Source organism: Mustela erminea, chromosome 11, assembly GCF_009829155.1.
Source record: "Mustela erminea isolate mMusErm1 chromosome 11, mMusErm1.Pri, whole genome shotgun sequence".
Taxonomy (NCBI): Eukaryota; Metazoa; Chordata; class Mammalia; order Carnivora; family Mustelidae; genus Mustela; species Mustela erminea.
In genome coordinates this window covers 49,163,699-49,307,877 of record NC_045624.1, presented here as the reverse complement: position 1 = coordinate 49,307,877, position 144,179 = coordinate 49,163,699, and the positions used below count along the sequence as shown (strand labels likewise).

At 42.6% G+C, this 144,179-nt stretch overlaps 1 protein-coding gene across 3 annotated transcripts; it reads left to right on the top strand.

The window, feature by feature from the left end:
- Positions 1–36,127: 36,127 nt before the first annotated feature.
- SNX10 (sorting nexin 10) lies at positions 36,128–106,858 on the top strand. 3 transcript variants are annotated; one of them, XM_032304768.1, is made up of 8 exons: positions 36,129–36,383; positions 55,346–55,409; positions 77,230–77,276; positions 92,870–92,956; positions 96,786–96,886; positions 97,289–97,387; positions 104,392–104,604; positions 105,060–106,858. In XM_032304768.1, exons 3-8 carry the CDS (start codon positions 77,253–77,255, stop codon positions 105,139–105,141), a joined length of 606 nt encoding a protein of 201 aa, XP_032160659.1. In that variant the 5' UTR covers positions 36,129–36,383; positions 55,346–55,409; positions 77,230–77,252; the 3' UTR covers positions 105,142–106,858. The 3 variants fall into 3 exon arrangements, with proteins under 3 accessions (XP_032160660.1, XP_032160659.1, XP_032160661.1); XM_032304769.1 differs by lacking the exon at positions 55,346–55,409 and having other exon boundaries at positions 36,128–36,383; XM_032304770.1 differs by lacking the exons at positions 36,129–36,383; positions 55,346–55,409; positions 77,230–77,276 and adding an exon at positions 96,528–96,602 and having other exon boundaries at positions 92,872–92,956.
- The last annotated feature ends 37,321 nt before the right edge of the window (positions 106,859–144,179 follow it).

Sequence of the window (144,179 nt, the reverse complement as noted above, 5' to 3'; positions counted from 1 at the left end):
CTTGTGATCTCTCTCTGTCAAATAAATAAAATCTTTAAAAAAAAAAAAAAAAGGTTACTCAAAAGCCTTATTTGTAATAAAGAAAAATTAGAAATAATCTATGCTGTTCAAAATAGAGGGCCAGTTACATCCTGAGAAATAGGTAGTTATATCATGAGAACTCTGTGAAGGGTGATGAAGATTTATATATATAAATATGGACCAATGTTGCTGATAGGCTGCTAAGCTAAAGAAACTGCAAAGAGTTATGCAGATACAATAACACTGTGGAAAGTCTACAAGGATGTATGCCAAAATATTAACAGTAGCTATGTGTGAGCAGTGCTGTTTTGGTGATTATTATTTGAATTTCTGGCTAATCTGTATTCCAGACTCTTCTACAATTAAAATGTATAGTTCATGTAATTTTAAAAAGGTGATGAGAATCTTAGACATGGAACTGTGCTGCATATTCTTTTCTTCTCTTCTCTCCTTAAATTTAGAACCAGAGGCCAGTCTGATGCCCCAGGTGGCATGCGGACAGTTGAACTGAGCCCCAGTACTGACCTCTGTCAGAGGCACGGATGGGAGGTAGCTATGGGAACTTGTGGCCCAGAGGAATGAGCACGAAAACCAAAGCTCACTTTACTTCTGTCCCTAACGCTTCATGGCTTTGAACAAACCCCTTAATGGCCACCTCTAATATTTTTTAGAAACAGCTTGAGGGACATCTGGGTGGCTCAGTCGTTAAGCCTCTGCCTTCAGCTCAGGTCATGATCCCAGGGTCCTAGGATCCAGCCCCGCATCAGGCTCCCTGCTGGGCAGGAAGCCTGCTTTTCCTTCTTGTGTTGCCTCTCTTGTTGTGTCTCTCTCTCTTTCAAATAAATAAATAAAATCTTTAAAAGAAAAAATCTTGAAAATAAATCACAAGTAAAATTAGTTAATTTCTGAGTCTTATTTCCTTTTATTTACTAAATGAGGATAATAATGCTGGCCCTTCCTACCTTGCAGAAGGGCTTTAAGAATCAAAGTGAAGGGGCGCCTGGGTGGCTCAGTGGGTTAAAACTTCTGCCTCGGCTCAGGTCATGATCCCAGGGTCCTGGGATGGAGCCCCGCATCGGGCTCTCTGCTCAGCAGGGAGTCTGCTTCCCCCCCATCCACCTGCTCTCTGCCTACTCGTGATCACTGTCTGTCAAATAAATAAATAAAATCTTTAAAAAAAAAAGAATCAAAGTGAAAAAAAAGAATCATCATCAAAGTGGAAAGAATAGGAAAATATTCATGAAACTGTCATCATCATCATTTTAAAATGACAAATAAGCATGTTATGCAACAACATGGAAAAGTGTTTTCAAAGTAAGTGGAAAAGAACACATCACATAGTTGCATTAGGATAGGACAAGAAGTGATATTTTTTTAAGATTTTATTTATTTATTTGACAGAGAGTCAGAGATCACAAGTAGGCAGAGAGGCTGAAGCAGGCTCCTGGCTGAGCAGAGAGCCCGATGCGGGGCTTGATCCCAGGACTCTGACATCATGACTTGAGTGGAAGGCAGAGGCTTAACCCACTGAGCCACCCAGGTACCCCAAGAAGTGGTATTCTTTACCCCGAGAAGTGGTATTTCTTTAAGTGGTTTTCTTTATTGAGATATACATACATGTGGTAAAATACATAAATCTTAAGTGTACAATTCAGTGACGTTTTACATGTGGATGTAACTCTAGGACTCGATCAAGAAAGAGAACATTTCCTTCTTACAGAGTTCATTCATGCCCATTTCCAGTCAATCCTCAGTCCCATCCCAGAGGTAACCAACATTCTGACGTTCAGACAGTACCATTTTAAGAATAATGTTAATGCTCAAAATTTTTCAAAATCCATGCAAAAATATTTGACATAGAACCTGAAGGCTGGGGTTCAAACCTGAGATCTGCCCTTTACCAGCTATGGCCTATGAGGCAATCACAAATGTTTTTTGTGCCTTGCATTTACCATCTGTTTAACGGGAATACTAATTCTCCCCCGGACTTTCAAGGTTGTGGGGAAATTCAAAACCCTATAAAATGAGCAGCTGTCACAGTGCTTGCTTGTGGGGAGCCATGCACTTGTGGATGGCAGTCACGTAGGTGACTAGGCCCAGGACAATGGGACTGTGAATGTTTAACCCAAGGAAATTGGGTGCGTTCATGGATGACGCCAATTTATGCCTATAGTCATAGGTTGGGTATATTATTAACCTTAACAAGTCATGGGATAAGCACAAGGACATGTAGAACAATGGGCACCTGCAGAGTCACGTAGATGCTTCACGGGCACCTCACATGCTCTTCGATAAGGTCACCTGTAGGACTTATGATTGGTGTATAGGTATAGCGCGTGATGTGATGTATGATCCTTATGTAAGCTTTGGGACTATAATAGGGGGCTAAAATTGTGGTGCGGGGTTCCCGGATCAAGATATGTAGAAGACTGACAATAAAGAAGTTTGCCACTCAACCTCGTCTGCGGGTCGTTCTTGCGGGTCGAGAGCGACATCTGGTGCCGAAACCCGGGAACCCGACTCTGGACGTGGGCTGAGGATTGGGGTAAGTGCAAGAAGTTCACCCTAAAGGGCCCTAGGGTGGCGATCTAAAGTGCGCGCCTATTTCCTGTCTTTAGACGGGAGTGAAGTCTCTGGGGACTATTGTTAGTGGGCAATTTTTAAGGTTCCTCAGAGGTGTAAGGGTTTCCAAAGATGGGAAACGAACTTGCCCGCTATAAAATGGAGGGTCCGTTAAAGGATCTGCTAAAGGCTCATGGCACCCCATTAAAGGCTAGGACTGCTCGTGCCTTCTTGAAAGAGGCCGGCGAAATTGCCCCTTGGTTCATAGAGGAAGGACTTTTGAATGTGCCGCAATGGGAACATCTGGGGGAGGATTTGCGGCGAAGTACAACAGTTACTCCAGAGACGCTTGCGGTGTGGTCCCTTGTTAAGGTCTGCCTGCAATCGTCTCGGGAGCGGCTTAAGCAAGTGGTGCAGCAAGGGGAACAAATTTTAGAAAAATTAAAAGAGGAATCCTCGAAGGGCTCTTCGAAAGCTAGTTCTACAAAAGCTTCGGGGCCGGAAACCAGCTCTAGCAGTTCTACAGATTCTTCTGATAGTTCATCTACTTCACTAAAATCAGTTAAAAAGTCAAGAAAGAAAAAGGTTTCGCGGCCTCCTGGCGCGAAACGGTCTGAGGATGCTTCTGTGCCAGGGGCAGCTAAGTGCCCCACAGCTCCGCCATGTGAATGGCCGCCACCTTATCAGCCTCATTGTGCGAAGGTGTGCCATTGTTCAGATTGTGTGGCCGCTAATTGGAGAGAAGTTATGGGACCTGATAAAGGAGTTTTTCCGGTTTTGGAGGACCAGCAAAGGCAGCGATACCATCAACCTTTAGATTTCAAGCTAGTAAAGCAGTTGAAAGAGGCAGTTAGTGCCTATGGGCCTCAAGCCGCCTTTACGGTGGCTATTGTGGAGGCGCTGGGTGCCTTGTTTTTGGTTCCTGAAGATTGGGCTAATTTAGCTAAGGCGGTTTTGAGCGGAGGGCAATATTTAGAATGGAAAATTCAGAATCAAGACAACTGTCAGGATACTGCTCGTAGAAATGCTGCCGCTGGAAATCCTCAATGGGATATAGAGATGTTAACAGGTACAGGACCATATTTAGGAGCAGCGGCGCAGGCTAATTATCCTCTTGCTGTTTATCAGCAGATCGCCACTGCAGCTATAAGGGCGTGGAAGACATTGAGAGGTGTGGGTGATCTACAGGGTCAGCTTTCTAAGGTTGTTCAAGGACCGAACGAACCGTATGCTGATTTTGTTGATAGACTTATGCAAGTTGCAGGAAGGATGTTTGGAGATGCGGAATCGGCCATGCCCCTGATCAAGCAATTAGCTTATGAAAATGCTAACAAATGGTGCCGCGAAGCCATTAGGCCTTGGCGGTCCAAAGAGCTTTCCGCCTATATTAAGGTTTGTAGGGATGTTACAGGCCCCGTGATACAAGGGCAGGTCATGGCTGCAGCTTTTGCGCAAGCTATGCGAGGAAAAAATCGAGGGAAACAAGGCACGAAATGTTTTCATTGCGGCCAGGACGGCCATATAAAAAGGGATTGCCCACAACTTGGGAAAGATAGTAAACCTTCCCTTTGCCCACGCTGCAAAAAGGGGAATCATTGGGCACATGAATGCCGTTCTGTAACTGATATTGATGGTAAGCCTTTAACATCCAACAAGTGGGGCGCCTCAAAAAACGGGAAACAGGGCCCAGCCTCCCGGGGCCCGAATCAAATGTACGGGGTGGCAATGTCGATTCCAGTCAAGCCACGATGGGCTTATCCACCATCCGATCATGGGAGTCAGAGCCCATAGAACCCAGACGAGCCACGGCAGGGGCCGCGGGACTTGACATCCGTGCCACCACCCGATTGGTCTTAACTCCTGAGATGGGGGTGCAGGCTGTACCCTCTGATTTGAGTGGGGGGCCCCCGAAAGGAACTGTTGGGCTCCTGTTAGGAAGAAGTTCCTCTACTTTACGAGGGTTACAAGTACATCCTGGTGTTATTGATCCTAATTTTCAAGGTGAAATAAAAATTCTAGTTTCTTCTCCTAAGGGTATTAACATTATAAATCCTGGAGATCGGATTGCCCAGCTTTTGATTCTCCCTAGCTGCCATGAGCAGTATGCCTCTTCAGATCGAGAAAGAAAAGGAGGTTTTGGCTCCACGGGTTCTTCTTTAGCTTGTCTAACAATGAATATGAAAGAGAGACCTATGCTTAAATTAAAAATTAGAGGAAAAAAGTTTTGGGGACTCTTAGATACAGGGGCAGATAAAAGTATTCTCAACCTTTTTGATTGGCCTAAAACTTGGCCCCTTGTAAAAGCTAATCAAACGCTTCGAGGACTAGGCATAGCTACTAGTCCGGACATAAGTGCTGCGTCACTAGATTGGGAAGATGAAGAAGGACATAAGGGTGTTTTTCAACCTTATGTTTGTGCAATCCCAGTCTCTCTGTGGGGGCGTGATGTATTAGAACAAATGAACATGCATCTAACCACTGCCAAATTATATAGTGAAACTTCCCAAGCTATTATGAAGAAAATGGGTTACAGGCTAGGACAAGGCTTGGGGGCCAAAGAGCAGGGAAGCCCTGAACCACCCTCCATGGGGGGCCAGGGTTTTTTCTAGCGGCCACTGAGGCAATTCGTATACCATGGAAACAACAGGAGCCGCGTTGGGTACCTCAGTGGCCGCTAACAAAAGAAAAATTGCAAGCGGCAAAAGAATTAGTCATGGACCAATTAAAGGCAGGGCATATTCAAGAATCTACATCACCATGGAATACTCCTATTTTTGTCATTAAAAAGAAATCTGGAAAGTGGCGTTTGCTACATGACTTACGGCAAATAAATGAGCAAATGCAAATAATGGGTCCTATCCAACTTGGTTTGCCAATAATTACTGCTCTGCCCAAACATTGGTCTTCTATTATTATTGATATTCAAGATTGTTTTTTCTCAATTCCATTACATCCTGCAGATACAAAACGATTTGCATTTACCCTGCCAGCTATAAATCATAGTGAGCCTGATCAAAGATTTGAATGGAAAGTATTGCCCCAAGGGATGACAAATAGCCCCACTTTATGTCAATTATATGTTAGCAAAGCCTTAGAGCCATTTCGAGAAAAATTTCCAGATCTTCTCTGTTACCACTATATGGATGATATCTTAATATGTGGTCCAAATAAAGATGCTCTCCCATTGGCTTTATCAGCCTTACAAGCACAATTGGCAACTTGGGGATTGTGTGTGTCCCCTGAAAAGATTCAGGCCAATGATTTACAAAATTATTTAGGGATGCAACTTTCTAAAACTACTGTGAAACCTCAGTTGGCGCAAATCCGGCGAGATTGCTTGCATACTTTAAATGATTTTCAAAAACTTTTAGGAGATATTAATTGGATTCGTCCTTATATTAAAGTAACAACCGCTGAATTAAAACCTTTATTCGATATTTTACCAGGAGATACGGATTTAAATTCTCCACGGAGTCTTACTCCTGCTGCTCTTAAGGCTTTGCAATTGGTTGAAAAGAGATTGACTTTGACTGTAGCAGATCGGTGTGATCCGCAAAAGCCTGTTCAAGCTATAGTCATTCCATCCCCTGGGTCTCCCACTGGAGTGCTGTGGCAGGGGGGTCCTTTATTTTGGGCATATTTATCACATAATATGCCGCGAGTAATCACTCCTTATCCTGTAGCTGTAGCTATGGTAGCTGCTAAAGTTCTTAAGGCTGGGATACAAATTCTTGGTAAAATGCCAGACACTTGTATAGTTCCTTATGATAAAAATCAAATTCAACTATTAACCAATGAAAATGATATATGGGCAGTTGTCTTAACTGCTTATCCTGTTCCTTTTGATAATCACTATCCTTCTCATCCTTTAATTGGGTTTTTTAAAACAACAGCCTTTATTTGGCCCAAATTTTGCCGTCTAGAACCTTTGCCTGATGCTAAACTTATCTTTACAGATGGCAGTAAAACAGGAACTGGCGCCTATGTGGTGGATAACCATGTAGTGCCAGTTGTAGTGCCTTCTACGTCTGCACAGCGTACTGAACTTTTAATTATTATGTGCGTGTTGCAACGCTTTTTAGATCAGCCTATCAATATTATTTCTGATAGCATTTATGCTGTCGCAGCTACTAGGACTATTGAAACTGCCATCATATCTACTAGTCAATCAGATATCTCCTCATTACTCCTAGACTTACAAGAGATAATATTGTCTCGCGGAGCTCCCTTTTATATTGGACATATACGTGCCCATTCTGATCTTCCTGGACCACTAACATTGGGAAATCATCTGGCTGATACTGCAGCACGTTTCCATGTTTATTCAGCTCTAGAAGACGCTAAGGAGTATCATAAAAAATGGCATGTTAATGCACAAACGCTTAAGATGCGTTTTCATATTTCTCGAGCCGATGCTCGTGACATAGTTAAATCCTGTAATAACTGTGTTACCTTCTTGCCTTCTATGTCACATGGCGTGAATCCTAAAGGCCTTTTACCTAACCATTTGTGGCAAATGGATGTCACACATATCCCTTCTTTTGGTCAACAGAAATATCTCCACCTTAGTGTAGATACCTGTTCTGGTGTTATTAGCGCTACCCCCTTGAGAGGAGAGAGCACAAAAAATGTTATTTCGCATTGCTTACGGAGCTTTGCATGCTGGGGAGTCCCAAAACAACTTAAAACTGACAACGCTCCTGCGTATACATCTGCCAGTTTTGCTAATTTTTTGGCCTGTTATAATATTCATCATGTAACGGGCATTCCATATAATCCTCAAGGACAAGGTGTTGTGGAGCGTGCTCATTTGACCTTCAAGATTACTCTGCAAAAAATACAAAAAGGGGGAATTGGAGAAGGATATCGTACCCCTAATGATCTTACTAATTTAGTTACTTTTATTTTAAATTTTCTCACGGTGGATAAACATGGTGTCTCGGCTGCGGAGCGCCATTGGGGCCCGCATAGGAGACAGCAGATGATGGTGAAATGGAAAGACATTCTTACAGGGTTGTGGAAAGGCCCTGACCCGGTGCTTAGGTGGCACCGAGGTTCTCTTTGTGTTTTCCCACAGGATGCCCCTGCCCCAATCTGGGTGCCAGAACGCCTTACCAGGCTGGTTGCGGTGGAACCTGTGGAGGATGCTGCTACTGATAATGGAGATGCTGCTGACCATACTGATGTTCCCCCAGCGGAGGAGGGAGAAGAGTCTGTTGCAGCTAGACCAAGATCAGACGTCTTGGAGGCTGGAGATCCGTCATCTGCCATTTAAAATGTTTTGCCTGTTCTTGTTTGTGTCTTTGATGTTAACCCCTGGGGAAGCGGTTCCTTATTGGGCCTATTTGCCTGATCCCCCAGTAGTTCAGCCAGTTACTTGGAATGATCCTTCGCCTAGAGTGTTTACTAGTTTAGTTGATTTATTAGGGGGATTAGCAGATAAAGGAATAGGGGCTACTTTCTCTCGAGAATTCACCTGGGAAGCTACGTCTTCTATGCCTCCTGTTTGTTTTCAATTTTTTACTTATGATTTTCCTCAATATGGTTGTGTTTATACTCATTGGTTTTATCGTTATCTTGTAACATATGCGGGCACTGATGGATATCGGCCCCCAGCGGCTAATGCTCCTTCTTGGCAGCTGTTGGAAGTTTTCCCCTCACCAGCGTCATCAATTAATAATTCTACTATCGGCATGCGACCGCCAGGACGGGCGCCCTGTTCAGAGATCATCGTCCGAAATTCAGATGACCCATTATGGACTGAATGTTATTTATCAAAGCCTTTAGTCATTACTCCAACAGGTATCGATTTTCCTATTACGGACTGGTCAAAAAATAATACACAGAAATCTTTCCACTATCAATTTATCCCAGGAAGTATTTTAACTACGCAACAAGAGATGTTTCATCCGGACTTATGGAAGTTGGTTGCCGCTATGGGACCTATTAGTAACGATAAAACTATTTCTGATCCAGGAACTCTTACTTTTCGTGCTTGTGTGCCTAAACCATTTTTGTTAGTGATAGGGAGAGGGCAAGTGATTAAGGAAAACAATTTATATCGGCTTAGTTGTAATGATTGTAAACTTTCTAATTGTATACCTGTTGATTCATATAATCCCCATATGCCTGTCCATGTATTTCTGGTTATGCAGCCTCCGTTTTTTCTGTTGCCTGTAGAAGTGGAAGGACCATGGTATGCAAATTATGGATATCAGTTTGCTTTAGAATTAGAAAATGCTCTGTCTAGAAAACGTAGATTTATTGGAATGTTAATTGCAGGAATAGGTGCTTTAATTACTTTAATAGCTAGTGCTACTGTATCGTCTTTTGCTTTGGCACAGACAATTCATACTGCTGATCATGTTAATGCCTTATCACAAAATGTTTCATTAGCTTTGCATATTCAGCAAGATGTAGATCAAAAACTGCTTGCACGCCTTGATGGCTTAGAGGAAGCGGTGGAATATTTAGGTACTCAACTTTCTGCTTTAAAAGCACAAATGTCTTTTATGTGTCATGGTGCCTACCAACATATTTGTGTAACCCCTTTATCAGCCACTAATGTTTCATGGGATCGTGTGTATAACCATTTACGTGGAATTTGGCATGATACTAATGTTAGCCTGGACCTTTTACAGTTACAGCGAGAAATTACTACTATTGGACATGCACGTTTAGATATTTCAAATCCAGCAATAATGGCAGGTCGCTTCCTAGCCACCTTAAAAGATTCCTTACAAGGATTTAATCCGGGAAATATCTTACATTACACATTTTGGATATTATTAGGTATTTTAGGAATCATTTTTTGCCTTATGCTCCTTGGAGGAGGAGCGTTGATAATGTGGTCGCAGTTTAAAAAGAAAACTTGTGCCCAGTTAGATGTACTCCAAGCTATAAGTAAAAGGAAAAAACAAATTAAATCCATTACCTAAATTTGCATAAGTCTTGTCGCCCATGACATTAGTAATGTTAAGTACCCTTCATCCTATATGACTTTGGCTTTTTCTTTACTGGATACGGCATGGCCATGCGGCCGGAGTCTCCCCAACATATGGCTCGAGGCTGGATCGGTAGCCAAAGACGGGTAAGACTGATCCCTCACCATAGCAACCTAAGACAGGGGCTCCTCGATCCGGGGGGAGTACCCGATGACGGGTAAGCGTGTGTGTTGAGGATTGGCAACCTAAGACAGGCACGATCCCTGCCATATATAAAAGAAAAGGGGGAGATGTGGGGAGCCATGCACTTGTGGATGGCAGTCACGTAGGTGACTAGGCCCAGGACAATGGGACCGTGAATGTTTAACCCAAGGAAATTGGGTGCGTTCATGGATGATGCTAATTCAATGCCTAGAGTCATAGGTTGGGTATATTATTAATTTAACAAGTCATGGGATAAGCACAAGACATGCAGAACAATGGGCACCTGCAGAGTCACGTAGATGCTCACGGGCACCTCACATGCTCTTCGATAAGGTCACCTGTAGGACTTATGATTGGTGTATAGGTATAGCGCGTGATGTGATGTATGATCCTTATGTAAGCTTTGGGACTATAATAGGGGGCTAAAATTGTGGTGCGGGGTTCCCGGATCAAGATATGTAGAAGACTGACAATAAAGAAGTTTGCCACTCAACCTCGTCTGCGGGTCGTTCTTGCGGGTCGAGAGCGACACTTGCTCATGGGAGGCATTTCACAAACCACTGTTGCTTGTGTATCTGTCCTGTAGTGATGAACGCTCCAGAGCTGGAAACCTCAGGATTGCATCTCTGTGGTCTCACAACGCACCTAAGTGACCTCGGTCAACTTTTAACCTACCCCTTGATTTCATCAACTGTAAATTAAATACCTTATTGATTTCAGAATATGTACTACTCTGAGAAAGACAGGGGAACCTGACTGTTAAATATTTTGAAAGTTGGATTTTGGGCATTATTCTGAACACTGGGAGGCCTTACCAGGTCATTTCGGGCTCCCAGGGCCTCAGACACAGCAGACAAGTGACGAGTGTTGGAAGTCAGGTTGGAATTTTGTCTAGGGCTCCGAGTCACCTCCAGGTTTGACCTTCATCCCACCTGCCATCTCTCCTCATAGCCATGTGACTGAATAAAGAACAACGAAAGCATAACACGTTCTATGGAAACCACTGTCACTTTTTTTTTCCCACTCACTTAATTTTTTAAAAAGAAGACTACTTTGTCTCAAAGACTGCATAGTTGCATTATCCTGCCATCACATACTTTTAAGCCAACTCAGTGCTAGCTATATCCATGACAACGGGTTCTAGAGCCGACTTCTGCCTTCACCATGGGAACATGGGAAAACAAAAGCATAAGTGAGAGAAAGATCCCCATAAAACTAGATTTAATATAAAGTGGAAAAGATCAGCTCGGCAAAGTCAACAGCTACGATTACAAATACCTTCACAGTAGGAACAAAGTGGACAGATTTACAAAATGTTTTTAAAGGCAAAGCAGGAAAAGTCATGCTCAGAAGCATTCCTAACAGAACTATTTTTTTTCAAGTCCGAAGGTAATTCCTCTTCATTCTAGAAAAGAAATCAAAGAAATGGATACATTTTTAAAAATTCACTATGTGAATATTTTGGTATATATTCTTCAATCTTTTTCATGCATTCTTTTTAAAATCTTAGAATCAGTCATATTTGATAAAAACTCAGTTATGCAAGAATTACAACTCCTTAAGTTCTTCCGCTTAATTAAACTTACTATTGTTTTTCTAGCTCCTTCCATCTAGGAGCAGAAGTTAAATCTCACTCTCTCTCCCCAGGGCTGAGGGGAGGAAAGCGAAGACCTGACTGTCTACTCTGAGTTCACTCTCATCTATCTATACGATACTTTGTTTTTTTGACCCTTGTAAGTATTTTTCTCTTCTGTTGAAAAGAAGGATTTTTCTTGTCAGGTGGTATGTACGTTTTTAAGAATTTTGAAACACAATGTCAAATTACCCAAGTAAAGATGATAGGAATTTATACTTCCATCATCCAAGTAAATTCCTTATTATTTGTAAATTCTACCCACACTCACTCTTTCACCATCGAAATATATCAAAAATTAATATACGTGATTTTAAAAAACTAAAGCCGTATCAAAGTCCCATCAGTAGAAAGTGAAAACCCTATTCTTAGGGCGCCAGGCTGGCTCAGCTGGTAGAGCACTCAACATTCAGTCTTGGGGTTGTGGGTTTGAGCCCCGTGCTAGGTATAGAGATTACTTAAAAATAATATCTTTTTAAAAAACAACAACAAAATGACCTGTTCTCCTGACATTACTTTCCACTGTTTTGTCAATATCTTTCCAGGGTATTTTCAGATAGTAAGGTGCAGATAGACAAATGTCTACAGAAAGAAAAATTAATGTATATATTTAATATAACATCAAGAGACATGGATTTTTAGGAACGCCTGGGTGGCTCAGTGGGTTGAGCCTCTGCCTTTGGTTCGGGTCATGATCTCAGGGTCCTGGGATCCAGCCCCACATCAGGCTCTCTGCTCAGCAGGGAGCCTGCTTCCCTCTCTCTCTCTCTCTGCCTGCCTCTCTGCCTACCTGTGATCTCTGTCAAATAAATAAATAAAATCTTAAAAAAAAAAAAGAGAGAGAGAGAGGCACGGATTTTTTTTTTTTTAAAGATCTTATTTATTTGACAGAGATCACAAATAGGCAGAGCAGCAGGCAGAGAGAGACAGGAGGAAGCAGGCTCCCTGCTGAGCAGAGAGCCCAATACGGGGCTCGATCCCAAGACCGTGGGATCATGACCCCAGCCGAAGGCAGAGGCTTTAACCCACTGAGCCACCCAGGTGCCCTGAGACACGGATTTTTAAAAACAAAAAATAGGAGCATGTATATACCGTTTCATAACTTTTTTTTTTACCTACTATAAACATTCATTCATTCAATAAACATTTATTGAACATCTACCATGTGCCACACATGGTTTTATACAATAGATATTTTCCATGTCAATAAATATAAATCTGTATAATCATTTTAATGGGTGCATAGTGTTTTGTTGTATAATACATCATAAAGAAGTAACCAGGGGCACTTGGGTGGCTCAGTGGGTTAAAGCCTCTGTCTTCCGCTCAGGTCATGATCCCAGGGTCCTGGGATCGAGCCCTGTATCTGGCTCTTTGCTCAGCGGGGAGCCTGCTTCCCCCGTCTCTCTGCCTGTCTCTCTGCCTACTTGTGATCTCTGTCAAATAAACAAATAAAATCTTAAAAAAAAAAAAAAAGAAAAGAAATAACCAGTCCTCTGTCATTATCATTTAAAGCTACATTCGATCCTTGTATCCTATGTATACATCTTTGTGTATTTAGATTATTATTTTTTTTTTAAAGATTTTATTTATCTATCTGACAGAAGGAGAGAGAGAGAGAGCCCAAGTAGGCAGGGCAGCAGGCAGTGAGAGAGGGAGAAGCAGGCTCCCTGCTGAGCAGAGAGCCTGATGCGGGTACTTGATGACTGGAGCAGAAGGCAGACACTTAATCCACTGAGCCACCGAGGTGCCCTGTACTTAGATTATTTTAAGTTAAATTCCCAGAAGGGGAGCTGCTGAGGCAAAGGACATGCACATTAAAATGCTGATCCATATTCCTTGATTTATCCCCAGAAGAAATGGTTGATTTCACTAACAGTGTATGAGAATTGTTTCTCAGTATCAATACCCAAATGGGCCCGTCTTTCCTTTTTAATTCTTACCAGAGTATCACACAAAAACCTCAATTTGTTATTATTTTATTTCACTTTTTTTTTTTAAAGATTTTATTTATTTATTTGACAGACAGAGATCACAAGTAGGCAGAGAGGCAGGCAGAGAGAGAGAGAGGAGGAAGCAGGCTCCCTGACGAGCAGAGAGCCCGACGCGGGGCTCGATCCCAGGACCCTGGGATCATGACTTGAGCCAAAGGCAGAGGCTTTAACCCACTGAGCCACCCAGGCACCCCTCATTTCACTTTTAATCAGTATTTAATTCTACATGTATTCGAGAAAGCCAACAAAACTTTTGAGCAGGAAAGGATTTTGCTTGTCCGTGTGAGGGCTGGACTTGAGGAAAGAGGCGTAGAGACCTGGAGACCGGGTGAGAAGTGCTTGGGTCTGAAACAGGCTGTGAGGCTGGGATGGACGGGACTGCAGGGTGCAGGGCAGTCAAAATCCAATGAAGATCATCCGGACGAAATCTCAGGGCACTGTGGCCTGATGCAGATCGAACTAAGACAGGTCCAAGTGAATCACTTACATTGTCGTTTTGGACAGAATTAACAAAAAGGGGGGAAATGCATAGTAAGTTTGGGTGCCTTTAACCAATTCTATGCAGGGAAGAGGGAACCTGGCCCTCATGCTCATGAATGAATGAATGCTTTGCCCTAGTGTACCTTTGGGTGGAGCTGGGGAGCTCATCTGAATTACCATTACTGGATTTTCTTCTCTTCTTTTCTCTTTTAAATCCAGCAGAATAATTCTTTTTCCCCTAGAGGAAATCATGCTCGTGATATAACAACAACAACAACAATGAAAAATGACTGGTGTTTATAGAGTGAAAAGCAAGTTTCCTTTACACTGCTGGAGTTCTCTAATTGACCACAATAAAAATAAACAAATTTTAAAAAAAAGATTGTCAGACTTAGAGATTGTTATCCTTTTTTTAGTGGTTACTGTGTTCCAGAAACCAGATTTCCTGCATATATTTACTCACTCGAATCCCCTACAATTCTCTGAATATGTTCTGTTCACCATCCTCATTTCTAGACAACCTTTTATCACGGAGAAGCTCAGTAACTTGCCCAAGGTTGTGTAATTTATGAGCAGTGGACCTGGAAGTACAACCCAGACAGCCTGGCTTTCCAGCCTGTTTGCTTAATCTGATCACGCTGTTCTCAATTCTTTTCATGGTAGTAGGGTAGACTTTTCTGGACACAAAGGGATAAGGGCTAAAGGACTGCACATTTTTTCCTATCATGGGTGATGCTAAGCAGATTTTATCTATCAGACTCCTGAGCTGGTGTGGCCCCCTCAGCAGTAGGGGTGGCCCCAAGTGGTTTAACCACAACTGCCTACTATTACCATTTCTTATATGTCCTTCCTGGGATGATGGATAAATGGAGATATATATATGGATAGTTTTTCTGTATATCTGTATAGCTATTTTTTTTTTAAAGATCTATTTATTGGAGAGAGAAAGAACTAGAGAGAGAGAGCAAACATGAGTGGAGGGCAGAGGGAGAGGGAGAAGCAGGCTCCCCACTGAGCAGGGAGCCCAATGTGAGGCTCGATCCCAGGACCCTGGGATCATGATCTGAGCCAAAGGCAGATGCTTAACTGACTGAGCCACACAGGCACCCCTTCTGTATAACTTTTAAACAAGTGGTTAAAAATTTCACCTTGGAAGTCATTCTTCTTTGGTTTATAACTAACTTATTCTTTTGAATATCAGCTGATATTCTGTGTCTTTATTTAACCAGTCCCTTGGTCATGGGCATTTAGATTTTTTCTTTTATTTATTTATTTATTTGAGAGAGAGAGAGAGAGAGGGAGAGAGAGAGAGAGAGAATGAAAGAGAGAAAGAGCATGAGAAGGGGAAAGGTCAGAGGGAGAAGCAGACTCCCCGCTGAGCAGGGAGCCTGATGTGGGACTGGAACCTGGGACTCCAGAATCATGACCTGAGCTGAAGGTAGTTGCTTAACCAACTGAGTCACCCAGGGGCCCTAGATTGTTTCTAAACAATACTACAATTGATATCTTTGGATGTAAGTCCTTTGCACAAGTGAAAGTGACATTATATTCCTAGTAGTGAAAATTCTTACATCAAAGGATATGTGCATTTTAATGTTTAATAGATTTAAGTTTAATTTACTTCCAAGGGATACCAATCTGTTATTCCCACCAAATGTGTGCCTCCATTTCATAGATTAAATAAATACATCTTCAGTCTGACACCCCCCTCGCCCTCACAATCCATACCCTGACTCCATTTTTCAAGGAAACCTTTGGTCAATAGTTCTGTCCTCTGGGAAGAAAAGGAACACAATGTATAGAGGACATGCCTATTGTCACTGGAAGGTTCTGTCCTCTCCATTTTGCATGAGAAATGACTGATTCCAGGGCTGGGGTAGAAAAACTAGAAATAGGTCTGGAACATCCTATTGTGCCAAGAAACAATGAAGCGCTCAAAGAATTATGGGGGCATGTCAACAGGGCATAAAGCCAGTATTAGGAGGTTCCCACTCAAATATGGTATAGTTTATGTTATAAAAATAATTTTGATTTACGTAAGCCCTTGCATCAGATTATAACCTATTGAATAAAATAAAAATCCAAGAGTCTATTTTGATACAAATAAATTAACAGATAAACAAATGGCAAAATAAAGCTCTATCTTTTAGTAGTATGCCAACAAATAAATGTGGAGGGAATGACAGAATCAGAAAATCACCAACTGACAACTACCATAATAGTAATAAATGACACAGACAAGAATCATCAATAAATTCTAAAATGTATAGGTGAAAGTTGAATGGCGAACAAGATGTCTATATAGTCTAAAGTATCTCTTCACAAAAATAGTCATTGATTACTTATTAATCAATAGTCTGAAATACTAATTAACAGTGGCAAAAATTGGGAGATCTTAGCTTAATCAAAAGCTAATGTCAGCTTCCCTATGACCCTGCAATTGCACTACTGGGTATTTACCCCAAAGATACAGATGTAATGAGAAGAAGGGTCATCTGTACCCCAATGTTTATAGCAGCAATGGCCACGGTCGCCAAACTGTGGAAAGAACCAAGATGCCCTTCAACGGACGAATGGGTAAGGAAAATGTGGTCCATATACACTATTGAGTATTATGCCTCCATCAGAAAGGACGAATACCCAACTTTTGTAGCAACATGGACGGGACTGGAAGAGATTATGCTGAGTGAAATAAGTCAAGCAGAGAGAGTCAATTATCATATGGTTTCACTTATTTGTGGAGCATAACAAATGGAGGACATGGGGGAGATGGAGAGGAGAAGGGAGGTGAGGCAAATTGGAAGGGGAGGTGAACCATGAGAGACTATGGACTCTGAAAAACATCCTGAGGGTCTTGAAGGGGTGGGGGGTGGGAGGCTGGGGGAACAAGGTGGTGGGTATTAGAAAAGGCACGGATTGCATGGAGCACCGGATGCGGTGCAAAAACAATGAATACTGTTACGCTGAAAAGAAATTTAAAAAAAATAAAAAATAAAATAAAATAAAAAGCTAATGTCACCAGCAATGGAACAAATCAACATTATGTGCTTTTTTATATGTTACACTGAGAAAAACACAGCACCTGCTTGGTTTTTTTTCTGCCGACAATGCATAGCTTAAATCTAATTATGAAGGATCATTTGGGCAAACCCAAATTTCAACACAGTCTACAAAGTAACTGGCCTGTTTTTTCAAAACGTCAGGGTTATGAAAGACAGACAAACTGTTCCAGATTGAAAAGAATAAAGAGACATAACAACCAGGTACAATTCTAAGCTTGGATTGGATCCTGGACCAGTAAAGGACATCACTGGGACAGCCAGTGAGATCTGAAAATAGTCCGTGGATAGACGAAAATACAGGATCTGTTCATTTATTTTGTTGGTTTTATCCGATTACGCAGGGGAGTGTTTTTGTTTTTAAGTAATATATGCTAAAGTATTAAGAGGTAATGGAACTCCACATCTACAACATATTTTCAAGTTGTTCAGAAAAATGTACTGTAATGAGAATAACAAGGTAAATACGATAAAATATTAACAACTGGGAAATCTGGGTAAAGAATATATGGGAGTTCTTTGTAGTGTACTTACAACTTTTCTATAAGCTGAAATTATTTAAAAACAAAAATGAAGACAATGTTTAAAATATAAAACTAATCACCGTACCTACAAGAAAATTTTACTAAGCTTTCAAGGAACAGATAATTCAAATTTAATACAAGACTTCGAAGGAATACGAAAGGAAGAAACACTCCTCAGTGCACTCTGTGAGGCTGGAGTCACCGTGGTAACAAGACTAGATACGACAGATGGTACCAGAAGGAGAACGGACAGTATCATGCCTGAACATGGGTGCAAAATCCCAAACAAAATATTAGCAAAGTGATCCAGGAATGTAGACAAAAGAAAATACAGTATAATCAAGTCCAGTTTATCCCTGGAATACAAGTTTCATCTAACATTAAGTTTTATTTATTAATTTTTTAAAAGATTTTATTTATTTGACAGAGCGAGAGACCACAAGCAGGGGGAGCAGCAGAGGGAGAGGGAGAAACAGGCTCCCCACCGAGCAGAGAGCCTGGTGCGGGGCTCCATTCCAGGACCCTGGGATCATGACATGTGCCAAAAGGCAGATGCTTAACCGACCGAGCCACCCAGGCGCCCCTTAGTATTAAGTTTTGTAATTCATTACATTAACAGAGTAATGTAATTCATTACATTAACAGATTAAAAAAAGAAAAATAATATATTCTCAATAATTGTAGAAGAAACACTCGTGGGGATGACTGGGTGGCTCGCACCGGGCTCCCTGCTCGGCAGGGAGTCTGCTTCTCCCTCTGCTTCTGCTACTCTCCCTGCTTGTTCTCTCTCTCCGACAAATAAGTAAATGAAATCTTTAAGAAAAAGAAAAGAAAAAAAGAAAAAACATTTGTGAAAAATCCTTGGCAAACTGGGAATGGAGAGAAATTTCTTTAACCAAATAAACAGAAAAAAAGATGCTCTCTTACCGCCTCTATTCCACACACGAGAGGTTGTAGCCAGTGCAGTTAAGAGGAGGAAGGAAGGGAAGGAAGAGGCAGAGGGGAAGGGAGGGAGTGAGAATGGAGAGAAGACACACAGACAAACATCAGGAGTAGAAAAGTTAGAAACAAAATTGGTTTTATTCACAGATAACAAATGTTTGCTAGAAAACTCCAGATTTTTCAGACAAATTAATTATAATTACAAGTTCAGTAAGATGGCTGGATATCAAGTCCATACACACAAAAAAAGAATCTAGCCACAAAGAGTAGTTAATTTCTAAAATGATGCCAGTAACCACAGCAAAATAGAGAGGCTAGTAAGTTTAATAAAAGATGTACAAGAAATTAAATAAGACCTAAATAAATGCAGAGATAAGCATGTTCCTGGGTAGGAAGATGTTGTCTTAAAAACGTGGCTGAAAAGCATAAACTTTGGATCCAGAATAACCTGGGCTCTGCCCCCTAGCAGCAGGCAAGTAACTTAACCTCTCCGTATCTCCACTTCCTTCCCTGTGAAACGGAGGAAAAAAGAGCACTTACCTCCCAGATTAAGAGGATTATACGGAGTAATGCAGACAAGAGTACAGGGCGTGCTGCGCCGAAAACCACGTGCTGGTGTGGACACGTGAAGAAGAAGTCGGGTCCACTAACCAACAGGCAGCGACCGCCTCTCCGTTTTTATGGGAGAGAGCGAAATACATTTCTATCTTGTCTAAACAACATTCTTGTTTGGGGTTTCCCGTCCCTTGTTGCTGAGCTTCATCCAAACCGATGCATTGGGTAAAAGCCACAGCCGAGGCCCAGCCCTGCCCGCATCTCTCACCCACCTTGAGCCAGGTGCGGGGCTCTTGGCCCTCTCGGACAGGAGAGCCCACGTGACCCAGTCTGGGCCAATAGGCCGTCAGGGGAGTCTGCAGAGGGCTCGGCTTGCGGGGAGAGGAGCCGGCCTCCTCAGCCCGGGTCAGGGGAGCAGGAAGAGAGAGCTTCAGTTGCTGTCCTCATTCACGCCATGTTCTAGTTTGAGCTCCCCGCGAAGTCGATTCTGAAACAAGCCCTTGAGCATCGGGAGTTGGTTTGGAAGATGTTCCCAGGCAACATGGATTGGGATTGGGGAAGTGATACTGCGAAAGGCAAGAAGCCAATAAATGATAGTTACCAGGCAAATTCCCTTGTAGGTAACTGAGGCATAATCTCACTGGGAAGCAATGTAGAATATAACTTCACAGTGAGCCCCTGCCTCTTCAAGGGTAAAGAGTGGGATTTACTCAGCTGTTCCCATCAGCTTTGGCTTGATTGCTGATCCCAGAGGTTCCAGTGGCCAGAGAAGCCTCAGCAAGGAGCGTGGGTGGGATAGGTCACCAGCAGTTTGAGGCTGGGTCCGCATTCATGAACATGGTACATGCCAAGGGGGTTATGGGTAGGGTACTGACAGCATTGCTGCAGCCAAGATGGGAAAGCAGAAAAAACTCAGAGCTGCCCACCAGAACTCGGAACTCGAGATCAAAGAGCCACTGAACCCAAAGAACAAAGCTCTACCTCAGGACTTCCTGCTGTGTAAGAAAAAAAGAAACTCCTCTTTATTAAACCACTGATTGTTGAGACAAACGCCATGTTTAATAACTATTCCTCGTTCTCCTGATGTTTCACTCGGGGGCATTTAGTTTAATCTCAGTGGGGTTAGAGTTTTGGAAACCAAAGCCAGGAGACTTAATGATATTTCTGATTTTTGTTTGATTGGAGAAAAGAGAGAGAGAGAAAAAAGGAAAACATTGGATGGAAAAGAGGTAAAGAGAGGGACAGGAAGAACACAAGTTAATAAATGTCACAGTGGATCATTATGGCTGCAGCTTAGAGCCAGGAGGCCAGCCCTGCATCTAGGTTAATTCCCAGGCTGTTTCTCACCCAGTGTGTAGTCCTCTAGCCCAGTGCTATTCCCTCTCCACCACTCCCCACTCACCACCCCACACTCCCAGGTAAGGGGGCAGTAGTGGAGGAGGGGCTGAGAACTGACTAGAACATCTGGAATTCAAAACAAGTCTGGAAAAATCTGTTATCTGTTTCCTTAACTTTACCTGTTGGGTTTAAACTGCCGGGGAGAAAACCAACTGCCTAGATACTGCCATGTAGGAAGAGAGTGATACTTACTGGAAAGAAATTACACACATGTGCTCATCTTTCACCCTTACCCTACCTTGGCTCTTTGTGTTTCCCTGTCAGGATTAACTCTCTGTCTGCGCAGACTCGGGCCTTACTGAACTTTCTCTTTTAACAACTGCTCTTTCACCAACTGGTAGAAATTAACCTTGGCCTCAACAGGACCCTGTTCATCTGGTTCTTGTGGTTCTCACACACAGCATGAGGTCCCGGCAGCCACTGTGTTCAGCCAAGGTTGGCAGAGTTAGATCTTGTCTCTGCCCTTAGAAATACTATCTGTAGTACATTGTTCTGTCGTTACATTTTTTTCCCCCGTTTCTTGAAACTTATCACCTTTCCAGAATCTAAAGGTGTCAGACTTCTAGCTGGATCTACCTGTTACCCGGAGAAGGTGTTCTCATTGCGAGATCATTGATGGAGACACTACTCAAGTGTCCCACAGGGACTGAAAGAAGGAGGGGCTTTGAGATGCCATGAAATGCACAGGAAAGTTTCCCCAGATGGAAAGTATGTGAGTCCTCCGAGAAGGCCCATTGAAAGTTTGTTCTGACTGATAGGAAAAAAGTGAGGCTCCCCTGAGAGGGTGCTTGGGTCCCAGACCTGCTTCCAGACTGCAGTCTAGGTAGTTTGTCCTGGTTGCACACCACCCCACTTTCTGATCCCTGTCTGAAAGGACTGGGTGGCTGCATTTCATCTTTTGGGATCCGGGAGGCCTGCTTAGGAAGCCGATTCCTGGAAAATGACCTCTGGACTTCATCAAAGATACCCTTTCCATCTGACAGGTACAAGAGTGGCAGATCCTGGACTCTGAAACAAGCCATGGCTTGGTCATAACCAGGAGATACGTCATCTGACGACCCAAGGCCTCCCTGGTGCCTTGACACTGTGTAACACTCCAGGACTTTTGCCCAACCACACCCAAGAAGCCCCCAAAATAACAAAGGCTGAATTCCCCACAAGTCAAATGAAATGGGGAACCAGAGTCACTTGGTTGATTTGGAGAAAGTCAATATATTTCTCACACATTTCACTTTATAGAGTGACATTAACATGGGTTACTTGCAACCAAATTCAAGCTCAGAAAGGTTAAATAAAAACTCCAAGCCCACACAGCTAAAAAGCAGCAGAGTTAAAAAATGAATATACTTTTCCTTCCACAAACCAGGTTTTCTCATTTTAACTTGCTACTTCTCAGGCATGATGAGAATGATACTCTTCTGAAATTACTGCCAAGCAATCCACATATAGTTAACCCAGACTGCCAGTGTTGCTTTCTAAATACTTCTCCAAACTTTCTGTGTTCTCCACACTTACTGCCAACAGTTTAGGCCGTTATCTCCTACCTAAACATTTGTAGTCATTTCTTCACTAGTCTCCTTGCATTCTCTCTTCTTCCCACTCCTGTCCCCATTCCAAATATAATCCAGAGTGATCTTTTCAAAATAGAAAGCTGATCATATTTCTGTCTTATCTAAAACCTCTCACTGGCTTTATGATGTTTTAGGATTTGACCCCAAATCCCTAACCTGGCTACATATCTCTGCAGCTTTGCAGCTTTATCTCCTGTTGTCATTCCCAGCCTGTGCTTCAGCCACAGGGCCTTTGGATATGCACACATTCCAAACGCTAGGAACAATCTCCTGCGTTCTTTCCCTATCCTTCTAGATCTTGTGTCAAATTCCAAATTTTCTCAGTGAAAACTTCTGTGATACCTCCAGGTCAGTTCTCTTGGTTTTTGCTATTGGAATATTTAGTACTTGAACTTCACAGCACTTAACACAGGTTACACTTAATTATTAGTTTTTCTTTTTATTAGATTAACATCCATCACTCTTATTAGATTGTTAGCTCCATGAGAAAAGGGACAATATCTAGTGAACAAACTAGCTTGTGGACTGACACATAGTAGGTACTCGATAAATGCCTCTTGAATGAAAGAGCAAACTTTAAGAAGACAAGTAGAAACCAAAGCAGAGGCAAAGGAGAAGGTAATGATCACCTATGGTTCTGCGTCTACTCTGATAGCCTTTCTTACAGAGAAAAACATTTCAATATTGTTTTTAAAATAAGTAGGTAGGGAGGTGATGTTTTATAACTAAGATATTGGTATATAGCCAAAGTATATCAATGTTTCCTTAGGAAAAATACTCTAGGACAGCTTGTGACTGGCTTCATCTGGTCCACACTCATTTCCAGGAAAACTGAATCACAAACAGTGAGACTGAAGAAAGAGAAATATTCTAAATGAGCTACTGGAACAGTACAAACTGTGATTAACTTTGTCTTGTTGCTGCTCATCCAATTAAATACTCCTTGTATTGATTACAAAAAGAATGAACATTTCTATTGTTAATTTCATTTTCTCCCAACTTGAAACTGAAACAGGCTTGCTGGATAGTAAAGTTTTTTGTTTTTTTGTTTTTTTTTTAAATTTTAGAAGCTAAAATAAAATAAAATTCCAGGATCAAACTATAATTTCTTTAGGGCTTGACCAAGGTATACCTGAGGAAGGAAAGAAGGGACACCTGTCCTTGAATGGCTCATATCTTTGACTGGATGCAAAAGATATGGGCTGTTTGTTCTCATCTTATAAATTTGTGGATTTTTTTTTTTTTTGCAAGCCTCCCTATGCTTTATGCAATAGATAATAGAAAATTCCATATATCCTGCCTGTCTTCTCCAGATATATTTCTATGAAAAAAAGGTTACCCTGATATGTTAAAAATGTAGCCAGATTTGTTTTGGTAAGGTGTGGTAAGACAGCAGACATGGACATGTCTGTCAGGAAGGAAGAGGTTTATACTCAGGGATCCCTTGAAACAGGAGGCATGCCATGCCATGGAGGGCTACGTGGGGGAAGGACCAGAGATGGTCAGGAGGTGGAAGAACAGAAGAGGGCTGAGCATGGCCCAGAACCTTCACTGGAGCTCTCTTGGAAGAAACCACCAAGGAAGGTTGAGGTCCAGTGAGTCAGTTTAGGATGGGATGGTTTGAATAATTTGGGCAAACTCTGGGCTCTAGGGGCGGTCTCTAGTTGTCTAGTACCTGGCCCTGGGGTGGTTTCGAGTGAGAGGAATTTGGCTTGGTGTGGGAGAGTTTGATAAAGGAGATGGTTGAGGGTGTGGGCTCTGGATTGGTGGGTTTATGTATCAAATGCACACTGGCAGGGGAGTCATTTGCTATCTCTAGGAAGTAGCTAGCCATGGGAGGAACAGTCTCTCCAGCATCAAGAATACAGAAAATAAGAAAATATACTCAACTCACCTTAGGATCAGCCGACTGGGTCTTTCTTGGGTTTCTTCAGTGTTTTTGTTTTTGTTTCCCCCAGTTTGCTTCCACCTTTATTTTCCTCCTTTGTCCCTTCACCCTTTTATCCTAATGACTATTTATTGCCTGTGTTTCAGGCACTGTGTCTGGTACTGCAGAAATCTACTGTATACAAGCACAGTCCCTGTCCTCAGGAAGCTCACAGGCCAGCAGGGAAAGTAGACTTCGGCCTTGTGGTGGTGTTGGAACTTCAGGGATCTTTTCAGATTTACTTTTAAGATGTTTTTCTTGGGCGTCTGGGTGGCTCAGTGGGTTAAGCCTCTGCCTTCAGTTCAGGTCATGATCTCAGGGTCCTGGGATCAAGTCCTGCATCGCAGGGAGCCTGCTTCCTTCTCTTTCTCTGCCTGCCTGTCTGCCTACTTGTGATCTCTATCTGTCAAATAAATAAATAAAATCTTCCAAAAAAATAAATAAAATGTTCTTCACTGGTGGGCCTTCACTGGTGGTTATTTTAAACCCTAGTGCATCTGTAGCACATCTGTCCAAATTAATTACCTAAGCATTTGGTTGGGATGTTGAGACTGATTATGGCACACATACCCCAAAAGGGGATGAAAAAGTTTACTGCTCACTGGGGAGAGTAGGGTCTCTCCCTCGCAGGTCTCAAGAACAATTTGAAGGAGCAGGGAAAAGAGGTTGGCTTGAGGGTATTTTTATTATGTTTCGGGTAAATCCAGGTAAGGTTTCCATGTGTGTGTCTGAACTTCCTCCTGGTGCCAAAGCGGGGAGTACCGCACTTTTCTATCAGCTTGTCAAGACATGGGGTTTGAAGGGAAGAAGAAGGTGTAAGATTTAAAAGCTATCAGAAGGGGCGCCTGGGTGGCTCAGTGAGTTAAGCCTCTGCCTTTGGCTCAGATCATGGTCTCAGGGTCCTGGGGTAGAGCCCTGCATCAGGCTCTCTGCTCAGCAGGGAGCCTGCTTGCCCCCCCCCCACCTACTTGTGATCTCTCTCTGTCAGATAAATAAATGAAATCTTTAAAAAAAAATAAAAGCTATCAGGATATACATAAAAAAAGGAATCAGATTATTATAGGGTGTGACCTTGTTGACATAATTATCTTGATGCAAATTAGTTGGAACTGATGTTTTGACATAACATACTTTCATACAGACAAAATAACAAACCATTAAATTTGAGTTTTCTTTTTAAAAAAAGAGTGAGTCCTAGACACAGATTACACTACGCTCTAACCCACCCATCGCTGAGCCTTGCTTCATTTTACATTCTTTTCCTTGTGTCTGCTCCAGGACGCTGTTCTTGCTTCTGCTTTCAGTAACAATGATAGTGATGCCACCATGAACTGTAGTAGGTTATCACTGGTGTCCTTGGGTCAAGAGGGCAGGGTGGCTTGGCGGCATGCACGAAGCTGCATATAGGGTATATTAAATGAGAAAAAATGCATCACTATGCAGGAATTAATGCAAAAGTCACATCTAGTAGGGATTGCAGAACATTTGCTCACAAAAGCCATTTATCCCACTTTGATGGATTCATCCAAATAAAATCAGTCATTATTGGCTCACACATGCTTCTTGGGGCTGTAAAGCCAGGCTGTGTTAACCTAGGGAAAATTCTACCTGTGGTGAATGAAGATCTGCACGGAAGTCCCATTGCTCAAGTTCTTATTGTTGCAATTCATACTTAAGTAAATACTGGGCAGGGAGATTCCTGAAGCTCCATCTGTATCTTCCAATGATGCTTTATCAGAACACTCAAGAGGCAGTTAGAAGAAAATTGCCAAACACTGACGTAATGTGAAGGAGAGGCTGGGACCACTGTCAGGTCCAGCAAAACCAGAGTCTCAACTTCAGTGGTATTTTTGGGGTGCGATAGGACATAAGGGGAAGACCTCTCACAGAGTGGGATGCTGTGTGGCATGTGATCTTCCCTGCGGACCTAGTCCTAGAGAATCACCAAAGCACTTCACTGGAGCCAGCAGTCTCTCATTCCCAAGAAGGAATCCTAGGAAGAGCCTTTCCCAGGAATGTGAAGAGTCTACACAAGGGGGATAACACGGCATGGTCTTGGCTGGGCAAGGGGCTAAGCCTCAAGGCATGCGAGGGGCATCACATTAGACCATTTGTCTCGATGTATTCGTCCATTCCGTATCTGCACCTGTGTGAACACTAGCCAGATCGAGAAAGAGACCATGATGTCAGGTCCCTTCCGGGCACAACTTCCTACTGCTTTGACTAATAATGCTGCAGATGACTTTTGACTGATTTTTATATACTCTTTTGTATTTGGCTTCTTTCATGGAATGTTATGCTAGGAAAGTTGTCCACATCATTGTGCATAGCCATGGGTGCATTCGCTGTCAGTGTTGTACGAATACACTGCAATTCACCTCTCCCGATGTTGATGGTCATTTGCTTGTTGACAGTTTGGGGATATTATGAATAGCGTTGCTATGAACATCCCTATTCACGTTTAGTGAACATACATGTGCAATTCTGTTGAGCCCAGAGCCAGGAGTGCATTCACTGGGCCATACAGTATGCGTATATTCAGTTTCACTACATTATACCCAAGGATTTTCCAAAATGGATCATGAGAGTTGCAGTTGCTCTTCATCAGCAGCAAAATTTGGTATTATTAGTCTTATTCTGGTAGGTATTTTAAGCGTATATTCCTCTGAAAATTTCTGAGGCTGAACACCTTGTTATATGTTTATATGTTCATTGTTTATTTGAATAACATCATCTGGGAAGTTCAAGACTTTGTCTATTTTCCTACTGGGCTGTCTGGCTTTTCAAAAATTGATTTTAAGGGGTTGTTTATATATTCTGGATATAAGTCCTTTTTAGATTTCACATATTCAGTATCTTCTACTCTGGTTAATTTTTCCACTCTTAGTGGTGTACTTTGATGAACAGAACTTCTTAATCTTAAGGTAGTCTGACTTATCAATTGTTATTGATGGTTAGTGCTTTTTATGTCCTGTTTAAGTCCAACAAATAGTATCCTAAATGCTCATCAAGAAGCTTAATAGTTTTACCTTTGACATTTAGGTCTATCATGCATGTTGAAATGATATTTCCATGTGGTGTGATGGTAATTTTATTATGCATTATATATATATATACACATACATACACACAATGTAAATATATATATATTTTTCATAAATGTGCCCCTAACATTTATAGGTCCCAGGCCAAGTGTATAATGGTGATATACATAGTGTATTTCTAAATGTTTACAAGTTATAAATCAAGCTGACAAACTGTTGAATGAAATATAATTCTTCTACTTTGGCAGATCTACCTTTTAAGGTCAAAACTGAAAAATATGTTCATAGTCATGTTTTTATGTGATTGACACTTGATAAAATACCCAAGATGACTAAATTTAATAATTATTGGGCATGTCTGGTGTTCTGTTGTTGGACTGGTGATGTTTATATGAGGGATAAAACAAACATTCACAATTCATAAATTATTACATATTTACCCCATAAAGTTATTTTTCTTTGATTTGGCTAAATCATTAATTTTATTACTATAATGAAGAATTTCCACATTATTTGTTTTCTGTTGACAGTCACGATCTAAAGTATGGAAAACAAGATGGAACTACAGTCAAAAAAAAAAAAAAGAAAAAAGAAAAAAATGCCAAACAAAACAAAAAACAAAAACCAACCAAACAAATACATAATTACAGTCAAAATGACCAAAATTTGAATAGAAAGTTTCAGATGTTTTCTAAAAGTTCTTATTCCTTCCAAAACATTCACTATCACCTGTTAAAATTAAAAAGCAAAAACAGACCCTGAGAAGCTGGTGGATTCAGTGGCAGGAGTGGCCAGAGATGCCCACCACAGGTTGAAAAGCTGAGCTCCCTGTGGTGGGCAGATGCGTCCTCGCTACAGAGCTGCACATTGACTGCCTTGAGCCCTGCCTGCATACATTGAAACACTTCTCCCTGGGAGACGCCATGATTTTTCCTGGAAATGGGCCCAAGCAAGCTCCCTGGGCTCCACATGGTTTGCTGGCAACAGGGAGACCTGAGATGGGAAGAAAAGGACCAACCTAGAAAGGCTAAGTGACTTGAGACTGACATGTCAGAGAGGCCAGCTAAATCACCAGCTGAATACAACCAAGTGAATGGCCCCAGGCAACACACATGGAGGGTCACCCAACTGAGTCCTACTTGAATTCCTGACACACAAAACCATGGGCAAAAAACACCAAAGCAAAAAACACACATGAGAAACTAAAAAAGCAAAAATAAAGGATATATACTAAACATAAAATTTGTTAATTAAATTACTTACATATGCTGGTACTTTTTTATTTGATTTTTTGAAAATTAATGAAATATTTAATATTTTCATACAACAAAATTCTTCACAATTTTAATATTCAATGCCAATTTAATTACCACTATAAATAAGCACATTTTACCCTTGTCTATCTACACCCACATAGAAATTTAACAGCTCTTTGAATTGCTTAATATTGCAAAAACATTCTAAACTACCACGAGCAATTGTTGCAAATACTGCACCAATTCTTGGCGCCTCCAAAACATGGTTTGAAATATAAAGGGAAGCAAGAAAATGGATGCCTGGTGCTACTGAGAAATGATACCTTGTTATGCGGGATTTATTACACTGTTATCATCTAAAAGAAAGGATTTGAGAGGTGATTAATTTGTCTGGTCTGATAACCAAAGTTGCTCCTGTTCAAATCCTCCCTGCACTTGAGTCGGTCTCTCTCTTTTTTTCAAGATTTAATTAATTTATTTATTTGTGAGAGAGAGAGAGAGAGAGAGTATGTGTATGTGTGTGAGCACAAGCAAGGGGTACAGTCAGAGGAAAAGGGAGAAGCCGACTCCCTTCTGAGCAGGTAGCCCAACATGGGGGCTCGATCCCAGGACCCCAAGATCACAACCTAAGCTGAAGGCAGACACTTAACTGACTGGGCCACCCAGGTGCCCTGAAAGCAGTAAGTCTCTGACAATGGCCATGACATAAATCACAGACCCCATCACATTGTCATTTAGCTACCTTCACACACTGAAATGTGTTACTTGCTAAATTTTAACGTATTGAACACTATCTGGTGTTCCTGATGTGGCCAAGGTTAACTGTTAACTTATTTTGAATAGAACTCAGAATAAAACTTGATTTCCTCTCACTGCAAAAAAAGTTCAATTGTTACACATAAAGGGCATGTCCTCCAGGGCCACAGAGCAGGATTATACGGGTTGCACCCTTGAACAACACTAGGGGGAGCTCTTCATGGGTTAGTAAGTTTTCACATATTTTAGAGGATAGTGTTGCAGCAGGTGGCTGTAAAGTGTCCTGATGAAAGAGAGCTTCTTAACAAATTCTAGCAAAGGGCTTGCAGCGGTGTGGGGCTTTCTTTTCTCCAGAGGAAATCTCTATAAATGTTTAGTTCTTCTAGACCATCTATTCACACACACACACACACACACACACACACACACCACAAACACACACAAACAGGTTTACAAGCTTAAAACTTCTTTTATATAAATAGTAGCTTACTATATTATTTTCCACATTTCTTTTTTCACTTACTATGTCTGGAAGACCTTTCAATGTCAATGCATACAGACATTGCTAAACGCATGTACCATTGATTATTTAAACATTCCCTTACTGGGAGACCTTGAACTTGCTTCCAGTTTTTTTGCTGTCACCAACAATGCTGCAATGCCCATCCTCGCAGGTACTCACTCAATCACATGAGTAAACCCTTACATGAGCAAGGTTTTCTGTAGCAGGGAGGCTGAGAAGTGGTATTGCTGGTCTACGGGATATCTGCTGCTTGATAGGACACAGCCAAATTGCTCTTGGGAATTGTTTTTCCAATTTACACTCCGTGCATAGACTATCAAAATATCTATGGTCAACGTGTAATACTCTCAATTACATTTAAAAAAAAATATTTTATTTATTTTTTTGAGAGAGGGTGAGCGAGGGAGAGAGCTGGAGCGGGGTGAGGGGCAGAGGGAGAAGCAGACTCCCTGCCAAGTAGAGAGGCCACCTCGGGGCTCCATCCCGGGGGCTCCGGGACCATGACCTGAGCTGAAGGCAGAGGCTCAACCGGCTGAGCCACCCAGGCGCCCTCAATTACAATTTTTAAACTAAGCTAATTGTTGAAAATGGATTCTCCTTTTATGGTTTATTAGCTATTGGAACTTCTTTTGTGGAGTTGTCTGTTCATGGCTTTAGGGCTTGCGTCTTTGTTTACATATTTTGTAATGTGCTCTTTGATATCTGAAAGGTTCAGAAGGATATAGAGGGAAAAGTAATCTTCCTCCCACCTTTGGCCCAGCTCCCTATTTCTCCTCACCAAAGTGTACCCTTTCAGAGATATTTCACACAGACACACAGACTGGCTATCTTTAAAAATGTAGGCGTGTGTATGGCCATTCACAGAAAACTGTATACGTGAGTGTAAGCCCATCCTCTTCTGTAGGAGTTATCACAATGAAATTTAGATATTAGGCAACCATTTATTTAGGAAGGTTGAGGTGTGCATTTGAGGCAACATCTAAGGGGTGACTGGGTGGCTCAGTCCTTAAGCTCAGCTCATGATCCTGGGGTCCTCAGATCGAGTCCCGCGTCTGGCTCCCTGCTCGGCGGGAAACCTGCTTCTCCCTCTCCCACTCCCCATGCTTGTGTTCCCTCTCTCACTATCTCTGTCTGCTAAATAAATAAATAAAATCTTCAAAACAAAAAAGAAGCAATATCTAAGTAATGCTTATGAAACTCCTTTTCACTCTGTTGCAGTATCAGGTTAAGTTATTTATATGTATTATCTCTTAATTTCAACCCTTGAGTACATACTAGTTTATAGATAAGAAAACTGAGACTTGGAGTGATTTGCTAGGTCACATGGCTACTAAGTAAAAGCTTTGGGATTAGAGCAGAGTTTTTGGCTCTGGAGCCGTAACCACTGCGATCTACTACCTCCCTATGGCTATTGACTGTAATGCACCCATAATCTAGAACTAGCACCCTGTGTACAAAATAGATGCTACAGCATTTGCAGAGCAGGAACCTCTCCGAGCTCCTCCATTTGGGAGGGTGGCTTCTCTGTTGTTCTCCTGCTCTTTGGTTGACTGTTGGTGCTAATTATACATGCTGCTATTTGTATCAAAGTTCTGGGTGTTAAGTGTCTCAGGACTGGATTTATGTTCAAGATATGCTAGTAATGCTAAGCTTTGTTCCTTGTTTTTGGTCAGTTTTAACCAACCAATTTATTTTTTTTTTTTAGTTTGTAAAAATCTGCTAGTAAAACCAATCCTTTTAAAATGGAGTTCTTGGGGTGCATGCGTGGTGCAGTTGGCTAAGCGTCTGCCTTTGGCTCAAATCATGATCCCAGGGTCCTAGGATAGAGCCCCACATGAGGCTCGCTGCTCAGCAGGGAGTCTCCTTCTCCCCCTCCCACTGCCCCTCCCTGCTGCTTGTACTCTTTTGCTTGCTCTCTCTCTCAAGTAAATAAATAAAATATTTAAAAAATAAATAAAAAATAAAATAAAGTTCTTAATAATGCAACACTTTCTTTGGTTCTTTCTTTCCTTTTTAGGAAATGAAGCTGTTAGCTATTTTCATTGATCAGAATGACAGTACATCTCTGCAGCATACATCCATAGGTGGGTCTTGTGGAATACTAGGCAAGGTACCCAATATCCAATTTGGTCCTATGCCAGGATCAAACCTGGTGTGCCTCTGTTGGTTGTTGTGAAATAATACTATATATATTAATAATACTATATATAGTCTAAATCATCTATCTATCTATCTATCTATCTATGCCCTAGGTTCCTGGCATAGATACTTATAATTCCTAAGTGATAAGAGCTTTGGGAGATCTTTTGTTCTAATATATAGTTTTGCCTTTGGTTCATGACAGAGAGCTCCTAAATCCCTTGGAATTTCCAAGATCCTTGGGAGTGCCTTTTGTTCTAATGAGGTAACTCTGGGTGGGCTCCTGGATAGCTCCAAGATGGAGGTTGGTCACAAGAAAGACCAAACCCTGGTTAGCAGCTTGGAACTTTCCACTCCACTTCCTAGCCTTTGGGAAGAGGAGAGGGACTGGTGTCACAAGAGATCATACCACATATCACTAGCCCAGAAGAAGATCAAAAATCAAAATCTGAAGTATAGTTTCTGTTGAAGCTCTATCACTTTTGCACCAGCGTTAAGTCAAAAAATCTTAAATCAAACCATCGTTAAGTCAGGAACCATCCGTACAGTGACAACTTGGAACTTGAACTGGCATCTGAAGTCTTAACGGGACTAAGGCAATTTCATGGGACAGAACGCTAGCTCTGGGGAGACAGCATCAGAACTGAATTGAATCGTAGGACACCCATCTGGTGTTGCAGAATTGCTTGGAAAACTCACACGTCTGGAGTAAAGGAGGAAAGAGGGTGTTTTCTTATATAGTTCTGTAAAGACAAGTGATCACATAGCCTGTTGTGTGGCAATAATTCCCATTATACATATGTTAGCACCCACTGTAAATACTAGTCTTCTGACCTGCATTTTCTTTTCTTTTTTTCCTTAAAGTTTATTTATTTATTTATTTTTAGTAATCTCTAAACCCAGTGCGGGACTTGAACATACAACCCAGAGATCAAGAGTAGCATGCTCTTCTGACTGAGCCAGCCAGGCGCCCCCTGACCTCCATTTTCTATTTGCAATAAGACATAAGGATGTGTTATACTTAGTGAGTCATCTTTGAGACAAAAATTTCAATTATCCCTCATTTAAATTTCTGAATAGTTTAGAATGAAGACGATCTTAAATTGTTCATGAACTGTGACTATTTACAAACACCTTTCTAAGTCGATTAGAATTTTTTCAATACTGAGCAATCAAATACAGAAATAAATTGGATGTTGATCCTGATAGGAGATTCCAATATTGTTCACAAATCCTTGATTTCAAATGTTGGTGTTCAACAAAGCAGATTCTGGTGGTCCTGGATTTCTTTATGACATACAAATGTTACAAAATCAAAGTTTTCAAATACATGCATAGTGATGCAATTCTGTTTTTCTCAGTTTTAAAAAGGGTGTTCTTTTTTTAAAAAAGGATCCCTTGCTAAAAACATTGGAAAATCAATAACTTATACCACAGTAAAGAGGCTGTTGTAGGATTCTGAGAGAGTGAAGAACTGGATAGGAGAATGGAAAGCAGAAGGCGAGGAAACACCAAGATCTGACCACAGTGAAATGCATGGGGCTGGATCTTTGTGGATTGGGGAAGGGAACAGGTCAAAGTTGATAGGATTGCGGCCTTTAACTGAGAGAAATATAGTCCACTAATAAAAATTAGGAAAGATGGAGTGGTGGGTAGAAAGATGAGAAGTCTAAACCACTTTATCTTACAAATAGGTAATCAGGCTCAAAAGTTTTCTTTAGTCATTATTTGGCAGGGGTGCATAATAGAGGTATTTTGAAAAAAACATGTTAGATTAATGGTCAAGAGTGGTTATTTTTATTCATGTTAATCTGTCCTCATACTATTCAAAAAAGATTATGATTGTAAGAAATCAAAAATCCAAATTATTCGTGGTTTAATTTTTTTACTCATGTCCCTTATTGTTTGATGAATGATAAAAGCCATCTTCTGTACATTGTATTTACCATGACAATGTTTCTCAAGAAGGCAGGACCATTCATGTGCATTTAAAGATAAAGAGTTTTTAATATAATGTTCTGTTCTTTATAGTATCAGCTAATTATAATTTCTGAGCACTGGGTCCAGGCAACTTCCATTTTTACTGTCTGTAGATTTTGCAATTTTCCCGGGGATGGAGGAAGAACTCAGTATCTACTTACTGACTTTTGAGCTAGAGGCAGTGTACTGGAGGTGGCTTTCCTTAATATGGCTACTAAGGGTAGCTTGGAGATGGAAGAGATTAGAGGAGAGTATCAAATTATAATAACAGTTATGATAAAATTATAATAATGTCATCATAATAAATATATTTATTGAGCACTTATTATGTACCTAGCACAGTTCCAAGAACTTTACCTGATTATTAAAAAGATTTTTTTGAAGTATTTTACCTTTTTTCTAAAGTAATCTCTACACCCAACAGGGGACTCAAACTCATGACCCCAAGTTCAAGAGTACATGCTCTACTGACTGAGCCAGCCAGATGCCCCATACCTAGATTATTTCACCTAATCCCCACAACAACCCTATGTGGCTGGTGCTATTTTTACCAGCCGCCTTTTTTATATGGGAAAATGAGGCCCAGAAAGTTTACGTTCTCTTCCTAAGCTCATAAAACGAAAGGTAGTAAAGCTAGAGTTTAAACTCAGTTAACAGGATCCTAGCAGCCACAGTCGAGGAAGGATTTGTCAATTAAAACAATTTCTTCTTAAAAGCAATTTTATGATGATTTTCTCAGCTGGTTAGAATTTCTTAAGCACCAGAAAGTCCTGGTTTTTCACTTGCCCACCGATGGTATAACAAAGTCAGAACCTAAAAAGGTGGTGGTCACTAAGCTCCAGCCTCTGGATTCAGGCTGCACATTACAATTTAAACCCCTAACACCGTAAACGGAGTGGATTAAAATATTCCATTATTGCTTCATTCTATTCTGAATTCTTTTTATATTCTCCCTCTCTGTTAGGGTCATAATTCTAACAGATATTTAAATGACCTTCTGCAGATTCTCCAAAGGTTTTTTTGCTACTGTCTACAGTTGTAAGGTTGTGCTTTGACAATAATACATTCAGAAAGATTTTAATTTTCCAGAATCTCTTGGGATCTTAAACATGTCCTGCATTTTGTTTTCCAGTCAATGCTTTTCTTTGTGGAGCAAAGGAATGAGACTTTGAAAATCACACTTTAATTTGATTTTCAAAAGCTATCAAGTTTACATTCACTTGTGTATTATGACTTGGGTGCAATTTTAAGAAATTAAATAGTAATGTTAAAAACAAGACAGGGGTACTTGGGTGGCTCAGTGGGTTAAAGCCTCTGCCTTCAGCTCAGGCCATGTTCCCAGGGTCCTGGGATTGAGCCCCACATCGGGCTCTCTGCTTAGCAGGAAGCCTGCTTCCTCCTCTCTCCCTCTCTGCCTGCCTCTCTGCCTACTTGTGATCTCTGTCAAATAAATAAATAAAATCTTTAAAAAACCCAAAACCCAAAAAACAAAAACAAAAAAACAAGAGTCGGTTATGTAAATCCCCACATCGCCAGAGACTTCCTTACAGTTTTGGTGTCTCCCAGAAATGGAATCTTAAACCAGTCAGTCAGAAATAACCTGGTCAGCACTGGCTAGGGAATCTGCCTGATAGGCCCCAGCTGAACCCTAAAGGAAAATTACCTGGCTGCAAACAACCTGCTTTTTGTTCCTATAACTTGTTCTGTTCCCTTCTGCCTAAAAAATCTTCCCGATTGTCCGCCCCTCAGAGCTCCTCTCCGTCTGCAAGTTGGGATGCCGCCAGATTCGTGGTCAGTGAGTAAAGCCAATAAGATCTTTAAATTTACTCTGTTAAATTTTGTTTTTCTCTTTTTTTAACACCAGTGAGTGCTTCAAGCTTCAGAGCTGCAAGTTCAGGATCCAAGTTAAGCCACCACTTGGTAAATACAGAACTTTTGTTAGGCAAAGTCCGTCTAGGTGTGGAGGTTAGATAGGCACATTTTCTGGTGGGCCTGGAATGGCTCTGAACGAGATAATCTGCAGCCGGCTGTCTAATGGGAAAATTCGTGCTTGAAAAATGAAGTATCTTATTATTCTGGCCTTTAGACATCCAGGAGCTGTTTAAGTGATTCTTGGGGTCTTCCATGCAAACAGGGGGGTCACACTCAGGGCAGGGTGCCGTTCAGGAAAAGGTTTCCCGATTCTGGCCCCTTGGCAGATCTCATTTCTTTCCCCTAGAGGTTTTACTATGAAAAAATTCCAATATACAGCAAAGTTTAAAGAACTTTACAGTAAACGCCCCATATGTCCACCACCGATCCTCTACCGTTAACATTCAATCTTTCTTTCTGATCGCACTTTCTATCCATCTCTCCCCCATTCAGGAATCCTCCCCCCTCACTAAGGGGGCGGGGTTAACAAACTCCAGGTGGCTTTTAAGTGGTGATTCCAGAGGATGCCCCTTGCATACCTTCAGTTCTAGCGTCCCGGCAAGCGCCCGTATTCCCTCCCGGATTAGGCGGACGCTCAAAGCGGAATCAGGGCTCCGGGGCGCCCCCCGGCGGCTGCACCGCTCGCTGCGGCTCGGCGGGCCGAGGGTAAGCCTCATCTTCCTCGGGCGGGAGGGCGGGGCTCGCCCGCGGCGGGGGCCGCACCTGGGACTGGGCGGTGCGGTGACTGCCCGGGCGGCGGAAGCCGGAGGCCGGGCAGCCCCACGAGATCTGCGGGCGCTGAGCGCGGGCGCGGGGCCGCTACGTGCGCGGGGCGCGCGGGGCTGCGCTCGGGTACGCTCCTGGGCGCTCGCCGCCGCCGCCGCCGCCGCCGTGCCTTTGAGTCAGCAAACTCCGCCGCCTGCCAGCCCGCCGGCTTGGCCCTGCCGGGAGGAGCCGTCCGTAAGTGACAGAAGCCCTACAGGGGAGGCCTCCCCGCGCCGCCCGGGTGGGGACCGCGGCCTTTGGGCGAGCCTGCCGCCCCTTTCTCCCCAGAGGGCCCGCTGCCCCCAGGTGCCGCTGCCTGCGGGCTGGGAGGAGCTTGGGTGCCCGGGATTGGAGCGGGGAGCTGCTACCTTCGCAGCCGGGATGTGCAGGGGAGGGAGTAATGGTCGGCCCGTTTGCCAGGGGAGGGCATGCGGGGTATTGCGTACCGGTCCAGGGGTTTGGGGCTAAAGAGACCCCCCGGGGAGAGGGTGGGGCGGAGGGGGAATCCTGGATGCCAGAAAAAGTGCTGTGGCACCCTACACCAGGCCGGGTTTGGGTGGGTATTTTATTATTGTTATTATTATTGAACCCACGAAATGGGTAGCTTTGAGTTAGAAATTGGGAAGGGTAGGCAGGGGTTTTCTTTGGATTGCGGGATTGAGGGAAGAGGCCCGAGAGAAAAATCCACATTGACTGATGATGATAAGCAGGTTTGGTGTCTCGGGAAAGCAACAGCCTGTTTTCCAGTTCTGATGCATCATACTTGTGTGAGGTCGCACGGGTTTTTGAGGGGGATGGTCACGGGAACGTAGGGCAACCTCCTGCTGGAGAGGAAGGGCGTCTATTTCTGCAAGACCCGTTTACTTGTAAGAATGATGGAATTAGAAATTTAGAGCAGAAACGAGGCTTTAACGTGATCGCCTTCAAACCTTTCGTTTTAAGAACAGGGAAACTAAGGCCCAGGGAGGGGAGCCGTTCAGCCAGATGGAAGCAGAAACAGGCCTAGAGTCCGGTGGTCTTCTGACTCCCACCCTCGGGGCAGGAAGAGGGGGCGGGGGGGGCGGGGACGGGCTTGGAATGCCGGACTAGCGGTCCTCCCTGGGACTGAGCGCGGCCACGGGGTAAGGTGGACGCCGGAGAGACCAGTGAGGACCGACCTCATTCCCAAAAAGGAGGTACCAGGTAGGTGAGGTGAGGGCTCCTGCCCCTTCAGCATTCGCTTCCAGGGGTGACTATCCCTCACTAAGCAGTGGTAGATTTAAGATCGGCTACTGGGGATGTTTGGGATAAAGGTACACAAATAAAATATATTTAGAGGTCAGTATATGAAGATGGGAAGCAACGTGATTAGCACCGACTTGTGTTTAACTGATCATCCTGTCTCTCCTGGCAGCCCGTTTCAGAAATTCTCAGTGCCAGCTGTACCTACCGTTTCAATGGTGAGGAAATTGGTGTGCAAAGAGTGGGGACCTGCTCAGGTGTCCCTGCTCCTCTCCAAGGGGTCTTTTGATTGGCACTCAACTTCTCTCCCCACCACTCTGGCTTGTGGTGGGAACTTCCTCTTATTTTACTTAGGGGAAGATCTCCTAGAGTTTGATATCCAAAAAATAGATATAAACTGTCATTCCTTTCTAAATAAAAACCTGTTAATTAAAGACTGACATTTGTGTTCTAGACTGCAATTTTTTAGGTGGCTTCAGAGCCCTCTTGATAGCTTTTTTCAGCCTTAGGATCTCTACTTTCATTTTAAAGGGTTCGGTTTGTTAGCAAAGCTATTATGGGAAATGGCTTCTTTTTTCCTCTTTCGGTGTCATTGCTGTGGTTTAACAACTGCTTGCGAAAGGCTTAGAAGTGGTTGAGTCAGGGGTCCAGCCACTGTAGTCTTTCATTTCTAAGAGTGGCAAAGAGGGGCTTTTTGCCTAAGTCAGGGTTCACCTCCATGGAGAATACCCCAAATTTTAGACTGCTATCACCCACCGCTTTCTTTCTCTTGGTAACGTAATAGGTATGAATCAGCATTTATGCTCTCTTAGCCCTGTTCAGATAAGAGATAGTACAGGGTCGTGGTTACAAATTCTGGTTTCAGACTCCTCAGATTGAAGTCTTGAACACAGTCATTCGGTATCTGAGGTACGATCAGCAGGGCACACTGTTCAACTTACCTTTTATTCGGAAATTTTTAAAAAAGGTAGTGATAATCCTTCCCTCCCAGAATTGTTCATAGCAACAGCTGACATTTATTGAGCACTTACTATGTGCTAGGCATTGTGAGAGAGTTTTTATGTGACAGTCGCATTAATCCCCCGCACAAACGGATAGAGCAGATCCTATTTACATCTGGAGAAACTAAAGCATCAAGGTGTTTAAGACTTCCCTAAACTTCACAGCTCGCAATTTTAACCACTCAGCAAATGTGTTCCACCTTTCTGTAATAGCTGATAATTATTTAGGGCTTACTGTAGGCCAGGCCCTGTTTCAAATACTGTATGTATATTATTAACAGTCCTTGACATTGGTACTATTTCTACCCCCTTACCCTCCTGTTTCTGTTATAGATGAAGAAACTGGTACAGAGCCCAGGGCAGACAACCAGTAACTGATGGAGCCAGAATTTGAACTGGGCAGCCTGGCTCTGGAAGGGGAGGTCTCACCTAGTCTCTTGTGAATGTAGGTAAAGGGGTAAGCCAGGCATCAATCAAGGGCAAGTCTCATTGGCATTTTCGTTTATTTTCCCCCGAATAACGACTCCCCCCTCCTAGTATCTGCAGGGGAGATGCTCTTAGTTCTGCAAATAATTCAAATTGCTTAAGTTTTTGTGATTCTGTGTACATTTGTGTATTCTCTATTGTTTTTAATAGCTTGCGGTAGGTCTCAGTGATCTTGATCCTAGGAATACAGATAGGCTTTAGGGGATCTGTGAACCCTCTGAAAATGTCTGATTTTATACTTATGGGAAAGGGGCATTATTCTGGGAGAGAGAATCTGCAGCTTACGTCTGATTCTTTTTTTTTTTTTTTTTAAGACTTTATTTATTTATTTGACAGAGAGAGATTACAAGTAGGCAGAGAGGCAGGCAGAGAGAGAGGAGGAAGCAGGCTCCCTGCTGAGCAGAGAGCCCGATGCGGGACTCGATCCCAGGACTCTGAGATCATGACCTGAGCCAAAGGCAGCGGCTTAACCCACTGAGCCACCCAGGCGCCCCTTACTTCTGATTCTTAAAGGGTCACCTGTGGTGGAAAGCAAGGTTAGAAATGCCCATTCTCTTCCAATAATCTCATGTTATAAATGAGGCAGTGGAGGCCCACTGGAGAGGCGGAATAACTTAATCTGAACTACACAGCTCATTCAAAGTAGAAAGGGAGCTATAACTCGGGTCCCCTGGTCTCATCTTTCCATCACACGCCCATATCTCCCTGTGAAATAAGTGGTGCCAGGTGAATAAATTATGAGATGCCAAAGACTCCCTGCTCTTCCTCGAGGCTGCCCCAGTGTAGTGAGGCCAGCAAAGCTTCCAGGAAGTGCCTCTTAAAATATAGCATCCTTTGGTATGTCACGTTATTAATCGAACCGCTTTACTACAATTCACAGTGGGCATCGGCAACTCTGAAAGGTATGAGCTGGGAGCCCAAAAATGGGGGAGAAGATGGGGAAAGATTCAGAACCTGCATTGGTTGAGTCACAAAGAGGCCATGTGGGCCTCTTGGCAGAAATGTGGTGTTAGAATATTTTTGCTGAGAGGTTTGTAAATTCAAAATTCCATGAAGTCTGAGATTTCTGTGTAGTGTGTGAGTCACTAGGAAGTAGGGCCACCTCCTGGCCAAAGGCTGATGCTCCAATGACTAAGCAAGACTAAAAGGTCATGAGATTTTTTTTTTTTTTTAAGATTTTATTTATTTATTTCACAGTGAGCGAAAGAGAGAGAGAGAGAGTGATAAAGCGAGAGAGGGAACATAATCAGGGAGGGTGGGAGACGGAGAAGCAGGCTTCCTGCTGAGCAGGGAGCTGGACACGGGGTTCAATCCCAGGACTCTGGGATGACCCAAGCTCAAGGCAGATGCTTAACAACTGAGCCACCCTGGTGCCCCAAGGTCATGAGATCTTTATGAGTTTAAGTCAGCTCTGTGACTTCATTTAATTTTTACAAACTGGTAAAGTTTACCTGAAAAAGTAGCTTTGTACTGATAAGCAATACATTTTGAAATGTACTGTTCAGCCAGATTTCAAAATATATCCTGTAGGATGAGGAGTGGGGAGTCCATAAATAGTTCTGTTGTGAAGACAGGGATTGAAAGTATGATGGAATCGACTTCCATAAAGTCTGTTCAGACGGTTGCCTCACACCATTCATAAAAACACATTCCATTTAGAGTAAAGATTAAATGTCAAAACCAAATTATAGGCATTAAAATATATACATATATGAGATGGTTTTAAAAAATAACTTTGGAGTTATTTATTTATCAGAGTTTGACAACTTTAATGAAACTCAAAAACCATAAAGGAAATTATTGATTTAACTTTATGAAACATTACACTTCTGTAAGAAAAAAAGATGTCAGAAACAAAGTTGAAAGGCAGATGACAAATCAGTAAAGCAAAGAGTTGCAAAATATATAACAGACATGGAGTCTTAGAAATCAGTAAAAAAAAAAAAGAATAATCCAATAGAAATATGGGCAAAGGCTTTAATAGGTAATTCACATATGTATATAAAAATGTTTGGGGCACCTGGGTGGCTCAATGTGTTAAAGCCTCTGCCTTTGGTAGGGTCCTGGGATCAAGCCCCGCATCAGGCTCTCTGCTCAGTGGGTAGCATGCTTCCCCCTCTCTCTGCCTGCCTCTCTGCCTACTTGTGATCTCTGTCTGTCAAATAAATAAATAAAATCTTTAAAAAAATGTTTAACTTTATTAATGACCAGATAAATGATCTGTTGCCTTGCATGTTCTTCCACGGCCCCACTGAGCCCTCCAGGTGGCAGCTCCTCGGCTCATCCTGGGTGTTTTTCCTTCTCCACGTTTTCTCCTGAGATCTGTGGCTTTCAAATGTTTTTGTGCATAAGAATTATCTGGGAAAACTTGTTAACGCTTATTTCTGGGCCTTACTTCCAAAGAGTCTAATTCAGTAGGTCTGAAATGAGACCTGGGAATCTGTATCTTGATTCTCACGTGATCCAGAGGCAATGAAAACACTGGACCACCTGGTTTTATTCATTTCTGTGACTTTAAACCCCTAGTTCCTGGATGCTCAGGTCTGGCTTTCTTGCGAGGTCCAGATTACACAGTTCACATTGAATCTGAGTCCTTGGATGTGTCGCAGACCTTTTAATTAACCTGCCCAACACTACTGATCATCCCCTCCCCGGTTTCGTAGGGCCGAACACTTGGGCAGTTTGGGGGCCCTCCTTAAGAAAAAGAACAAGCCTTGTGAATGCAAAATATGGTAGAGGACCACGGAGGTGTCTGTGTAGATTGTGGCTTCAGAAACTGGAGTTTCTTTAACTTCTTGATCCTGCCTCCTCTGTTCCCCACGCTCAACCAAGCCGTCTTCCTCCCTGGCCCACCTGAAGAAATTATTACTGCCATCCGCCTGTTTGTCCAGGCTGGCACCTAGAGCCATTTCTCCCCCCTCCCTGAGCCCTCTCAAGGTCTTGGCTGATTTTCCCATCTATCTATGCTCTGCTTTCTGCCCCAGCACCCCCTTAATCAGCTTCTGATCCTGTCTCTCCTTGTCCATGACTGCTGGTTTGGTTCTGTCCCAGTTTGCCACCTCTCACGGAGAGAACCTGGGTGCCACGTGAGACCCGTGGAGCTCAAGTGAAATAGGGGTGGATGTTCCCTTCATGCTCTGCTTTGGGATGCGTTCCTGTGGTGTTTCCATGTTAAGTAGGAAAATCAGACGGTTCAGTTAGTTTTGGGGAAGGAAGGCACGTTCTCTTTTCAGCTAGGTGGCTTCTGGGGCCTCCTGTTCCTTAGAGAACTAATAAACCTTGGTGAGAACCCACAAGCCCATGGCCTGGGGAATTCCGAAGTCCTCCCAGATGTTCTGCTAATTCCCTAGGGTGCGAGTGGGAGAGGGCTCTGCGGTGCTCTCTGATTTACACTGGTGTGGGCCCTGACACGCCGGTGATGATCCGCACCCCCGTGTGCCTTGCTCATTCAGGAGACTTCACTAGGTTAGGGAGAAGGCAGCCCCTGGAGCTCCTCACCTGCCCTCCCTCTGTGTCTGAGCCCTGCCCCTCCCGCCCTCCTCACTTTTGTCTGACCTCCAGGCTTTCCCCTCTATGACTGTAGCTACTCCACAGTTCCTTCCTCAAACTTACAGACCCAAACAGTTCAAAGCACAGGGCACAACAGGGCGCTTTGTGTATTGGGGACATGTGCTCCTTAGGACTTAGAGATACGAGCAAAGAAGAGTTTTCGATTACTTGATAGTTTTCTTCCCTTTTCTTACTGACATAGCAGCTGTCCTTATTGTCAGGTGGCATTTGGAAGAGCTGGGGAGAAGGGAAGAAAGGGGGGGGAGGCAGGTGTCCTAGCAGCAACCCCAGGGTCCTGCTGGCTGGGGGGTGGGGAGATAGAGCTGGGGTGGGGGTGGGGGAATGTGGGATGTGGTATTGTCAGGGCTCTGGGTCCTGGTATCTCAGAGCAGGAGACAGAGCCTTTTTATCAGCCACCTGTGGAGATCAGACCCTGAGAATCTGACCTCCTTCTGCTCGAACACACATGAAAGTTCCAGTGCCAGAAAAGTAATGCAATGATTTACAAGGAGGTGCAGACCGGATGCTGGTTTTTTCTGGTCAGCTCATTTCCCTGACAGTTGAGAAACCTTGACAACTGTGACCTCTGTTTTGAGAACTTCGCTAAACCAGCCTGTAAACAAACCCATATCAAACGCCCTTGGATTAATTACAGTCAGCCCTTGGGCAAATAATTTAAGGAATAATAACTTTGCTATTTTACCCACCTTTTGTATTTATTTATTTATTAATCCATCCATTCATTCACGACTCATTTATGTTTATTATTTTTAAATCATAAGAGATATTTTCACTTTTAGTGGTACTTCACCCACTTTAAAAAGGATTTTCTGTCTGGCTTATCTTCACCTTCTTGGATCAAGGTCGGGCATCGGAGATCCCCGGGGGCATGATTTGCGGCAGGCAATGGCCAGGGTATGTGTTGCCCCCACGTGGGGCTGAATTTCAGAGCAGAGATATCTAAAATTTTCTGCTTCTGTAAATATTATTATTCCATCTGACAAAACAGATACTTCAAGGGAACAATTTTTTTTTTTTTTTTTAAAGGAGCGGGTGCTCTGTGATCCCGAGGAAGAGACCTCAGCACTTTTTCTCCGAGGTCTCGGAAGAGTCTAAGAGGGCCAGGACTGAATGGTGACGGAGGCAGACACAGCGAGCCTGAGGCACACGCCTCCATGTTTGCTCGTTCGATCTTTGCTGCAGATCCACAAAGTAGGCAGGTGTCCCCCTTTTTACAGTTGAGGAAACCGAGGCACAGAAAGGTTAAATGCTTGCTGTTGGCCAAGGGCAGAGTGGGAACACGTAGCCGGGCTGCTGGGTGCTGGCTTCTCAGCTTTCCCGTTCACCGGGCCTTCCTGCTCTCTTAGTGGGAGACGGAGGTGAAAGCTCCCCTCTCGCTTGACCCTCACCTTACTGGCCAGTCCTTCCTATCAGGACTGATGTCACTTGGGCCGGATTTGAACTTGACCAGTAGATCACAGTTCCTGATGTTGCTCTTCTCACAAGTGACCAAACTTCTAACAAGTAACCAAACCTGAGTGGCCCTTCTCTGTGACAGAGACAGCCGGCTCAGTGGGACGCTTGTTATTTCCAGCAGGTTGCAACGCTTTTCCTTTCTGAAAGGGACTTTGTCTTTCCATTTGAAAGAGGAACATATAAAGCTCACGTTTGTCTCCGATTTGCCTACCTGTACCCTGTTCTTTTTTCTTAGTCCCGGCTGTTGGTCAGATGCCTGAAGGTGGTTTTGTGTGGATGTCCTCCATCGTCTCAGCGCGTCCACACCTGGCCTCCTCTTTCGTACTCAGCTCTGAAAACAGGCGCCCTCTTTCTGACTTCTTCTCTCTGCGGGTAACTGGTCTTTTTCCAGTCACCTGGCTGCTGAGTCATCCTTGACTCCCTTCTCCCCATTTTGCTCTTGTCCAGGTTTTTCTCATTATGTACATATTTTTGAATAGACTTACATTTAAAAAAATTATTATTATTTCTTAGAGCAGTTTTAGGTTCACAGCAGACATGGGTAGAGCACAGAGAGAGCCTGTATACTGCAGCCTTCTCTCCCTCATTATCACCCAAGGTCCACACTTTACATCGAGGTTCACTTATGGTACCGTTCACTCTATGAGGTTTTTGGTTTTTTTGTTTTTTAAAAATATTTTATTTATTTATTTGACATAGAGAGATCACAAGTAGGCAGAGAGGCAGGCAGAGAGAAAGGAGGAAGCAGGCTCCCCACTGAGCAGAGAGCCTGACGCAGGGCTCGATCCCAGGACCCTGAGATCATGACCTGAGCCGAAGGCAGAGACTTTAACCCACTGAGCCACCCAGGTGCCCCCACTCTATGAGTTCTGACAAAGGTCTGACGTGTGTCCACCATTCTAGTGTCCTGCAGAATAGTTTCACTGCCCCCAACACCCTCTGTGTTCTGCTTCTTGTTACTTTAAAGTGCTTTTCCAAACCCCCCACCCCCACCCACCTTGGGTCCACGATTTCTCCTGCCAGCTGGAGCACCCCAGCAACTGCCTATTGAAGCTCCCAGCCTATAAATTCTCTCCCTGTCAATCCCTCCTCCACCCCATCCCCAGATGAGTCATTGCCATCATGGCACGGCAACTCACTCTGCCTTCCAGCAGGATCGAAGTTCAAATTCCTCTTATCCTGCAGGGACTTTCCCATCCTAGATGCTCATGGGAACCCTTCTAGACTTACTTCCTTGAAATCTTCTACCAACACAGCTCCTCCATTCCTGGGGGCTTGGATTCTGGCCCTGTTTTCCTGTTTTCTGTGCTTGTTCTAATGCAAGCATTGAGGCCTCATCAAGCCCCACCTTCTCCAGGGAGCCTCTCTATTCTTCCTGGAAGCCTTGTTACCAGTGCGATCTTTTTTTTTTTTTTTTTGCACCCCATGCAGTGAGTTTTGCATTACAAGTGAACTGTTCCATAGCTGTGTCTGGGGATCTTTAGGTCATAGAACTCAGAAAGTGTAACGTGACCATTAAAAAAAAAAAAGACCAAGACCAGACCTAGAATATCACACAGTAGGTGCTCAGTGATTACTTATTGAACAGAGTTGAACAGAGTTGTCATTATCTTCTATGATTCTTAGAGGGTCCTTTATAGCCCCTAACAGATCCTAAAGAGGTCTCTCATGGGAATGTCCTACGCTTCTCTCAGTATTACTCCTTTCTGAGGATGGGAAAGTCATGTCTAGATCTTTGGCTGCTGGCTCTCTCAGGTTCATATACAGACAGAACTCTTCCACCACTTCACCCCCCTAAAGAATTCAAGACATTAATAACTCAATTTATTGGTTGCTGTCTTTTAAACATTTATTTCTAAGGATGCAGCATGGATGCCATGATGGGCGTAGGGGGTCCCGTGTGGTGAGGGACGCAGGGCTGGTTGTGTTTGGATCCTGGCTCCTTCACTTACCAGCCACATGACCTTGGGCACCGTCTCCTTACTTGTAAAACTGAAGTAATGATATTTGGCTATCTTGAGGGTTAGATGAGATAAGTCTTGTTACAAGCCCCTCACACTGTCTGGCACATAGTTAGCAATCGGCTGTTTTTACTTGGATTGCTATTTCTGATTATTAGTGATTATTATATATTCCTGATTATTCTGATTATTAAATAACATTACTCCTCATTCTCATCCTTTACTGTCCAGTGGAGTTAGGTCGGGAGGAAAGATAGAAAACAATAGAGGAAGATGCATGGTCTTGAAGACATTCCTTTCTGGGCTCTTGCTGACTAAAAGCTTTCTTTAACCCCAAGGTGAATGATGACCCCCGTGTGTGAGGAGGAGGGCTGGCAGGGGAGGCAGGGGCCTTGTTCTCATGCCCCACCTCCCCACCCACATGGTTGGGCTGCAGATATGAAGAAAATTAGTTGGGACTATTTCAGTCAAATTTAATTGACTCGATATTTATTGGGCACTGACTATACGCCAGGCACTCTGCTAAGTGTTTGGGTTATAAAGCATGAATGATTTGGACAAGGTCTCTGCCCTCATGGGACCTTTGAGAGGACAGATAATAAACAACAAAATAGATTAATAGAAAGAATAATACAGACTGTGATAAATTCTCAGGAGAAAATAAAAAAGTAGAGAATTACTGGGGGGTGGGTTGCCCTCGTGCGTTGTCAGGGGAGACTCCTCCGAGGAGATGGCATTTATTTATTTATTATTACTTTTTAAAAGATTTTGTTTGTTTATTTGGGAGAGAGAAAGAGAGAGAGTGTGAGAGCATGAGCAGCGGGAGGAGCAGAGGGAGAGGGAGAAGCAGACTGACTCCCTGCTGCAGGGAGCCCTATGCAGGGCTCGATCCCAGGACTCCAGAATCATGACCTAAGCTGAAGGCAGATGCTTACCCGACTGAGCCACCCAGGCGCCCCTCTTGGGAACTTTCACATCTCTTCTTTTTCAATTAAATTTGTGATGTTATATAGGCACACGCTAGAACATGGAATTCTGTCCTTTGGTGAGAACATTGGCATGGGCATTTAAAGATGAGTCACTGTTTAATTGGATCACTGTGTGACCCACTTAAATAAATACTGTTTTTTGAATGGAAAAGTTATTATTCGCTTTCTTTTGAAATTATTTAGAAATGACTTTGGAGACGTCCTTTAAGATTTTAACGCATGTGGATATGGTCCTTTTGTTAAGAGAGGTGGTATAGGGAAGAGGCAAGCACAGTTTCTGGCATTTGGGAGCCCTCGGTTTGAGTCTGGACCACATGGCATGGCTTGCGGTGGTCATTTATCCTCTCTGGGTATTGGTATCCTCCTCTGTAAAATGAGACAGATAAGTTGCCTGCCTCACCAACTGTCACAGGACGGTGCTTTCTAAACTGCAGAATGTTAGAAAATAAAAGTTACTCTAAAAAACTTAAATTCCATGTGTGTGCATTTTGGCGAATAGCACTTATGGCTACGATGTAATTCATGACAGTAGGAGATAACTTGTCACTGCTTATGGATGTTTGGCTTCTGGAATAATCCAGAGGAGAATATTTTTATAACTTTGCAGTAGGAATGGGCTTTCTAAGTATGAGTCAAAACTTAGAAGCCGTAAGGAAACAATCGATAAAATTCATGACCTAAAAACAGTTGGCATAACAGAACCCCTGTGAGTAAAGTAAAAGACAGTTTACAAATCAGAAAAATATATTTGCATTTCATGTTATATATTAAGGATTAATTTTCCTAATATACAAAATTCCTACAAGTCAGTAAGGAAAAGAACACACTTACTATAGGAAAATGGTCAAAGGATATGAACAAACAATCCATAGGAAATAATTTAGTGGCTCCTAATGCATTAAAAATGCTGACATCACATGTAGTTTTTAAAAATCTGATTACATTGCACTGAAATATTACCACATTTCACCTACCTGGGCTTGACAAAGATAAAAACATTTTGAAAACCATCCATGTTAGGGAGTCTACGGGAAAACAGAACTCATACATACACACTTGGTGACGGTGTCTTAGTTTCCTCCAAGGGCCACCTTGTCAGAGTTAATAATTCACATGGTCTGGCTTGATTCAGAAATTCACTTTAAGAAATTTGCCCTTCAGAGAAATTCACGGTATTCACTGTGTTTATAACAGTAAGAGTGTCTATCAGTGTGAGCTGGTGAACATAAATTATAGTGCATTTACACAAGGGAGTAGTACACAGCCACAAAAAGAGAACAGGGATGCTCTGTGGACAGCTGGGGAGCAGTCTACATTGTTAAGTAAAGAGTGAGGTGTAGAAAGGACATATGTGAGTCTTCCATTTACAGGAAAGGAAGGGCGGAAATAAATATATGTATGTGCTTGCATATGCACAGAAGGAAGGATTCTAAGATCTTTAGATCTTAGGAGGATTCTAAGATTCTGGAAGGATTCTAAGAAATGACTAAGAGGTAGGAGAAAGAGGGAGAGTTTTTATAATTCTATACCTTTTTGTATTTTTTTGTTGTGAAGTAATATATTTTAAGAATTAATATTAAATATGAAACCAAAAATGGACAATAAAACAGTATTTGAGATAGGGATCGAGCCTACCTATAGATTCATTAATGCTGTGTTTGATACCCAGATTATTAAACGACTTAAGGTGTCCACTGCTATCACAGTTTGGGGCTATAAAAAGGGGAGACATTCTTTCAAAGAGCTCTTGGCCATTTGGGGCACTCTACAATCAGAGACCAGTGGAAGGACCATATAATCAAGCATTCAGAGCTGGTGTAGCTGAAGTCTGGTGGGGATTCAGTTCCATATTGGTCAGGGGAACACTATGTTCAAGACATACTTAGAAAGATTATGGTAGAGTAATGGCCTCAAAGATGTCCATGTTCAAATCCCAGAATCGGTGAATATTTCCTTGCATTCAAGGGATGGATGTGATTAAGTTAAGGGTCTTGAGATGTGATTATCCTAGGTTTTCTAGGGGGGGCCCAGTCTAATCTCATGGGACTTTAAAAGCAGAGAACCATTCCTGGCTGTGGTCAGAGGGAGATGTGCCCACAAAAGAAGGATCAGAGATATGATATGTGGCTGGCTTGGAAGATGAAGAAAGGGGCTGGGAGCCAGGAATGCCAGCAGCCTCTAGAAGTTGGAAAAGGCAAGGGAGCAGTCTCTTCTTTGGAGCCCCCAGCCTTGCATTTGCCTTGATTTTAGCCAAGAGAGATTGGTGTTGGATTTCTGACCTACAGAGCCAAACAGTAATAGATCTGTGTTGTTTTAAGCCACAAAACTGATGACAATTTGTTACAACAGCTCTAGGAAATGATCAGGGAGATAATGGAGAAAGAACCCTGAAGCCTTGCTCTCGTGGGCTTTCTAATTTAGAAGGGAAGTGATGACAAGAATCTAATCAATAGTCATGCCAAGCCAATGTGGAAAGTGGCAGGAAGATTGCAAGGAGCTGTCCACAAAGGAGTCGGGAATGGCTTGGGGAGGAGACGCTGGCTGGGTTTGTGCCGTGAGAGGCAGTGCAGCTTGCTGGTTGGGAAGAAGGATTCTGGTACTGACTGTGGGCTTGAATCTTGTCTCTCCCTCTTCCTAGTGTGGAGCCTGGAGAAAGACAATCTGTCTGTGCCTCAGTTCTAATCTGTAAAGTGGGGTTGCTAATAATAGCTCTTCAAAGGGCTGTTGTGCAGAGTCAGTAAGTTAATGTGTATCAAGTGCTTGGGGTAGTTCCTGGGCATCCCACGGGCATGGAAGTGTTGACTATTGATATTTTGCCCTAATGGATGGGTAAGGCAGAGGCAGTTAGTAATGGTGGAGCATCTGAGGACAGCAAGCTCAGTTGAATGGTGGAAGCAATGATGGGGAGAAGGAGCAGAAAATAAGGCTGTTTAGGAGTACAGAGCCAGATGATGGTGACCTGGGGACCTGGACTGAAGAGCCTACATCTAGTGCCCCAGAGGATTCAGCAGGAAGGATGACTTGAGTAGAGCAAAGGTGCTGATCACATTTCTTTAAGTGGGGAGGTGGGTTTGGTTTCTGAGCCCTAACTCCAGAGTCCTCTTCCCACTTGCCTGTCTTTTCTGTCCCCTCACAATGAGCGGCATGATCTCTAACCAAGATGAGCATCTTCATCCCCCTCAGCGCTCCCTCTACCGCCCTGCAGGATTTGGGTGCGGGGTCCCCCACCTAGGATCTCATCAGGGTTCAGGGTCTCTAGAGACCACTGGTATGGATCGTTGGCTTTCCTGTATGGATCCTCACAGTCACCTACTTCTTCAAAGCCAGCTTTCAGCCTCTTCTGTGTCCCCGTAGGTCGAGGAGCAGAAACCTGACCCCTGTGGCCTCAACAGGTCCCTATAGGCAAATGGCTGAGCCCAGAGATGAGCCTGGGCCTACCCTTGCTGTCTTTCGGAAGTCCAGTTCCTTTTGGCCTTTTGGGGTCAGTGTCCTCTCAACATGTAGAGCTCGTTCTTGAGCAGATGAGCCAGCAGAACCTTTCGGAGTTCTTGGAGAGAATGATCCTGAGGAGGAGCGTTGTAAGTAGAAATGGGAATCTGAATTTTCCAGACCAGCTGCCTGGTCCCTGCTTTTTTGGAAATCCTTCTTCTCAGCTCCAATTCCTCTTGCTGACTCTGGGATACCCAGGGCCTCCCAGGGAGCTGTCCCTGAAATAGAGGGTCCCCAGCGTGTCTTTCCTTCCCCACCCCTGAGAACTCTGTGCTCTTGACCCTCTCCTCCTTCTGCCTCTCCACTCACTTTTGTTTTGTTTACTCCCTAAAAATTTCGATGCTAGAGTGTCCGTCTTTCAAGCCCTCTTCTCTGCTACCTTCTCTGATAAGTGGACTTTTGCAAAGGGACAGGTAGGTGCTAACGAGTGGATTTTTTATGATCATGTGAGGAAATGCCCAGGCCCGCTTGTCCTTGGACAAGTCATCACCTCCATTAGGTCTCTCTTCTTCTCTGAGAAACAGAGACCATAGCACTTTCCCCACCTCAGAGGATTGTGGGACTAGGATATCACTCATTCATTTATTCATTCACTCATCCGCTGCATAGTTCTTGAGTCCCTATGCAGTGGTTGGTATAAACTAGTGAAAAAGCAGGCACGATACCCGCCCTGCTCTTGTGGAGACAAGTCACAAACAAGAGACAGTAGTATATGTGCTGACAGCTTATGGGTACAGGGCGATGTCCGTGACAAGACCAAGTCGTCATTGTACACGGTGGCGTTCAGGTTAGCCGGACAGAGGCTTTCTGGTAAAGCGGCGGTCTGGGCTCTAGGTCTTCTGGGTTTCTGGGTGGGGGTGGGGACACATCTGTGAGCGCTTTGCTCCTCCTTTCCCTCCATCCCACAGTGGAGGTTCTCTTTTCCTCTGCCAGGGCTTCCAGCTCGTGTCTGGGTGGTGGTTGGACAGGCGCCTGGCGTTTCCCGTCACTGCCTTCTCAGAACCAGGCCAGGAGGAACGGTGAGCGCGCAGGTGGGCTCCCTCCTTCCCAGTCCTGTGTGCAGGACAGGAGGGAGAAACTGGGCTTTTGCAGCAAAGGATGAAAGCTCTGGCCCCTGTTGACTTTATTATATTTACCAGGAGGAATAGCTAGAGATTTAGGACCGTCATGATAAAGCAGTTTGAGCCGCTTAGAGTGATCTGAGGAGACTCAAGATGATAATGGTCATAATGGCTCTGGGCTACTTCATTCAAAGTAGAGGCTACACATAGGCTCGTGTAGGGCCTTGAGAGCTTGGAGCAACTCCTTCCGCAGGTGGTAGCCGACTTGGGAAACAGAACCTTTTTTTTTCTTTTTTACATGGTGCTGCCTCTTGGGGAAGGGCCAAGTGTTTATGTGAAGAAGATCCATGAAGCCCGCATAGGAATCAAGATGTAGAAGTTAATTGGCAAAAGGGGGAAGATGCTAGTTGTGTGTGAGTGTGCATGTGTGTGCGCATGTGTGTGTGTGTGTTCACAGAAGAGGCATGAAGGGACATCTTTGTGTGCAACAATTTGGGAATCCTGCAGTTCTCTTTCTCAGTCCTTCCTGTGTGGCTAACTAGGAAGCCACTTAGCAGATATCTGATCATTTAAAAAAATTTTTTTTGTTGTTGTAGTAAGAATACTTAATATGAGATCTGCCCTCTTAACAATCCCTCCCCCCTTTTCTTAAAGTAGGCTCCACAGCCAGCATGGAGCCCAACACAGGACTTGAACTCATAACCCTGAGCTCAAGACCTGAGCTGAGATCAAGAGTTGGACACTTAACTGACTGAGCCACCTGGGCGCCCCTTAACAAGTTTTTAAGTATGCAGTGTGGGATTGTTACTGATGAGTACCGTATTAGACAGTAGCTCTCTACACTGGTTCTTCTAGAAGATACGTGATTGCATTAGAACCTGTAAACTGATGTCTTTCCTCCGCAAGGCTGTTGTTTCACTTACCTGTGGTACTTTTCTTGGCTAAGAGGTTGCGTGGCTGGGTTCTCCAGGATTGTTCTGCCAGACCGGGGAGGCCTGCTATATCCGTGATGCTCTGAAAAGAATATTCAGAAGGAATTCTATACCTATAAAGATTGCATGTTAAAAAAGGTTTAGATTGTGTAGTGCTTTCATGAATTTGGGGCTTTGCCAAGGCCGCATGGCTAATGTCCCCCCTCCCACCTCATCTTTCCTGAGCATTTGTGTAACAAAACCGCCTGCCTGGAGTGTCTCCACCTCCCGTCTCCTCTCAGAGCTCAGTGTTCACCTGCAGTATAAAAAAGAAAAACACTGCAAAGTTGGAGCTGTCATCAGACTGATAATCAGACCCCAAGTCCTTTAAAAACCTAATTTTTTGACAGATAGCAAATGTAGTTTTCTTTTTAAAAGTTACTCCTTTTTTGTCTTGTTGGACTAAAATGCTTACTGTGGATATGTTTTAAAAAATACAGTCCTTTCTCAAATACTATCTTTTTTTTTTTTAAATAAGGCTGCAATTTTTTTTTTAAAGATTTTATTTATTTATTTGACAGACGGAGATCACAAGTAGGTAGAAAGAATCAGGCAGAGAGAGAGAAGGAAGCAGGCAGAGAGAGAGGAGGAAGCAGACTTCCTGCTGAGCAGAGAACCCAATGCGGGGCTCGATCCCAGGACCCTGGGATCATGACCCGAGCTGAAGATAGAGGCTTTAACCCACTGAGCCACCCAAGCGCCCCCCCCCCCCCCGCCTTTTTAAAGAAGGCTCCATACCTAACGTGAACTTATAACCTTGGGATCAAGAGTTGGATGAAGCTCTACTGATTGAGCCAGCCAGGCACCCCAAATATAGTCCATTCTTGTGAAGGACTCAGTCCTTCTACTGTTTCACATTTTGTTATTATGAGTGGCTATAACATGGGATGGTGCTAGGGCTTGCTTAAAAGATTTTGCCCAGGGTCACCTGGCTTGCTCAGTTGATCAAGCATGTCCTCTGATGTTGGGGTTGTGAGTTCAAACCCTATATTGGGGGTAGAGATTACTTAAAATCTTAAAAAAATTTCTGGGGTGCTTGGCTTGCCCACTTGGTGGAGCATGTGACTCTTGACCTTGGGGTTGTGAGTTTGGGCTCCATGTTGGGCATCACGCCTACTTAAAAAAAGACAAAGATTTTGCTCTGAAACCCTTGGGATTTTCCTTGTGACAGTGACTTGTGAAGAAGTGCCGAGATTTAATAACTATTTTTTGTTGTGAATATAGTTTCCTTTATTTCCAGTTGCTTTCAGTTTCGTAGCTGAGTGTTAAGAAAATAGCCTGTGAACACCATGTGATTCTGCTTCAAGTGTTTTGAGAAAACAGATATTCAGGGAAGGGACTTAGAAAGCAGATTAAAATAGCAGAAAAAAGAATCAAAACAGCAAGGTGGGGCGGGTGGGGGGAGCTCCTCTCTGGCTCAGACGGCGGCGGAGCATGAGACTCTTGATCTCGGGGTTGTGAGTTCAAGCCACACACTGGGTGGAGAGATTACTTATAAATAAAATATTTAGAAAAAATTGTTTAATTAAAAAAAAGGAACTGAAACAGAAATAAGCCATATGTAGTGGAAAGAATGAACCAGAATGAATCAGAAACATGATTTATTATTCATGATGTCGAGTCCAGCTCTTGTACTATCCTCTTTCAAATGGGAAGGTGGTACTATGTCTCACCACTGGGAGCTTTTGTGTTTACGGTCTTTTTCCAGCTCTCCCAAGATTGTTATCTTGCCCCTGAGAATGGGCAGGTAGCATTGTGGTGCCTACACATGGATGTCCACTGGGCTGCCAGTCCTTGGTGCAGTGCCCAAGTGGCTGGCTGATTTCTGAGTCCTGTTTTTCTCCATTATTCATGCAATTGGTGCAGATGTGTATGGAGAACCCATTGTGTGCCTGGTACTGTGGTAAGAGGTCAGATCCAAAGTAAACGAGCACGGTGAGGAGCTGTGATGTCCCTGAGCTTCCAGTTTGGTGGGGAGACAGACATGGATTCACTATTGACACAAGTAAGGGTAAAAATATCAATGGGATCAGAACTGTAAAGGAAGGTGATAGTGCAAGGGAAGTGTGAGTAGGGGATCTGTCTTTGCTGGAGGGAGTTAGGGAAGCTCCTCTGGGTTAGTGAGATGGGGATCAAGATTGGACGAGTGAGGAGAGATTAACTAAACAGGCCTGAATTCCAGCATTGTCCTTGGACCATTTGGTGACCTTGTGATGACCTTGAGCAAGCGACTTCACCTCTCTAAGCCTTCAGTGTCTTCCTCTATAAAATGGGTGGTTGTGGGAATTCAGTGAGGCGGTGTGCATACCATATTCCGCACAATGCCAGCACATAGCTGACACTCAGAAACAGGAGCTATTCTGATTACTGCTGGTGTTTTCTGTTCATTTGGAAACTTTGAAAAGATAGTTGTTTAAACCTTTTTTTTTTCTTTTATCTGGTTAGCAAGAGCTACTACATACATAAGGATACCTAACTTGGAAAATAAAAGCCTAAAGGGAGATTTATCGATGGTCTTCAATGAGGCCAAGTGTCCTTGGCATCTAAGACATGGGAAAGGCTCAAACAACGCCGCGCTTGTGTGAAGTCACGTTCAGGATGAGGCTGCCTTGGAAGCAGTTGTCGTGTACTAGGATTCTAAGACACAGTATTTTTAGATCACATCTCCTACATTTCTGTTTCTCATGGCAGTCAGTCATGAGTAGCTAGGCTAATGAGTACTTTCTGTACCAATACTGTATTCTATTTGCCCAGTGATTTTTGCTGCTGCATTTTCAGTTTTGCATGGATATTTCTTACAGCTAAAGGGCTGGTGGTCCCTGTGCATCCTTGGAGAAGGGCAAGTTTTGCTTTTCTTTCTGTGCTCTGGGACATATACATGCCCATGTATAGGCATACAATCCAGCTTTTTCCTGAAAGATTAACAATTTTTTGTATCTTTCATTGTTCTTAGATTTTGAAGAAAAAGGAACCACGGATTCAGCCAGTGGTCACACTTAAGTTTTATTGCACACTTGGTAAGTGCTTTGAGTGCATTACGTTCCCGATTTAATCCTCACCCTATGAAATAGGCACTATTAAGAATCCTATATTCCTCCCTGTGAGAAAATGGAGGACCAGAGAAGTTAGGTCACTTGTCCAAAGTTCACATAGCCATGAGTGTCATAGTTGGAATTTGAACCCAGATGTCAATGGCTCCAAATCTGAGCTCCAAACACTTCCATCCTGCCTTTCGGGCTAGTTATTGAAGATTTTCAAACCCCTGTGTCAGGAGGGTAATATATGTCAGAAGATTAATTAGACTTATACAGTCATGAGAAAGGCTTATGACAAATATCCGTGGCCTCTGAAGAGCATGGGGAAGCTTGTTGAATTTAGATTTATTCACTGAGTCAGTGGAAGTGGATATTGTCGTGATGTCCTTCTGGATTAGTTTCCTGATTGTTATAAACCTTGGTTTTACAGAACGGGGCTTACGGAGCACTGATGTATATCAACCAAAAATTAAAGATGCTTATGAGTATTAGGAATTTCTACTTAAAATAACATTTTTCCTTCTTCCGCATTCTTTCCTATCTGTATCACAATTCCTATGTTAATAGCTTTAGTATCTTCTGGTCAACTATTGTTTGTTGCCTTAAAGCTCTTTGAGAACTGCTTCCTGTCCACTTGGAAGCAAGGGAAGGATGAATTAGAGATAATGTACCCAGAAATGGGTGTAGGCAGTATGGGTGGAGTTGGAAAGGCTATCCCGGAGACCTTTGGCCGCTGCAGCTGCTGGCTGTCAGCGCCTGATACCAGCGCTGACTTCCATGGAGCCTGTCTGGGCCCGGCCGAACTGGCTTCCAAACCTGGTGGCAGGTGCTCATGGTTCCTGTTTTATTTTTATGCTAATGCGAATCCTGCCTCAAAAATTAAGCATTGTTTTTGACGGGTCAGAACTGGATACAAATACAGCCTGATGTGTCCTCTAAGGGAGGGAGAAATATCAAACAGTGCTGGGGCTGGGGGTTGGAGAGGAAGTGGAGTGGTCTCTTCCCCAGGCTTTGTTTCCTTTCCTAGTATTGGTTTTTCCTGACTCTGCAGAGAAGGAATAAAGATGCCTGGGGGCTCCAGGTTATTTTACATATTTGTATATTCTCTATACATTTAACACATCTGTTTTATCTGTGTTTTCAAATCACAAAAGTAATGTACGTTAAAAAATAAGAGTTGTTGATGACCCAGGAGTGTATAAAGTAGAAAAAAGAATTGCTCAGTTGGATTCACTTTGGCACACATGCTCTGGAATGCTTTTCAGTGCATGAAATGTACCCGCATGTATATTGTTAAAGAACAAAAATTCAACCGATCAGCATCCCAACTAGCAAGTAGAGAGATGCTCTTGGGAGCTGTACAAAGTGGAAGGTTTTTATAGGAAGAAGGGTGGGGCAGGGAAGTTATTAGCAAAAAAAAAAAAATCTTCAGGCAAGGTCATTTTCCCTTGGGAAGAGTAGGGGTATGACCAGCAGATTACCTCACTGTCCTTTGGGTGGGGGGGTATGGGGGAGTGGGATGAAGAGGGTCCATGTGACAGATTATTGTATTGGTACTGACCAGATAATTTCTGACTGACCTGTGAAGACTACATTTCTGGGGGAGCTTTAAACTGCATTTAGGTTAGGTATAAAGCCCCGGTTTGCTGGCATGGTCTGGCATATGTGACTCCATTTTGGGCCTTTCATTTTCTTTGTGACAATGGACACACCCCAGCAATGGAATCACCACATGTTCTGCAAGTCGCCGTTCCCACTTTGTGCGTCACGGATAGCACTTACAGATTCCGCTTTCCCTTTTTTGAACAACTGCAAGGTATTCCACGAATGTGTCTTACTTTAATCATTCCCTTACTAGCGGGCGTTGGGGTTTTCTCGGTGTCTCTAGTTCTAAACATGGTCCCAGGTGAGCAGCCTCACAGATGTGGCTTTGCACCTGGGTGCTCGTCTTTCTCTGGGATCCCTTCTTAGAAGTGGGAATGCTGGGTTGGAGGAGGTGTTGATGAGGGAGCAGGAGGCTGGCTGAGGACAAAGCAAAAGCTGGCACCTTGCACCCCCCTCTCCACCCCTCCCCTCAGTAATATGTGTCACATTCCTCAGGCACCCCTGGCTGTCCTAAAAGAAAAACAAGTAGTTAATTTGCAGAGATCACAGTCCTGCAAGACAGGAGTCTCCCTTGGTTTACCAATGTCCTAGAGATTTATAACAAAGAAGCTATCTAATAATAGCACAATTTCCAGAGGCAAATAACTCAGTTCCTCAAGCCCTAAATAAATTTAAATTTCTTCTAAACCCAAATCTCACTAACAAGGACACTTGATAGGAGAAATATGAAACTTTATCTCTAGAGCTCCAAGATAGTGTCGAGAATCATTCCCAAGCATATGGCCCACTGATATACGTCTAAAGGGTCTCACAAGAAGATTTTTACTACTAGTAATGAATGACCTTTCTCCCAACAATAGCTAGCCCCTCAAGGTCCTGGAGACCTTGCTTCCAGAATTCCTTAGAGACTAACATCACCCCCTTTACCTCACCTTCCCCCAACCACAGGGTACATAACCTGCCATCCCTCACAACCTGGCGCAGCATCTCCGTCTGCCCATGGGTCCTGTCCCCGTGCTCTAATAAACCACCTTTTTGCACCAAAGACGTCTTAAGAATTCTTTCTTAGCCGTTGCCTCCGAACCTCACCCCACCGAACCTCATCTAGGTTTAAGAACTTCATCAGTGTGAGCATGAGACTTTGGAGTCAGTAAGTCTGACAGGTCTGACCTTCAGGTCAGAGCACTGCTCCAACTTACACGGAGTCATGTCTTATGTGCCCATGGGGCAGGCGGAGCAGTGCCAGCCCGGAGCCACGGGACAGAGCTAGTTCATGGACATGATGATTCTCCCAGCTAGCTTACCCTTTTCAAATGTGTGAAGGTAACAATTTAGCCCTGTTGAAATCTTGACTTTTGCTTCAGTCCAGATGTATTCCTGGAGAACTTGAGTCTGTCAAGTCTGCTCCTCGAACAAAGGCAGTTTGGGTTTTCTTTCCCACTCCCCAACCACCTGCATCTGTTTGCCCTTCTAGTATTTTGTTAATCTTTGGACTTGAAATAGCTGACAAGATCACAAGATCAGCATTGACTAAAAAACAATCCCTCTGGCTTTAATTTGGTCAGTTTTGTGAGGCCTTGCCCCTGAGTCCTTTCCTAGCCAGACTCCCCAGGCCAAGACTCCTTTCTAGGTGGACCTGAGCCCCATGAGGTCATGGATCCAACAGTGACAGCTGGCTCAGGTTTCTGGAGCAGGACATGAACCAAGTACTGGGAGTGAGCAAGGCCAGCTGACCGCTGGGCACCCTAGTAACTATGCTGTCCTCTACCTCTCTGTGTTCAGCCACAGCTTATGTTAAGGGGCTGAACAAATCACTTCGCTTTCTTGTAATTTACCACGTTTTAACATGGGGCTCTGACAAGGCTTAGGGCAGGGGTTATTTCTGTCTGACGCATTGCTCACGTCACTCTGCCTCTGCTTTATCTCCCATCTTCTCCCTGCTTGACACCCCCGTGGCAGAGGGCACTGGGTGATCTGATCCTGCCCCTTTCCCATGGAGCCAAACAAGCCCTTTTGAATACTTACTTTCAGAGGTCAGAGAACATTTCTTTGGGATCTTTCACTTAGTCCTGAGGTCCCTCCCCTTGACCATGAGGAATGACTGTGTTGGTCTCCTACAATTTGGGAGGCCTTGAGACTGAAGTGATTACTGTTTAACCTTCTAGATTCCCATGAAGAAAGGAACTAGAGTAGCACTTACAGATTCCCCCAGATGACCTTTCCCAATGATTGATGAGAATAAGAATCCGAACCAGAATGACCTAAGGGTTTCTTTAGACGGCTTGCCGGTCCTGTCCCCCTTTTCGTTCTGAAGCCATGTTAGAGCGCAAGGTTTGTTTGGGGATCTGCCTTTTAATTAGTTTCTACAGAAGTTTTCCTAAGAAAAATTTAGATCTCACTGATTTGTGTGTAACTTCACAGTACGGAGGCATAAAGATGGCAATTTATTGGCTCACATTTGATGTACTGTGAAAAAAAATTTGAGATTTTTGGGTGGCCCAGTCAGTTCAACGTCCGACTCTTCATTTGGGCTCAGATCAGGATCTTAGGGTCGTGACACTGAGCCCCGTGTCTCATTTGTGCTGGACATGGAGCCTGCTTAAGATTCTCTCTCTCCCTCTGCCTCTGCCCCTTCCCACACATGCTCGCTCTCTCTCTCTCTCTCAAAAAAAGAGATTTTAAGAATATGTGTAATCTTTTCAAACTAATACTGCATTGAAGTTAAGTGCCAGTAGGTTGGGGTGCCGAGACTCAACTCCATGGACAGTACGGCAGGTTGTACCAGCAAGTTCACGGTAAGACCTTGAACACATTAGCTATTTCTGTACCTTTTAGCTCTTCCACCTTCAGATTTAGGAGAACTAAATACGCTGGTTAAGAAAACAGAATGAACATATGCCTCTAACTGTTCACTGCCTTGTGAAAGACGGAGGCACTTTACATGTCAAACAAGGCGGCTGGTGGCCCTGGACCAGCTAACAGGAAGCTGCGTGTCTGACCCCATCTTTCCTCTGGGGCCTTACTGTCTACCGCCCCCTCGGTCCCAGCCACAGTGAACCACTTCCTGTTCTCACCTTTGGGCCTTGCGGCCTGTAATCACACGTTCCCTCCTCTTGGAGTCACCCTCTGCCATCTTAACCTCCAGCATGAAGGCGGTGGGACAGAAGGTTGAAGGGATGACCCACACAGATGCTGGAGCCACACTGTCTGGGTTCAGATCCCAATTCTGTCACTTCGTAGCTTTATGACCCTTGCCAAATTACTTGTGAATTTCTTGGTATCCCTGTTTTCTTGATTGTAAAGTGGGGAATCACATTCTTGCTTACCTCATAGGATTTTTTTTTTTTTTTGAAAATTTAACTTATTTATTAGAGAGAGAGAGCGTGTGGGAGCCAGGGGAGGGGCAGAGGGAGAGGGAGAAGCAAGCTCCCCGATGAGCAGGGAGCCCCAGGTGACCCAGCGCTCGATCTCAGGACTCCCAAATCATGATTAGAGCTGAAGACAGATGCTTAATTGACGGAGCTGCCCAGGTGCCCCTCATAGGATTTCTTTGAGGATCTATGCAAAGTTCGTAGAATGGTGACTCTGTCAGAAGCACTCTGTGTGTTGGCTATTATTATGATCATCTTTAGAGGTCCAGCCTATTCTGTAAACCTGTGACCATTAACCATGATGGGATTTGGGGCCTGCAGACCTAGGTTTGAATCTGAACCCTGCCATATATGAGTTGGGTGACCTTAGATGGTTATTTAACTCCTTCGAATGTCATTTTCCCCATCAGAAGCACAGTATATCATATAGTTGCTGGGTGAGTCTCGTGTGAACTGTGTGTGAAGTGCCTGGTTTAGGACTTGAGGACTGGAAGACACATAAGGAGGGTTAGTCCCCACCCTGCCTCACCCCACCTAGCCCCGCCTCACCCTGCCCCACCGCCCCCAATACTGTTCATCTCCTAATGCCCTGTACTTGCTTGGTCGCATCTTCTTCATTAAACTATATATTTCTTAGTTTCCTTTGTACATAATATGCCTTTATTCTTTTATTTATTCAGTGATTTTCTCACTCATTGGTTCACTCAGTCAATTTGTTCGTTCATGCCTGTTCCTTCTCTTTTGTTTATTCAAAAGTCTACTAAGTGTGTTGGGCCCTGGGAATCTATGTTATTCCAGCTCGAGTTCAGGAGAGAAATGACAAGATCCTGAACTAGTCCAGTGCCAGTGGAGGCCCACAGAAGGGAGTGGACTCAGAAGACATTTAGAGAGAGGCTTGGTGGGGCTTCCTGACCAATTGGATTTGGAAAGTAAGGGCAAGGAAGGAATCAAAGACAGTTTCTGGGATTTCCATCTGAGGCACTGTGTGGATATTGACATGATTAATTATTAAAATGGGCAATACATGAGGTGGGGGAATTGGCAAGGCCACAGACGTGCACAGGGAAAAGGTGTCACGTTACAGCCGGCCTGGATTGGACACAGTAAGTGAGAGCTGCTGACAGGAGGTCTCATGGAAACGTTGCCTAGGAGGTGACCAGGCTGTCCTCAAAGACAGTTCTGACTCTGGACTTCTTTGCATGTAATATGAGAGCGGTTGCCAAAACAGAATGAATGCAGAGTGGAAGAGAAGAGGGCTGCCAGTGGCCCTTTTGGGAGAATTGTCCTAATTCAATTAGGACAATTGAAGGGGAAGTGGAAGGGGACAGTGAGTCTGTGGCTTCTGCTGAGAAGCCATGTGCGGTGTCTCACCAGAGAACTACTCGTTCCCTTGCCAGGAACATACTATCCACTGTGTACCTAAGGCCAGCCCTGGGGGTGTCAGTGCAGAAGAAGGGAGAAAAAGACCCATTCCCCCATCGTGAACCTCACTATGGAGTGCACTTCCCCAAGACTGCCTTTTCCCTCGCTCTCTCTTGCTTTTCAGGTTCCAGTTCAAGTGTCACTTGCTCAGAGATGCCTTCCTTGATCACCCGAACGTGAAGTAGTCCCCACCAAGTACCTGTAGTCACTCTCGATTACATCATCCTGTTGTTTTTTTCATTATGCTTGCTTATTACCTTGTCCATTTATTTGCTTTATTTGTTTCCTGTCTCTTCCCACTATGATGTCAGTGAAACTGGGGACCTAGTATCTAGTTTGGTGCCCCATCTCTGATGTCTGTGGCAGGGCCTGGTCCTTAATAGGTTGAATGGATTAACCAGGGTTGCCCATCTACACTGGGATGAGAGGAAGCTGAGCTTGTTTGTTGGGGAAGGAAGCAGTCGGAGTTAGTAAGGGTGAGGGACAGTTGAACCAATGTCTCGAAGGAAGTAGAAGAACTAAGATCATGAAGACGGGAGAGTGTGATCCTTTTCTGTGAAACTGAGGGAAGTGAGTGAATATGTAGGTAGAGTTCAAGGGGACAGAGAACCAAGATGAAGAGTGTAAATCTGGTGGTCTTACTGTTTTGATGAAGTAGGAAGTAAGAGTTATCGGATGACAGAGGGGTAGCAGACCAGGAGTTGATGGGTGGCAGGAGGTGAGAGGTGAAGGTCTGAAGATGATGGCATGACTGGAAGATTCTTGAACCCTGGAGGATTCTGCCAAAGCTGGAACTCATACTTGGTGATGGAACCAGTCACAGAAATGAGAGGATTTTTCTTCAGTGGTGGGTGGGGTGAGAAGAAATAGAGGTGACAGGAATGACGTTGATCCATGTTTGGAGTTTGACAGAAGAGTGTCAGTGGAACAGGAAATGAGGGGTGCTGGGGGGAGAGTGTTCGAAACGTTCAAGGAAATGAAGTCCAGAGGGACAATAGGAAGGGTAGGATGAAAGTTCTGGTGGTTTTTCATTCAAGCAGTAGAGCAAATTGGGTGAGAAAGAGGAAGTGAGAAAAGGAAGGGTGGGCTGTGGTAATCAGAGGAGAGTTCTAGTTTTCCATTTTAAAGAGCAATTCCTGGGTTGTGATCTGGTCACAGGGTGAGCATTGTTGGCAAGAGCTTAGGTCACAGGAACGAATAGCCTAAGGCAAGGCCAGGAGATGTTGGGTCATTACCCAAGAGTGAACAGGAAAAAGTGGGAAAGAACAGAGAGGAGGTTCCTAAAAATGTAGAAAGGAGAAGCAGGAAACCAGAGAGAAGGAAGTCATTCCAGGAAGTGAGCAAGAGGGAGCTGGTCACAAATTCTTAGGTTCTAGGTACTTGTCAGTAGGTTATTGTCTGGAGACTGTAGTGACTGGGGGAATTTGGTTTTCTACTGGGAGTTCTGAGGACCTGAGCTGCTTTGACTTGTAAGGCTCACAAGAGAAGGGAAGAGTGGAGAAGCCAGGGTGCAGCCATGGTAGAGCTGTTGAGAGGAGTGTGAGTGTGGGGTACTTGCTGGCTCCAGGAGGAGAGGTCCCGAGACTAGTGGGAGGAAGGGTTGCAAGAGGGAATGCAGAGCAAGGCTGGGTCATAGCCAAGTAGGGATGAGAGAACCCAGGATGATGCCTGGAGGGCTTTCAGCTTGGCAGACATTGTGATTTACAGGATGAGGGACCCTGGGGGTATGAATAAAATGGGTCAAGCTCCGAGTTTCAGGTAATGCTTAAAAAAACCAAACACAGCTTTATTGAACTATTTGCATACAACTTGGCCAATTAAGTGTACTCTTCACTGGTTCTAGTATGTTTGCAGATGTATACAACCATTACCACTGTCAATTTTATTTTTTTTAATTTAAAAAAATTTTAGAAGGTTTATTTTATTTTATTTTATTTTATCAGAGAGGGAGAGAGAGAGAAAGAGAAAGAGAGCACAAGCTGGGAAAGCAGCAGGCAGAGGGAGAAGCAGGCTCCCTGCTGACCAAAGGGGCCCTCTGTCAGACTCGAGCCCAGGACCCTGGGATCATGACCTAAGCAGAAGGCAGACAACCCACTGAGCCACGCAGGAGTCTGTCCCAGCCATAGTCAATTTTAGAAAATTTTTATTAGCTGATTTCACTGCCCTTTAGCTATCACTTCCCTGAATTACCTGAACTCCACCCCTCTGCTCTCTACCCACCCAACCCAGTAACCCTAAGCAACCAGTAATCTATTTTCTCTTTTTATAAGAGTTCCTGATTCTGGACTTTCCTATGAATGGACTTGTGTAATATGTGGACTTTTGTGGATCATTTCTAACATAATGTTTTCAGGGTCCATCCAAGTTGTAGTGGGTATTACTACTTCATTCCTTTTTATTGTCAAATAACATTCCATTGTATGGACGTACCGCAGTCTGTTTATCCATTCGTCCACTGATGGACATTTGGGTTATTTCCACCTTTTGGCTATTATGAACAATGCCAATATTTATATACTAGTTTCTCTGTGGACATTTTCCTTTCTTTTGGGTATATACTTAGGAGAATCGCTGGGTCAAATGGTGAGTCTGTGTTTAATGGTTTGAGAAACTGCTGGAGTGTTCTATGAGGTGGCCGCACCTTTTCAAATCCACCAGCAGTGTATGAGGGTTCTGATTTCTCTGTATTCTTGCCCGAATTTGTTACTATCGGACTTTATGATTCTAGCCAGCCTAATGGGAGTGAAGTGAAGTGGTGTCTCACTGTGGTTTTGATTTGCTTTCTTCTGATGACTAATGATATTGAACATATTTTCATGTGTTTATTGGCCACTTCTCTATTTTCCCTGGAGGAATGTCTATTGAGGATCCTTCGCCTGTTTTTGAAATGAGTTACCAGTTATCTGTTATCTTTATTAGTTATCAAAGATCATTTTATTATTATATTTATGTACATAATAAAACATATATTTATTTTATTATTATTTTCCCAGCTTTATTAAGGCATGATTAACAAATAAAATTGTAAGATATTTAAAATGTTAATGTGAAGATTTGATAATACCTTTTTGATTCATCCATCACCTTACTATTTTCCCCTTTTCTTTCCTTTTTTTTTTTTTTTCTCTTTTTGGAGAGAATATTTTACTCCTTTAGAAAATTTCAATTGTACAAATTCAGTATTATCAACTGTACAAATTGTACAAATGCAGTATTATCAGCTGTAGTCACCATGTCACCTTAAGTTTTGTTTGTTATTATTGAGTTGGATGAGCTCTTTGTGTATTCTAGCTACCCATCCCTTATCAGATACGTGATTTGCAAATTATTTTCTCCCATTCCGTTCATTGTCTTTTCACTTTCTAGAGGGTGTCCTTTGAAGCACAGAATGTTTTAATTTTCATGAAGTCTAATTTGTCTGTTTTTTCTTTTGTTGCTCATGCTTTTGGTATATCTAAGAATCCTTTGCTAAATCCCTGGTCATGAAGATTTACCTCTGTGTTTTTTTCTAAGAGTTTTGCAGTTTTTGCTCTTACATTTAGGTCTTTGATACATTCCAAGTTAATTTCTTTTTTCTTTTTTTAAAAGATTTTATTTATCCATTTGAGTGGGAGAGAGGGAGCAGAAGCAGGGGGAGAGAGAAAAGCAGACTCCCTGCTAAGCAGGGAACCAGATGCGGGACTCTATCCCGGGATCTTGGGCTCATGACCTGAGCTGAAGGCAGATGCTTAACCATCTGAGCCACCCAGTCACCCCGTTTCAAATTAATTTCTATAAATGGTATAAAGTAGGTAAACCTCTAGCTTTAATCTTTTGCTATCCTCTGGTCTCAGAACCATTTGTTGTAAAGACTTTTTCCCCTATTGAATTGTTTTGGCACCCTGTTGAAAATGAGTTGACCATGAAGGTATGGATTTACTTCCGGACTGTTCATTCTTTGCTGTTAATCTGTTTGTTTATCCTTGTGACACTTGCACACTGTCTTAAGTACTATTGCTTTATAGTAAGTTTTGAAATCAGGAAGTGGGAATCTTTCTACTATGTTCTTCTTTTTCAGGGTTGTTTTGACTAATCTGGGTCCCTTGCAATTAAAGAGGAATTTTAGAATCAGCTTGTCAGTTTGTACAGAGAAGTCAGCTGAGATTCTGATAAAGACTGCATTAAATCTATAGATCAGTTTGAGCAGAGTTGTTGTCCTAACAATGTTGTCTTCTAGTCCATGAACACAGGATGTTTTTTCCAATTATTTAGATCTTCTCTAATATAGATCTTCTCTAATTTCTTTCAGTGTCCTTTGGTAATTTTAAGAATATACACTTTGTATTTATTTTGTTAATTTAATCCTTGGTATTTTATCCTTTTGATGCTATTGTTCAGGTAGTGTTTTGATGGGAAATTATGGTAGTAGTTCTGCAAAGCCCCCTTACTAGGTGAAGGGCTAGAGAAAAAAATGTCTTCCCAATCGTTGGCAGGAAAGAAGAGCAGAGCATTTTCTGCTCTTCTTCAAGGGGCTGTGTTCTCATGTCTTTCATGATTCTGTGACATGGCACTGGGGGATGCATCAACCTCCAAAGAACTCTACACCCCCAAGTACCAATGGTTTCCCCTCTTTTTCATCCTAATCCAAATTGCGTGGTGATGGGGTGGGAGAGGGGAGTGAATAGCTGTAGATAGCTTTTGGTTAACAGGAATGCAATCTGATTGGATGAATTCACACTAATATTTAAATTACTGACCCCCCCCATTTCAAATTTATCTGCTTTTCTAGAAGAGGAAAAGGAGTAGCCCAGACATATTATTATGTAGAAGAACCTTAATAGCATAGAAAAAGGAGGAGACCTTTTGGAAAATGTGAAAAATATTCTTGGGTTTGATCTGGGAGGGTAGGTTTGTTTTGGGGAGAGAGGATGTTACAAGTTAGGAAGTCTAGTATTACCTGTGTGTCTGCTCTAGTGCCAGCTTCTCTCCTACATCTGCTTTCAATGGCTTCTTTTCTTCAATTCTGTTTCTTCTGGTCATGTTCTCCGTGCTTCCCCCACCCCCCAGCTGTCCCTCAGGTGGCTGTCCTGAGTTCGTATATGATGGGAAGTAGAGGTCAGGCCCACCACATGCATGTCTATGTGTCCAGAGTGGCTAAGTCTAAGGTAGTACTTTTCCTAAATAACACCAAAATAGTTGTGAGGCTAAAATTCGATGTGTTGTTTCTTGTTCCTGAATTCTAAACCCCCAGTTTGGCCAACATCATCTTCACAACCATTAATGGAACCCTTATGTTGTCGAGAATAACAACTTAGTGGTTTCATTGTTTTTCATATGATGAATCAGTATTTTTAGACTGCTAATAAACCTTAGGAAGCAATGTCTTATCCTCTTTAATTTTTATCTTTTGTGATAAATGGCAGAAAACTTAAATGGCAATTTTATTTATGCATCCAACTTTATTTATTTTTATTTTTATTTTTTTAAGATTTAATTTATTTACTTGACAGAGAGATCACAAGTAGACAGAGAGGCAGGCAGAGAGAGAGGAGGAATCAGGCTCTCCGCTGAGCAGAGAGCCCGATGCGGGACTCGATCCCAGGACCCTGAGATCATGACCTGAGCCGAAGGCAGAGGCTTTAACCCACCGAGCCACCCAGGCGCCCTGTATGTGTCCAACTTTAACTGAACCTCAGATTTCTGCTTGTTTTTCCATCTTGGTATTTAAAAAAAAAAATTTATTTATTTATTTATTATTTTCTTTTTTCATTGTTTGTTTACCATACCTAGTGCTCCATGCAATACGTGCCTGCCTTAATACCTACCAGTAGCCTCCATACCCAGCCTGGGGCCCAGTATGTGGCTTGACCTCATGACCCTGAGATCAAGACCTGAGCTGAGACCAAGAGTTGGATGCTTAACCGACTGAGGCACCAGGTGCCCCTCAGATTGTCTTTCTTAAGTTCTAAGTTCAGACTGAGAAGAGCTTGGCGGGCTTTATAGGGGAGTTCTGCATAAACTGTACCAAAATGGAAACTGGACCACAGTAGAGCAGCTGTGCTCTGTCAAGGAGGATATGCTTGTTTTTCCTTTTCATTTTGGATGCGCTCTTTTGATTGTCCACGTTGGGATCTACCTCAAGCTACCTTGAGTAAAGGGGTATATGGGAGCCCAGGAGGCGTGAAACCTTGAGCCACTGGGCACTAAAGGCGCTGGCTCCAGGCAGCTCTGTGGATGTCAGCAGCTCTGTGGAAGCCAGCACCATACTTCAGCTTTTCTGGTGGCCAGTTTCTTTAATATCTCACAAGAACTTTTATCTTCCTCATGGCTTCTGTTTAAGTGCAAGCTCTGGTCCCTCAGAACTCCTGCTGTGACATCATTACTCCTCCCTTTCTCTTTTGTCATTTCCCAGCTTCAGGTCCCAGGGAACTGCCAAGTCTTCCAGTGCTTCCTGGACCAAATATGGGAGGAAGTGGGTGCCCAGCCCTTCTTTCGGTGCCAGGCTGTGCCTCGGGCGCCTCACTAACCTGTGGACTGGCCTCACTGGAGTCCGATGCTTATCACTGATGCCTCACCTGTGTCTAGGAATTCCCCCTCCCCTGCCATGATACTGTAGAGCTGCCTCTCCCTTAGGACCTTGGCTAACAGCTTTCCCCTCGAGGAGCTTTGGGGGCCCACAGCCCCCCTCTCAGACCTGCCCAATGTAGCATGAAGGACATAGGTGGTACTGAGAACAAGTATGAAAAACTGGTACGGAGTTCAACTTTGACTCTAGAACCACCCCAAGGAGGCATATCTTTATGAGATGAAAGTAAGAAGTCAGTAGGTTTTCATTTATATAGAAAAGTTGCTGAACATCATAGCAGGAAGTAAAACACAGTGAAATTAATGTAGTTGTTTGTTTTCTTGGAAATGGGAATATAAAGGTAACTGAGCACATAAAGTTTTACTTTTTAAAAAAGTGATATAGCTTTTTCAAACTTTGAAAGTAACAAATGCATTGTAAACTTCTGGAAAAATACAGAAAAAAGTGATTAGAATTCTAGCCATTCAGAAATGACCACCGTTGGGGCTCCTGGGTGGCTCGGTCATTAAGCGTCTTGCCTTTGGCTCAGGTCATGATCCCAGGGTCCTGGGACAGAGCCCCTCATCAGGCTCCCTGCTCAGCGGGGAGCCCACTTCTGCCTCTCCCACTCCCCCTACTTGTTTCCCTCTCTAGCTGTCTCTCTCTCTCTGTCAAATAAATAAATTTTTTAAAAAATGAAATTACCACTGTTAATTTGTCCTGTGTAGACTCCAGTTCTCAGATAAGTAAAGAAATAGAAACGTACTGGGACACCTGGGTGGCTCAGTTGGTTAAGCATTGCCTTCAACTGGGGTTGTGATCCCAGGGTCCTGGTATGGAGTTCCGCATCGGGCTCCCTGCTCAGCAGGGAGTCTGCTTCTCCTTCTGCCTGCTGCTTCCCCTGCTTGCGTGTACTCTGGAGCTCTCTGACAAACAAATAAAATCTTAAAACAACAACAACAACAACAAAGATACATACTTAGAAAAATCACTTGACAATACTTCTTCAAAAGACCCTATCATTTAATAATCTTCTATAATGTAATTTCTAGTGGTACAAGCTGGTCTGTTACTCAGCTCTACTATCATTTACTTTTTCTAATTTACTGATGGACATTTAGGTTTCCATTTTATTTGATCTATTTTTTTTTTTAACAACCCTGCATTGGAAACATTCTTACATACAGACTTTTTTTGCACACGTCTGATTAATTTTTTTAGGTTGAGTTCCCAGATGTGGAATAATTGAGTCAAAGAACATGAGCAATTTAAAAATTCTTTTGAAACATATGGCCAAATTGTCTTTCTGGAATATTGAAATAGCTCTCATTCCTACCAGCTGCAATCAGTCCTGTTTCTTATGATCTTTGCCAATGTGGATATTATCATCAAAAAACCATTCTAATTTAATAGACACAAATATGGTATCTTATTTTTTATTTGCATTTCTGTTTATAGCAAGGTTGAACATTTTAAATAGATCATTGACCTTTTTTCCAAAACTTTTTAATTGTGCTAAGTATATATAAAATTTATCAGCTCGCCCATTTTACGTGTACAGTTCACTAGTATTCACGTTGTTGTGTGACATCTCCAGATCGGTTTCATCCGGCCACACTGAAACTCTGCACCCATTTACAAGAGCTCTCCATTTCCCCCTGGCAACCACTATTCTCCCTTCTGTTTCTATGAATTTGGCTAGTTTAGAAACCTTAGGTAAATAAGTAGAATCATAAAGTATCCGGTTTTTGTGTATGTGACTGATCATTTCATTTAATGTCTTCAGGGTTCATCCATATTGTAAAATGTGTGAGAATTTCCTTCCTTTTAAAAGCTGACTGAGGGGTGCCTGGGTGGCTCAGTGGGTTAAGCCTCTGCCTTCGGCTCAGGTCGTGATCTCAGGGTCCTGGGATCGAGCCCCACATCGGGCTCTCTGCTCAGCAGGGAGCCTGCTTCCCACTCACCCCCTCTGTCTGCCTCTCTGCCTGCTTGTGACCTCTCTCTGTCAAATAAATAAATAAAATCTTTAAAAAAAAAAGAAGCTGACTGATACTCCATTGTGTGTACATACCATGTCTTGCTCACTCGTTTGTCAGTGGACACTTGGGTTGCTCACCCTTCTTTGCTTTTGAAACAATGCTTCTATGGACACAGGTGTACAAATATCTCCTTGAGATCCTGCTTTCAGTTCTTTTGGATGTAAACCCAGAAGTGGAATTGTGGACTATAGAGTAGTTCTCTTTTTAATTTTTTTAAAATTTACTTATTTAAGTCATCTCTACCCCTGATGTGAGATTCACACTCAATGACCCCGAGATCAAGAGTCTCATGCCCCTCCAACTGAGCCAGTCAGGCACCCCATTTTTAATTTTTAAAGGAACCTCCATAGTGTTTTCTAAGGAGCAACATGATTTTTCATTCCCATGGGCACAAAGGTTCCGGTTTCCCCATATCCTCACCAGTACTTGTTTTCTTTTTCTTTGATAGCAGCCTTCCTAACTGGATGTGAGATAATAACTCATTGTGGTTTTGATTTGCATTTCCCTAGTGGTTAGTGATACTGTCTTTTCATGTGCTTTTTGGCTATTTGTATATCATCTTTGGAGAAATGTCTATTCAGATCCTTTGTCCAGTTTTTAATCAGGTTGTTTTTTTTTTGTTGTTAAGTTTGACCTTTATTATTTTTGTTTTGCGAATTGATTATTGATAACTTTGCTTATTTTTCTTTCTTTTTTTTTTAAGATTTTATTTATTTGACAAGGAGAGATACAGTGAGAGAAGGAACACAAGCAGGGGGAGTGGGAGACGGAGAAGCAAGCTTCCCGCCCAGCAGGGAGCCTGATGTGGGGCTCCATCCCAGGGCTCTGGGATCATGACCTGGAAGGAAGGCAAAGGCACCCAGGCGCCCCTAACTTTGCTTATTTTTCTACAGAAATATTCTTTGGTATGGCTTTATAAGAGCTTTTCATAAATTAAATATTAACCTTTTGTCATGTATTATAAATAGTACTATATAATATTGTCTTTATATCCCTTTGAAACATACAACAGGTTTAAATTTTCATACAGTCATGTCTATCACTGTTTTCTCAAGTTTTTTTTCCAATTTTTTGTGTATATGAGGGTGGGGAGGTGTTTACTAACCATCATCCTAGGGGTTCCAGAGCCTTCTCTGGGGCTTTCAGCGCCCTGGGGCATTTCCCAGGGCGGCACAATGGCCACAGCATCAATCCCCTGCCACGGTGAGCCTATCCCCTGCTGGGCAGTGAGCTGGCAAGGCACAGGTATAGACAGAACCTTGCCCCGTCCGTCCTCCCTGCACACTGCAGGGGGCGTGTAGGTAGGAAGAGAGTCTCCACTTGAAGGACGGGCAGTAAGGTTTTTGGAACGGCAGATCAACACGTTCCTGGGTACTCCTAAAAGCAGCCATCCTTCCATCTCCTGTCACCTTCTTGGATACCTTTGAACCTGACCCAGGCTCTTCAGGCAGCTCTTCCTGTGGTCCTTCTCCAGTACTCACTGGGATTCCTACCTTACACCCTTTCAGTACCAGGGCTTTTGTCTAACTTTCTTATAAGCTCTCTCTGGAGGTAGAATCCTAACAGGAAAGGAAGTGGGGATGGAGCACCTGGGTGGCTCGGTGGGTTAAGCATCTGACTTCAGCTCAGGTCATGATCCCGGGGTCCTGGGATCAAGCCCTGCGTCGGGCTCTCTGCTCAGTAAGGAGCCTGCTTCTCCTTCTCCCTCTGCCCCTGCTCCTGCTTGTGTTCTCTTTCTCGCTCAATCTCTCTCTCAAATAAACAAATATAATCTTTGAAAAAAAAAAAAGAAAGAAAGAAAGAAAGAAAGAAAAGGAAATGGGGACGGATCCTTTCCTAAAATACAGTTGACCCAGAGCAGTGTCTCTTCCACATTACAGTGGTAGCGCATTGTTGTAAGGCCCTAAGACGAAGGTGGAAATGCGTCCGAAGAACCCAGGTATCCAGTTGAGATGGTGAGACGTGGCGACATCTAACAGAAGGGTGTTACCTTTCATACTTACTTGCTCTTCCGCATACGGCTTGCAGGCCGGTCTCCAGGCTCCCGCCCCAGCTCCTGGAATCCAGCCATATCTCCAGAAGAGAGAAGAGGTTAAGTGTATGTTGTTTGAGGGTTGATTACTTCTCCTCACATAGTAAAACAAACAAACAAACAAAAAACCAAGAAAGCTATAGCAGTGGTTTCCTGATGAAACCTGTCCCCTTACTATCACAAAGCTCTGTCCACTGTGAGGTCAGTTAAAGATTTCCTGCACGTTCTTCTGGGAGCGCATGGCATCTCTCTTCGCTTTGGTGTGGGAAATATAGAGAAACATCTGTTCGGTTTATGAAGTTGTGTATTGTTACGGCGAATCAATAACTCTGTAGATCTTTGATAAAACCAGTTTTGTTCTGTTTAGGATTTCCTTGTGGCTTTGATATAAATTCCAATCTAGTTCATGATTAACAAGTCACCTTAATCAGCCTTTGACACGGGATGGTAGGGAAACCCAAAACTCTGCTGCTAAAAGCTTACCCCCCACCCTCATTTTCACTTTAGAGAATGATGTAAACTGCACTTGTGTTCCTTATTTGCCACTGGGAGAAGTACATAATCCCTTCTCTGTCCACCCACATGTATGGGCCACAGACTCAGGCAGTACTTTGCTTGTCAGAGTGGAGATCGCCTTCAGGTAGACAGACCAAGCTTAACACTGTGAAAATTTTTTCCTGTTGATCTAAGAGCTTTATTAAGTTAGAGACTTGAAAACACAACACTTGATTGCTCCCTAGATAGGGTCTGCAAACGACTGCTGCCTGTTTTTGTAGATAAAGTTTTGCTGGGACACAGCCGTCTGCATTAGATCACTGGGCATCTGTGTGCTTTCTCACTACAAATTGCAGACTTGGATAGTTGTAACAGAGACCGTTTGGCCTGCAAAACCTCAAATATATACTATCTGACCCGTTAGAGAAAAAAATTTGCCAAGCCCCGCTCTATAGAATTCTTTGTTTCACAGTCATTTTCTATTTTATAGAAGAAATATTCCAAGAGGGAAAATGAAGGCAGTTTCTTCCTGATGTTTCTGGTTTGGGCACATCATCTTCTCAAGGCAGTGATAGAGTTGTGAAGATACATTGAGTCTGTCAGATGAGTCTCTGTGGCCACCATGTTTCCCAGCACGGGACAACCCCCATATCTGCCATCACTGTGTACCCAGTTCTAACCTGAACAACATTCCTGTGGTTTGGAGTGGTGGTGAAATTTAATATATTTTTTTAAGATTTTATTTATTTATTTTGGGGGGGGCATGAGTTGGGGGGAGGAGCAGAGGGAGGGGGGATAAGCAGACTCTGCGCTGAGTGTGGAACCTGATTCAGGGTTTAATTTCATGACCCTGAGATCATGACCTGAACTAAAATCAAAAGTTGGATGACCAACCAACTGAGCACCCAGACACCCTGAGATTTAACAATTCTTTCTAGGAAGGTAAGTAGGAAGAATAATGGGTCTCAGTAGGTGACTATCCAGGTGTGCTGTGGTTCCCCATTGGTGGTGGGGAAATAATGTGCTCTCTCCAAAGAAAGCCTTGTTGATGGCCACCTAGAGGCAGGGTTCCATAGTTGTTGGAAGAAGATCTTCCAGGGAGGCAAGAGTTCCCTATGTACAGTATAATGACAGACACATGGGCTAGTCTGGGGAATTTGGAAGTCTAAACAAATCTAATATATAACCCACCAAGTGGGTATTGTTTTTTCAGAGGGCAGTTTCTGGTGAGCAGCTTTGGTTTGCGTAATTATACGCAACTGACCTTTTATCTCAAATCATACTATGTGCGATCATTTAATTTCCTTCTCTCATTAGTAAATGCCATGGCAAGATGTCGTACCAGATGACATTTTGTGTTATAAAGGTAGCATCTCTTTGTAACTCAAATCTGCTATTTATTTTACATGAAATAAAAATCTTAATTTATGTTAGAATTCTAATTGAATTATGGAGTTTAATTTTCTTTAAAAGTTGTTACTTCAAAAAGTATAAAATGAATTTGTGTTAACTAGAAAAATTCGAACAATATGGAAGTCTGTAGAGTAGACAATGGAAGTCCTCCCCCTTCTACCTCTCTTCCTGTGATTTCAGATAGTAAAGGTCGACTCTGTGGTTCTCTGTGATGTTTTGGAACTGGTTTAAACTTTCTTTTCCTAACTTCCTTGCTACTTGGTCTGTAACATCTCAGGGTGGCCGGCACTCTACTGGGATTGCAGTGTCCTTCTGCCTATGTGGGAAAAGCACAAGCTCTGTAAGGAGGATTAAGACCCAAACTTTGACCCATTTTTTCATATGACACAGTCATGGATGCAGCCTCAGGCAATGGAAAGAATAGCCTTGGGAAGTAGACTGGCTTGAGTTGATGAACTTGGACTGGAGTTCTCTCATGAGCTGTGTGAGGGCAACTTGGTCTGTCTGTTCTCTTACCCGTATAGTAAGGAGGCTCGCATCTCCCTCACAGGATGGTTTCAAAATTTAATGACACGGGAAAATACAGAAATGCTGTGTTGGAGAAATTGAATCAGTTGGGGAGACAGAAAATACAAATAATTGTGATGCAAGCAAGGTTGCTGATGGCAGGGGACCTGTGATGGGGCTGGGAGTGGGGGCAGGAGAGGGGAAGTGATTTCTGAGCAGAATCATGGAAGAGCAGTGGGAGTTTGCAGGGGATCTGGAAGGGGTGAAGGCAGCGGCTCCTGGTGTAGAGCAGAACAGCATGTGTAGGAAACATGACCAGCCCTGAGATGAACACAGCCCTCAGTCTGAGGTTTATGCACTACAGGAATTCCTTCAAGAACCCATCTCTCAAGCTTCTCTTCTTTCTAGCCTTTGCACACGCCAGTCCCTCCGCTTAGAATGTGTTTCTCTCTTTGCATTCCTGGCTAAATCGTACCCTCCTTTGGGCCTCAGCTCAAGTGCCACTTGCTCAGTGAAGCCTTCCCAGCACCCCCATCCCATTTTGTCCCTCCATTCTTGCAATAGCTGACCTTTCCCTTCCCGTCCCTTCCACATTATAGTTCTGAAGTCATCTTACAAGCTCCGGGTGTAGGCCATGCTCCGCTGCGCGCCCGTTCCTAGCCCAGCACACGGCACCTGCTAGGAGCACCGTATTTGTTGAGTGCTGCATGAGCGCATGAATTCCCACCCCCTCCACAGCTATGGTGCCAGCCTAGCTCTCCTGTTGGATCCCCGCAGACCCATTCTGCATGAGCTTGCTGTGGCTGCCCAAGGAAGTTACCACAAACTTGGTGGCTTAAAACAAGAGAAATGGATTCTTTCACAGTTTTGGAGGTCAGATGTCTGAAATCAAGATGTTGGCAGCACTGGGCTCCCTCTGGAGGCTCTACAGGAATGTTCTTCCTTGCCTCTGGTGACTCCAGGTGTCCTTGACTTGTGTCTGCAGCTCAGCAACCCTGCCTCTTGTCTTCACGAGGCCTTTTCCTCTGTGTGTGGATTTTCTCCTCTTCTGTCTCTCATAAGAATATTTGTCATCACATTGAGGGCCCACACCCATAATTTAGGGTGATCACATCTGAGATTCTTATTTATGTCTCCAAAGACCCTTTTTCCAAATAGGTTCTGGAGGTTAGGACTCAAACATATCTTTCTGGCAGCAACAATTCAACCCAGTCCCCCCTCCACCGTCTCTTTCCCTCTGTAGAACTGACCCACCCACTGCCTCATGACTCTCCATCATGCTTTTCTTCATCCATTGCGCATGCGATTGTCCCCTCTGTTCCCTTGAAACTCCCTCTTCCTTCCACGAACACTGACATTGCTGCGTTCCCTGTGGGTCCTCCCATGCCCTCCAGGTGACAAGAACCATCTTCCCCTTGGAAATCGTGCAGCCTGTCCCCACAGTCCACTCTCTCCCTGCAGGAGGTCCTTTCCTCTGTCTGCTGTGGGACATCTTAGCAGTACCATCATGTGGGTCTGGAATCTGAAGCTCACGTTCTTGCTTCCTCATATTCTCTACAGTGCCAAGGACATTAGTAGACTCAAAAGTATTTGTGGATGGTAAAAAGTGTCCTGAAAATGGAGTCAGACTTATATTCTCAAAATAAAGACAGACAGTGACCATACAGTCATAGCCACCTTTCAGTTTGTGAGAATCCATACGCATGGATATAGTCAGGGGATTTTGATTTTCTTGGACATGGGCCAGGTATACACTCCAACGAGCTCATATAATAAGTGACGTTTAAAATACAGTGGACAACCCCAGGAATGGTCAAGGCCTGAGATCAACCTTCAGGTTGGTGGTACTGACTGCAGTCAAGGTGCTGACCTGCATCCCTCTTGGGGCCACATCATTTCTTGTCTGAACTCTGGAGTGGTTTAGGTTTCACAGGAATGACCTGTTTCTTGAAGGTCTGGTTGCTGGTAAAGCCATCAGCACTGTTCTCCATGGTGGATCTCTCTGGGCATCTCTGTTCTCTCTATCTTGCCAACCAGCCCCTCATGGCCACTCTGCTCCCGGCCCCGTCCAGCCTCTGGCTCACCAGAGCTCCAACTCTAGCCAGACTCTGCCTGGCCTTCCGGTCTGAGTGCCTGCCATCATCCAGCTGCCTTGGGTTTGCCACATCTCGGACTCCCCATCCCCAGGCAGCCTGAGGTTCATATTGGTCTGGTCAGCAGTGGACAGGAGGGAAGAAGGAGCAGAGGTTCATCTTCCAGAGACTGTGGGTAGCCAGAGAGTTTTGCTCTCAGGATTTGGTAGGAGGCCGCGAGCGACATACCTGCTCCAGTATGGAACTTTCAAATCACTGAGTGTTGGTATCTTATTTTTCAGATTGATTGTGTCCTGTGCTGAAGATGTTTCCAGAACAACAGAAAGAGGTATGTCATCGCAAATCCAAAAATAAATAGTCCATGCATTTTGACTCACTGCAGGTTAGTTCTTCATTCACTAACCATCAGTCTGTGGTGGGGAGTCAAGACACTACAGGGCCTCCTAGAGGAGGGCTGATGAAAAAATAAAACACCTGCCTGCCTCCTCCAGCGCCCCCACTCCCCACATTCCCCAGCTGTGGTGTGTCCTCAGCCCTCGTTCCTTGGTTGCAGTGACTGAGCTGGCTCTTAGCTCACTCCCACCCGCTGCTTATAAAAGTATCTTGTTCCGTGACTCACATTTCTCCCAGACTCTGACTCCCTCCCTCTGACTTTCTTGGTTTTCTCCTCTGTTGCCTCATGCGTGAATCCCCCTACCTCTGGTAATAACCCAAGGGAACTGTCTGCCATTAGTTTCACTTTTACCTTGCTTATTGCCTCTTCGATCTGTTGGCTTGGTTCCACACAGTTCAGAGAACACTGTCCCTTCCTGAATGAACCCAGCCTGATGGTTCTCCCAGGCCTCTTGTCCCAGCTTCTGGAACTTTTACTAACTGGGAGGAGGGCAGGACAATCACCACACCAACATTTTGCTGAGTAGCCCCCTCCCTTGAAAGTTTTTTTTTGTTTGTTTGCTTATTTTTAAGGGAGAGAGAGGGAGGGGGAAGGGCAGAGGGAGAGAGAGAATCTTAGGCAGGCTAAACAGGCTCCACACCCACCTGACATGGGGCTCGATCTCACATCCTGAGATCATGACCTGAGCAGAAATCAAGAGTCTGATGCTTAACTGACTGAGTCACCCAGGTGCTCCTTGGAAGTACTCATTTGTCCTACCCTACCTACTACTGGTACCACACACATTGTCACTAGGTGAGACTAATGAAACTGAATAGTGGCAGAGGAACTTTTAGGGAGTAAACACACATACACACCCACACACACACAGCCACATGGTCCTTTGTTTGCCTTGCCGGGGTTTAAAGCACTGTACAGCTCAAAAAATCCATTTCAGAGAATCCTTCCAGAAGCTTTTTGCTAGATCCCACATCGTGTCTTTCAGCCCTGTCTCTGGGTTCAGATTCTCCTCATTAATCGAACCCACTTCTGCTGTTTAATTCTAGGTTGGGCTCTCCCATTTTATTTTATTTTATTTTTCTTTTTACTATTTTTTGGGGCTCCCCCATTTTCAAAGACAGTGTTTTGGTTTGTTTGTTTTTTAACTTTGTGGGTATAACATATATATGGTAAAATGCATCAGATGTCCTAATCTTGTGTGTATAGCTCAGCAGATTATCTTTTATGTGTACATCTGTGTAACCCCACTCGGATCGAGGTGCAAATGTTCTCAGCACCCCAGAAGGCACTGTGCATCCTTTTCTAGTCAGTCCCCCAATCCTCCCTATAGAGCTAACCCCCTACAATACCAAGACTTTTCTCCTGTCTCTGTATTAAATAAAACTGGGATCCGGCTGTTTCTTTCAGGAAATCCCTTCTCTGTGAAGTTGGCCCCACTGTAGGTCCCCACATGACTTCTCTCACTTCTGACACTAATGACAATTTCAGGGGTTCCCCGAACCATCCTGTTTTACTAATTCACAAGAAGATGCACAGAACTTGCAAAGACAGCTGTTATACTCACAGTTATGCTTTATTATAGGGAAAGGACACAAATTAGAATGAGCCAAGGGAAGGGATGCAGAGGATAGAGTTGGGGAGGGTCCAGGTCCAAATGTGGAGCCGCAGCTCGTCCTCTCCTTACAGAGTTGGTGGAGTCACGCTGCCGCCATTGTGTATGATGATATGCACAGGGGAACTCAGCAGGGCCTCTGGTGTCTAGTTCTTACTGGGGTTCAGTCACAAACTGCCCGTGTGGCTGACTTTTAATATCCATTCCTCCTGGGGTCAGGCTAATATTGTTAGTCTCTGGTTCCTCCAAAGGTTGAAGTAGGTACCGTGTGGTCCTAAACCCCCATGATATTTTCTTTGTTGGACTGTCCAGCGGCCAAAGCCCGGGCTAGCAAAGGTACTTGTGTCAGGCAAGGCATTCCAGGGGCCTGGAGATCACCTCCCACAGGCCAAGGGCAGAGGCCAGACCTCCCTCTGGGTGAGGTGAATTCTTCATGACACATCTAATCTACATTGGCCTGGCCGCTGGGCAGGCTGTGCCAGGGGAGTGGGGTTGTGTGAGCAATGGCACATTCCAAAGGCACATTTTTTTTCCCCTAAGACTTTATTTATTTATTTGAGAGTCAGAGAGAGAGAAACAGACTCCCCACTGAGCAGGGAGCCAGATTCGGGGCTCAATCTGAGGACTCTGAGATCATGACCTGAGCTGAAGGCAGACCCTTAACCGACTGAGCCACCCAGGCACCCCATCCAAAGGCACATTTTGAAAATTGTTCTCTTATGGGGAAAAACTGTCGATGAAAGCAACAAAGACTTTTTTTCCCCCCAATTAGAAGAAGGTTTACTTGAAATTTTTTTAATTTTTAATTTTTTACATTTTTTGCTCAGTTGGATTAATCACTTCATTTTTATTACCAGCTCACTTTAATTAATAAAAGCTACACAGATTTTAACCAACTACATAAAGTATTTTATTGACCTTGAAAAAGTCATTTAAAGGTTTTCTTTATTTATTTCCTTGGTGGGGGGAGCACAAGTGGAGGGAAGGGCAGAGGGAAAGGAGAGAATCTTAAGCATCCTCATCATGACCTGAGCCAAAATCAAGATTCAGATGCTAAACTGACTGGAGCCACCCAAGTGCCCCCAAAAGTCTTTTAGTATAACATTAAGGAATTTTTAAACTAGGAAGTCCTTCAACTGAAAAGGGAAACAATAGTAAGAAGAAAGAGATTAAATGTTTGGAAGTTTATCCTCTGTCAGCAAGAGCTCAGCATAGTCAGGCTAAGTTCTGGATGTGTTATTGTTGAGTTTTTTGTTGTTGTTGTTGTTGTTTTTAATGTTTTTTAAAAAAATTTCATTTATTTATTTAACAGAGAGAGGGACAGCGAGAGAGCGAACACAGGCAGGAGGAGTAAGAGAGTGAGAAGCAGGCTTCCCGCTGAGCAGGGAGCCCGGTGCAGGACTCCGTCCCAGGCCCCTGGGATCATGACCTGAGCTGAAGACAGACACTTAACCGACTAAGCCACTCACATGCCCCTAGTTGTATTGTAATATAGTGCTTTTCATCACCTATCAGTCCATTGTCTGCCTGTGGCCAGAATGATCTCCTGGCATCTAACGCATTGGTCTTAGAACAAAGTCAAAATTCGTAAATGTGGTTTCTAAGGCCCTGTGTGATCGGACTCTGCTTCTTTCCCCAGACTCATCCTCTGCCTTCCTCGTTCCCCCGATACACTTCTCACTTCTTATTCTGGACCTTGTTCTGCAGACTTGAACACCCTGTGTACCCGGGGCCCCTGGGCTTTCACAGATGTTTCCTCAGTGCTTGGAATAATCTTTTTTCCCCCAGACTTCTTTCCCTGTTGACTGGCTAACTCCTGCTTATCCTCAGGCCTCTGCGTAGAAGTCAAGAAGAGGCCTTTCTAAAGCCTCAATTACAAAAGGTATTTTTATCTCACCACCTACCCTGTAGTCGCTGCAGTTAGCAGTGGAGGAGGTTTTGGCTGAGACTTTTTAAATATCCTAGTGCCTGGTTATCGTTTAGTGGAAATAACTCCAGTCCCACCGGACTGCATATGTAAGGGCAGAATGCGACATCACCGATTGTCCTAGCATCTAGACCAAGGAGGCAGTGTGTGTAAACCTCTTTCCACTTGGTGCCCATTGCAGACTTTACTAATTAATCTTGACATTGGCACATGAATCGAGACCTATTTACCATCCTTGTTTAAAATTCAGACAGCCTAGGAGAGACACAGTTCCGCCTAACTGGTAGTTCCAGCCTAAAAGTTTGGTTAAGTTTTTTGTTTTTTGTGTTTTTTTTTTAATAGATGTGGGGGGTGGGTAACCAAATGGAGTCTCTCTTGTTAAAATAGCTTTATTATTGTAATAAATCTAGAGAGAGCAGAACAGGGAGCGAGAGTCTCCCCTGTTAGTTAAACACGTTCCATTTGCACATTGGTCTGGATTCCCAGGAGAGCAGTATCTGAGCTGATGGATCTTCCCCCATAAAAAGGCCTTGGCATTAGGCCATTGTAAAATTAAAATGAATTCAGATTCATTCATGCATGCAACTTTAATTTACAATTAAAATATTATGGTTACATATTTTAATAAGAATAATTAGATGGACCCAACTGAATCAACTCTTCTGTTTAATGAGACAGAACCCAGGATCCTAATGGAAATGCAGGTGGCTGTGTCAGGATACACGTTTCAGGCTGTCTTTCGTGGAGTCAGGCATTTTTTATTCTCTTTATGTTCCAATGTCCAGAGAAAGCTGTCTGGTTTTTCTGCATTGCTAAAGACCCTCGCTTTCTGCTACATTGAACTCCTCTTCTGTGTTGGGTAAATAAACAGTTCGCTCCTGCTGGACGGTGTTTCACAAGGTCCCACACTCTGGTCCCTCCAAGGCACTGGGTTTGTTCCTCTGCCCCAGGCTCCCGTGGTGTCAGTGGGATGGCCCTGCCTATGTGATAGGACCGGAAGGGTAGGCTGAAACCCCTTCTGTGTGTGTGGGTTTTGGGGGCGGGGTGTATATCTCCCCTGCTGTCCTGGGTCATGGTGGCGGAATTCTGCCTCCAGAAATCTGGGCCATTAGGATAAGGGTTTTTCTTCAAAGTGTCCATACTTCACACTGGACAGCAACGACCAGTTACTGACACTTTAGGGGCAGTAAATCCCTCAGCTCTGTGGCAATGGATATACTGACTGGAGCAGACCCAGGTGCACCCAGGGGAATTCCAGGCACCTCGAGGACCCTGCCACCAAGGGAGGAGACGGGACCCTGCAGGGACAGACATGAGGGAAACTTAACATTGACATGTTTGGGATATGCCTGTGCTGACTGATGGGAACCTCTTCGGCTTGTTCTAGGAAAGCCTGATTTTGTTATTGGGAAACTGATTGGAAACTGACTGGGCTGGAACCAATGAATATCATTAAAGACTATCCCATAAGCAAGCCTTCCCCTGGGTCCTCTGATGTGGGGGACTTTAAAGGGAAGTGACAAGACAGAGCACTCTCCTACTCGCTACAATGAATTGTTTTGTTATTCCATCCTCCTTCCTTCCTTGCCTGTGTGACGTGATATTATAATAGGGGAAACTAGATGTAGGATAGATGGAGATTTTTCTGTATATCTAAAGCTGTTCTAAAATGAACACTCTTTTTTAAAAGAAACCACACTGAATTATATATGTTCACATACAGAGGTTTGGTTTTGGTTTTTGTTTTGTTTTTTAATGATTTTATTTATTTATTTGACAGAAAGAGAGAGTGAGAGAGAGAGAGCAGAAGCAGGGGGAGAGGGAGAAGCAGGCTTCCAGCAGAGCAGGGAGCCCAGCTTGGGGCTTGATCCTAGGACCCTGGGATCATGACCTGAGCTGAAGGCAGGCACTTAACTGACTGAGCCACCCAGGTGCCCCTCATTTAGAGGTTTTTTTAAAAGATTGTGCAGTAAATAAAGCAAGGTATAAAACAGTATTTATATTATGCTCCCATTTGTGTTATAAAGTATATATATAATATATAATAATATAATAATGTATATAATAATATAGGTGTAATGTAACAATATATAATAAGTAATATATAATATAAAAATATACAACATATATAATAATGTAGATATAATATAAAATATATATTATATATGTATAATACAAAAAATATATAAAAGTCCTGCCTTAAGTAGGCAAAAAACTGGGAGTCCGGTAGGTAGGGGGCTTTATTTTCATGGTGTACTCATCTGCTTTTGAAATTTTATATATATCTTTCTTGAATTGCATAGATGTTTTATTTTTCTAATAATGAAAAAATGATATCTTTTAAGCTTGGCAAGTATTGGGCTATCGTTACATTAATGGTGTCAATAAATGCTGAACAAATGGTTGGCATTTCAGATCAGATCTATGTTTCTGACTTGCTTTCACTTGCGACTTCCCTTTCTGAAAGGGAACGAACGGTTTACTTGGGAGGACCCCCCCCCTTCTTCCCTGCCTTCTTTCCTTTCACTTTCTCTAGTTTTAACTTTTCATTTATAAAATTTTAAACATAAAGCAGAGAGAATAATATAAGGAACCCTTATGTACCTAGGCATTCAACAATTAGCACATTATTAATTCATGACCAAACTATCCCCCCCCAACTATCCATTTTCTCCTGCGATCAGACAGTGAATTATTTTGAAACAAATTCTAGACATTGTGTATTTTTATCTATAAATATTTCAGTACACATGTCTAACTAATGGCCCTTCTTAGGAATAAGCCATATTATCACACCTTAAATAATTAGAGTTAATTCTTTCATACCATCAAATAGGGTTCAAGTTTTTCTGATTCTGTTGATGGGAGGGATACACACACACACACACACGTATATATATATTGATATTTATGTTTTATTGTTCTAATCATGATTCAAACAGAGACCACATGTTGCACTTAGTTAATACATTGTTTAAAGTCTGTTATTCTGTTATTTTCCCCTTTTGCAACTTATTTGTTGAAGAAACTACATTTTTTGTTTGTAGAGGTTTTCACAAACTGGAGTTTGCTGATTGTGTCCTTGTGGTGTAGTTCAACACAGGTTGGCAGTTACTTCTTAGTGCACAAGATGACTATCTCCACCACACTTTTCCTAAGGTGTTATGAGATACAAAGGTAACTCCTTAAATTGGGATGATACTTGTGTAAAGATGCTTGCAACAGCATGAACTGTTGTAAGTCACATAAAAGGCAGGTCTAAGTGAATCTCATCCACTGTTATTTCTCCTGCAGTAATAAAAAGCTTTCCTAAAAATCATCATTCAAAGCTGCCAGAGCATGGCATTTAAATACCCTCCACGCTATAAAGTGGCAAGTAATATCTCTCGTAGTATGTCTTTTAGGTGATTTGTCATAACTATTATTAAGAAACAGGAAGCTTACTTAATACATTCCTTCTGCTTTCAAGCTTGTTATTTGCAAAGAATGTAGTGTGTAAAATGGGCTATATTTTAGTTTTAAGATTGTTACGTGGGAGTCCTGAACAGAACCCTGTTGAATAAGACATGGGTTAAACGCTCCAGTTTAGAACAGTGTGGACAGAGTTGGCACTCTTTCATTGAGTGAATGAATGAACAAGTCCCTAGTTTAAATACATAAGCGTGTAAAATATCCTTTGGAATAGGGGAAAAAGAAATATCCCGAGAAAACGAACATAAAATGAAACAAGTCTTCATTTTTATGATAGAAAGTTTTTATCAAGGCTCTGAACAGTTAATACTCATTAACACCTAGAGTTTCTGATTGCTCAGCCCTTGTCCCCCTTACTCATCTTTCTGTAATCTGAGTAAATATTCTTTTAAAAAAAAAAAAGGATTTTATTTATTTATTTGACAGAGAGAGATCGATCACAGTAGGCAAAGAGGCAGGCCGAGGGGAGGGGGAAGCAGGCTCCCCGCTGAGCAGAGAGCCCGATACAAGACTCGATTCCAGGACCCTGAGATCATCACCGGAGCTGAAGGCAGAGACTTTAATCCACTGAGCCACCCATGCGCCCTGTAATCTGAGTAAATATTCTTATGAGGAGCACATGATTATGTTTACAGTACTATAAAGCTGGGCTACAGTGTAAAGTAGGGAAAAACACACACCTGTCAAAGTGGCTAATATGCTAGAGCAGAACCACCAGCAGCCCCTGTGCTGGGCACGTGGTATCACATGATGGTGGCCAGCCGAGTTTCCCTGACGGCTGATGACGTGGCACCACATTTCATGCGCTTGCTTGCCATCTTTGTGTCCTCCTTGGTAAAATGGCTCTTTGGATGTTCTGTCTCTTTTCTAATTGAATTCATTTTTTTCTTAAATGTTGAGTTTTGAGGGGAGCAGGGGTGGCTCAGTTGGTTAAGCGTCTGCCTTTGGCTCAGGTCATGATCCCCAGGTCCCGGGGATAGAGCTCTGCCTGGGGCTCCTTGCTCAGTGGGGAGTCTGCTCCTTCTCCTCCCTCAATCCCCCACCCCTGCTTGTGTTTTCTGTCTCTCTCTCTACCTCTCTCAAATAAATAAATAAAATCTTTTTTAAAATGTTGAGTTTTTTTTTTTTTAAAGATTTTATTTATTTATTTGACAGACAGAGATCACAAGTAGGCAGAGAGGCAGGCAGAGAGAGGAGGAAGCAGGCTCCCTGCCAGCAGAGAGCCCAATGTGGGGCTCGATCCCAGGACCCTGAGATCATGACCTGAGCTGAAGGCAGAGGCTTAACCCACTGAGCCACCCAGGTGCCCCAAAAATGTTGAGTTTTGAGAGTTCTTTATAGGGTCTAGGTACAAGTCCTTTGAGGGATGTGTAATTTGTAAATATTTTCTTCCTGTCTGTCATTTGTCTTTTCAGCTTCTTTGCAGGGTCTTTTGCAGAGGCAACTTTCAATTTTGGTGAAGTCCTGTATCACCATTTCCTTACGTGGATTATCCTCTTGGCATCAAATCTTAGAACTCCTTGTCTAGATCCAGGCCCCAGACATTTTCTCTTATGTTTTTTCCTAACAGTTTCATGTGTGCATTTAAGTCTATGATCCATTTTGAATTGATTTTTGTAGAAGATACAAGGGTCAGGTAGAAGGTCATCTTGGGCCTGTATATGTCATTGCTGTAGGACCACTTATTGAAAGGCTGTCTGTCCTTCATTGAATTGGTTTTACACATTTGTCAGTAATCAGTTGGGCATTACTATATGGGTCTTTTTTTTTTTTTTAAGATTTTATTTATTTATTTATTTGGCAGAGAGAGAGAGAGAGCATGCGCACGCACGTGCACAAGCAGGGGGAGGGTCAGGCAGAGGGAGAGGGAGGAGCAGACTAGCTGCCCGAACAGGGAGCCGGTTGTGGGGCTTGATCCCAGGACCCTGGGATCCTGGGCAGGATCCAGCCAAAGGCAGATGCTTAACCGACTTCGCCACCCAGGCGCCCCAGTGTAGGGGTCTATTTCTGGGTTTTCTGTTCTGTTCATTGGATCTGTGTACCTCTTCCAGTATCATATGGTCTTGATTACTGTAGCTATCTAGTGAGCCTTGACATCAGGGAGAGGGATTCTTCTCACTTAGTTCTTTTCAAAGTTGTTTTGGCTATTCTAGGGTCCCTTTCTGTGTAAATTTTAGAATAAGCTCATCTGTGTCTTCAGAACTCTAACTGGGATTTATACAGGAATTGCACTAAATCTATTGATCAAACTGGGGAGAATTGATCTCTTTATTGTGTTGAGTCTTTCAATTCATGAACACGGTATAGACATATACTCACGTAGATATAGACAAAGGGAGTATATGCTTTTTTGATTTCTTTCAGCTGCATCTTGTAATTTTCAGCATACAATATCTGCACATCCTTTGTTTTTGAAACATCCTTGTTGTCAATTGGTTGGTTAATTCTTAAACATTTCATGAGGACTTACTATGTGCTAACACTGTGCTTGGGGCTAGAGCTGTAAGGATGGGATAGAAAGCCTTCGAGAAGTCCATGTTTTTTGAACTGGTATTTTAGCTAATAGCGAAGATGGTAATTTTTCCCCTCCAAAATAATAAAATTGGAATGAAAATGGAAATTATCTAGGATTTGTCATTGCTAAAAGAACTACTAGATAGATATGTTAGAACACAAGTTTGGAGCAAGGTGGGAATTTGAAACCTAGCTCAGCCTATTGGCCATTTGGCTTTGGGCCATTTGCTTCAGCTTTAGAAGCCTTACTTTCCTTATCTGTATAATGGGATGATAATGTTATTGACCCTTCAGGATTGTTGTAAAGATTAAAGAGAAACATGTGTAAAACAACACAATACAGCTATGTTTATGGTTAATTTCATCTCATATCCAGGCTAAGGAAAAGAAAGAAGCCAAGGTCGAGGGATAAATGGACAAAGGTTGAACCTGGGGTGGTGGTGTGTGTCAGGCAGGGGGTGGGGAACAGGGTGCACCGAAATCAAAGAGCGATGATTATAAGAGAACACAGGAATTAGATTTTTCAAAGAGTCTAGCAGTCTCTTTCTTCAGAAGCCTTTTCCCACATGGAGAACAGTAGGGATCTGTTAGTTTAAATTTTTAATTCTACTCTGCCTGGCTTCTTCCTTCATACTAGATATAGTCATTAGGCCCAAGAAGTCATTAAAGTGTTTAATAAGGTTATTAAATTGACTAACTGCTGCTGCTGAAGCAATTTTCATAGGAAATCCATATGATTCTAGGTGTGGATCTTGGAGCTGTCCTCTGTGGCTGACAGGCTGTCAACATTCCTTTGAAGGATGGTGGGCAGCTTCGTGAGGGATGCGTCTAATTAAGAGATTATAGGTGAACCTTGGCTTCCTGGGTGTGCTATTCATAGCTGGAAGCGCCAAGAAACTTCACTAATTCCTACTAATTGCGGGGTGGGGGAGGGGAGGCCCATCTGAATTATAGAATATTTTAAAATAAATGTACTTTTATTACTTTCAAGTACATATTTTAACTCCAACTAGGCAAACAAATTGTTGTCTGGTACAGGTCTTAGGGGACCCAAGTTATTGAAGCTATCAGAATGATTTTCAATTATTTCTATGTAAATAGGTGCTTCTGGAGTTCTTCAGGGTGCTCGAAAACAGTGTGTTCTCATAGATCTTAAACATTGCTCATGGAGCCATATGCTGTTAATTGGCACACCCTTAGAGGAAGGGGTTTGTTAAATTAAGATAAACTTTAGACCAGCTGCTAAATAACTTATCGTTAATTCACGGAGTCCAAGAACCCAAGTGGATGAGGATTTTATTTCAACTGAAGTTTGATCTCATTTTTTTTTTCCTGAATCATTCATTCCTGCAGGCTTTCATTTCTTCATTAAATGATACTAATGGGATGCACTGGCCGTGCCAGGCCGCTCCCATCCTGTGCTCCCCTGAAGGAGCTCAGCATCTGGTAGAGGAGGCCTGCGGGCCTCAGGCAGCCCAACAAGCTGTGCTGAGTAGGGACAGTGCTGACGGTGGGCCCAGAGGCATTAGGGGTCTGGAGGAGGATCAGGTTAATCAAAATGGGTGAATGAGAGGATTGCCAGAGACTGAGTTGCATTTTGAAAAAGAAATTGGAGTTAGCAGAAAATGAAGGCAAGAGGAAGGTGAGGTCAACAAGAAAGCACGAAGGGGATTGGGGACAGCAGTCCAGGTGGAGGAAACAGTATGTTCAAAGGCACGGAGGCAGGAACTGGCATGTCATGGAGGGGGACCTCTGGAGATGAGTAGAGTGAAAAACGTGAAAGACTGTTGTGCTCGCTGAGGAGTCTGAGCTTGATCTTGAAGGTTATAGGACAGGCTTTGAAGGACTTTGAACAGGAAAATGACATCACCAGATGTGTGCCTTGGGGCCATTCTTGTCTTAGTGTGGAGGATGAACTGAGGACAGGCCCAGAGATCCATCAGCAGCCCATGCATTAGTGTTGGATGAGTGGTCCTTGAACCAAAGCAGTAGCAGGGGGGATAGAGTTGTGGGGGTTCAGGGAGGGTGAATCTTGAGAACTTGGTCAGTGTGGATTTGGGAGGTGAGTCAGAGAGAGAAGTCTGGGGTAACTGGGTTTCTGGCGGGTTTGCTGGAAGGGAGATGGGGAGCAGGATGGTGTGAACTCTGTGCTCCTGGGACCTGGAGGCAAGAGGCTGGGTACGTACGTGGAGAGATGCCTGGACTGGGACCGGGAGGAGATCCTCCGCTCATGCTGGGTGCTTGAAGCCATATGCTTGGATGCCATCGTCCCGGAAGTGCAACAGGGTGTGAAGAACAGGAGCCGGGGGTGGCTGTCCGGGCCACAGCAATGTTTGAGAGAATGAGAGAGGAAAAGCTCACCACCCACAAAAGAATAGTGACATTTAGCTCTCCTACCAGGTGAAACGTTTTCAAGATTGAAAAAAATATTTGCAGTCTTAGCACTGTAGTTAACTTGGAGTGTGCATTTGAAATTCATTGCTGTTCGTAGCAGAAAGTCTTCTTCCCCAGCGGTAGTTTTAGAATATGTATTCCACAGACCCCTACCCTATGTAAAGATTAGACCTAATGAATAATAATAGTAGTAGAGTCTGAGAATTCCCACCCACTGAGATGAAGAAAAGACTTTTACTGTAATTTGCCATTATGCTGTCCATTCCTTCTACAAATATTAGGAGGGGCTTGCTCTGAGCAAGTGCTATGAAATTTTTAGGTCAGTCTATATTTCACTGAGAAATTAACAGAGTTAGAGTGTCTGATGCTGGGTTCTTAATAGTTTGTACTTTAAAAAATACATACAGTTGGTTAGCTTAATTACTTATTGCCAGTGTCTGTGGGAGGGTCTCAATGCTTTGGGTTTATAAGCATTTTCCTTTCTTTGTGATAATACTTTATGTTCATGTAACACTTAAACTTTTTTTTTTTTTTTTTTTTTTAGGAAGAGCATAAGCAAGGAGTGGGGGTGAAGGGTGTGAGGGGGAGGAGAGGCAGAGGGAGAGAGAGAATCTTAAGCAGGTTAAGCAGGCTCCACGCCCAGCAAGGAGGTTGACACGGGGCTCAGTCCCACAACCCTGATATCGTGACTTGAGCGATAATTGAGAGTCTGACGCTTAAACAACGAGCCACCCAGGCACCCCTCCATTCACATAGCACTAAATGAAAAACTTCCCAGCATTTTCAGCAGTGTTTTATGATTTGATACTCCTAACAAACAGCTGAGAGAGGTTGGAACAGGCATTATTCCCATTTTCCAAATGTGGAAACAGAGGTTCAATGAATTAGTTCGTAATTTAGAAAGTGGGTAAATGATCTCTAGTCTTGTGACCATAAGTCAGTGCTCTTTCCGTGAACAGGGACATGTTACTCAAAGCTTCCAAGTTCACAGTTGGTTGTGCAATGAAACGGGGAAAGAAGCCCTGATTTTTTTTCAGAACTATTTGTCATTGCCACCATCACCAATGAATAGTGTGTCAAGTGTTCAGGGGTTCTGTGATACTGTAGTAACTGTGGGTTTTGTAGTTTTAGTTCACAATCTTTCTTGTTTTTTTTTTTTTTTTTAAATCACAATTTTGTGGCATGTTGAGAAGTGGATTTCCTTTTCTTTACACTTTTGTCTCATCTGTGTAAAGCCCCACTGTTTCGGTAACAGGTACATGTCTTCTGCTATTCATGTAGAACATTCAGCCGTCGGAAATACTTCATTTCTCTTTTGGTCTATTCAAGCACTCCTGCCTTTCCAGTGGAAAAATGGAGCTGTCCGCACCCTGTGAGGGCACATGGTTCCTTGTGACCTGATGACTGGGTGCCTCTGGCTGGTGGGGCGGGAAAGGGTGGCACAGGATAACCTTGGCCACTCTTACCAGCCTTCTGCCTTAGTGTGGGCTCCACTGACTCTCCATAGGCACAGTGGTGACCAGGGCCTGCTCTGCTTTTAGGGGCCCAGGAAAATGTTTTAATTTCCTTTAAAATCAGAAAAATAATATGCACTTTTAGATCAAACTTTTGAAGGCCAAAGTATCTAGGGCCCAGGAAGTCTGAAGGCAGCCCTGAGTGTATGCCTGGGGGATAGATTTGGGAAGATAAGTGTGGTCTACTCTGGATTCTGGTCTTTTCTTCCTAACCTGTTTGACCTTCTGTTTATTGATTCGTTGATGACAGGTTCATTCCTTCTAAGAACTCTAGGTGTGTGCAGAGCACTCAGGGAAGTGAGTTAAACATGCACGCCGACTGGAGACAGAGATGAAACGTGCACAGACAAAGGCATTGTGCCCGGATTTTGTTCCAGTTTCTCTAGGCGGCTTCTCTTAGACTTTCATGGGCTTTTGAGAAATAATGGCCAAAAATGTTTAGAGCATCACTATATTATTATCTCATTTTTATTATCTGTCTTCTAAATGACTTTGAAAATACAGAATGAAAAGATTTTAAAGTAAGACTTTGGGGAAGATTAATTTATAATCCCTGTAGACTGAGGGCGGGCATGAGGCAGAAGTCTCAAATTCAAGACCGAAGTGTATGTTGCCTTAGAAGGTGACACTTGATAGGTGGCAAAAGGGAATGTGAACTATTTTTTTGCCTTTAAAAAAAGCCCCTCTGTTCTGGAAAATTCCCGTTTTATGATCTGTGTGACAGAATGGAGGTGCTCTGCCTAGAAAACACCATCATCTCCCTTCTGCTTCTGCTCTGGAGTTCATAGCCTGCCTCTCAGATGTGCTAAAACAGGGCAGTAACAAATGTCTAGAATTTCATCTTCGATGCCCCGTTTTTAGATGAAAAGTTAAAATGGTTAAAATTAAATTCAGTTAGGGGCTCCTGGCCAGCTCAGTCGGTACAGCACACAATTCTCAATCTTGGGGTATTGGGTTTGAGCCCCATGCTGGGTGTAAAGGTTACTTAAAAATAAAATCTTCAGGGGTGCCTGGGTGGCTCAGTTGATTGCCTGACTCTTGATTTTGGGTCAGGTCATGATCTCAGGGCTGAGCGGGGGAGGATTGAGCCCCGTGGGGTTGGGGGGCGGTGTTGGGAGGGTTGAGAGACTCTGAGCTCAGCAGGGAGTCTGCTTCTCCCTCTCTCTCTGTTCCTCCGCCCACCCCCCGGCTCATGCTCACTTTCTCTCGTATGGTCTTTCTCTGAAATAAATAAAATCTTTAAATAAAATAAAATAATTCGTTCATTTAGCAAATTTATGATCACCCAGTGAATAAATTATACTTTAAAATTTATTATGCCATACGTGATCATTTGTTGTACATGCTTTCCTATTTTTAAACTAAGCTTATTTAGTAGAGAGCGCTTTTTGGAAAGTATTGTGTTTTAAACTTTATCCTGTATTTCCAAATCTTAATTTCTTTAAAAAGGAACGAATTCTGCCATGAATTTTTTTTTTAATATCGCTAACTTTTACCTATAACAGGAAGTTATTATGAAGATGAAATGATTTACTATGGGGAAAAATATATTTTTAAAAATAGAAAAGCATGGGGTAAAACGTGTTCATCCTTCTCTTAATAAGTTCTCGCTGCTTATTCTCATGAAGCTTGGCTGCCTACACAAAGTCATTTTCATCTCCCATTGCTTGCTTCTCATATGAACTTTGCTACTCTTTTATATTTTGTTCGAGGGAGTGATTTCATTTTCATGTAGAGAGATGAAGAAAGTAAGAAGTGGCTGCTTTTGAGATTTGAGAAAAATCTGAACGTATTTTTCATGATTAAAAATGACAGCCTAATTTTTGAGTACACTTTCTTACCATCCCATAACCTGTAAGACTACCAAGCAGGGCACCTGGCTTGGTTTTGCATTATTTAAAAAATTCCATTTGTGGCAAAAGTGCCTTTGGACTTCCTACGGTGCCTGATTCATTAGCTCTACTTCTTGTTTTTTTTAAAGAATTCATGACCACAGCTCATTTCAGTTTTGTTTTTGTGCCATCACTTCCCTCTGCTCTTTCCAGCCTTGCTCACGATTCTGAAAGACATCTCTTTGTTGATGATGCCCTTACAGGAGTTTGTAAGCGTCTGGGTTCGAGACCCTCGGATCCAGAAGGAGGACTTTTGGCATTCCTATATTGACTATGAGATCTGTATCCATGTAAGTATGCAGTCAATGTTGACAGAGATCATAGCAATTTTTAGGTGGCACGCATCTGATGGGACACTCTCTTATACTTGAAATTTGTACCGATTGTTCCTAACTCAGCTGGATTTGAATGATTACAAGTAATGCCTGTATCTCAAACATAGTAGTCAGAAGGCTCCTAAAGCTGGAAAATTACTCATTTGAGTTCCTTCTTGTACCTTCGCTAATATTAATATTTTAATGTTTATTGCCCTCATGTATGAATATGTGAATACATCTAAAATTCACAGTTAAAGAGTATTTATAGCTCATTAATGGTATTTCTTTATGATCTGTTATAGCATATTTCTGGGTAATATATTGCCTGATAAATCTTAGGTTTTGAAAGGATGTAGAGCTCTCTGGAAAACTGATGTGTGGTGGTTTTATATGGAGAATAGGAAAGGAAGAAATGAACATGTGCAATTATTTTGCCTTAGTCTAGATTCCGAGTAATTAATGTCAGTAAATAACTAGAAATGATGTACTTTGTTTGGAAGTAATACTTTATTATAATCTTTCAAGTAACGTTGTGTGATGTGTGGCTTTCTGTGATCATCTTGAAAAAGGGTCAGCAGACTGTTTTTATAAAGATCCAGGTAGTGAATGTCTTCTGCTCTGTGGGCCATGTATTTGCTCTTGAAATGTTTCAGTTCCTCTGCTACAGGGTGACAGCAACTATACACGATACATAAATGAATAATTGTGTTCCAGTAAAACTTTATTTGCAAAGACAAGTGGCAGGCTAGTTATAGTTTATTGGCTGCTGATCATGAAGATAGTCACTTTTCCCATCTGATTTAGTCCAGAATTCTCTTGGGAGCATAGAAATAGACTCAGATTTTTAGCTGTGACTATATAGTTCAAGTGAAGTAAAATTTAACCACCTTTAATTTCCCATTGTGAATAGTTAAGTTGGTCTGTTGGAACCCAAGCATCAGCCATAAAATCACCCCCCCCCCCCCGTTCTTTTTTTTAAGAACTGCTTTTTTGTTGATTGCGTGGAAGGCTGCTGCCAGGGTATATCTTGTATTTTGATTTTGCTTTGGTTTTTTACTCATAAAGTCATACCAGATATGCATTCTGTGTAGAAAATTGTAACATGAGTATGTAAGACTAAGCATTTGAAAATGAAATGAAATTCTTTAGTACCTTTTTAACTTCCTCTAAAAAATATGTCGGTCCTTATCACACTTTATGGTAGATGTGAAATTTAATTATCCTCAGGGATTAATGAAAGCATAGATTTTTCTCTGCTATGTAAATAGCGTAAGGTGATTCCAGAAATGTCTGTCTTGTGCCAGAAATGATAGGCTCCTCCAATATTATTTGATGGTGTTGCGGCATTTTTCTGAAATGCTAATAAATTAACAATGTATAGATCTTCTGGGCTTGGTAGATAGCAGAAATAAGCAAATACATTTAAAGGAGCTTAATAAATGAGTGATCTCAGCATAGTCTGGTCCTAAACTGTCCATACCTGTTTCTGATTAGGAGTGGGTGGTGGAGGGGCCTGGAGAGCTCTCGTGAGCCTCACTCAGATGCCAGACCCATAAAGCTTTGCAGGTAGAGAAGCTGGGGGTTAACCCATTTCAACTAACCTTAAGGGGAAATGATACCAGGTGACTCTGAAATCTTAGCATTATTGGGAATTTTAAACTAGTGGACAGTATATTCTCTCCTGACTTTCTCCTGCTGATGAAGGACTTACAGATGGACCTTTGTCTGGTGGAGGTACCAGATGGCTCTCCAGTTGGCTTCCATGTTATTGACATGAAATGAAAGGGAGTTGAAATGGACCGAGTCCATACCCAAGGTGTCAGCATTCCCTGCAGTGGCCTGGTCCTCTCTGGGGCAGGAGCACTGAGAAGATGTCTGCCCAGGCCTTGTTAGGGCACCGTTCTGGTGTCAATGGCCTGCAGTCTTAGTCCCCGAGGGTCTCGTTAAAGTGAGGCCCTGGTGTGCTTTGAAATCCACACATACAACATTACTGCACCGCAAACTCCATCTGGTGCGTTTGCTGCCATATTGTCAAAGATGATGGGGTTCAGACCAGTAGCTGCTTTGGAGGCAAGTGTCTTAACCTCTCTGCCTTCTGAGGTTTTCTAACTTTATCAAGCTCAGGAGTAGCAGGAACTATGCCATACGTTTCACGGGAACAGTTGAAGAACTCCGGCCCGAAGTCACTTACATTTGCCAATGAAAACAATTGCTGGATGCTTATTAAGTGATAGAATAATAAAGATTTTGAAAGAATATAACTCTTGGGGGCAAGCAGTTTTCTCATTTGGCAATGTAAAGGTTATGAAATAGAATTTTGAATTAAATATAGAGAATAGGGATCTTGAAAAACCAGTAGACAGATTTTTGCCAGTCTCTTGTTTGCACAAAGGAGAAGGGAGAAACCTATTTCTCAGTCTTGGGTTTACTGCTGTTTTGCTTAGGATGGGGACTCTGTCGTAGGTGGCTTTTCTGAAGTCTGCCGTAAGGTAGTTGGAAGGAAACCAACATCTCCTATCTAATAATAATATTAATAGATAATATTTGCCAGGTGCTTATGAAATAGGTATGTCCTCCATCCCGATTTTACGGTTCAGCAAACTGGAGTTTGAGTGTCCTGCTCCGTATCAGAGCCGGGCCTGGCATGTGGGTTCCCCACACAGATGCTTGTCCCTCTGTACCACGCCTCACTCTGCCTTGCACATCCCATAGAAAAGGAGGACGCATTCTCTTGTTTAAAAGTGATTTCAGGACACCCTGGTGACCCTCTGCACCTGGAGGTCACCGGACGAAGAGCTCCCCAGCATACAGACAGGCAGCCCAGCCCCCCCTTACTCCTAGGCTGTGTGGGGCCCCCTGTGGGGGCCAGAGCAGCTGCTATGGTAGACACAGCCTCTCCTCCCCGTGGTCAGCCCCCAGCACCCACTCCCCGCAGACATCCTGATCACAGCAGCAGACAACCATGATTACACAGAGAGAATCCCACCGGGATGGGCGTGTCTGCCTTGATCCTGGTGGTTCTCGGGGGGCTGCTGCTTCTAGCTCGGCAGAGTCAGAGGAGACCCTCCCAAGATGCAGACAAAAGATAAACATAGGAGAGAGAAGACCCACCATTCAACAAGTTAGAACATTGGAAGTAAGATCAATGACACTGATAGGTTCTAGAAGAAAATCTGGGCATAAGTTAGGGAAGCAGTCTGCTGAGAATGTTCAGGGTATAAACATGGTTTGGGTGCAGGAAAATGTCTGGGTTGGTGCTGTAGCAGCTCTTGCGGTAATTTCACTCCTCCCTACCACCCGCCCCCGCAAAAGTGATTTCAGGATGCCTGATGATTTGTGTGATCTGTACTGATGGCCATATCAAGGATATGATGACTTCTTGTGGTATCATGTCAAGGGCTCTAAGAAGGGCTCTCTAATTCCCGAAGGCTTCTGCAGTGCCACCGACGGAATGATGGTGTTAAAATGGAAGGGACGACCCTGAGTTTTTATTCGTCATTTAAACTTCAGGATTTGTTTAATTTTTATGATTCATCTTTGAAAGCACTAATAGGTGAGCAGGAGGCTACCTCGGGACTCAGGACACTGCTCATTGATGTCACCCCACTGGTCTTCAGAGGTGGGTTTTGTACAAGATGGGATGTACCAAAAAAAAAGTACAAAAATACATACAGATTTACTTTTGGTTTTTAAAAATCCTATTAAGAAGGCATATGGGTGTATATATAGTGAGTTAGAAATGTAAGAAAAAACTCTTTTTTTTCCTTAAGTGAGGCTTAAATGTTTCTTTTTCTTTAAACAGACCAATAGCATGTGTTTTACCATGAAAACATCCTGTGTGCGAAGAAGATACCGAGAATTTGTGTGGCTGAGGCAGAGACTCCAAAGTAATGCATTGCTGGTGTAAGTGATTTAAATAAGGGATACTGAGGAGACTTTATTATTACAGCCAACATTTAAAAATTTGTCGGGCATTAAGATACATCATATATGAAGGATTTTGTAGGCTTTCTTCTTGATTGCAATATATAACTTGAGTTAGTTTTGTAGCTACTACATCTGAATTCAAAATTTACCACTTGAATTTCCCCAGCTGGATATTGACCATGAAAGGTCTAAAAAATGTTTAAAAATGGGTTTTTCTTTAAGTTAATTGATTTTCTTATATCCTTATTATGTAACTATATGTGCCATATTGTACGTACACAACTATCTGATAGTTACATGATAATTCTCACACGTAATTTGCTTTCACTAAACCACCTTGATTTGATGATTTAAAATTTTTTTTTTCTTTCTCATAAGACAACTACCAGAACTTCCATCTAAAAACCTGTTTTTCAACATGAATAATCGCCAGCATGTAGATCAGCGTCGTCAGGGTTTGGAAGATTTCCTCAGAAAGTAAGTGCACAGAAGCTCTTGCGGCCAGACAGCAGTTGTGAGCAAAGTGCTTTGCATGAGTGAAGTGTCCTTTAATTATGTGGGGGAGAAGATCCCTGTTGGAAATGCTAATGATGATCTTCTAGAGCCCGGCTCCGTAGTTCATTTCCTATATTAGAGTGCCATCTTGTGGCTTATCTCATACGGTGCACATCCGGGACTGCATCTTCTAGAAGGAAAACAATGAGCTAATTGAGTTTGGTAATAAATGTGTGTACAGTCCCTGAAGCTGCAAATAAGAGCCAAATTACTTGGGAGTTTAGCTGACAAAAGTAAAATTTGCCAGGAGGCAAACGAGCCTTATTAAGAAGGTACTTCTTAAAAACTGTCTGTATTTACGACACTTGGTACTGATGGACCAAAATCAGCTCCATGATGGGCTGCTAGTGAATACTTTCCTGGGCTCTTCTAAAGAAAAAGTTTAACTGTGCTCTTTGGTGGGAGTGTTTTATAAGGGAGTAGTTACTGGTGTTTGAATAGTCTGGGTTATTAACTCTGGATTGCTTGCTGATGCTAGGTACTGTGGTTAATTTAACTCGAATTTGCACTACTGTAATTTCTCTTTTTTTCCACTCTGGAATGCTAGAATACCCATGCCATGAAACAGCACATTGTTTGCACTCAGACGCCCAGGCCGAACTTCCTGGGTTCAAATCTTGGCTCTGCTACTTACTGGCTGGGCTTGGGCAAGTCTTTCACCTGCTCTGTGCTTGCATTTTGCCATCCATAAAATGGGGTTAATAATAGTATGTGCTTCTTAAGTTGTTGAGAGGAGTAAGTGAGTTTATGACGGTAAAGCACGCACATCGCTTTGGCATGTAATGTGTGGTTTTGACCATTATTATTTTAATTCACTTAGACATGAAATAGCTTTGAGCTAATTTTTTGAACTTCTTATTTTATAGATTAGGAAATGGGCTGAGTCATATGACTACTGGTTAGAGGCAGGGCCCAGTTTCCTAAGCTCCCTTTCTTTTTCTACTGACTTCAGGATCTTAAGTAATGTCCTTTGGCGTTCACTGCATGGTCCCTTAGAGCTAACCTGAAATAATATAATGCCTTCTCCCCATATGGCTCACTCATAAAGGATTTGGATATTAAGTATGCACATGAATATTAATATTTATTTCCATTAGGTTGATATAGTGTCTTTCTTTGGAAGGGGTCGTGGAGACATACAGAAACATCCAAGATTATAAATTGAGGAAGGGCCAGAAAAGAAGAAGCCAGAGGAATAAAAATGACAAGAGACCAGAAGAACCCATTAAGTGAGCCAAGTCCTCAGGATCTGTTATAGTGGTATTCTCTTGGATATCACAGGCATGACAGAACAATGGCCTGGTCAAGTTTTTTCTGCCCATTCCCTTCGGAGACAGCTCTGATTTTAATTGTTGTCTCTCAGACCCAGGTGGCTGATGGCGTCTCCCTTAAGATGTGGCCCACGAGTCCAAGTTTGCCAAGCGGCCTGTCAGTGCAGATGCTGCTCGGGGGAGCCACAGACTGGCCATTGGCAACGAGGCCTGGACTGGGACAGCCCTATCCTGCAGTCGCTGTTGGCCCTGGGAAGCTGCTTGTCTTCTGTAGAGAAGTCTCCTTATTGGAGGTCAAAGGATAGCATGTGTCTGTATTTATACTGTGAGTTAAGCACTGGGCATGTGTTTTTGACCAGGAATCACTTCACTTTTTTTTTTTTTTTTTTAAAGATTGTATTTATTTATTTATTTGACAGACAGAGATCACAGAGATCACAGGTAGGCAGAGAGGCAGGTAGAGAGAGAGAGGGGGGAGGAAGCAGGCTCCCTACAGAGGGGAGAGCCTGATGTAGGGCTCGATCCCAGGACGCTGGGATCATGACCTGAGCTGAAGGCAGAGGCTTTAACCCACTGAGCCACCCAGGCGCCCCTACTTCACTGTTTTGAAAACGACCTTCCCTTCCACAGCTGATCTACCAAATTAACGGCTGAGTGAGGCCACTTGGCCGCAGAGCGGGCAGGCTTGGGCTTGGTTATTTTTGCAAACTGTGCCACTTGGCTACTTGTGGACAGCATTCGTTCGATGTGGACATCCTAGCAGAAGGGATCCTGGATCAGGAGCTTGAAGGGCTGGATTCCCCGGCTCCCGTGAATCACAGCTCCTAAGTCTGTTCTAGCTATCTGACCTCAGAAAAGCCGCTTGATTCTTGTGTCCTGCCTCAGGTTGCTGTAAAGAGTGTGATCATGAAACACAGGTGCTGCTTGAGATCATTAAGATGACACTTGGAAAGGATGCTGGAAACCTATTTATTGTCTACTCGGGGCCAAGCTGGGTCCTGGGGAAATAGGACCCCACACGGTAGACCCAGATCCTTACTCTCTTGAAGCTTCCATTCTGGTGGGAAAGTACTGTATCCATGTCAGGGGAAAATTGGGTCTGGATGGTCGTGGAGAAATGCAGTCGTGGAGCAGACACCGAGTTCCCTAGTGTCGTTATTTGTTCCACTACAGTGTGTGAACGCTAGTCTCCAAGCTGATGGGGTTCACATTGAAGATAAAAGCTGGTCCTTCTACATGGTTGGAGCTTGAAGGAAGCAAGAAGTCTATACTACCACCGTTTGGATCGAAGCCTGACCTAAATGGCGTAGACACTGTGGCTGCTCTGGGTCCTCCTGACCCTCCATTCTATGCCCCCCGCATTCTGACACCTGGCGGTCCTGTTCTCTGTCCAGTTTGTGTAGAAGTAGCAACCTTGCAGGTCTTCGCCCCCCCGGGACCTCCTCAGCCCCAGCCCACTTGGGGAAATTGGATATGGCATGCAGCTCTGCCTTCTCGGCGCTGGGTCCTGACCCCAGTGTGACATACCCCCAAGGCCCCATTTGCTGCCCGTTAAGGAAGGTCACTATCAATAGCCCACACTGCAATTTTTTTGTAACTTTAGGAACTTGAGAGGGAAGACACCCTAACATTAAAATGGGAAATATGCTTGTGTTGTAGATTTTTAACATGTATTTTTCATATCTGGTTTTTATGGAGGTTTTGAAGTTATGAACCAAGAACAGTATGTATGTTCAAACCCTTTGAAACAAAATGCTGCTGTCTCTGCCCATATGTGTGTTTATAAGTATATATTTGTTTTTTTACCTTAAGGTGAAATTATATATCTTTAATAACAAAGTACATATCCAGGCCAGTCTTTATAAAGGAGTTGGGAAGTTGTTTCTTTGACTAGGCACCAAATAATAAGTCATACCATTTATTGAACACTTGCTCTGTGTTTAGCTTTTTACATGTTTTATTTCCATTTCTACAATAATATTAGGAATTGGGTATCATCTTGATTTTATAGACAAGGAAATTATAGGAAAGGTGGAGGCATCTATTAATTCCAGGAACTGGCAAGTTTATAATTAGTGGATCTCTTAAATGCTAGCTAAATTTGGTCAGGATGATGGTGACATTTTTCAAATACAATCATTTTCTCTCAATCTTGGCTATAATTGCCCTTTTGGATTTTTACCCCCTGGCTAATTGTAAATTTTAAGTCTCTTCTATGAATAGTTATGGAAAAAGAAAGTTATAGACTAAAATTACAAAGTGTTGGTAAGTCACCAGCTATAAACATGGCAGTCCTACTAATTAATGTTTGATTCATATCGTGATGGGAGACAGCTTTCCTTCTTTACTGAATTCATCCTGTTAACATAACTATATATACCTCAGTGTAGACTTTTGTATTACAGTTTTCTATTTCTTAAAAATTTAAGGAGTATTATAGTTTTTTTTTTTAAAAGCATGGAAACACTAGTTTCTTACACACACACACACACACACACACACACACACACATCTTTATAAGCCTTTGTGTTCAATAGAGGGCACCATAGCACAGATCATGAATGTCTTCAGTGAAGATTTGTAGGTTTTATTTATTTTTTTTCTTGTGGTAAGAGGTAAACAGACAATTAATTTTTTTTCCCTACATCCCAGTGCTAACCTTCCACACTCTATACACATGTGTATATATCATTATATTGGGTTCAGTAGACAGGGCATCCTTAGTTAGGATTAAGTGGTTTTGCATAGCTATATATTGTTCCCAACTGAACTAGTATATAATACACCTAATAAAATAATGTTGAGGAAAACCAGATTTCAACTGTGTCCAGTTCAAGTGAAAAACAGGATTTGCTTTGTTTAGTTTAAAGTTGTTTTGGGGGAAAGGAATAACTTTTGACTCATGTTGTAAATATCTTTTCAGACATTTCTTTAAAATTCTAGAGGCTGTTTTGTGCTCTTTTTATAAAGCCTTGAAAATTATATACATTTATGGAAGCTTATAAAGATGACATTTTATTGACCGTTTTACAAAGTACTCTTTATATTAAGCTTGAAGTTGATTTTCTGCTATTAGATTTATTGGTGGAAAATGTGGCACAAATATGACTAAGGTAAAAATAGAATTTAATATTATGACACTGGCAGTCACAACATTCTGTGAAATACAGTAAACCAGATATTCCTTAAAAAAAAAAAAAAAAAACTAGCTATGCTTACCGAACCAGATGGAAAAATACTTTCAAAATTTGGTATTTTTAACTGTGAGATAAAATACCTGAGAGTAAAAATTATGAATATGTTTAAAAATTTACTTTGCTCATTTAAAACCCATCCCCATGGAGCACAGTAGCATAAATTTAGCCAGCCAGTCAGAATGCCTTCCAGTAACCAAAACCGTGCCTAGCGGGGGTCCTATTTTTGCACTCCAGGCCCCTGTGGTTGTTCAGATCTGGTCTCCCTGGGCCCCGGGCCACTGGGCCACCGGCACATCCTCCCACGTCAGTATTGTGAGCTGGGTGTGTGCGGGCTGGGCTCCCTCTTGCTTTTCACCGTCATGTCCTCCAGATGGCAGCAGTAAGCAGAAAAGAAAACACTGGGAAATAATGAGTCTAATGTACAGTAAAATTGGAAATTGAATTATAGCTCAAGAAAAAGGACAGTAGCCTTGAGGTCCCAATCAGCCTGGACTCTGATCACTTTTGTTTGCTATACCCATGTGTTAGGTTACTAGCAAGTTAATAACCGCGCGTGAGCAGTTCAAGGCTCGGTAGAATTGCTTTAGACATGAAATAAAGCTAAAATGAATTTGTGTCCAATATCATTGGCATTAGTGCTCATTACTTTTGTGGTGTAATGCCTCAAACCATCTAAAATCAATTTTAAAGATTACCTATTATTTTATAAAGAAAATAAAACACATTTCCAACAGAAATAAAGCAGTGAGCGTAATCCTATGAGCAGTTACTTGTGCGTGGCTGGCAGGAAAACCACTGACAGGACATGGGAAACTCCGTGCAAACTTCACAGCGAACGCAAGTTAATATTAACGGGTTGTTGCCATATAAATCTTCTCTTGATTTGAAGTATTTAAAACAAGAGTGGTAAACATTTGTAAATGTAGAAAATAAATCTCAAAGAGCAGTAAAAGGGATTTACTACTTTACTACCTGTACTTGGTAAATTAATCTCTACCATGTGATTTGGTCATCTTCGGGGAGAAGCCAGGGCAGAGGACATGGAGGGGAGGGGGAAGTATTTAGCTGCTTTGCTGGAGATTTTGCCCTTTTAAAAGGCACAAAAGTTTAACTTTTCCTTTTAGTAGGCCAGTAAAAATATTTTCCCAAGCCACACTTGGGAAGCCTGTTGAGGCTAGATTTTTGGCTGTGATCCTATACACGTGTAGACTTTTGCCTTCTTGAGGAAACAACTCTTTTATTTTGGAGAAAAGGAAATCTTCTAGTGACCTTGGATTTTAAGTAAATTGACATGAATGGCCAAAAAAGATTTACTTTTCTAATTATTTGTGTAAAAATGCAGAATATAAGGGAAGGTTCGTTTGGTCTGAAATATATAATCTGTTTCATAGAGTTCTCTGTGCAAAATCCCATGTTGGACAAAATTATTCTCAGGTTTTCATGTTTTAGTTTTGTCCCCTCTGTCTGGTCTGAGTGCCTCATAATAGATCATTATTGAACTATTCATAGAGATCAAATGATCATATGTCAAGATTTTTCCTAAAAAGGTAAAACCAGTTTTTATTTAAAAATAAGGGTGTACATTGACTTAATTTCCTGTTCTGAGACACGCACTTCAGGGGGGGAAAAAGCCCACGTTTGGTGTTAATATAAATGTGAGCAGGTACAGATTTGCTGGAGTCATTTTTTAGTTTTCCATATAGTTCTGATGCACTGGTTGAAATCTGTACTCACTTTGTAAACTTTGACCTTGAATGTGGGAAGGCTAGTATGTACTTAGCACAAAATTATCGAATTTTAAGTGGATATATGGTAAAATCTGTTGGAGCAATTTTATTTGGTGGCTTATTTTAACAACATAGAAACACAGTGCCACAGAAGATTATGGAGATTTCTAGTCCATCTTAGGTTTTCAAAAAAAGCCACTTCTCAAATCAGCCCTTGTAAACATGTATATAAGCACACTTGTAAAGTTTTAAAATGTAAAACGTGCTGAGAGACGTATTGGCTTTTTAATACAGTTTTTAATAGTCGTTGAAAGTTTTGATGTTTCATGACAGCGTCGCCAATAAAGATCACAGAGCAGACCTACTGGTTGGCAGTAAAAAAAAATTTTTTTAAGTAGCATACATTTCTATGACTACAAGCAAAATCTTTCCGTAATTAATCCACATGGTCATAGCAGATGGTTAAATTGAAGAAATGCCCTTGAAGTTATTCTTTTAACAGATGTTCTTAACTATTAGCTTCGTGTTTTTACTCACCTAAATTTCCAAATAATTGAATACAACTTAACATATGCTTTCATCCTTTTAATAAGCAGAGTCTGTAATTGACACAAAGTTTGCCACAGTGGAGGGACGACTTCGGTGGCACCTTTCTAACGTTTTGTTCTCTCCCTACCCTCTAATCGTCTGTCCCTGACCACCTCTCATTGCTCCTCTCTGCTTTTGCCCAGGGTCCTGCAGAACGCACTCCTGCTCTCCGACAGCTGCCTCCACCTCTTCCTGCAGAGCCATCTGAGTTCGGAAGACATCGAGGCTTGCGTTTCCGGGCAGACTAAGTACTCCGTAGAAGACGCCATTCACAAGTTTGCCTTGATGAACAGACGTTTCCCCGAAGAAGATGAAGAAGGAAAAAAAGAGAACGATATAGATTACGATTCGGAAAGGTATTTCCTTGCATTTCGACGGGATGCGTATGTGTTTGTGTAACACAGAGTGCACATACACGTGTGTCTAGAGATATACACACACTTCACTTTTTTGTTGATGTAATACTAAGATAATGAAAAAATTAATTGACTGAGATTTTATTGAGCTGTGACAGCTCATCATAGCAGTCTTCACACACACCTCCACACTGAATTAATGAATGCAGTGGAAATTCAATTATCTGCATTCTGATTATGTGACTTTCATTTAGTCAGACTTGAATTATTCGCGTTTAAATTATCTAGCTAAAAAAATATCCAACTGCACTCCAAATGGCTAATTAAAAGTCCAAATTTCCTGTCTCTCTTTGTGACTGGAGATAATTAAAGTTCTCCTCTGTTACTCAGGCTTTGAGTGTGTTGTGAAAACCAATTTCCTCTTTTTATTATTTTCCCCCTCTCTTCTTTTCCAGTTCATCCTCTGGGTTTGGACACAGTAGTGATGACAGCAGTTCACACGGATGTAAAATGAGCACCGCTCCACAGGAATCCTGAAAAATAATTCCAATGTTACCATCTTAGGAAGAGCAAATGAGGTCCACTCATGGAGAAGAAAGCTTGCTAATAATATATCCTTACCTAAAGCTCACTGTCATGACATTAGGCATTTAAATTCTTGAAGATGTCAGGTTGTTTATTAGTGGCATTGTTATGTTGTCTTATTTAGGCTAAGCTTTTGTAAAAAGCGAAAAGGCCTGTGAATGCAAGTCCCCCTGAGAGGCAAACATTGTGGGTTAAAAACAAGATCCTGCCCTGGAATGAAACGATAGCTACGTTTAAACAAACCTACTTGGTTTTACTCAGTTTTAAAAGACAGCTATATAGGTAGCCTGCATTTAAAAATTCAGAGAGTGCATTCCTTGTTGTATCAGTGGGACAGTGTTCGCAGAAACGCGGCCTCTATGATCTTAACTGCTGTGAAGCCTGACAGCATAGGCCAGGCCGCCTCTCTCAAGACATGTGGCTGACGTCTTCTGGGCACCTCCCCTGCCCTGGGAGAGACACTTTGCTTTTGGGTGTTTGAGATTTTCTGAGACGTCTCACCTTTCCAGCACTTTATGTCACACTTAGATGGAAAGTGCATCTTATGAATAGAGACATGTTAAAATAATGTTGATATCTTATACAAAAACAGAAGTAGCGCTAGTCATGTTGCTTATATTTGCAATCTAGAGACGCAGAAATACATTTTCATGGTCCAGATTCACACATGGTTTCTGGAAACAAATAGTTTTCATTATCGTTGTGTGATTAGAATTTACGGGTTAACTATTTTCTGACTAAATGTGCAATTTCTTATCACTAGATAACTTCCAGTGTCAATGATGGTCACTTGTCACTTATTTTTAAGTTATAAGTGGGATCTTCTAAAAATTAGTAAGTTTATCAATAAATAGTCCCATAATTTTGAAAAGAATGTCAGCTTGCTAATTTAAGAATTCTTCATTTTTAAAAAGCCCTTTCTTTTAAGGCATCTGCCTGAGGACTGGTCATTTAATAAAATGTCTTCTTTTTTAGTGGCCCAAAGATAAAAGGTCTTAGATAAACTACACTGAACTTCAAATTTCAGATGAGGCAGCATTTTCTTGAGATAATTATCCAAGTTTCTTCTTCGTTGAATGGTACGAAATATCTCTGAAACCACTGGGAAGATATTTTTACGTAACTGGAATAACTTGTTGCTTTAATTAAATGTTACCTCACCTCATTTTATTTTAACTGGGAGTTTAAAAGTTACCATATTATTAAAAAGTCTTTGAAACACTCATAACTAAGAACAGAAAAAAATTCAATTTAAAATAAGAATGATCTTACTTTTTCCTTCTTCTTTTTGTTTGGTCCAGAGCATTATTGAGCTTTTGTGAATATTTTGATTTAGTATATCCTGTATCTTGTTACTTTATCATCTAAGACTCATTGTTTTAGTACAGGAGGAAAAAAGAGTTAGCAATTTCTTTTTCTCTTGCTAACATGTAAAGTTTGCCATCCAGTCATTTAAGAGCAATCCCTAGCTTCCTGGGCAATATGTATTTGAATTCACATTATTTCTGTTTTACAGCAGTTTTTGAAAAGCATGTAGTGTGCCACCGATTGTCATATTATTTTTAGATGATGTAACATAGCCATCAAAATTGATATTAAGTATGCCTAATACTGTGGTATGTAAACTTCACAAGATCATCGTTTTCACATTAAACATGAAAAAAATAAATTCAGTTTGTTGGATCACTTATTTTATACAAGAGGATATATTTCTTCTGACTTATACCTAAATTCAGTGTGTTTTTGAACAAGCCTTAAATTTTAATGAGAAGCTTTGGTAGGATTTGGTTTAAGAGTCACTATAGTTGTGCACATTTGAGGCTTTTAGCCTTGGTTTGGTGGTTATGATATCTAACCACTGGCTTCTTAAAACTGATTTTCTGGAGCTGAGATATTTAGGTGAACTTCAGCCCCCAGTGGCTTTTTGGCTTTTTTCTAGTCCCTTATATTTCTCTGGTGTATTTTTCTAAAGCTTTCTTTAGGAAAAGAACATAATTCCTAAGTAACTAAATTAAATAGATATTTATTTAAAACTATCTTTAATGGAACTTAAATGTAAGGAATTCTAATCTTGGATGCTTTATGATTTCACATACAGCAAAACTGTATTTCCTCCGTGGCTAATTCTGAAAGGACAAATGATTCACCTGTAAAGCCATTTTATGTGTTTTGTTTGAGAACTGATCTTATACATAACCCAGAGGTGTCGACAATGAAAGTCAACAACCTGTTACTTAGGGCTTTTTTAAAGTCTCACTTGGAAGAAAGTGATTTAGATGGCCAGTTAAAATTTCAAGTTTTAAAAATTACTGAGGAAAAACAGAAATGTTTATCTTTAAGTAGTTGTGACACTTAAGATATTAAGTATTTTGCGGGAGCTTTTCAAGTCTAATGCACATTTTATTGAATAATTAAATACAAACAAGTGATATGCCATAACCTGACTGTAGTAAGGTAAAAGAATAAAATTTCTTTTATGGCTATTAAGAACATAACCAAATTCATTTAGCCTAGGCACAATTACCGTTATATCCAACAGCAAACTGAATGCTCTTTCGAACTCAGTATTTTTTTTGGTGCCTTAAGGATACATCATTATTGAGCTACTGTGGTACAAATACGGTTTTCAGTATTTCAGCTATAAAAGAGAAGATCCTTTTCCATGAAAGGCCTCTACAGTTTTAAGACAAAAGCAACAAAACAAAAGCTTATTCTGTTTCTAAATAGTTTTTTTCTTAATATTTAAATTGCTTGGTCCTATGAATTCAATGTAGCATCTTTTCAATGGAGAAAACCATTTATTTCAACATAATTTTCTCTTTTTGTTTGGAATATAGACCTTTTCTCACTTTATTATATATAAACATAGTTTCAAAAAGAAATGCCATCAGAAATTAATTACCCCAGTTGGACATTCAAAGCATAGATACAATTTTCTTTGCAAATAAAGGTCATAAGACATTAATACACTGTAATAGAGGGAGTTCAAAAATTGTAGAAGTAAGCAACCATTTCTTCAAAATTTGAAATATTTACAAAAGATTTTGCCTCTGTTCTTTGCCAGATGCATCTCACAAACGAGTAACCATTGTCTCTTCAAGTCAGACACAATTGCTCTTCACTCTTGTTGGAAACTTTTTTAGATCATTCTTATAAACACCGCATTGGACACTAATTTATTTTAGCTGCGCAAACTCTGGTAGTGAATGATCCTTCTCTCTTTCTCTAAAATTCCGAAGACTTCTTTTCCAAAGATACCGAAGAGAAGAGGAAAAAAAAAAATTACTCTACGGTTTTCTGCTGAATGTCAACTCTAGTCTAACGACACTATGCAAATGGCTTATTATGCTAAAGAGGAAAATACCCTTTCTCTCCCACACAGAAGTGTAGATGCATCCCAAACCCCACACCGCTAGTCTTTGCTGCTGTGGAGGCACAGCACGGGCGTAACTTGTGGTTGTGTTTTTGTTAGTTTCTTACCTCCGGGTCTTCTTTATAGCTTTGCCCCCACCCCACTGGCGGTGGCGCTCCTGCCGCTGCACCCTCGGCCGCCCGTTGGCTGCGGCGCCTCGGCGGCTCGCGCACACTCCCCCGCGCCGCGTCCCGCACACGCGCGCTCCCGCCTCCTCCCGCCCCGGAGCTCCGCCGGCGGCGGCGGCGGCTGCTGCGGCGGCGACTGGGTGGCAGGTAGCGAGCCAGCCGGCCTCGGTCCGGTAACCCATGGCAACCGCCCTGGTAACCCATAGCAACTGCGCTGCGGAAAGAAAGGGGGGAAAAAAAAGAAAGAAAGAAAACCCGGTGGAGGGGGGCGGTGGGTGGCGAGAGGGAACAACAAACGCAAAAAGACAGCGATTTACAGCGGAGACCTGCAGCGCCCGCTCCCCTGCCCCACCTGCGGCCAACGTGGGCACCGCGAGGCCCCCTTCCCAATGTGAAAATGACAACTCGGGCTGCCTGAAAAATAATAAAAAAATGAGAATGGGGACCTCGCGGGGGTGGAGGGAGGTTGGTGTGGCAGGGAGCTTTGAATGGTAATGCCTCCCCCCCGCAACACACACCTCGCCCCGGGGCTCCGGGCTCAGTGGTCTCCTGGGGCCCCTGGGGTTTGTGAGCGCGCGTGGAGCCGCCACCCCGCCGCTCCGGTGGGTTTCGGGGCGGCTGGGTCGGGGTCGGCCGCGCCGGAGCCGGAGCCGAGGGAGGCGGCGGCGGCGCGTGGTTGCGCGGTCTAGACCCGAGTCTTTGTTCTGCAGATGGTCGCAGCGCTGCGGCCCCCCTGCCCGCCCCGGCCCGGCCCAGCCGGCCGGCGCAAGAGGGGACGACGGCTCGCTGCCCGGGCCTGGAGGCGGCTAGGCCTGGCGGGGCCGCGAGCGCCCGGGGGTCGCGGCGAGGGTGGGGCACAACCCGTGCGCTCCCGTGTGTGTTATCTGTGGCCGCACCGCACCCAGCAGTTAACCTCTTTCTTCTGCTTTCTCCCCAGGACCTTAAAGCCTGCCGGGCGGACGCGCCGTCGCCTGAACTCGCCGCCCCCCGTTTGGAGAGGGAGGGGACCGTCGCGCTTGGTGGCGGGACTGGGCCTCTGGGTAGAAGGGCGTGCCTCCGGGTCCAGAAACGGCCCTGGGTCGGAGTTTAATGTCTGTGTGTGCGGGGGAAAGGAGGGGGGGTGAGGAACAGGCGGGGAGACACCAGTGGGCCGCCTCTTTAGGCTGCAGTCTCAGAAGCGGGGCTGTTCGTCGCCTGGAAAAAAAAAAAAAAAAGCGCGCGGCCGGTGATATAACCCGGTGCAGGACCGCCGAAGGACAGAGGGGGGCGCTGCCGGGCCAGCGCCGTGGCGGCGGCTGACCACCCAAGAACGCGCCGCCTGGGGTCTGGCGAGTTGTCCGCCTGGTGGAGTGGTGTTAGGGGTTCCCGGTGGAAGGAACCTACGCCGCGCATAGATTTCCGTCCGTGTTTAGGAGTATCGTCTTCTTGCTCTAGTATTCGCAGAACCTCCCGGCCCTCAACGAGAAGATGACGCAGGAAGCATGGGGACTCGTTCCATCCAATACAGAGCACTTAAGCCCATGCAAGTCCATTTTATAAGAAAATGTACTGGAGTGAAGACCCGCCGCCCTAGGAAGGTGAAGTCCACAGTTCTAGGTCTAGTTCAAATGAGCTGTGATTCCAAACTCATTTTGATGTTTTAAAAAGAAAAACGTTTGACCCGGATGATTTTTGAACTCCTTGGATTTCTTAATCCTCAATGATTTTCCCTCTGTAGATGTGTACCAGTTACTAATCCAAATAGCAAAGCCATCAGCAACATCTTTTCTGAAGGCAAAGACCTACACAAGTGTAGCACACACTCCCTTGTACAACGTGTGTTCCTGAACAGGTGATTAGATCACCAGTGTCTTACCTAATTTTGCTGGTAGATAAGAAGAAATCTGGCTATGTAGAGAATCCTATTTTAATCTTTTATAAAGAAAAGAATCTTCCAAACGTATATTTTTGCTGCCACAGATTCTAGGGAAACTTGGTTTATTTTCACAAAATGCACGTCCTGAGTTCCACAGCCAGGGAAGCTCCTGGCACAGAGACGGTGTGAACCTTTTGAGGTAAAAAGGTGACTACTTGCATGCCTGGGGATTCGTTCAGTACCATCCCAGCCCTATGCATCGTGGTGTACTGGGAGCCCTCTGGTTTAATTTAATTTTTTTTTAACAAAAGCAATTACAGAAAAGTGCAAATTTAACGTGTGACATTTAACATTTTGCCGTGGCAGGCAGCCTCCACTTAAATGGGGCCTTTCTGCAGAACAACAGGAGCCAAAAGGCCTTGTGTCATGGAGTAATGTAAGACACAATCTGGCCTGCAAACGCACAATGAATCGGGAAGGATTTATGTAATTAATTGACCAGTCTTAACCTGTTATCGTGATGTAAGGAATTTGGAACTCATTAATTTGGGCTCTGACAGATTTCATATTAGAGCTGGCAAATATGGATTGAACCTCTTATTCTTGTAGCAGCTGGAATTTCCATGACAGTGAGGATTAGTGAAGAAGACCTATTGCTGGAGTCAAACTGCCTCTTTGTAATCAGTAGCCCTGTTCTGCATTAAAGGGATAATGAAAAAAAAAAAAAAGAAAAAAGAAAGAAAGAAAAAAAAAAGAGGTGTATTACCCGGCTGAAGAAGCAGAAGTGTTCACTCTGCTGGTATGTGTGTTGGGCTCCAGCATTTGCAGTAGGATGAAAACATTAATTTCAATCATAAAGTTAGATGGTTTCCTAAGCACCTTGAAAGAATGAGAAGGTAGAGGGGTCTCAGGGTCGGGTTTGGTATTGTTGTCAAAGTTAAAAGGGATGAAAAGACGGAGCCTTTGAATTTCCTCTATGTGAACACAGAGACTGTATGAAGAAGGATCTAGAAGTCCTCTGAGGGGCAAACGGTATTTCTTGTAATGTCATATCCGCAAATGAGCAATTCAGAGCCTTGAAGGAGAGCCTGGCTTTCTCAGGAGCCACTCACTGTCTTCTGCTCAGAGCTTTTTCGTGGGCCTCACAAAACCCAGGATTCACATAATGAGCCTTTCATTGATCATCTAATCTCTGTCCTCTTCACAGTATGTGATGTCTAGTGAATCACCCCTTTGGAAATACCTAATTTCTTTTTTGAGATTTCAAGAAAACCCAGTAGAAGCCCAACTTCCATTTTTCCCCCTTGACAATCAGAAAATTGCGAGGTTGAAAAAAGGGTCTCCAGATTAAACTAAATGTCTTTTCTTTTCCTTCCTTTCACAATACTTTTCCTCTATTGCTGGGCTATGTGATAAGGTTAATGCACCAACGGCTGTAGAGATCATTAATACAGGAAGATAAGCAAAGTTGCACATTTAAAACATTTTCAAGGTATCATTTGCCTCCTTCTACCGATAAAGAAGCCTTTGGTAACAAATACAGAAGCAAACACTGAATATTTAACTTTTGGACAGAAAGCCCAATTGATCTTTCCTAACACATTATTCTTCATAAATACTCTCCAAAGTTGGGCACTGCCTGCATTCTTTCACTTGTATATTGCCTTTAAAATTTTTTCATTCAAGCAAAACTTAAATTTTTATATAACGAATATTGTTATAATATAAATCTTTACAAAACAGAAAGATTTCCAGTCCTCCCTTTTTGTGCTGTCAGGATTCCAACTGAATTGCAAAGTAAAGCATTTTCTTTTTAGTCAATAATAATGGAATTTGATCTAGCAACAGAGGACTGGGTACAAAGATTTGTTTTCTGATTATCTTGTTAATGACTGATTTCTTCAGCTTTGGTTCCATTTAAATGAATGCATGAAGACAAACACTAGAAATTGGCATCAATATATTAATGTTATCCTTCTCATTGAGAAAGCAAGTAGTTGTTATTGGTATTATTATTTCAGTGGGAAGGCTGTGAAGATAAACAGTTGATATCAGCAAGACTTGGATAACTAATACAAACCATGACAAGAGCGATTAATAGTGTATATAAACACACTTCAAACTTGTATATATGATCTCAGCTCTCACCTACAGATTTCTTTGTATTTTTTTCAAGGGTAATTTGTAAGTTGACAATTACAAGGTTATCAACTCATGTGCTGTGTGTACTGTTTATGTATTGAAAGTATGGAATGGACATATTGAAGCATGATTTGTTAGGGAGAGTGATGACTGGAAGGAAGTCTAGTGAATGGAGTTCTGGCTCTGCCACTAGTACATACTCAAAGGTGGCCCCCAAGCCCTCTGGACAGCTGTTTCATCATCACCGCTATGAGAAGATTGAATACAGAATGCAGAATGTCTTTAAAGATGTTCATAAGGGTTGTTGTTTTTGTTGTTGTTGTTTTTAAAGGAAGTAGGTTGAAGGTTTCCACGGTCAGTTACATTTTAGACACACTGTGTCAAAATTTCACATTAATTTTTCTGCAGGATTTGTTAGTTCCTTTCATATATTAATATACACTGTGAATTTCTTAGATATTTGTGTGTAAGGGGGGCTACCGTGGGGATGCGGGCTTCTGTATGCAGTTTCCTTAAACTGGTTTGAAGAAGAGAAATCTAAAATTCTATGATTTTTGAGTCTGTAACACTTTGGACCTCTTCCCAGAATGAATAAGGGGCACCTGCTTTCACCCTCGGTGCTCCTGAGATAGGGTGTGAGAAATGTGTGACGATAACTAACTAAGAAGGATTCCCCTTCAGAGAGCCAGTTCTAGGAAGAGGCAGGGAGTGTGGTACTAATTTTAAATCTTAGTTTCACTGCTTGCAAGATAAGTGGCCAGGGAATAGGTCACTTAATTTTATGGAATTTGTTTCTTCATTTATAGCGTGATACAACGTGAGACCAGGTGTGAAGTGCTGATGAAGTCATTGCGCGTTCCCTCTGCTTAGAAGGGTCTTTCCTTTTCCACTTCCCATGCCTTTTTGCTTGGCTCATTCCTACCACTTATTCAGGACTGGTTTTCTGTCTCCTAAGCGCTGATGACTGATGTTGACTCTGACCACACCCACTACGCATCAGGTGCCCTTTCTGCAGCAAGAGCCCCGACCAACCTCATATCCCACGTGCCTTTCTGGCAGCACTTCTCCCCCTGTTCTGCATGGTGGGTCACCCGTCTGTCTGTCCCTCTGGTCAGGCAGAAGCTCCTAGAAGGAGAAGACTGCCTTTCATCTCTGCCACCTACTCCCTACCACCCAGCACCAGCCTACACTTTAATACGAAACACATTCTGGAGGCAAAGTTGAATTACTGCCATGGGGGTGGGCGAAAGGCCTGCAGACCCTCTTGAAGCCCCTTTCCTGTGGCAGAACCAGCAAAAGAAGAAGAAGAGCTTGGGGAGCGGGAGCAGGTAATTCAGAGATGTTCACCTCCTTGAACTTGGAAACTTTGGTCATCCTGAGGGTGTATGAGAACCCTCTGGTATAGCGCCTCTGTTTCTCAGTGGGCCTTGAGATGGTACATAATTGTCCCTTTGTGATGTCTGCAGGGCAGTCAAGAAATGCTTTGCTCAAGATGACTTTTTTCATTGATCAACGAGACCGTTCAATGGAACGTTTTTTGTTTTGTTTTTTTTTTAAGATTTTATTTATCCACTTGACAGAGAGCGATCACAAGTAGGCAGAGAGGCAGGCAGAGAGAGAGAGAGGAGGAAGCAGGCTCCCCGCCAAGCAGAGAGCCCGACGCGGGACCCGATCCCAGGACCCCGAGATCATGACCCGAGCGGAAGGCAGGGGTCTAACCCACTGAGCTGCCCAGGCGCCCCTCAGTGGAACGTTTTGATAAAATATTTCTTTTGGCCAACTTGTTTCTGATAAGACACTGTGCCCAGTGCAGGGTGTTTATAGTAGAGAGACATCCTAAAACTGGTAGGTGATTTCAGGTGGAAAGATTGGACTATGTGGACAGGTTAGCGTTTTCTCCAAATGTCTGCTGCTTGGTCATACAGCCCTATATAAAGCTGAAGCCCAGACTGACTTTTAAAGAGGAACTAAAAAGTAATTTAAAGTTTTACTGAAGTCTCCTAAAAAAACACCAAAGAAATCTAATTTAAACCCCCAAACTTTCTGTCTCCATCTCTCTACACACACGCGCGCACACACATACATACACACACACTCACACGCCCCTCACATTCCTTGTCAGTTTTTTTTAAACTTCTGACAACTTCAATGACTGTCCAAACTTCCCAGTTCCAACCCACATGGGCTCTTATCTTGCTCCCCCTCTTCTCTATCCTGTCAATTCCATCCTTCGCTCTTCTGTCGTGTAAACTGGTGACGACAATCTCTGATCCTCTTGGTTCCTGCCCACGCGAATTCCAGCCTGCATAACCGGAGCTCATGTAGTCTGGCAAAGACAGGCTTCTTCTGCGGAGCAGGGGCAGGGGCGGGGGTGGGGGTGGGGATTGGGGGGCCATCGTGGTGGTGTGGTTGTGGGTATGCTGGGGATGAAGGTGGGGACTGGCTGGCTCTACTCACAAAATACTTTTCTCCCATCACAGAAGTGAGCAGAGGAACCCTATAGTGTACCCCTGCTGATAGAGCTTCCTGAAACTCCTACTAATTTTTTAGGCTAAGTAACTACAAACCATAGTTTGCATCCCCTTTTTATTTTCTTCTTCTTTTTATAAGGATGTATTTTTTAAATTTTTATTTGTTTATTCTTGAGAGAGACAGAGGCAGAGGGAGAAGCAGGCTCCCTGAGGAGCAGGGAGCCTAACATGGGGCTCAATCCCAGGAACCCGGAATCATGACCTGAGCCAAAGGCTGACGCTCAACCATCTGAGCCACCCAGGCACCCCTCACCCCTTTTTTTACTTTCTATTTACCAATTCCATTCTCTGACCTTCATGGGAATTAACCTAAAGCCATAATGTGAAAATTAACCTTATTTCTAAGAACCACTGGAGAAAGAGTCCTTTGGTAATCCACCAGAAGGATTAACAGCTCTTTTTAGAAAATTATTTTATTTTATTTTTAAAAGTTTTTATTTATTTATTTGACCAGAGAGAGAGAGAGAGAGAGATTGAGCACAAGCAGGGGAAGCGGGAGACAGAGGGAGAAGGAGAAGAATACTCCTCACTAAGCAGGGAGCCAGATGCAGGGCTCGATCCCAGGACCCTGAGATCATGACCTGAGTTGAAGGCAGACGCTTACCCAACTGAGCCACCCATGCACCCCATAGAATACAACCATATTTTATGTGAAAAGAAAACCAAAAAAACCGTTCATGTTCTAGTTGAAATGTTCTCAACATGACTATTTCATTCTAAGTTTTGCTGTCATAATTTATGGTCCTTTTCAGAATCAAGTTTGTCCATAACTGTTGTAAATAGTAGACCTCTAAATGCAAACATGACATTTTTGTAAGAGTTTCAACAGTGAAGTAGATTGTGAGCAGTTTAATGTAAGGTTGTCTTAGTGTCATCAAGGAGCTCCTCCAGCCGGCCCCTCAGAGGAGCAAAGACTGTGGCCATGGTAAACACATATTAAGTTGTGCCACTCTTCTGACCCCAAAGAGAACCAGAAAAAAGTAAAAGAATGGTGAAGGCAGGTGAATTATACTGTCTGTTAGGGGAAAAGAGACTGTTTTGAAATAGAATGTAAGTAAATCAGGAGCTAGAGTTACGTAGAGAACACTGTCGTCATAAAGAAAGCCCGAGGAGCAATGGCTCCCATGAGCGAGAAATCGATGTCTCTTTCAGGAACTCTCCACCACAGGTAGGCAAGCCCTGCCCCAGGAAATCACTGAGGGACCCGGACTGGTGGGGCGACCCTGCCAGCTTCCACGAGTGCTTTCCAGCATTGCCCCATTCACTCCTAGGTCTAGCTCATAAGATGGAAAGGTGAGAATAACTGGGGCAAAGCACCTTTGAATGAATTAAGTAAATTAATGTATTGCATTTTAATTTATTTCGATTATTTGTCAATAGAAACTCTCAAGCATATACACATGTAAAGATAATGGAGTAAAATGTACTCCCATGTGGCCATCACTCAAAGTCACCTTCTTGTGATAGAACTTATACACCATCACACCATTTATGTCCTCCAAATGCAACTTCCCCCTTTGATGGATTATTTTAAATCAAATCTCAAACCCCTTTAAGAAGCTATCTGAAAGCTGCAGACATTGCTGCATCACTTGGTAGGAATTCAGTCACCTGGTTGCATCTAGCTGCAAGCAGGGCTGGGCAGGGCTTCCAGGGGGCGGCTGCATGCCCCGGACAGAGGAGAAAATGCCACACTTGAGATCACAGGATTTGGGGGGCGGGGGGATCCTTGAGAGAGGCCACAAAGATTGACGTGAAATCGCTCAAGGGAAGACTAAGGACATTTCTAGACCGCAATAAAAACCGAACGATGACATTGCACACTGATACCCTGTGAAAGGCTACCGAGAGTCTTATGCTCTTGAATTTTTAGCAAATGCAACATTTGCTGAACAAAAACAGAACAGCAAAATGAAGTCATTTAGAAAGACATCACAGAATCTTGCTTTTTTCTCACCTGTGTAAAATTAGCTGAGATAATGATTTTGGAAGAAAGTCAATATATATGTAAATTATGAAGATGGCTTATTTGCTTCTGCTTTTGGATTCTTGTCTTGTAAGGTGTTAAAAGGTGTATGTGTGTTTAAACCTGATGTAACTTCAGGTGATAAAAAGAACGAGACACCACAGAATTTAAAATGAGCAAAAGAACTAGTTTAGACTAGTTTAATAAATCAATTCATGCCAAGAAACATTTATTGAGCTTGTACTATATTCAAGGATTGTCCTGGGTCTCAGGGATACAATGAAGCAAACAGATAGTCCTTGTTCTCAGGGGTCTCCATCTGAGGGCAGATGCACATGGAAGCATCTAACCATAACGTAAGACAAAACGTCTTGTCTGCTTTTCCACAGGAGCCGCCCCTCTCTGCTCTCAGTTCAGAGTGGAGCCCATTCAACCTCCAAGCCTGGCCGGCCAATCAGAGCAATGGTATTTCCCTGGCCCAAGTGATTGGCTCCGTAATGGATACGTGACTCTATTAGAACCAGTGGTTTTTATGCAGTCTCGGGTAAAAGAAACTCTATTTCTTGCTCTGGAGTGACTGGGTGAGGATGCAACCCAGGAACTCCGGAACGCCATCTTGCCCCTGTAAGGGGAGGCTGCCTGAGAATGAGGCTGCACGAGAGAGACCCAGAGCTGAGAGATATGAGAGTGGCCTTGATGCCATCATGGTAAATCTCTTGAATACTTCCCACCTCAAGCACTGCCGGAAGCGCACCACTCACCGATGCAGTCATTCATTCACTCACTGGCTCAATTTCCTGGCGCTAGGGCATTTCATCCCTAGAACATTAATAGGAGTAGGTACCATTATCCCAGTGTGGAGATGAACCTACTGCTAATTAATGGGAGAGCTGGAATTGAACACAGGCCTGTTTATAAATCCTAAGTCATTTCCTTGTATGATTTCCCTAGACAGCACTCCTAAGAAGAAAGTGGCTCCTATTGATCAATCTGTTCTCTTAGCTCCTTGAAGAGTGCACTTGCCTCGAAGGTGTCCCTTACACATTTACTGAATGTGTATTTGTGATGTAAGCAGGGGTGGTGCTGTTAGTCAGAGTTGGGAGCACATAGGTGCGGGAGGAAGAGGAGGAGAGGGTGAATTCAAGAGTGGAGGTGATGATTTCGGCATGGGACTACACAATGGAAATTTGGAAATCATCTGCGAGGTGATCAACAGAGATCATTTCTGCACACATGTGTAGTCAGTGAGGCCTGCCTTGACCCCAAAATTGCAGTCTCCTCAGACTCCCTCACTGTCCCTCCTACCCCTCTTCTCTGCTTTATACCCCTCCCAGCACTCACCACCTGTATCCATGTTAAGTATCTATTTGTTTCTGTTTCCTCCATACCCACCCAACAATATAAACTGTATTTGGGCAGGGAGATGGCTCTCGATCACTGTGCTACCCCGTGTGGCCAGACGAGTGCTTCGCACAGAGGAGGTGCCTCCAAGGTACTTGTTGAATAAATAAATGAAAGAACAGAAGTGGGTGAGATTGCTCACTGATGGTGGTAAATAAGAGAAGGGGACAGAAGGTCAAGGAAGGGAAAATCTTGGAGAAAACTGAGAAAGTCTATGAGGTAGAAGGCAAATCAATAACAAGCAATTCCCAAGAATAAAGGAAGCAGAGAGTTTCAAGAAGGCAGGGGTGGGCAGCAGGGTCAGATGTGGCTGAGAGGTTAAAAAAAAAAAATGGTGGCTTCCATTACCTTTGGAATGAATTCTCTTTGGTAATGTAGCTCAGCAGCGGAGTGTGGTAGCACCTGGGTCTCAGCAGATCATGAGAATTTGAGTTCCAGTTCCATCATTTATTAGTGATGAAAATCTCTGAACACCTGAGCCTTGCTTTCTTTATCTGTACAATGAGTATAATACCGACCTTACCTCAGAGCATGACTGTGAAGATGAGCTGAATCACTGCATGGGAAATGAATATGCATGTGTGAGTTATTACTCTTATTCCTGATTTGCAGTGAATAGAATAAATATATAAGAATAAAGAAAGTCATGGAAACTTCTACACCGATTATTATAATTGATTTCAAGACAAAACAATATACATGATGAGTCTTGCTGTCATTTTTCAATCACCATGCATTCTCATTTGAAAGGGAGTGTTTATGAATTTGATTTTGGGGCATTTTCTTCATCATGCCTGATTCCGGGTTTTCCATGCCCCTTCTTGCTCAGGCTGCGTATGCAAATACACAGAACAAGCCAAGAAGCAACATTTCGGTTCTCTGTCAACAGGAGAGCCGCATACAACCTTTCCCTTCCCCTACCCGCTCCCAGGGCATATTGTTTCCCACCCCCTGTCACCAGGAGGATACTTATCTCATGTCTTTCTAGAAAATCTCTGATTATATTTATGCATTTTATATTTAGCCTTTTTGTGAGGCTTTGGGTTAGATTTAGCCCTGGTGGCTGAAAGTTCAACGTTTTCTCAATATTTTCCTCCAAAACCGCAACCATAGTTGGCAGCAAAGAAGATGAGGGATGAATAGGCTTCCATGTTGCTTGGTTATAGATATGGAGATGCTGGCAGAAATTTGCAAGCATTTGCATATATACAATTGTGTGTCTGATGTTTGCTTCCATGCTTGCTCTCCTCCTCTGCCCCCTGTTCTCTTTGTGCAGTGAATTACTAATACAAATACAGATAATGAAATTTCTGATCTCAGCCTGCAAAGCAGACACACATTTTGGAAGGTATCTGGGGAAAATGGATAGGCTCTCTTGATCTTGTTGCTTTATCCAGACAAGGAAACGAAGAGGAGAAAGTAATTACAGGGACTTGTCTTTGAAGGTAGAATGAGTGGCATTGACAGGATTTCTTTTCAGAGAAGCTTGTAGAGATGCTATTTTCTTGTTAATACCAATAGGTATTTCCCTGGAAATAGAGTTTACTTATTAAAATGTGTGTTCAGCAGATGGGACGCTGTCCACAGGAAGAAGAATGAGCTCTGTCCTTGGGGCTTCAGAACAGAGTGGTTTTAGGGGCAGTGAAGTTTGGCCTCGGGATAGGGCAAAGCAGGAGGAAGCAGGAGGAAAGTAAATTTACCCCTGAAAGCATCCTCTGGTCAGTCTTTGCTCTTGCATACTCAGGAGCTGCCAGTTTCATAAAGCAAGAGAGTGACTTTGTTGGGTAACCAGAGGTGGTGTGCCTCGGGGGGCCCTGATTAGGTGGCAATAGTATCTGGAACGCTCAGCTTGCCTGACTTCAGAAAATGTTCTCATTAGTGATTAGAAAGTCCCCTGGAGGAAAGGGCTGAAAGCAACTTTAATTGGAAATAATTTAAGTCAACAAACACCATATTCTTATACCTATCCCTGAGAGTAGACCCAAAGTTGATAGTCCACTAAGCGAACAACTAAAATTAAACCTATGTTTTCTTAAACAATCAAATGAACGCACAACGAAGTTCTCATTGTCAATGGACTATATAATTTACAGCATAACACCATCACCTTCTGTTCCAAAAATGTGTGTCAACTCTTGACTTTTTAAATAATCTTTGATTTTACCTATCGCTGACCTTTTATCATAGGTCGTGTATTAAACACCAATTCTGTGTGTGTGAACAAGTTTCTAAACAACCCAAGTTTGTGCTGACAGCTGTAGGAAAAGAACACACATTTGCTTTTTATTTCATGTAAATATGTGCTTGTTGTCAAATAAGACAGGGTTAAAGACACTAAGATTTTGTCTTTCAGAGCTCACTAAGGGACAGCTAATCTATATCAGAAATAATTTTAGATGTAGAACTGCAGGGTGGAAAATATAGACCTCCCACTGGTTGAAATGACATTAGTAGGAAAAAAAATTGGCTGAAAACAGTTATGCTATGTTTCTTTTGGCATACAACTTAAAATATGTTGGGGGAATAGAATTTTAAAAAGAGAAATGGTTTAGAGAACTGTTCTAATAGCGATTACTCTATTGGAAATTAGTTCAGTGGTATTATAACACTTTAAATAGACACATGTGAAATAATATCACTTTATAGTAGAACGGGGTTAAGTAAAAAACATTGATAGTATTATTTTAGATCAGGCAGATTCATTCCTTGAAATTGCTGGTCTTAACGAACTCACTGGGCACTAGCTGGGAGCTTTGCTTTCTTCCTGTTCTTTGATGACATAGACTTCATAGCCCCTAATGAGATAAGTAGAGGTACACTGTTACCATTGTGGTTTTCTGAGGGAAAGGAAAGAAAATTCCTCTTAAAAATGAAAACGGTGTTTATCTTAATGCTGCTGTTGGACTATCAACAGTGGAAATTTAAGCTAGTATGTGGAATTCATGTGCAGATATAATGGCTACCGATCTAAGTATGAAATATTAATTACGTACCATATTGCTTCTGTTTGGATTCGTGCTCTCCACCGTTTTGGGTGGTGCTGTGGACTAATTTTCCCCCTGACTCACTTCCCGTGCCATGACGCCTCCCATGCAGTTTTGCTGGAATATGTCAGCTAAGGAGTTCCCTTACTGGGATGACTGTTGTGCCCACTTTCCTTTACACAACGAAGAATTAACTCTTCAGCTACACCCATCTGCATTATACAATGTATTGTATAACACAGAAGGAGAATTTTAATAAGACCTCCAAGGGGTCTGCTGCCATTTTTAGAGGGAAGGTCTCCTGCAAAGGAAGTGCATGGAGAGTCTCAAGAGAAAGCTGCTGAAAACACCCCCGTGAGAGGAACGGGTGTCATCCCATTTTATTGTCTACCTGTCACCATAGCCCTTGCGTGATTCTGACAGGCTGCTCTTTTCTCTTGTAGCCAGTGCTGCTTAATGTCATTTTCTTGGTTGAACATCTTTATTTCTGACTTGTTACAAACCATTAACTAGTTTCCAGGTTTCAGTGTCCTGGATACTTTTGACTAGTAAGTCATTTGGCATAACAAGGTTTCCCTTTATCTTCTTGCGAAAGGAAAATCTCTACATGAAATGATCAATGTTCCAATTTTTATGAATCCTAGCAGATAGGAAGTGCCTGTCATCGGATGCAAGGCATCTTTTCTGAAAGCATATTCTACTTCATATAATGGAACTTGACAGACACACTAGGTAACCATCACACTGTTTGTAGAAAGCTTCAGACAATTTAGGGGGAAAGCAGAAAATTCTATAAATATACTTATCTTGTGATGGTTTCAAATAAATGTAACAATACTGTTTTTTAATTAGAATTTGTGGATGAAATGTTTTAAAATCCTTTGGATATATTTTAAAAAAGTATTCAGGGGGCGCCTGGGTGGCTCAGTGGGTTAAAGCCTCTTCCTTCGGCTTGGGTCATGATCTCAGGGTCCTGGGATCGAGCCCCACATCGGGCTCTCTGCTCAGCGGGGAGCCTGCTTCCTCCTCTCTCTGTCTGCCTCTTTGCCTACTTGTGATTGCTCTCTCGGTCAAATAAATAAATAAAATATTTTTAAAAAAGTATTCAGTAGTTTAACAGTTGTCAACTCCATAAACACACTTTAAAAGTGTTCGTTATCTGTAACATTGCTAAAATGAAGACTGGCTGCTTTGGGCGTTGATATTAAAAATAATAGAGACAGACATGGGGCTTGATGACATATTGCTAAAACACGAGGAACAACTTAGACTTTAGTTTGCTTTTGCATAAAGCTACTCACACATAAAATCAACATAATTAAAACTTCAGATGATCTTTTCCTAAATTACTTCATATTATTCCAGTTTTAAAACTATAGGGGCACCCGGGTGGCTCAGTGGGTTAAAGCCTCTGCTCTCGGCTCAGGTCATGTTCCCAGGGTCCTGGGATCGAGCCGGACATCGGGCTCTCTGCTCAGCAGGGAGCCTGCTTCCCTCTCTCTCTCTCTGCCTGCCTCTCTGCCTACTTGTGATCTCTGTCAAATAAATAAATAAAACCTTAAAAAAAAACTATACTTGTCAGAACACATACTTAAATGTTATGTGCAAACCTATTAATGCAATGTTGTTATACCTAAACCCTAAAGAGGAATAGTTATGCATTCTTGCCTAATTAATGGATTAAGGAGATTTTAGTTTAGTTTTTTGTTTTTGTTTTGTTTGTTTGTTTGTTTGTTTAAAGTAAGCTCTTCACCCAGTGTAAGGCTTGAATGCATGACCTTGACATCAAGAGTCACATGCCTACTGACTGAGCTGGCCAGGCACTTTGGATCAAAGAGATTGTAAAAATCAGTTACTGACCTAGCGAATGGCTAGGCACTTTTGGTGCTCTCTTTTGGTGAAATAGTTGAGCAAGTGCCTAAGTGTGTATGTTCAGTGTATGTGGCACTGTTTTTTAATCGTGAAAAATTGGAGACAGTTTAACAATCTGTTAATGAAGGAAGGGATAAATGGACTATGTCAATCTCTAGAAAATGAAGCAGTATACTGTTGTTTAAAATATGAGCTACAAATGTATGTGTTGATACAGGGCATGTCTTCAAGAGATGGTTGAGTGAAAAAAAGCAAATTGCAACACTGTATGTGGAGTGTGATGCCATTTTTGAGGGTAGGTGAACTCTCCATTGCTTCTGTCTTTACATGAACATAGAACAGTCTGGAAGGATACTCGTCAGACAGCCCCTGGATGTGAACGCATGGGGAAAATAAGAAGAAAGCCCTGATCTTTTTGCTTTATATACCTCCATATTCCTTGAATTTAGATTCTGTAATGTTTTTAGAGGCTATGAGCTCACTTGACAATCTAATTAAATAATTTAAAGAGGAAATCTAATGTCATAGAAAGGACAGGATGAAATGAGATAAATGTAGCTACTTGAAGTTTCTAACAAAGAAGCATGGCTCTCTTCCATTCAGTTAGCTCTGGCACTTAGAGCATTTGTGTCTCTTTGTGTATTTTAACGGAACCTCAAAATCCGGGTGCACATGGCTGTCAGCCTCGGGTGTATGTCATTCCAGGCAGTGGCAGTGGTCCTCGGTTGGTTTCTTGGTGCTGTATTTCAAATCAGCTCATAAATTATTAATAGTACATGTGTAGGTCAGAGACACACTAACCCTGACAATCATTCCATAATATTCTCTCTTTAGCATCAGAAGAGAAGAGAAGAGAGTAATCAATATGCAACATCAGAGGTACATTTCACATAGATATGGTATATGCACTTAGAAAAAAAGAGTCAGATCTTTACAAAAACCTGTCAGCCTGGCATTAATCTTGTATTATGAATAATGTGGCTATCTATGAATCTTTAATATTTTTTAAATGATGAAATTGTATGGTATGCTCTACCAAAGCAAATTTGATAAAATGTGAGAATAGTTTGATCAATGAAGATGTTGATATACTTGAATAAAAGAAATTTAAACCTAGCTCATTAAAGCAGAAAAAGCAACAGCTATACTGTGACCTCAGGGTAAATCTTCAGCCCCAGTAAATTTGCTTCTACCATTATCCAGAATGGCTAGATATTATTCTTTAAACAAGTTATAAAATTATTGTGTGGTTAAAACCATCACCTCACTAGACAAGCAGCTCTGGTAATACACTATCAGCAACCAATATGGTGCTGTCTCCTGGCTTATAATAAACCCCATATTTGAAAATTCCTAACAAACACACAGATTAATGTTTTATATATAAGATACAGCCATGCTTGAGAAAGATTACGAATCCAATGTCTTGCTAGAAATACCATTATGATCATTTTTTTTCCCCCATGAAGTGATCCTGGAATAATTTGTTCCAGGTTTAATTTTCAGTGAAAGTAAAGTAGATCAAGAACTTTGCTTATGAAATTTGCCTAATGAAGAAATTTTAATCAGTGCTTGTTGAACTGAAGATAAAAATATAGTTTGTTTCCACAGATTTGAGGAGAATTAACATGTATCTGATTGTTAATATTTGATTCTTGTTTAATTATTTATGATATCAAGGAATGAATCTGTCAAGTAAATAATGAAATGCGTACATGCAGCATATGTAATTAGGTTAGGTGCATAAATCCAAAGTGTTCACTTTATAGTTGTCAGTGTAAAATTTATTAATAATGAGAAATGTTAAGTGAAGAAAATTCTTAACACAGTCTACCTCATTAGTGTGGATTATAGCAATTGTTGGTCAAAGAAGAAGAGGAGGCAAGGGCTATGGAGGAGAAATTAGGCTTCATTTTCTTAGCTGTACTTTAATTGTTTAAAAGTATCAGTGAATTGGAGCACATTTTCTTTTCTGGTGTTTAGAAATGTACGATTTGAACAAACAATTTGTGGGTTTGAGTGAATGCTGCAAATGGAATAATTCTATACTGAAAAAATTTTTCTATACTAAAAAATCTAAATACATTTAGATGTTTCTAAATCCAATTACTGGAGGTGGGAAAATACAACTAACATTGAGAAATAAAAACCCACTTTCATGATTGAGCTGAAAGATTCTATTCTTCGAATTCGGCTTTAAATTCAGTGTGATGGTACTATGATGGTGAGCAACGCATTACAGCTGTGCTCCTCTGTGTGTCCTTTTCTTCTCAGGGTGAGAGGGAGGGGAGGAGAGAAGCACCTTGTCAAGGACAGTCCTTGAACCCTGGGTTTGCCGGGCTGCTGGGACATGAAATGAAACAGGGACCTGAGGAGACCTTACGTACCTGTGGGTTCGGATGTAGGTAGTACTGGGCTAGGGGTTCAGAGTACAAGTGGAGGATATAACCAGACCCTGCCCCAGCGGGAACTTGGCTGAGTGGGTGCCACAGACTCTCCCATTAAAGATTTATGTATGTATTTATTTATTTATTTACTGGGGGGAGTGGAGAGCATGATGGAGTGAGGGGGATGCAAAAGGAGAGGGGAAAAGGAGGGGAGAAGCAGATTTCCCACTGAGTGCGGAGCCCCATGTGGAGCTCGATCTCTTGATCCTGAGATCAGATCATGACCTGAACTGAGCTCAAGGGTCAGATGCTTAATCCATAGAGCTGCCCAGGAGCGCCCGAGCCTACTCTTACTCTGGAATTTGACCTGATAACCTGGTTAGAGTTAGTTCTGTCCTTAAGGTTAATCATTAATACCATGGAGTGACAGAGAGGATGGTCAACCAGAAAACAAAATGAGATCCTACTCTGCCACTGACTGGCCTGGTGATTTCCAGAAAGTTCTCTGAACTCTAGGGCCTTACTTTGTTTGCTCATCAGATTAGAGGGCTGTTGATTCCGACTCTCATGGTCTACAATTCACAGAGATGATGCTGAAATACATCTGATTTTGTGCAAGCCCTTCCATGAGCTTCTTGAAAAAAAAATGGGGGAGAGAAGTAGTATTATTATACGAACATTCATCATCTGACTGGGTATTGTTATAGAGGCAGTTATACATTTATTAGAAGATGGAAGATATCATCACAAAAGGGAGGCCATGTATTATTTTAGTAAATGATAGGACTCTAACTATAGCTGCCACTAAAGAATTTCTTGCCTCACACATATGAAAGTTAAAAGAGAATTAGAAGGTCTATTTAGGGCAAAGAAGTGACTTTACAAAACAAAGAATGTTATGTTGTGATTTCCTACGTGCCCTGATTAAAAGGGGGGGGGGAATGCTTATTTAATAATTTTATCCTCACAAGCTTCTGTGATCTCCACGTTTTCAAAAGGGTAATATTCTCATAGTGAATTATCAAAATTATTTGAAAAATTAAAAGAATTATTTGCTATCCTTCTGATCTTAATTCTCAGATGTCTACAGCCTAAAGAATTTAGGGCAGAAATGGCTTAATACAGCAAGCATTAATGTTATTAATGGCAAACCCTTATGTGGAGTCCATAACATGGTTCATTATTTAGGGAAAAACAAAGCAAAAGAGCTAACATGATTTTACCACCCACTAAGAAAATTATCAGTTGAATTAGCCAATCAATTTGTTATTGACCAAATTAATATATGCCATTTTGAACACATATTTTTGTAGAAAGAACAACCAAAAGAATAATATAAATGTGACTACATCTGACTTTCAAGTAAACCATCATAAGTTGCATGAGAGAGATACTTTCAGTTGCCTATTCACCAATCCTCCCTTCTTCTGTGGGAATCACCTCTCTCCTCACATAGTCCAGAACCTTGAGAAAAATAGTTTTTGTAAGCCAATAATCTTTCAGAGAATTTGTATGCATCATAGATGACTGAGACTAGCTAAAATTTACCCTTTGTTCTGATATTGCCTGTGCTATCCCCTGCCTCTCCCCACTCTCCGGTATAACTCAGAGATAAATCCTTGTTAGTTATCAGTGATGATAATCCTATCTCCCTTGCCAGTAAAAGTTTAGAGACAGGCATGGGATCCAATTCTGGCTTGGATGACATATGACAATGACATATGAGAAAAGATCTGAGATAATTTTCTGATATAATTTTCCTACTCTTCAGAAGAAATTAAAGGTAAGAACAGTCCCACTTTTTCAGTTGCTCTTTAGCATGTCTTGAGGTGATGCCTGGAACTATGGTAGCCATTTTGAGACCCTGAGGAGAACTAGCTAAGGACAAGGTCAGCAAGCCCAGGATGGCTTAGGTCCCTGACAACACTAACATTATGGAGCCACTGAATTAATCAGCTTTCAGCACCTGGCCACCTTGAGACCTCTTTCATGAGATAATACATTTTCCTTGTTGCTTGAACTTGTAGGCACAGGTGTTCTATTACTTATATCCAAGTTATCCTAACGAAAACAAGAGGTACAAGAAACTATTATATCACCCAGTGTCAATACACTCAAAACATATGAAAAATATTACTCAGAACAAACATTAGGTAACAAAACTTTATGTCACTAAATACAAGGAATGGGAAAGGAATTTTGGAAGAGGTGGTACTTAATCTGGACCTAGAAAGAGCAGTGGTATTTGAATAGTTGGAGATGGGGTTTAAGGGCATTCTAGACAGTGTGAACAATGAACATACTGAAGTGCATGTCATGGAAGAAGAAATGCAAGAGCATGATTTGGGAGTATATGATGGTAAACAGATGAGCCTGGAGCTGGTTAGATACAGACTGCAGCCGGTCTTGAATGTCTTGCTAATGAGTCAGGGTTTCTTTTCCTCAGCGAAGGAACTATGGGAGCTGTTGGAGCCTGTCACCATATTGATTCTGGATGGATTGTTAAAGCATATTGTATGTATTTTGTATAGGGTTGTGTTTTTTGTTTTGTTTTGTTTTGCTTTGCTTTGCTTTTTGCATATTTTAGTGGAAAGTGTGCTTGGTTTTAATGAAACAGAAACAATAAAAATCAACTTTCCATTCTAATTTAGATTCTGTGTTTTAAAGCAGCTGCCAAGGGAAACTACTAAGTGACAGGTTAAGTAGCCATTGTTTTTGAAAATGGCCAGAACCAGATACAAATTCTCTAAAGAGACTTCCTGAAGTCCGGGGGAGAACATTTCAAAGCTCAGACACCTGCAAGTGTGCTTGCAAGACAGTTAGATGGAGGGTCTAGGGAGAGAAGAGATGTTCTGCCTGCGTAGGCAAAGGAGTTAGATGGATGCTCTGGGAGAGAAGAGATGTCTTGCCTGTATAGGCAAAGGACCATCTTAAAAGCAAAGAGAGTTGGGGAAAAGCTGCTTAGAGACCAAATGAGGTTGGAGGTAAGTACCCAGGAAGATGTTCCATTTTAAGCGTCTGGAGCAGACCGTCTTCAGTCGTTTTGCTGACGAAGAAAGGGAAAGAGAACAGGGGAGACACATGACCGAATTTCTGGTTTTTTTCCTTTGTTGACTTCTTCATATTGTCTCTCCTTCCAAAAAGGAATTAATTTAAATAGAGCCCTTGATAAACCTGAGGCAGCATGATTTTACTGCCGGTAGAGATGGGACTAAAATGAGACTTTCCTAAACTTTAGCTCTCTTACTGAGTGGACTGAGGAGGTCAAGAAGCTGAAGAGACTCCATTTTAGAAATGCTCCTTCTCTGCTGGTGTTCTGCTAGGCCCTCCTTACTCAGGTTCTATATTTTGCTTCTGAATAAGCCAAGGAAGCTATGTTCCCACTTCCAGGGGGAAGCAAGACCATTAATCATTCTCTGAGTTTTGTCCTAGGCTTCCAAACATGGAAGAACAGCCAGATCCCTAACATGCTCCCGGACGTTAGCTTCAAACAAACCTCAGCTGACACTGGCATCAACATCCCTACCTTCAGTAATTTATGGAATAACACCTATTGTTCACATGACACTAGCCTTTGATTGGTTGTCCTCAGTTCCTGAAGGAACACATTCCCTAGACCCCTTCCCTTTCCAGTATAAACTCCTCACCCCAAGTGATGATGAGACTCACTCTCCCTTCCTTCCTGAGTCTTCCAGACACCCTGTCTGCTACCCTCTTTCACTCATGCTATTCAATAAACTGCTTTCACTTTTTCTGGCTTGCATTTGATTTCTCTCATGTAAGAAGCAAGGGACTCTCTTGGCTGATCCTGTGGGACTCATCCTCTGGGTCCTTGGACTCGGCCTGCCCGCCACTGAATCTGGCAAATCTATCTCCACAAAAGGTAGTTTTGCTGCCTGGCTATTCCATGGTCACCAGGTGGTAGACACCATCAAACTATACACAGCACCCAGATATCATCCAGCAGAAGAAATGGGAATCACTTCTGTGTGTCCCTTTTTTGGAGCAAGGAAGCACTCCCCAGAACCGCCCCCCCCCCCAACAGATGTCCCCTCCCATGACACTGGCCAGGACTGGTCACATGTTCTTCTCTCAGCCAAGCCCACAACAAAAGAAGGGGTAGATTGTAACAGATTTGGGGTATATTCCTGGACCACAAGGGAGAGGACCATCTTGGATGGGCTAAGGAGTTGAAAGAAGGGGGTGCAGAACAGCAGTGCCAGCTGCAAGAAAGGCACCTAAAATAAATATTGCAGAATGGTTGAGAACACAGGCTCTGGGAGGGGAGCAGACCTACTTTTTAAAGGATTGGGCATAATGTTTTGTGCACAATAAATCCTCAGCAGATGTTTACTATTGTTGATGTTATCAATAAAAATGACCTAGCTCCTGCCCTTGAGCTCACGAGGGGTCCCCATGTAATAACTGGAGCTGTCACAAGGCAGGAGGTGACTTCTTGCTAGGGAGTGAGTTCTCTACTCCTTCTATATGCCAAAGGAGGGAGGTAGGCTCTGGACGGCCAAGACTTGCCTCTATTCCCACTTGGACTGGGAGAGAGGTTCCGCCCACTGATACGGCACGGTCCTGGTGGTAGGTGCAGGTAGATGCACCATAAGGTCTGGGGAGCAGAGAGCCGCACACTCCCTTCCCTGCTTGTTCAGTAGGCACAAATGGGGCATTAGGGATGCTTTCGTCCAAGTTAATCACCAGGCAGGGCCGTCGGGGACCAGTTGGGTCCAATCTCTCCCATCAGGGTTCAAGGTTACGAATCCCATCCACGGAGTCCTGTTTCCCGGGCATTGCCATACATTAATTAGACGGCAGTTGAGAGGCAGGGCCTTTGCTTAACACTCACGGGCACATCTTAGTAGATCAGCAATTCTCAGCCGCCCTCTCCCCCATTTCTCTTCCCAAACCCGCCTCCCCCGCGGCCCTCGGAGCAGGCGTGGGGCGGGGGTCCCGGGTCTCGGCGGCGCGGGGTCGCGGGAGGAGGAGCGGACTCTGCCGCGGGCCGTCGGTAAGGTGGGGCGGCGGCGGCGGCGGCTCCCGGGACCTCCGCCCGCAGCCCCCATCAGAGCGGAGGCAGGCGGCTGAGACCGGCGGGCCATTTGCATTCGCCGGCAGTCATTTTTATACGCGGAGGTAATGAAGTTGTCAGCGGCGCCCGGAGTGTGGCAGAGCCTGATATTCAAATAGACCTGCCCGCCTCGCCCAGCCCCCCGCCCCCGCCGCGGGCCGGCTAGCGAATCCCCGGATGAGCGAATCCCCTCCCGACCGCCGCGGGCGCTTTGTCTGGCGGGTCGCCGCCGCCCCCGCCCCGCGTCCCGCGCCCCCGCCCCGCGTCCCGCGCCCCGCGTCCCGCGCCCCGCGCCCCGCGCCCCGCAGCGGCTGCGCCTGGCGCGGCCCCCGGCCAGCGCCCCCGGCCCGGCTCCCCGCCCTCGCCCTCTTCCCTTTCTTTCCCCGCGCCTTTGTCTCCGCCTCCCAACCCGCTTTGTGTCTCTGGGAAGACTCAGCCTCAGACAGCAGCGACCCCACCCGGCCGGCTGTCGGGGACCCCACAGACCCCGAGACGCACGTCTGGGGCAGAAGTTAGTGGCAGTGAGGACGCCACCCTCACACTTGGCATCTTTCCTGCTCCCTTTTCCTTCCCCCAGCGCTCCCCCTTCCTCTTCATCTCCTTCTCCAAGAAGGAGGACCTGCTGCTGACATTATCACGTTGGCCTAAAGTATTTCTCTCCCCTTTCTGAATGCGTATTTGTGGTCACTTTTATGATTACAAAACCAAAACCTATCCACCCGCTCAGGCTGCTAAGAAAAGGCTCTTCAGCAGGTGCGGCAGCACTGGTAAGGAAATGAGGGGGAAACTAGACACACACCTACTTTAAGATAGGTCGTTGTGAGCGAACGCCAGAGCTACTGGGGGGCATTCATCTTCCTGGGCCTCTAGCTGTGCTGTCCACTGGGGCAGCCACGGGCCACATGTGGCCACTGAGCACCTGAAATGTGGCTAGTCTAAATCTAGATGTGCTGTCGGTGCAAAATACAGTCTCTAAAAAAATAAAGAATGTAAACTCCCAATCATTTAAAAATACTGGATATTGAAAAGACAGTATTTTGGGTATTTTGTGTGAAGTAAAATATATTATTAAAATCTATTAAACCTGTTTCTTTTTACCCTTTTTTAAAAAAAGTGTTATTACAAAGACCATGTAAAATGACATTTGGGGCTCACTTTGTATTTCTTTTGGGCAGTGCTGGTTGAGAGCCTCAAGCCCCAAGGAGCTTTCCTCCAGCCACGTCCTCTCACCTGACTCTGCAGGTGCTTTGGATCAGGGCAGGAAGAGAGGGAAGGTTCTGGGATCTTAAGAATCAGACACCCAAGAAAATAATTAGAAAATCGCTGGGATTATTATTGAAACACTGAATAGAAACAGAGGCTTAGGTTAGCGTGAACTAGCTGTCCCTTTCCCTTTGTTCACGTTAAAGGGAGCCCCACGCTCCTGTCCCAGTCATGCCACAATTCCATGGACCAGCCGTCCATGTGTCAAGTTGGGCCTCTAGGAGTGTTTTGTGCCTTTTAGGAGTTATTTGTCATGCACTAAACTTGCTGACATGCCATTTAGAAGAGTGAATACTGTGTATGCACTGTAACTACTATTTCATAAGGATTTTTGGTGTACATTGTTCCTCAGCATGCACAGGCTGCGAGGTAAGGGCTCCCCGAGTGTGCATTGACACGATGCGCTGCAAATGATCCAGGCAAGGGGGCGTCCCCGAGTGTGCACTGACTCCACACTTGGCCATGGCTCCTACAGGGCCTTTATGGTGCAGCTTGCCAATGATCCATGCATTAAAGACTCCCCAAATACACATTGACACAATAGACTGGAGTTGTTTGGGTCTACCATGGCAATGATCCGGGGATAATGGCGGTGTCTTATGCACTTTCACTGAGATTGGAGAGCTCCTGGTCCTAGCAGTAGAGGCAGAACCGAAATTGCCCCAGTTAGGTCCCACTGTGACTCCTGGTGCAGAGTGCATGGGTCTTTGACCTCCTGCATCATGACTCCGTGGCATTGCTAACATTTGTTGATGTTTGCACTGATGTAACTGAGTTCGCTTTTTTTTCCCCCCCAAATGTACTTTGCAGTTCAATACCTGGATGGGGGGGCGGAGTCCATGTACTGTTGGTTTCATCTGGTTAATAATAAGCTAAAGACCTTGGAAAGGTCATATTTAAAGTGAAAAAGTGGTTTAGAGAGAGGAAATTTGGGAGATGCATATGAATTTCGAGTAAATATGGAAAAAATAACTTCAGTCCTGAGAAAATCTAGTTGGCTAAACCGAAATAGATAAAACAAGCAGGTGGTAAGAAGATGGAAGACTCTTCTAGAAATCATAAACATCATATATTTTATAGTAAAATAATTCAAACACTGCCAGATATGAACTAAAAAATAAAACTCTTGGGACCCCTGGTTGGCTCAGTGGGTTAAGCCTCTGCCTTTGGCTCAGGTCATAATCCCAGGGTCCTGGGATCAAGTCCCACATCAGGCTCCTTGTTCGGCAGGGAGCCTCCTTCTGCCTCTGCCTGCCTCTCTGCCTGCCTCTCTGCCTGCTTGTGTGCTCTCTCTCTCTCTTTTTCTCTCTGATAAATAAAATCTTAAAAATAAATAAAAAATAAAACTCTCTTGTTTCTTTCTGACTTCTTTACCATTCATTGTTATAACCTCTGTTAATATTTTGGATATATCTTTTAAGTTATATATATATATCTACATATATATACACACACACACACAACTATATGTATCTATTGTTTGTTTACACAAATGGGATAATACTAAACAATACCCTTCAATGCTCTGAATTTTGAATTAATAATATATCTAAAGTCTCTTCTTAACACATTTAATCTCTTGCATTCTTTGTAATGATTGCATGGAATTCCAGGGTATGGATGTGACCATTTAAAACTTTATGTTATTGCAACCATTGCTGCAATGCATATACTTATACATTTGCAGATTTGTGCAAATATGTTCATAGGGTAAATTTTTAGCAGTGGAAATGCTGGGAAAAAGAGATGTATATTTAAAATATTGACGCATATTTCAAGTTGGCCACTGGAATGATTGTACTGTCTTTTCTTTCTTTCTTTTTTTTTTTTTTTTTAAGTAGGCTCCATGACTGGAGCCCAACATGGAGCTTGAACTTACTACCCGGATATCAAGACTTGAGCTGAGATCAAGAGTTGGATGCTTAACTGACTGAGCCACCCAGGTACCCCATAGAACCATTATACTGTCTTATCCTCCAGCTAATAGTATGTTTGCCTATTTTCCCACACCAGGCTAATACAATGGTTTATCATGAGGAACACCTGTATGTGAGTGAATTTTCCCAACATGTTTTCTGCACAGCCACATGGTGAGAGCCCAGCCCTGGGGGCTGTGATAAATGCAGTGAAGTGCAGAAGTCAGACCACAAGGCAGGAAGTCCTGTTAGTCAAGATAAAAAGTGATTGCTCCACAAAACACACCAAGATCAGTTGAATTTTATAATAACCTATCAATATGGGGGAATTGAATTAAATCACATTAATTCATCATTCAGGAAATATGTGCTGAGAAGTTGTAAGTGACTTTTCCATTGGACTTTAAGCCCCTTGAGAACAAAAGCTTTGTCTTGTTATCTTTGTGGCTTCAACAGATTTATGGGGTGAGGCCTGGCCTAAGGTTGTTTTAATTGTCGTTACTGTTTATTTGCTTGCTCTAATTTGGCCATTTATTATCCACTACATCCTTGGCTATATACGTGGCTCTGTCTGAGGCTAGGGATTCAAGATGGCGGATACTTAATTCTTCTCTCAGCAGCTCACAGGAGGAGAGACGGGGAGATGTAAACCAGTCTGAATATTCACATAGTACGGGCAAAATGAACAATGAGCAACTAACTCTGATGGCGTAAATAGTTTCCTTAAAGTTTATTTGAGCTGGGTCTTGGAAGATGATTAGAGAACTGTTTCCATAGCAACAGGGTAGGCCTTCTAGACAGAGGAAACCACAAAAGGAGGGTAAAGCTTTGTGGGAATGCTGGTGTGAATGGCTCACAGGGAGGAAGGGAGGCAGAAAGGAAAGCAGTGCCTACTTACCAGGAGGCATTGAGTCAATCATTCTGGAGCATAAAGGGAGGGAGGTATAAGGAAAAAGTGGGGTTCTCCCTCAGGCTCTAAGTCTGAATTGCAGTAGGGCATTCAAAAGTCAGGGAAATCCTGTAGATTTAAAGTGCCTCATTTGTAAAATGGAACATATAGGCTACAGAGTCTCTAATATATTTCTGAAATTCTGTGGCCTTTGAGCTATAAGATTTGAACTTTCCTGCAAGGACTTTATCTTTTGTTCTGTGGGCCAAGGAGCCCTGTGTGATACTTCAGGGTGTTCCTTTACAATGGTAGCTAGTGGCTCGTTATAATTGGGCTGGAACTAACTATCAGGGCCACTTACTGTGATCTCAAGACTGCATACACTTTTTAGTAGTTCCCCCGCCCAAAAGATACTAATCAGAATGAAGAAGAAAACAAAACAATAGCAGGCAGTATAAATCTTTTGATAATTACTCTTCAGATGCAACTAAATCCTATCTTTACAGGAAGTTGCACAGACAACTGCTTAAATTGTTGCTCTGAAGTATATTGCAGAGTTGGATGTCAAGTATTCTGTTTCTTGGATTCATACATTGGAAAAATTTCGCAGGATTTGTTAAGTATGCCATCTATGGCCTCGTCTGTGGCAGGGGGAAACATCTGGACTGGGGCAACATCTAAAGACAGAGAGAGTCCTGTGACCTTTTGATTAGAGACCTCCCTCCAAGCTGACACCAGTACTCTTTGAGAATTATTAGCCAGCTCATCTTGTCCAAAAGAATGAGAGACTTGGTTTAAGTCTGTGCTGACTTCCAGATGAACTTTACGTAATTCCCCTAATTTTTAGGCTCAGGATTTTCCACGTTGTATCTGAGGCCATCTAGAAGAAAACAAAATAAACACAGGCAGACTTCCCCTAGGATCAAATATGTGGCACAATAACATCTCTTGTGACCAGGGACTAGCTCAAGATTAGGGAGTTGGATGAAATGATTGAATTATTGAAGAAGGATGTTCTGTCAGTCCTATTGGTCCCTGTTCAGTGTCTTGAATTTTACAAATGAAAGCGCGAGGTCTGAGAGGCTCTGCTGAAACCTCACAGCGTTGAGCCGTCTGCTCCACAGGTTGATGTTGGGGATTTCCAACGTAGTTTCCCATGAGATCACCTCCTATGTGGAATCCTCTGCAGTGACCTCCAAGAGGAACTCCTGACAAAACCAAATTTGTTATTGTCATTGACGGGGAACAATGCCTGGATGATGAGAATAAATTTCCAATTTTCTCAGATATCAAACAGAAGCACAAGGTTATTGAGAGTATGAAGAGAGAATTCTTGCTGTATAGGGGTGTAGGTGGCAATCACTAATCATTGTTGGGACTTTGGGGACATGAAATCCTCATTCAGACAACAGTCTTTCATAATGATTTACTCTCAGATTCAAGGAGGAGAGTAAACATTGTTTTGAAGAAATGTCATTGTGGACAAATGTGTCCCTTAACCAGTATGAGACAGAGCAACTGGCGGAGCCCGGCACATGATCATCAGGTGTCTGGAGCTCATGTATTTGTATAGCAGCAAAGATCAGAAGATCCAAAGGATGCATCTGGGAGCCATGAGCAACAGATGAATGTTAGTTGTGAGGGCCTGAATGCTAAGACATCACTCTGGAATTTTTTTATGGCCATGATTTACTAAGATTATTGATATTAACTTTCCAGTATTTGCATAGTTCATATTTTTGAAACTCTGTTGTGATTGTGGAGTTTGACTCCTTCTTGGAGAAGCTTAGGAAAGAACAAAATTATATCACCTAGAATTGATGTCGCAAAATTTGTACGTGCTTATGATCTAGCAAAGTAACTAGACCATATCTGGGTGGTCAGTAGGAACTAATCAAATGATGAATGAAGAAGGAAGGAAGGACTCAATGTTAGATAAAATATAAAATGGTAACTGAACTGTTCTTAGCCTCGTATGAAAGTACCTGCGTATGAAGAGAGAAAGGACCGCAAGCTTAAATATGTAGTTGGTAGGATCTAACTTCTTGTCACTAAAAGTTGAAAAAAGAGAAAAAAAAATGCTCAATTTCTAACGCCCATCACATCCTTCAAAAGACCTAATTATAGGAAGACCTCTCAGAGTAGATCTCATTTAAATCCAGACATGTCATGAATTGACTTGCAATCTTCAGTTTCTATTCTGACAAAATAGATTTGAATAAATCACACATGCTTTGTAAACTGTACTAGTGTCTCAACACTTAAAGCCCATGAAGCTCCTAACACTGAAGTTAAAACTGAGGAGGGAACGAAGAGCCAATAGAAACTTGCAAAAGTCATTCCAAATTTGTGGGGGAGGGGTTGGGGGGGGAAACACAGATTGTCAAGATAAAGCAGGAAAGTTCCACTAAGGAATCCAATTTTTTTTTCACCATAGTAGACATATATAGCATCTTCAGTAAATGAAATTCAAATTATATACAGAAGACTGAATTCTTACGAAGGTCATTTAACTGCAGAAGACAGAGCCCATTCTTCACATCATAGAGCTATGGAGAATACAGTGTCATACCCAGAATTGGATTTCTGGTATAAAATGTAAGAGAGCTTGAGGATAAAACCTACATAATAAGTTTTATTTGGCATCAACATTTTAACTTCAGATCTTAAGAGGCCACCCAAACCAGGAGACAGAAAAAGCAATTCTTCAATGGCCCTGTTTTAAGAAGCACCTGATCTTTCTTCATCTCCTGTTGAATTCAAGACAGTTGCTTAGTATACTTTTTTGCAGGGTAAAAGGTTCTGTGATTGGAGATGCTACTATGATAGTTTTCAAAGTGAGATGAACAGGTGAGACACATCAAGATGCTTGTTAAATTTTAAGGGCAAAACCCTTTATCCCTGAAATCAGCAGTAAAACCTTCCCATGTGATTCTTAAGCACATCCAACTTTGAGACCACCTGTGCTTAGGGTTGCCAGGGTGTGATCTAAAGTGATTGCTTGGTTCCTTTAAATATTGGAAGTTATATGCTGGAGGAAATCAGCATGGTTAAAGAAATATTTCATTTAAAATATAAAAACTGCTTTATTATATTTCTTGGTAGAAAAATGGTATATGTTCATTGTAAAAATACAAATGATTTTTTTGGGAAAATATAAAGGATTTTATACACTCTTTAGATTAGTGATATTAACTCTTTGCAAATCATGTTTGTTGCAAATATTTTTATTTGTCATTTGCTTTTTTTTATTACAGGGATTTTACTTTTTTTAAATGAAATAAAATGTATCAGGTTTTCCCTTTTCATTTCTGGCTTTGACTCATGATAAGAAAGACTGCCATTTTTCCTGGCAATAAAAATCTTTATTATTTTTCCCCCTCTTACTTTTACAGTTCCAATTTTTACATTTAAATTGTTGATCCCTCTGGAATTTAACTCAGTATAAAGAATGAGACTGGGATCTAGCTCTATTTATTTTTTCCAAATGGCTATCTAGTTTTTCCAAGATCATTTCTTGAATAATTTATCTTATTCCCATTGATATAAAATGCTGCTTTTATTATGTACTAAATGTCCATATATACTTTCTGGGCTCTACCATGGTCATTTGATGGCTCCATGCATTTTTGTGCCAAGACCACACATTTTAATATCTCATAACTATTCACTTTCAGAATTTTCCTGGCTATTTGAGCGTTTATTCTTCTAGATAGATTTTAGAATCATTTTTTAAAGGTTCAGAGATGATTCTTTTGGGATTTTCATTAGAATTGCATTTTATTATATAGATTAATTTGGGGGGGAGAATTGGTTTTTTCACAATTCTGTGTCTTAGGTGAGAATATTCCTCTGTTGGTGTGTATCACAGATTTTACCTGTGTCGCATTGTGTTTGTTTCTGGGTGTTTCTGTGGGTTTTGTTGGTTTTATGATTAATCATATGATTTCTAGGTATGTGCCACCCTCCGGCATTGACTGTAAGCTCAGAGCTAGATTGTGGTGTTTCAGGGTGTCAGTATGCAATAGAAGCCTACCAAGGGGATCTTCCATGTAACTTCCAGGTTGCGATGAGGCTTTGGGCAGATTCTCCTCTCTAAGCTTCTTTTCCCCATCTGGGAAATAGGAAACCTGGCAAGAATCTGTAAGCATCAGTGATGATACCTGAATCATCTTACATAGGACTTAGTACTTGGAATCATCTTACATAGGGCTAGCACTCCACTCAGAAATTGGAACTATTTGAGGGCCAGGTTAAGCAGTTCATTTCAGAATTCCTCACAAGTTTGAGATACCATGAAGCTTTCAAAAACATATCCACAGCCAGCAGATTTTTAAAAACTGTTCTTCATGGGGTGCCTAGGTGCCTCAGTCGGTTAAGCGGTTAAGCGTCTGCCTTCGGTTCAGGTCATGATCCCAGGCCTGGGATCCAGCCCTGGGTCAAGTTCCCTGCTTAGTATGGAGTCTGCTTCTCCTTCTGCCCCTCCTATTGCTCACGCTCTCTCTCCCTCTCTCTCTCAAATAAATAAATAAACTCTTTTTTTAAAAAGCTCTTAATAAAAGCACTGTTTTAACACCCTTCCCTCCCAATACCCCTCCTTCTCACGACAGCATATTTCATGTGAATAAGAGAGCTCATCCAGTGACTGTCTATTATGAGCATGATCATTGCTGAAAGGTTTGGTCCCAGCCGGATTGCAACAGGAGGCCTGATTCTTTTTCGTACACTGTTAATTAATGGTTGCTTGGGGAATTGGGGGAGGGGTTTCAATGTGTTAATGGCTTAGAAAAATACATCTGTGGTACATAGACCATTTGGAGTACCCAGTTAAGAATGATTTGCCACCTATAGGAGAGCTTAAAGAAGGCTTTCACAAACATGGGCATTCAGCTAAACCAATAGTTAGCCCCACATTCTTAATGGCACAATCACCAGCATAACCAATTCAGCATAATGGCCTGTGAATACTGAAACAATTACTTTGGATAATAAAACAACACTTTTAATTTGCTTGACACCAAATTTGACCTATGTGGATCATCTGATGGTGAGGTGAGGGGAAAGGGAGTCTGTTGAGTTCTAAATACATTATAAAGCGATAGCACTTCATGCACATAATGTACTTCAGGTCTGAGATGCTTTAAATGGCTAAGTGGAAAAATGAAACAATTATCAGAATATACTATTGCTTTGGAATTTACCAAATACTTCATAATTTATGTACTGATTGCCATAATTTTCTTAGGAAGAAATGGTTAAACCTTGAAGTTGATGCACTTTGATTAAATTTGCTCATTTTAAACACCTACTGTGGGAAGTGCTATGAGAGATAAAATCAGTCAATTTTTGTTAGGTAAAAAATAATACTGTGTTCTAGGAGGAAAATGTAAACTGAATTCATTGCTTCACTATCTTTATATCTGTTTTCAGACACTACAAACTGTTTTTATTCTGTGTTTTTAAAAAATTGATTATTTACATCTTTTTTTTTTTAAGATTTTATTTATTTATTTGACAGAGATCACAAGTAGGCAGAGAGGCAGGCAGAGAGAGGAAGGGACGCAGTCTCCCCACTGAGCAGAGAGCCTGATACAGGACTCGATCCCAGGACCCCAGGATCACGACCTGAGCTGAAGGCAGAGGCTTTAACCCACTGAGCCACCTAGGCCCCTGTTTACATCTTTTTAAAAAGTTTTATTTATTTAAGTAATTTCTACTCTCAACGTGGGGCTCTAACTCACAACCCCAAGATCAAGAGTTGCCCACTCTTGTGACTGAGCCAGCCCCTAATTGAGTTTTCATCCAGTGTTTTAAAATTCCTTTGGGAAGTAGGTGAGTTTTAAATCCTAAATAATTCAAAAGCCTCCTTATATATACCTCCTAAGCGGGTGACTAAGACAGCCATCTGTATTTTCATCTCATAGTTTGTTGGTGTAAGCAAGGACCCTTGCTTTTTCATTTGGAAGGAAAAGAGCTGGACGCACGCTTCTGAGGCACATACCATGTGTATATCAGGGATTCCAGTCGGCCTCTTTAGTTGCCTGATTTCAAAGTAATATTCCTAATGCATTGATGATTGAAATTTGACAATTAATGACTTTTTGCCAACTATTTCTCCCGTTAAAAGACAAATGTTTGCTGGAAAATACTATGAGTTATTAGTCATTTACATCTTAGAATGAATTTATAACTATTTTCTTAAAATAAGTAAAGGAGATATTAGAAAGTATGTTAAGAGAAAAAAAATTGATGCTAACTAAAGTCATCTACCAGATTATAATTAAAAGCCAGATAGTTTATAGAGTCCTTAAAAAAAAAGATTTACTTATTTATTTATTTACTGGGGGGCAAGAGAGAGAGAGCAAGCATGTGCCAGTTCAGGTGCACAGGAGAGAGTGGCAGAGGGAGAGAGAATTCTGAGCAGACTCTGTGCCAAGTGCAGAGCATGACATGGGGCTTGATCCCATGACCCCGAGATCACAACCTGAGCCAAAATCAAGAGTAGGATGCTTAACCAACTGTGCCACCCAGACGCCCCTAGTGTCCTTTTGTGATAGCAGATTTTGATGCGTTAGAGATAGTGTTATACTGTATATATCTTACTCTTGTTTTCTACTTAGCATTTTATCTGTTCCTCCAGTGACTGCATACTATTCCAGTGAATGACTTCACCAGAATTATTGTTCTGTTATTCTACTGTTCAACAATTGCATCTTATTGACTTATAATATAAAAGGTCTGCATACTACCTTTTTTTTAAAAAAAGATTTTATTTATTTATTTGACACAGAGAGAGAGATTACAAGTAGGCAGAGCAGCAGGCAGAGAGAGAGAGATAGGGGAAGCAGGCTCCCTGCTGAGCAGAGAGCCCGATGCAGGGCTCAATCCCAGGACCCTGAGATCATGACCCGAGCCAAAGGCAAAGGCTTTAACCCACTGAGCCACCCAGGCACCCCTGCAAACTACCTTTTTATAAATGTATTTGCTTCCTATTTTTCCTCTTTTTATTTGGATTTTTTAATATTGGGCTTTTCTTCTCTGAAATGTACCTGTACATATAAACACTAATCATTGTTAAGTGGCCCTCTTGCCTTTTCAGGATTAGGGGGCTACATGTAAAGTGTCCTACTTCACTGCTGTTCCAAGTGTGGTCTATGGACCAGTGCATGTCCGTGAACCGTTTGTTACTGATCTACAATGAGAAAAATACATAAATTGAGAGGAAGTGTTTAGATATTAAAACTTCATAGTGATTTGACATTGTTGCCCCATCCAAGAAGTGGTCAGAGGATTATCTTAGAGAATATTGAGCAGGCTGAGCTCTGAGTCTTGTGTGGTGGGAATCTGTAGGCGTATGGAACTCTGTCTTGGTCCGTGGCAGATTGCACAAAATAAATAAGCCAACAAACCAGTTCTTCACTTTGCACAGGCTGAGAAACACTCTCGTAGATCAGAGTAGAGAGCGCAATTAGCTGGGGTCTCAAAAGCTTGATAAACTCTCACAGCGGGGAGGATAGGACAATAGTCAGAAGACAGGCTTGGTTCACATCCCAGTTCTAACTCCTATTTAGCAATTACTAAAATTACTGAAATGCTCTGTGCCTTGGTTTCCTCATCTGTAAAAATAAGAGTAGAATTAACTTCATAAAATGATCCTACAGAGAAACAACTTCGCACACTGCCTGGCCTGTATTAAAAGCTTAATAAATGGAAGCTACTGTCATTATGTCATTAAACAGCACCCCAAGCAGAAGTTTGGGAAGGATTCCTTTATGAATTATTAATTGCAAAACATACAGCTCTCGAGTGAACTCCCCCTTTCTGATGCCTAAATATGATCCCAGGGCTGTTTGTGTTTATCTTCTACAGAGGACGGGGCCACATCCCCTGCCGGGCAGCCTGGCTCAGAGCTGACAGGCCAGGAAATCTCAGACCCTTCAGAACACTCATCTCCTCTCCTTCCTGCACTGCCACCAACGCATCAAAAGCTCTGAGTGCTTATCTCACAATTGCCAGATGTCTATCTATTTGGGATTGTCCTGAATTTTACTACCTTGTCCTGTTTACAATCCACATGGGCACACAATGGCCCCGTGTCTGTCTGAGACCATGTAGGAGACATGTATCCACACCAGCACACCAGATCTGGTGGGTGTCTAGTCCTGTCCCTGCTGTTGACCCACTCGCTACCCTGCAGGCTTAATGTAGCACAAGAGCCGGAAGAGTGTCAGGGTTGATGTTGAAGATCTGGATTTTTATCCTGACTCTGCCACTTAGGCTCTCTGAGCCTCAGCATCCTCATCTGCAAAATGGGGCCATAACACTAACTCTACTGTACAGCTCAGGCGACTAAATGAGAGAAGCCTTTGAGAAGTGCTCTGTGGAATAATAAAAGCAACTTTCCTCCCATCCTTCCAGGGTTAGTTATATGCCTTCTCTTTTCCTGCTTTGTACTGTGCTAAGTGTGCAATGCCTCACACAATGTGCATTTCCCACTAAAGCATATGTTTATAAAGGCAGGGAATTGTCTATTTTATTTATTGTTCTATTCCCAAGTTTTAGAAGAGCGCCTAGGGCTAGCGGATGTTCAATTAGTACATGTTGAACAAATTAATTAAAGTGAATTATATAGTCATGTTTTCTGCTGTCTCCTTTAGGAGACTTTCAGCTCTGAGCAGCAGAAAACCCTGACTCAACTTGCGAAATCAGTGAGGACATCTATTATTTCATACAACTAGAAGTTAGAAAGTAGAGAGGTTCAGTGGTTGGCTAATTTGATGGCTCACTAACATCATGCCTGGTCCAGCTCCTTCTCATCATTCTGTTCTGTCATTTTCAGGCTAGCTGATCTCATAGTCATAAATGGCTGCTACCGTTCGAGGTACCATATCTGGACACAGTCATATCCAATGGAAATGGAGAGAGCCTCTCCCTTCCTTGGATATCCTTTCATGCAGAAGCCCAGAAACCCTTCAGCTGACATTTGCTCACTTACACACCTAAACCAGTCACTGGCCTGGATCAGTTAGGATTAATCCTGAGTTACGCGTGGGAAGGGCAGATGTCTGAACTGATTCTGGCCATTGCCAAACAGGAAGAACAGAGGGTAGAAAACTGTGTTGGATATACCTGGTCTTTGGAGGCTTAGGGGTAAAAAAAAAAAAAAA

Bases quoted from the DNA above. Each gene is read 5' to 3' on its own strand.
- SNX10 (XM_032304769.1), top strand. From the start codon at position 77,253: ATGTTTCCAGAACAACAGAAAGAG. The intron at 77,277-92,869 runs GTATGTCATCGC...ATGCCCTTACAG, and splicing joins TTCCAGAACAACAGAAAGAG to GAGTTTGTAAGCGTCTGGGT. The intron at 97,388-104,391 runs GTAAGTGCACAG...GCTTTTGCCCAG, and splicing joins TTGGAAGATTTCCTCAGAAA to GGTCCTGCAGAACGCACTCC.